This window comes from Eleginops maclovinus, chromosome 19 (genome assembly GCF_036324505.1).
Source record: "Eleginops maclovinus isolate JMC-PN-2008 ecotype Puerto Natales chromosome 19, JC_Emac_rtc_rv5, whole genome shotgun sequence".
Classification (NCBI taxonomy): Eukaryota; Metazoa; Chordata; class Actinopteri; order Perciformes; family Eleginopidae; genus Eleginops; species Eleginops maclovinus.
Genome location: NC_086367.1, coordinates 7,207,288 through 7,351,466, shown reverse-complemented (window position 1 = coordinate 7,351,466; position 144,179 = coordinate 7,207,288). Strand labels below are relative to the sequence as shown.

The 144,179-nt window shown below is 38.1% G+C and overlaps 1 protein-coding gene across 2 annotated transcripts; it reads left to right on the top strand.

The window, feature by feature from the left end:
* The first annotated feature begins 27,635 nt into the window (after nt 1-27,635).
* LOC134881491 (leucine-rich repeat and fibronectin type-III domain-containing protein 2) lies at nt 27,636-143,360 on the top strand. Of its 2 annotated transcripts, XM_063908874.1 has the most exons (5): nt 27,636-28,211; nt 72,053-72,181; nt 106,767-106,853; nt 134,938-136,333; nt 139,874-143,360. In XM_063908874.1, exons 4-5 carry the CDS (start codon nt 134,958-134,960, stop codon nt 140,853-140,855), a joined length of 2,358 nt encoding a protein of 785 aa, XP_063764944.1. In that variant the 5' UTR covers nt 27,636-28,211; nt 72,053-72,181; nt 106,767-106,853; nt 134,938-134,957; the 3' UTR covers nt 140,856-143,360. The 2 variants fall into 2 exon arrangements, with proteins under 2 accessions (XP_063764944.1, XP_063764945.1); XM_063908875.1 differs by lacking the exon at nt 72,053-72,181.
* The last annotated feature ends 819 nt before the right edge of the window (nt 143,361-144,179 follow it).

Here is a 144,179-nt window from a genome sequence, read left to right as displayed (position 1 = left end):
CGATTAAAACAAGTGTTTGCGCCCTTTATGCTGCAATTACTTCATTTTACAGAGCGTGACATCCTCCTGTGTGTTTACTCACATCACAAGTGTTTCTCAAGACGGTACCTGGCTCTCGCTCCTGGTTGTTTTCTTGTTTCACATCTTAGGTGCTGCTTTCAAACTCTCTATCTTATCCGTCTTCAATGTTCAAGAATAGTCCTCCCATATGCGGCTTCCAAGTTTAACTCTACCAGGCTCATTTGAAAGTCAAATGTTCGCTCTCACTTTTTCCCACCACACTTCAAGCGCAGCACGGTGACTGAAAACACTTAATCAAGCTTCTGTCACAGTGCAGCAATCAGAGATAACAGGCCAGGAATATGGGTCATCTCATGCTCCACACTGAGCTTACTGAGTGGCACCAGATGCACACTAATGAGGGAGACCCCACCTTCACTGTTGTTGTTTCTGTCAGCTTTCTTGGCTGGTGTTATCACAAGACACCATGCTAAGAGTAAAAAAATACTACCAGCATGGGGCAGGAAAATATTCCATATTCAAGGCTCTGTTTCTGCATGTAATGACACTTCAACAAATGACAACAATTAAACAGAATACATGTGCCTGTAATGAACTCTGCATTTTCAATATTGTTTTTCTAAATGTTTTGACAGAATACTTATGAAAGATGTCCCAAAATTCACTCAGATTTGGAACAGTATATTGTTATTTTATCAAGATTAAAAAATAAAAACAATTAAAGGGGCCTTATTATGCTCATTTTCAAATTCATATTTGTATTTTTTGTGTCCATGCTTTAATGTTCAACAAATGCTTTAATTTTCTCATACTGCCTGTGCTGCAGCATCTTTTGGGGGCCGTCCAACAATACGTGTACACAAAATTGCCATATTATGACACTCTAAAGTTGATATGTCCAATTTAAAGCCAAAAGAGAGTAATATCAACACGATGAATGTGAATATAATACACACTCAACTTGTAGCTCTGTTTTGGTCTTCACCAACTCTTAAGCAAAATATTTTGAACTTAAAGTTGCTAAAAGCTCCACTTTGTTCACAAGCTAGTTGGTTGCAAACTAAGTCTGTGTGTGGTTTAGTGTGGTACAGAAGATTTACATTATGTAGCAATTGTATATATTGGCTAGATTCAAATATATAGTTTTCACAGTTTAAATGTCACCCTGGGGTTGTGGAATATGAACAACAAAAGCACTTGCTAGGAAGAACGGATTTGATAAAAACCGTCATGTTTTTGGTTACTGCGACTATCGGACCAAACTGCACATATTTCACTGCAGTACCCTTTACATGGTGACAAAATATGTTCTTATGAACTGTGTTGACAAACTTTCCTATACAAGTCACCATTTATCATCATAAAAAATATGTTATGCTATCAATGTTGTCCAGACACATTTTGTTTACTAAATATGTCATTTTTTACAGTCACAGAGAAACATAAATAATAAAAGGATATTAACTTTTTAAAAACTAAAAAAGATAAAGCCAAAAACTGAAGTTTAAGTCACAGCAGTAGGAAAAGTTTTACAAATGTATTTCAAGACAGTGAAAGTATTGTATCTTCTGAGAATATATTTTACTTTTAAAGTTTCAGAAAAGGGTCTCTAAAATGAAAAGAACAATGGAGTCAAACACAAAGACATACCACCCGACTCATGTGAATAAGTCCCTATGATTTCCGTTTCCTGGGATGTTAAAGGAGGAATGATTCTGAGCTCCTGCATACCTTCCCTTCATGCTTCTTTTTGTGCTTGTTAAACACGGTAGGATATCCATTAGGGTGTGCAGGCCTGTAGAGATGCTTTGGACCTGAATTCAAGGTCTACGCCAGCAAAAATATCAGCTGTCCCCTGCTTCGTCTTTGAGGGCATTTCCCGGGGGGCGGCTGTGCTCTGAGGGAAGCAGACAAGTATAATGGACAAAAAGCATTTCACACCATCGCTCCCATTGTGAATGTGAAGGCTTTATGTGTCATCTTTGAAAATGTTTTTTTTAAAAATATTTTCAGACCACTTGAGATTTTCCCCCAGCCATGGTTTTTCTCCATATCAAGTTTTTGACATATAACTCGTTATTCATTCCTCTAGACCCTCATGATGAAATATAAAGATCTAACTTGAATGTTATCCATGTTGATGAAATACAAGAACTGTGGAAAAACTTTTTTTTTTTTTCGTTTTATCTCTTCTGTCGCACATGGTAATTTTAATCATATTTCTTTGCATTCGCACCCTTTTAGGTTCAGAGAGATTGATCCCAACACACTGTGCACGATCAATAATATATCAATTTCCGTAGTTTAAAAGAACATCTACAATCATCACTTAAAGCAACTCAATCGAAAGACTGAAAACAAAGGCAAAACGTACCTTTCTTCCAGCCCACACACATACATACACACACACACAAATTCTCTTAAAGGCCATGTCCACTGTACAGACTGTCGAGCATGTTAAGTGTGACAGGAGCACAATGAAATACAAATAGCCTTGAATTGTGTTTGGTGAGGGTGAAAAAAAGAGGGAAAAGGAAAAAGGATTACCAGGGGCAAGGGCTTGAAATGACTCTCCAGGTACGGATCCGTTAGGATTATACATTTATTAGGTGTTGTACCTGTTTTTTGTTTTTGTTTTAGAAGTCCTGTGTTTGTTGGACTTATATTTCTGGCATTGCACCTTTTTTAAGCTCTACTGGTTGAAGAAAAAGTTGTCAGAGGGGTACACTTGACCCACCTCTGGTTGGCTTTCCCTAGCCCTAACCCTGACCAATCTCACTCGTCATGCCTAAACATACTCCACCAGTGAGGGCAATCAAAGGCAGAGAATGGTTGCTCATGCCTTATCAGTAGTAAAAATATTCTTTTGATGATAAGATGTATGTGGTTTTGCATAATAAACATGGTTTATTTTGTTGCAGGTGTATGTTTGGAGCTATAGGCTTTCAGAACAATGGGTGTTCATTTTGGCGATAACGGCTGTCAGATAAATGAGGTTTCAGTCCAATGGGATCCTTTTCCCACTGTTTGTGTTTCAGAGAAATAGAACAATTGACATTCCCTATTGAACCAGCTGTACTGGTTTGTTAAAGGAAGTCTTATACTAAGCTTACATTGACCTCTTTATTTATATGCGATACACTAGTTTTTCTGTTTCTAATAGTCACTACTACTTCCCCAAGTGAGTAGAGCTGTAAGGCCAGGGTGAGTCCTGGATCCTTCAGGGCACACAGCTCTCAAGGTAACTCCAAAACAGTCATAAGTAGAGTTCTGTTATGATTCACTTTGACCTTACAGTTCACCCACTCATATTGGTGTCCCATCATTCTATTGCATTCATTGATTGCTGCTTCTCAAAAGAGAGCAGCTGTCCGTGGCCAAACCTGGCTCCAGCAACATAACCTGATTGAGATAAAAGTAGAGGAAAACCCTAAAGTGATGCAACCACTGGATGATTGGCCTTTTGAAGCTGTGGTAGGCTGGTTTGTGTTGCACCTGTTTTTTTGTGTGGCAGTGAGGATATCCAGTCATGCTGCAGGGTTTGTAGAAACTGGTGCATTGTCATATCATGCATTTCAGAAATGAGAACATAAATCTTTATCTCTACATGTATGGCAGCCATTCCAGTGACTGGTGAATTCCAACATAGACAAATATGGTCAGTAGTTTATATAATACAACACAAAACAAAAAATCATTTAACTTTCTGTTGAAATAAAAAACACAGTCAACATAATATACAATTAATATTTGTTGCTTGACCTTGTCCCCTTGTTATTGGATTGTTTGAGAGACTGACCCTGCACTTTATACTCATTTGCATGCATAGCCTTTTGTTGCAATGCATTATTAATTTGTCATCAAGAGAGAGAGAGAGAGAGAGAGAGAGAGAGAGAGAGAGAGAGAGAGAGAGAGAGAGAGAGAGAGAGAGAGTTTGCTGTGTTTTGGTTAAAGTTTGGCTAAGTCATAAATATTGTTGCATCATTTTGAAAGGTTATTTACTCATTTTCATTTCAGCGTGAGCTGGAAATGGGAAAGGTTGATATTTTGAGATGGCCTAATGAGTACACACAGAAAGTCTCCCAAACAGGCAAGCACATTATGCTGTGTACATCATTGCATGTGATGTAGAAAGTATTTGTGAGAAAAGGGGTTTTTATTTTTGCCTCTTGTCTGTAAAAGGTTGAGATTTGCATATAAATTGAGCATTTTATTTCTCTCACTGCAGCCTTTGCAGCCTTTACTTAATTTGCGGTCATGTTAATGAGTTCTTTTAGTGTGGTGCAAAATGGGACAACTTATACGTTATACTTGAATGCAGATTATCATTTTGGGTTACATACTCATTTTGTTTTGATGGACTGCTGCTTTCAAACTTTAATAAAACTTGCAAGTTTTGCTTGTTGACTGTTCTTTCTTTTCAAAGAGTTCCTGAAACAATTGGCCTTAAGAAAATTCATACAATTCATGACATTTTTTTACATTGGAATGTAATTAATATCACACATTGGAAAAAAAATGTTTTGGCAGAGTCATTACATTTTACAAAGAGAGAAATATTACTCAGTGCAATGTCCTGATGAACCTTGACTTTAGGAGGTGCAATGAGGAAGAAGAAGAAGAAGAAGAAGAAGAAGACATACTTTATTAATCCCTTACAGGGAAATTGCTTTCTCCACTCTGTTGTGTTGACACACATTAAACACACAGAGGATATACATGCACAAACACAGAGGAAATACATGCACACACAACCACATGCAGAGGAGAGGTGGCAGAGCAGAGAGGCAGCCAGGTACCCGGCGCCAAGGGAGCAGATAGAGGTTAGGTGCCTTGCTCAAGGGCACCTCGGCAGTGGCCTAGGAGGAGAACTGGCACCTCTCCAGCTACCAGCTCACTCCATATTTTTATTTTTTTGGTCCGATCGGGACGTGAACTGGCGACCCTTCGGTCCCAAGACCAAGTCCCTACTGACTGAGCCACTGGGTAGTAGAACAATGGATCAGCCCTTAAGCATTGCAAGGGACTTTCCCCTCCATTACACGTGCTTTGTGGACTTGAAGACAGCTTATGACCATGTCCCCTGGGGTATCTTGTAGGGGGAGGTTACAGCTTAATCTGTATTTTATGGGGTGCCAGGGTTACGACTATGAGGGATTCAGTCCTTGAATAACTTTTAATTGAGCTTTGTTCATTTTCTAGGCTGGGATTCAAGGGCGCTCTAAGAGAGCATTGTGCTTATCCAGGGTTATGCCTTGTCATTGATCTCACCCAGGTGGCCTCTGAATTGTATTTCTGCTGGAGCATCCTTGTTTCCTAAGGTGCCGTCTCTCTCTTTAGGTTGACTCTATACTTAAGGCATAAAAATGCCCCCAATATGCAGTTTACACTGCTACAGGGATGTGAGTCAACTCCTACGCATCTGAGTGGTGCATCCATGGCGGTCTGCATATTGGATTTCTCCACTTGATTGACTCACTTTATCCTCCATTGTAGTAGCTGACTCTAGTATGCATGCTTATGATTTGGCACCTGGTCGCTATGTTTTAAAAGAGAAAGAGTCCAAAGCTTTTTACACTGAAAAGACATGCACAATTCATGGCTCCACTGCTATGACAGCAGCATTGACAGCTCTGCCTTGATACACAGTACTTACCCACAATCAGCTAAATCTTATATTGACTGCAGGGCTTTAAACCTTATGAACTCTGCTGGTAACAGTATTTTAGTATTGAACTGATTGTAACACTATGAACATACTACTGTCATACACATGTGAAGACATGATCTACTGCTCGAAGGACATTTGAAAGGTAAAGTGAATACTTAAAAGTGACAAATGTTTCTATTATAATTGATTATGACTTTATCAATCAGATTTTTGTTGACTTTTGTAGATCAACATTTAGACGTTTATCAAGCTGAATGGGGCCACTTCTGATAGTATGTTGAGTAACTCAGAATGCATTAAAATAACTATCTTGCAGCCTCTCTTAACCCTGATCCAGGTAAGACATGAATGGATGGATAAACTGGACATTTTATACAGTAAACATTAGGCTTAATCAACTCAAAAGAGCTGCAGGAGACATATAACACAATAATCGTCTGCCTGTCACCTTTCATCAATTATTAAAAGGAGGAAAGAAACTAATGTGTTCAGAATTAAAACAGTTCAGTATGAGAGAGGCGCCACAGTCCAATGAGCTTACACAACAGACAGCGCTATCTAACAGAGACACAGATATGATTTCATTGCCAATGCTCTCGTGAAACACCGTATGAGGTGACTAATGGAATATAACTCTGTGTGGCTCAATAAACCTTTGATCCAAGTGTGAGAAACCCACAATTTAAGGACAAATGAGGCTGTGCACTTGCACACTTGACACTTCTATCAATCTACACTGACTTCATTTTAGTTGCATTACAAAAATAACAACAAAAAAAAAAAATGTGAACGCATGCATGACACGCTTGTTTTCTGTGGTCACACTGAGAGCAGTCGCAAAACAGAATGGTGTGCTCTTGGAAGGCCTCTCAAAACAATTATTTAGCATACAATGTTTGTATAATGAGCAATCCATAATTTACTCCCAGTATAAACACTCCCAACCATGAATGAAAGTGAAATCGTCTGGGACACAAAATGGAACAAACTGAGCTGAGGCATTAGAAGCGGTTGGCAAGAAATTCCTGTTGGGCTTGTGCAATTTTTGTCTTGGGTTGCTGTCACCGTTTTCCCCCATTCAGTAAGAAGTCACAGCATGGCTGGGATAAACTTAACTTACGATGTCTTAATTCATGCAGTTGCCATCTAAAGCACTCAAGATCAAGAGCAGACTGTTCAAACAAATTACCAGAAAAGTCACCAAAGTACTCATCATGAGTCAGGTAATAAACCCTCGAGATAACCAAAGAGTTGATTTCTCATTCTGATAATAGCAACAAAATATGTACTTACAAAGAAAAAAAAGGCCGCCACAGAGGAGTTGTACTGCTTACATAATGACACGCTAATTAAGACTTAATGACTCACAGCATCAGTCCTCATCCCATGCTTTCTTTCTATGGTACCCTTTTGCTGTGCTCCTAGTCTTGATCAACAGATAGCGATAAAAGAGGTTCGTGGAGATGAAGTTACTTCCTGTACCAGACAGCTTATGATCAAGACGAACCAAGACAGGTAAATATGCAAAAGACACAATTATTTTTTGTAATTCATTTGGAAATATGTTGAAGTCCAAATCATTGTCCCATTTTTCCTTGGACAGAGTTGGCAAATGGTACGGTAGCTATAAATTCTGGTCATATTGTACATCCTGAATTTTCCTTAATGTGTGAAATTACCCAGAAATATCTAAGACGAAGTCAAAAGCTTGGAATTCTCTTTATGTTTAGGAAAGGTGCTTTAATGCTTCTTTAGCAATTGACTGTCCTTAGCTAACAGAAGAGATAACACCATCCGACAGTCCTTGGCAGGAGGATGTCATGATCCTTGTTTTGTGTTTTTAGTTTCCTGTTTTATTTTGAAATGTTTTTCCTCTATGTGTGTTTGGTTTCCCTCCTGTCTGATTCTCTCATTGTTGTCACCTGTTGCCCTTGTGTTTCTGCCTCCCCTCCCCAGCTGTGTCTTGTTTTATGATCAATCTCTTTGTATTTAGTCTTGCTTTCCCTTGTGTTCCTTGTTGGTTCGTCGTTGTTTCATCCCCCAGAGTTTTTTTGTGATGTCTTGTTGCCTCCATGTTTGTCCCTGTTGTTTTTTTGCCTGGATGCTTCCCCATGCTTCCTAGTTTATGGATGTAAGGTTTTTTCTTGTTTTCTCATGGTCATTGGCTTTGGTTAATTAAAGCTTGCTTTTTCTTGAAACCTTTTGATCAATTTTTTACTGGACTTTGGTCCTATTTACCCCTTCCTGACAGAGGAACATTTAAGTTCAGTTACATTCCCCTTTGCGACCTAATTGCAAACTGTGGATAGACATTCTACTCTACTCGGATTAATAATTATAATTAAAGCTCTTTAAAAAACAACATTGTGTGAGTGCAGTTCTGACATTTGACCACAGGATGAAGTATCCATTGCAAAGTGCTCTAATGTAATCACCTGGTAATCCGAGTCAGGTGTGTGTGAACGGGAAAGCAAACAGTTTTTGACCGTGTCGTGTAGAGACAGAGTCGTGGAGTAGAGTCGAAACGTGTGTAAGTGTATATACCAGAGATATCGTTCTCTGATTGCATAGATAATCATCACTGTAAATAAAAGGATCGAGATTCAAAGAGATATGCTGATTGGACATTGTTTTGTTGGACTGGAACACGCGTCCAAGAAGTTCTCCCGTTCGCACCCCTCGGTGCCTGGAAGTATAGATCATGCTTAAAAGGCACTACAAACATACTCACTACTAAATACACAAACAGCATGCTGCTCATTGGATGCAGTACTTTATTTCCCTTATTGTATAAGCTTTTAAAATTGTCCTCATCCATGGCTCAACGTGGGGGAAAAAATCAGTCTTGTCTCACAATGATTGAGATGCATGGCTTTATAAATATCTATTTTTTTTGCAACTGGGCCCAGTAGTGTTGTTTTTATCCTCAGGCCATCTGTCATTGTGTTTCACTGAGAACATGAATCTATTAAGCATGTTGGCTGATGATTAATTATTCTAGTGTTATGTTAAGGACTTGGTGGTGATTACCCCTGAAAAGAAGAGCGTTTTCAAATCTTCAAAGAGTACAATTAATCAAAGTGAGTTATTTTAGCAGCTGCAGCTTTTAGAAAAGATTACAACACAACTGAACAATGCACAAACTACAAAGCAGTTACAATGGTGTTGATTTAACTCTGAGAGGGATCTTGAGAATCCTTGAAACTTGGTGGAAAAAGACAAAATGTTCCTGTGAAGGTTTTTGGATAGGATGGCCTTGTTTGGATTTCTTTCATCAGAAAATAGGACCAAAATTGTTTTGTTTGCCTCAGTTGGATGTCTTTACTGGAGTTAAAAGCACTTTACATCCTAAGGAAAACCTTATTAACAAACATATTTGTATTATTGGATTGTTTTGGCCATGATCATGTTGTAGTGAAAATCTGATTCTGTTACAGCCTATATTGATAATTAGGTTACAATTATTATACCCAGAAAATTAGCAGTAGCTTGTAGTGTTTCAAAACGGACTAAATACATCAATACCGTCTGTCATTAACGTAAAATTGTGTATTATTATATACTATTTTTTTCCATGCTAAAATGAACTTTGTTAACAAAAATAACTTTAAAAATCATATATTCATAATATCTTTCAGTAAGGATAGAGGATGTGGAAAGATATATATCTCAGATGTGCTGATTGAATAGAGACATCTGAGTTTGATGTAATAGAAGGTCATGTAGCTGAAAGCAACATTGTTAAAATGTCAGCCTTGTAGAAGTGAAAAAAGCTCAAAGATATCTCATGTCAAAGACTTACATGTCAAAGGACATGTCTGAAGAATTTCAGGGGGTCAACGATTGTTTGAGTTAAGAATCTGCAGAAGGTGTTGGTTGTGCCAGTTTCATGGTCATAGTCAAAGATTGGTCAGACAGATGCGGTTTATTTAAATTAGTTATGTAGAAGTCTTTCAACCTACCTCAACAATAGAGCTTTTGAACCAGAATGAAAGAGCATCACATTTTAGAGGAATGAGCAGGACTGTGTATGCAGAACAGGATGTACCAGGTTTGATTCTCACTGCTTTCTCTGTTAATTTAACTGTGTGTGTGTGTGTGTGTGTGTGTGTGTGTGTGTGTGTGTGTGTGTGTGTGTGTGTGTGTGTGTGTGTGTCTGTGTGTCTGTGTTTGTGTCAGTAGATGACTTGTATTAGATCATTACCTGTTAGGAAATATTTTGCTCATGTGTTTAACCTTTGAACTAGTTAATCATTTTCTCCTTCCTCTGTCTCTACTCCCATGGCATAGTTCTTTGGCCTTCGGGTTATGGGGAATCTTCATTAAGGTGGGGCAACCTGGGTTTCCTGAGCTTTGTTGTTAACCATACTGTACCAGCTGATGCTGACTTAAGATAGGTTTTATTGTTTTGGGACAGCTGGGCGCCAGTTTATCTGCTCTCATACGCATACTATAATGACCTAGATGGCAGTTTTAGTTAGAAGTAGTGTCCGCTCTTATTTAGTCTGGTGCTTGAAGAATGTTGATCACCCATTTGGAACTAGTTAAAACACGTCCTACAGTTAGGATTCGTCAGAATTCGTCGGGCAACCGCTCTGTCAACTCCTGGCTGCAGCAAATATATTGTCAATTCTCCGGCCGTTAACCTTATAATAAACCTTCAGTGTATGCCATCAAAGTTCCAGCTCTCCCTGTGTCTCTCTGAGTTTCCATCACATTACCTACCCAGTGATAATGAATTATAATCTGCAAAACTACAATTTACTATAATATTATATTTGCAGTTCTTAAGGGGCTTACTTGTAGTATGTTTATGGTGAACCTCTAACAAACTAGAAGAATTGGATGATTAGTTTCAAATGACAAATTAGCTTCTATTTGTCCCTTTATCATTTTTATATAGTTGGTCAAAATTAATGCTGACTGGGTAATCCTGATTTATATCAAGGTCCAGAAGCTCTGGATCCTACACTTACCATGATGCACCTCAGTCAAAACCTTGAGTCAAACCTTTGGTAAATTAGAGTACAAAGCCATAATAGCGCCTCTGTGAGGCTTTGCACCATGCTGCTTTGAGCAACAAGCTAACATGATTATGCTAACAGCCTCCCAACGGTGTTAACATGCTACTGTTTGGCACTCATTGTTCACAATGCTTAGCATCATAGCTACATATGTTAGCATGTGGTTATCAGCACTTAAGTAGTGCTGAGGCCCAGCGTGATTGTTCTTTAGATACGGTTAATAACAAATGTAATAAAGCAATCTGTAATCATGCTCACAGACAAATCTAGCTGAAAACTTAAAAGTTATAGTAAGAAAAGCAAGTCATGTAGTCTATTTTATTTATGTTGGTTTTAATGCACTAAATACAGTCAATAGTTAATATTGACTCCACTAAACTTTGCATACCAAGCAGAAGCAGCAATATAGAAAAGTTACATTTAACTCCTCTGTCTATACAATTTCTTTTGAATACATAATTAATGTAGGAGTGTTGGGCCTTTTTTAATTTTTTAATTTTTACTTTCTTGAGTAAAGAACTCTTGTTGTTAAAAAGCTATGCATTGTATATTAAAAGATACTACCAAAATTGCCTAAGAATATTGGAGCTGATCAAAGATTCCTTGTGGAATGGTGCTTCCCACAATGCCATTACCTTAAACATCATGTTCAACGGAACAATGTAAATGTGCATTGTGCACCCTTTCCCTTTTGAAGCTGTGTTGTGCTATGGCAAAGCAGAAACCTGTCTGTAGGAACAAAGGCAAGTGTGTGTGTGTGTGTGTGTGTGTGTGTGTGTGTGTGTGTGTGTGTGTGTGTGTGTGTGTGTGTGTGTGTGTGTGTGTGTGTGTGTGTGTTCGTGTGTGTGTTCCGTGTGTGTGTGTGTGTGTGTGTGTGTGTGTGTGTGTGTGTGTGTGTGTGTGTGTGTGTGTGTGTGTGAAAATCACAGAGCAGTGGCGTTGTTGCAATATGTTATTGATAGGTTATTCTCTGTGTTCTAGTGATTATAAGATTCAGCAGTGCAGCCATTGGCCCTGATACCTCATTAATTCACTGCTGTTCTGTTGGGAATGTTTTGACACGATACAAGGCTCATCTTCAAAGAAAAACGCTGCAAGAAATCACTTCCAGGAATGACAGATGTAATTATGGAAATAATTACGCTAATAAAGAATGAAACATCCTTATTCAATTGAATCAGCTCAAACAAAATACAGGTGACCCTGCAATGATCTGAGCAGCTTATTAGTATGTATCTATACACATTACATGATAAAGCTTATGTTTCCCTGTTCTAATTATTTCAAACAATCATTTCTACTATGTTTGCTATTGAAGTAAAATCCTGAGCACAAGTAATTTAAAAAAAACGACCGCAATTATGTTTTTCTGTATGAAAAATTAAGCTAATTTAAATAGTATTTAATTATCATCATAATCATGTATCAGACTTTCCATCCAGGTCTATTTGGAACAGTAACGGGAGGTGCCTCCAAGAGTTTTTCTGAGTCTGCCCTTGACACAGTTCTGTTCTCTCCATTGGACATGTTGTTTGCACTGAAAGCATTTTAGACACATTCTTCAGTCGTCTGTCTGATGTTTCTTTTTACGGTTGGGGTCCTCCGGAGCCGTTTTGACTTGCAGGAGAGGAGGCGGCGGATGCTGAAGGTAAACAAGTGCACCTCCTGTTTACAAGCCTGACAAGGTAGTGCATGAAGGTGGAGACAGAGACAACACCTTTAACCCTATTTTGATCAGAATATTAAAGTGTGATTCTGGCCATTATTTTGTAACATAAAGTGGTGAATGATGGTTTGATCAACAAACTCTACTGACGTTACCTTGGCTTGGGCTTGGAAAATGTACTACACCCTAATTGTGAGTGTGTTTACCCTGGAAATGTGACAACATTTGGTTATACTCAAAACAGTCAGTCTGCAAACGAAGAAAGGTCAGTTTTTGAGTGTTATCGCTTATGTACACCCCTGTGTCGCTCATAGTTTAAAAAATATAATTGATCTTTACAACCTTTACCAAAACAAGTATTGTTTGATTTGCGAACAAATTGCTTTGTTTTTTTAATTTATTTTTAAGCAAGAGTGCATTTAGGGTAACTTGCTTCATTAAGGTGCACATGCAATTGTGAATAATTGCCAGTTTCAATTCCACACAACACTGCATCAGACTGTCATTCAGATTGGTAAAGAACGACTCTCGTTAATGATCGTATTCAAAGCTTATTCAAAGCAGCTCTTGTTCTTCGAAATAGCTAATGTTAATGGAATGGAGCGACACAATTTGCGATACTACAGAATAACCTGTCTTGCTATCACTAACAGGTTCAATGTGCGGTTACTTTGCGAATTTTGACCAGCAATGTCATCACAGAGTCACAGTGCCAATGATGCCATGTATTCTGTCATACCCTTTTTGTATTAAACAACACATTTTGTGTTTTTTATATATTGGATATTACTATGTAGTGTCACATATGTATGACAAAAAGGTACACAAAGTTTGATGGGCGTGAATACCAGCAGGCTATGAGGAAAGATGATATTTAGTTGCACTATGGGAAATACAGGATCCAGTTTTCATCCAAAGGATATTTCAGCCTCTGCTGCTTTTATTTTGACTTCTTTATTTTTATTTTTCATCTATAGTTTAAAGAAATACTTTATGACAGGATGCTGATGTTCAACACAGGATAAGATAACAAACAGCTGCAATACCTTACCTTTTATCATCTTTAATCCTAAAGAGGGTCAATGTTTTATACCCACTATATAGAGTTTGTGGAGCCTATTGTTTCAACCTAGATCACACTAGTTAAATTGGACACAATTTCCTCTGCTTGCAGTATTGTTTTCCTCTCCTCTATTTAGTTAGAGGGTTGATAAATGAATGAAAAAGGTAGCACAAGGTAAAACTGGCTCAGTTTCTAAGCCACAGTCTCCGTCCCCACAGACTCTTCTCATCATCACACCATCATAAAGCAATTTCTAGAACCCAGACAAAGTCATTTCCAAGAGCACCTGAATATTGGAGGAAAGAAAATAAATAGAAGTCGTGGCAGACGGGTTAGATTTGTTCTACATTTAACAAAGTATTTGGGTTGTTTTATATTATGAATGATGTGTTTGAAGGTGTGGAATTGAATCTGGCTTCCGGTAGACATAAGAAATAATGAAAAATAAAGAAAAAAACAAACAAACAAAACAAAACTCTTTTCTCTCTCCTCTGTTTTTGCACCAATAGGATTATAAAAACTTTTTGTGTAAGTGTCTCCTTTCTGGATGTAAAACGCTTGCAAAATCTAATGCAACACTGTATGTTCAACAAATAATTGGGCTTTTTGGGATTTAGCTTCACTCTGACCTACGTCGCTTTAATCTTTTACCCAAAAAACTGTCATATTCTAAAGACACGGAATCGGGTGGGGTCTGGAAATTGTATTAGAAAATAGAATTATTATGTGCTGTAAATAAAAGCACAACCCTGCTAAATAATGATAAACCTGCCGAGCCATTATCGTGCCGCTACCTGCATGACTCAGGCTAATGTGATCACAATTGGCTTCCAATGTGCCACCGCAGCCACTAGACATAAAGCATGCTTATTGCCTGATTTATCTTTAAAGCACGGCTTATCCACAGTGTGAATGGGTAATTAAATTGCTGGTAATTATGTATTGATCCAGAGCTTAAATGTTGTCAAAGGTTAGGTGTTTTATCGGGTGGCATTGTCAGTCACTCGCGCTGTTTGTTAACGGAAGGAGGAAAGGTAGAAAATCAGGAGGGGGATGAAGACAAACAAGGCTAAATTTAGACAAGCATGAGAGTAATAGCTGTAATCTTTATAATATTTCCCCCTCTAAGGCCTTTTTGATGAAATGCTAGTAAGTAATCCCACTTTTCTTTTCTCTATGTGCTCCAGTTCCTATCAGCAATCCTGACACGTGCAAGTCAGGTGAGCCGGGAGGTGAATAAAAATATAAAGGTTTGCCTGTTTGTTAACCACGTGAGAGACTTTCCACAATATATTCAGTCCAAGGTGCCATTCCCTCAGTGCATGCTTGGATAGATTTGAGACCTCGCATTGACCCTGAACCGGTTTAACATTGGATGCCATTGTGAGACAAAATGACTGTACCCTAACAAAGAGATATTCTTTGTTATGTTGATAATATTGTGATTTTTTATTTAAATACATGTAGTCTTAACTTGTCCAATTCACATTATGTATGGCTTCAGATTGTATGGCTTTAATAGTATCCCCACATTCTTTCTTTTTGGTGTATGGCTTTGGGGATGAACTAATAAATACTAATATATAAAAGCCACCAAATAGCTGGAAATACCTGTGCTCTGAATGGATGTATAATAACATCCAACTACCTACATTATGGATCTATAGCGGGCCATATGTTTGTGATTCTTAAGTCTCAGGGACAAAAGGGTAAGTAGCATGACATTTATATTAGTGCAATAAAATCTGTCGAGAGCCAATTGTCAACTTTTATGTCTTTGTCCTATAAACTTGCCACCTTGCTTTTCCCTAACCTTAAAGCCTGCGCAAATTAAAATGTTTACGTGAGCAATGATTGAAATGACTTTATGTAATGATACATCATAGTGACCAACCAAACCAAACCAACCAAACCAAACCAAACCAAAGAGAGCTATCAATAGATGGTTGTTAGTAGCTGCTCCTAGCAGCGCTGCTAAGTGGAGACTGTTAAACTATCTCACCAGAGACTTAAAATGTATATTTTTTTGCAAAAAAAAAAGTATGTGGTTCAAACAAGACAGGCAAACACTTGTTTTTAATTAAACATTGATTTATCATACACACACTTTTTGACCTTAAAATCCATCCACACTGTTTTTTAAAAATGTATTAATGAATGTTTCTTAAACAGGATGTTTTATCAGTCTGACAATGAAGTAATCAAATGATCATACTGATATAAACATTGGACTTTATTGATCATACATTGTACAGAGGGGAACATTTTAAAATAAACATGATATTTATCAGACATCTTGTAACAATGCTTCCTAGCATCTTTCAGCTCTCTATTGCAATACTCCTCATTCACTATTTTCAACAATACAGTTTGAATTCTTCCAGAAGGCAACCAATAGCAGAAAGACAAAGTGAACTACTAGCTGGTGAAAACAATGAAGCTCCTAGCTTTAAAATGTATCTGATTTGTTTGTTAGGGGCTGGTGGAGACCAAAACAGAGGTAAAAGGACAGTGATTAATGGCCCTACTCGTTTCTGAGGTATGTTTATGGTACTATGTGTCTGTGTCTAGTTTATGTATTTCTTAGTGTTTGTAAGGCTAAAATATTTACATTTTATGATTATAATCCCCAACTGGCCAAAAACATCAAATGCAGCTCTAATTTAACACCTTTCAACCATGGTCCTTTTTTCAATACACAAGGAGTATTTGTGCCTAAAACTAACTTCTTTTATATAACTGTTATATAAGAAATAAATACATATATAACAATATGGTAACACTGAAGTCTGGTTGGTAAATAATCATGAGGGTTCATGGGTTCTTGAAAACCTTTCAGGATAACGTGCTGGCTCAACTGGATGGTTAGCATGAAGTTTCAGAGATGGCCCGGGCAATCCAAAGACCTCTTCATAGCAGCTTCTGCTTGACCGCCTAGGTTCCTCATGTACAGGATGGTCGTATTCTTGAGTCTGCTCGTCAGGAATAGGCTCATGCTGCTGCCAGTCATTGACCATTTTTGAACGTCATAATTTGGCTTTAAAGGCACTGACTGAAGGTAATATAAAGCTTTAGAATTAACCGTCTGATCTTGTCGGATGACAGACCAGTGACATAATGTGTATCGTAATTGGTTGGTGTTCATCAAAACATTGTTGGACTTTTATATTCATGTGTCTGTGTGGATGATCAGAGAAACAATAATTCCAGCAGCCAGTTTAACAGCAGGGTGTCTGAAATGTAAATTATGACTCATATTTCCTTATCGGAGGAGAACATGTGCGTTGATGAAATGGTCTGCTGGTTCCACAGTACATCTGAATTTCAATAATGAGGGGTTATCGCTCCTGCTCCACGGCTGTTCCTCAGCCATTACATTTTCTACATGTGCCAATCCCATAATTCATATGCAGAGATGTACAGTCTTCACTACTTGCAGTACAGTCAATGCACAATACCCTGTCAGCATTCAGACCTGAGGAGGTAATTACCAACTGCAAGAAAGAGCAACTGTGCCCAAAAGATGCTGAAAACACTCTTTTGTACAAATCAAGAGGCTGTGGAAAATCTGTTTATGTAGACAATGTCTGAGGATGTTCTGACAGCAGCTTGATAAGTTGCTTTTGTTTGAGCTGCATAACAAAGAAGATATTTACAGGAACTCTATTCACATATTCTTACCAAGGAAGGCCTAAGGAGTAGAGTAAACTCTGTTGCTCTGTATATGTGTACTCAACGATCAACTGTGGGACACAATATAGCAATACTTTATTATTTCCAACATAATAAAAGCTACAAACTAGAAAAACCAAATGCATTATACTCTGTAGTTCTGCTAATATAAGCCAATGTCATGGTGGTGCACGGTGGCAAATGTGTTCAGACGGCCCAAAAAGTGCTGCTGTTTTAAAAACAATGTAAATATATATAGAGTATGTGCCAAAACACATGCAAATGAAAAAACATCTGGAACAACCTAAAAACATATAAAAAACATTCAGACATTCGAATATTAAGTAAACACAAACGCGGCAAAAAAACAATAACAGTATGCTGACAAAACATTTATAAAACACGCTTATTATGCAAACAGTGACAGTTGGACCACTTTATAATCCTGAACGTGAACAAGCTCTCTGGTCCCAGCTGTGTGCATCATCAGTGTCCCATGATTAACATCGAGGCTCAAAGTGCAGCTTGTTTCTCTTACTGTGAGTGTTTTAGTCCGTTGTTGCGCGTTTGCACAGGTCAGCAACCGTACAGTGATGTTTTGAAAAAACAAACAAATGAAAACAAACAAATATTCAGCAAAGATAATGACACTGACATGTTTTTCTTCAAAACGACTAACCCTAACATAAGATATCTAGCACGCACAGTTTTGTGTCCCATATATTTTGATGTGAAACTGTTGAATTTTCCAGCGAAATCTCTTAAAAATAAAAATCCCATACAACAAAAATACATTGTCAATTTTGTTTTGAGGGAAAGATATTTCCACCCAGATTATTCACTTACAGAGGACATTCATGCAGAACAAAATATGAATGTAGACTCCTTTATTTTGTCCACAATGTAAAAACAAAAATGAATACTGACTTCAAACATCAAGCTTTACCAAACAATTGGTTTTGTTGTTCTGTTGTTTTGTTGTACCTTAACCACTTTAACCAACATTAATATAAAGATTACTAAGAAGTTTACCTTGAAATTTGTAATTTAGCTTTTTGGAGCCTAATTTGTATTTTGTTTATGTCACCTTTATTACTGTAGAGTGATTATGTGCTTTTGTATTATTATTGTTTTTTCTACATGTTATCATTGTCCCTTCTGCCAGCTAATATGCCATGTGTAATGTTAGCTAGCTAGAGCGGACCAATATAAGTGTTGTGGAGTGAAAAAAAGGGTTTTGGATATAAGGTTGAGTGCAGTAGATGCTTGTAGATGGTTTTATTTGAAAATGTATAAATTAACCATCAGGACATGTTTCCTGCTTCCGTGCTCCTTGTGCACCCTCATTAATCTGACTTGAATCTCATATATTTGCACAGTTTAAAGCCAATCTTTCTCAGTTTTGACAAGGAGGGGGTTAACAACACACCTTTTTTTGTAACTACCCAAAAGCTACAGTATGCTCACTTTCTGCAAATATCAGCTAAGTAAGGTAAAACATTGGACAGATTGCTGGTAAATGTGTTCATTGTCTTCATGAAACTTCCATTGCTACCACCGAAAGTAATATATCAGCGGATGCAACACTCGTAGGCTTTCAGAATAACCAACTCAAAGAGAATTTCCTCAGGGACTTCACTTGTTTCTTCAACACTCTCATTTGCATGCCAAAGTGGGTCTTTGTCTCCAAAGCAAATGAACACATCTTCTCCGGGGATCAAATGGTCAGTGATCTGTAAATAAATAAAATGTCATGAGAAGACGTATGGCTATCTGTCTCCCCGGTGTGGCATATTGACTGAGCGACTGATTTAGACACCGACTGTCAACTGGTTGGTTGATTAATCATTTTGCTCCAATAACACTGAACGCATCGCTTCAGTAATTGCTCGTATGGATAGAACAGCATGTGTGAGATTTATCATCAGCGTAAGATAGTAAAACTGATGAGGTCAGTTCACTGTTATAGAGAGCAAATGTAATGGATGCTAGCCTTGAACTGTATAAGGGAAACGTGTTATCACAAACATATAATGGAACATTCCATTTCAGGGTTTACCATAAAAGAGGAGTTAGCGGAGATGGTACGTGCCCTGAAACTGGCTTGACCGTCTCTTTTTTTCCCAGACGAGGAGATTTTTTGGTTGTTTATAAAAGTCTTGAACTCTGTTGAAAGGATTGCTTCGACTCTTGCCAATCAATGTTCCTCTCAAGGGAAATTATAAAAACTGGCAATCAGAATCACAGTCAAAGAAGTACACAAGGGAGAACAATACAAATTTAGTATTAGCAATATAAAAGAACGTGAACATATAAAGTGTTAATATCTGTACCATATCTTAATACCTTTACCACTGTTCACTGATTACTGGGAATGTGATGGATCAATCCATTCTCCCTGATCCATACAGTTAGCCTGGTGAAGTGCAATGTTATTAGTTTTATATTATAATAACAACTTTTCAGAAAACCCTGGATTAGGAAATCTATTAGCATTTTAATACACTTAAGTGTCAATGTGTAAAATGGAATAATGATAAAGGAATACTATGACACCATGAAAAACAACTTGCTTTTATTCAAGGAAGACATACAATATCTGGCTTTTGGAAAAACTCAGAAAATCCCTCGTTTAGTCAGTGGCTAATAGGCCTCTCTCATTGTCTGGCCATAGAAAAATTAACATATGCCATGAAGGTGAAGCCTGATACCTTCTGTAAAATATTTGAAAGAAATGCCTTCCTTTTTTGGAGAGGAACCAGATGATCTTGTCGAATTAGTATGCAAGTTTTGATTGTATGATGTAGCTTCTTCTTCTTCTTACACTCAACAAATCCTTGTCAATTTAACATATACATTGGCATAATTTGTAATCATTGATGTTGTTTTAAATGATCTTGTTTCTCTACTTTATTTTCTTCTCCAGAGTTATACAAATGTGTTATGTCTAAAAACGAAATTCAAATAAAAGTACTTATACTCTCAAATCTCCCAAGAATAAACAGCCCGCGATTATTCAAGATGAAATCATTAACCAAAGAAATGTCTTTCTTTCTCCACAGAATGAGACGTATGAAGGTCAGTGTGTGAAATGCAGAACCAAGCCAACCAACACATTATTAGAAGCCATAATTCTCCTACTTCATTTCAAACGGATATCAATTAAATTATATTCCCATCCTTCACAGCCATGTGATCATGATTTGGTTAGTGAACAACACTAATAGCGTCCAGATAATTTTAAACACTTGATGAAAGGTCATCTGAGTGATTGTGCGAGTAACGAGATTGGGAATGGCGACCGTACATATAAATTATTTTTCAAATCATTGATTTTCTTTTGTTCCATTCCATAGGCATGTTGTTAAGTGGTTTATTCAGTTATGTCTTCCCTACAGAGGCTGTTGGTGTCAGCAGGTCACACACACTGATACCCTGACGGCCAATCGACTACGTGCTGAAAACGACACGTCAATAGAAACGGGATGACAAACTGAACCCTCACCTTTGATGGATTGCTACAGAGTAAGGGAGGATCAGGGCCATGCACCTTCACCACAACGTTGTCAGGTTGCCAAGGAAAGCATGCAGGACACAAAAATCCTTCCCTATTTTCTACTGACAAGCTGTGGGAATTGAAATGCAAATCATCAGATGAACGACGCACTTCGGTGGCGACTGACAGAAATGGGAAGAGCACCTTCTATGTTTTCCCTTAGAGAAAATACCTACTGGTGTTTCCAGCATTTTCACATTTTAATTTCCTTTCCCACGGGTGATCATTTCTAAAATCCATCATCTGTCCGCTCAAGTTAACACAAATGGCTATAAGATAATTGCAAACCAATGGGAGATGAAGGACAAAACTATAATTACGTTCTTCGAAAGGGAAGTATAAAAAGTGACTTTTAAAAGGTGGATTAAAAGGTTACAATGCAGACAATTTGCTATTCTTATCCAGCCCCAAAATCCCAAAAGTCAAGGGTGTGAAAGGACGGTGTCTTAAATTCCCAGCACTGCGTGTACCTGAAGTGAGCATGCGTACAAGGAGTTCATGTCCAGGTTGTAAAGGAAATTTAAAAGGAAACTGAAAAATGAAGCAGCTCATTTTCAGGAAGAAAAGAAGAGTCTGGTTTTAAGGGAAGAGGGTTGTATGTAGATTCAAGATTCAGATTCAAAAAGCTTTATTTTCCCGAGGGAAATTGAGGTGCAACAGTTCAATACAAAGAAGGAAGGAGAAATATACACTCAATATAACTAAACTACTAAATATACACTAAATATACATCAAATATTACTAAATATAAACTAAAATAACTAAGTATAAACTAAGTATAACTAAATATAAACTAAATGTATCAACAATAAGAGCAGCTTTGCAAATATGAATAGTGAAGTAGTTACAGTAAATACGTTGGTATATACAATATACAACAATAGGTATAGTGCAAATGGCAGTACAGTAATAAGATAACTAATACAACTAAGCTGAATACTAAATACTAAATAAAGTGACATGTGAATAAAGTGACATGTGAAAGTGAAGCCTGAATATGTGCTGTACTTCAGATTATGAAAGAGCAGAGTATGTGGGTTGCGCCCATGACAAATGTGACAAATCTCCTCTGCCAATGCCAAAGAGCTTTTTTAGCTGTTGACTCTTTCGGTGTTGTTTGGTGGTTGTTTGGTCCTCCATGCTGGTCACCAGCCTGGTCACACACTGCTGTGGGATGGCATCCCATTTTTCAACCAGTGCAGTTGTGTTGGTCACTCGGGTCCGGACAGTACACCCAAGCTGATCCCACAAGTGTTCAATGGGGTTGAGGTCATGCATGCACGCAGGCCATTCCATCCTCTCCAGTCCTACTCTATTGGTGCAGCAATCAGCAAAGCGTTCTCCTCGTCTTCTCCACACTGTGACCCTACGATCCGCCAAAATGCCGTAAGCAGAATCTGGACTCATCGCTGAACATTATGTTCCTCCACATGTTGAGGTTCAGTGACAGTGGGCCTGACAGTAAAGGGCAGTGAGGGCAGGTCTCCTGGCGGCCGTACGAGACCAGAGATTGGTTGCAATTTGGCATTGGCAGAGGAGATTTGTCACAGTTTTCATGGGCGCAACCTACACACTCAGCTCTGCTGCTCCTCCCACAGATGCATGTTCCTCAAAAATGTAGCAGCATTTGAAAGGTAAGAAAACAGGCTTTCCAACAGTATAAGATGTATTGCCAAGAACCATTGTTACAACAAAGAAATAAGCTAACAAACACAAATTTCCTTACTTTATGTTGAGTTATATTGGCAGACAAGACAATTTAATATTTTATTTGTATGACATTCCAGAACTGCTACTGTATAGACTATGTAGTCCGTTTTTTTTCTAGGTTTAAGTTTCAACTTCGAATCCAATATTTTTAGCTCAAATGAATGACAAAAAAAAACAAAAAACTTTCAATACAGTCGAGCAAACTCGATGTATTTGGTTAAATTGAGTTATAAGAATGAAATAAGAGCTTAAAGGCTAATTTCACCTTTTTGGTGGGATCGTGTTTGTTTAAGAATTAAAATGTTCAATGTTGAGATTTGCACAGCGCGGATCCAATTTCTTGAGTTGGGATGTTGTTTTTTCTTATTGGCATTTTCACAACATTCATATGCCTTAATGTCCAAACATGGATGTGTTGTATTTCATTGGTCAGAGCATTTACATGAAGTTAATAACTGTTTCAAAGTGGTTGTTACAACATATGGGGGCATTGATTCCATATTGAATTTTACAAGTCAGGAACATGTTTATTGGATTATTCTGACTCGACATGAATGACAATCTGGCAATTTAAATTAAGGTTTCAAGGTTTCAAAGGTTTCAAAGCAATTGACCAATTGTGCGATTCAGATCCATTCAAAACAATAATTTGGTTCTTCCTTGGCTAACGACACAACCTTCCAATACGATTCATTAAAATTGGGTGAGTCGTTTTTCCTGTATTCTTGGTGACAGACTTCGTTCAAAAATTACAATTTGCAACTTTAAGGATACTTTTGATTGCCTGATTCTGTCTGTGGCTCTTGACCCTAAGCCCTAGCTCGTACTTGAAAAACAACTTCTCATAATGTTGTTTTTATCTTTCTCCATATATTCTGGTATAAACGGAGCATTTGTTGGGGTACATTTTCAGCTATAGATGAGTAGACATATAGTGTTCTTGTGCAATGGCTCCCAACCTGGTTGTAACAAGGGGGTCACATGCACATGACTAAGGCAAACATACCAGTAAAACCAAAGTGAAGTTCTTTGCTTGGGACAAAAACTGCTGGCCCTCTTGACATGGCATGAAACAAGACAAACACGAAACAAGCACACGACAAAGGGAACTGAGGGTGGCAACAATCAAAGGTGGGGCTGACAATCACACTGGTGAGAAACACACAATGGCAGGCATTCAAGGGCTATGAAAAAAGATGAATTCGTAAAAATAACACAGGAACTGCAATGACAAACAGTGCATGATGAAAATACATGTGAACAATGACACATAGCTGAACATAAACAACTAAATCTAAACATGGACTATAAACTAGACATATAACCTAAACATGACAACTAAAGATGAACTAAAAATGGCAAACCAAACAAACTTGGCTGATGTTTCACATTAGTTTGCCAGTCATTTCTTCATTTTACATAATCATAACGTAAAGAGGTTACAAACCTCTGCCTCCCTGAACTATTTCCATCTTTGTAGTTGGACTTCCCTGCCTCCATTTGTATCCCACTCACTGTCTAAAAACCATAATCACTGCTGTGTCAGCTGCCCACTTACTGCTCCCTGTGATTGTCTTTCTCATTACCCTTTCTTAAGATTTTTTTGCCTTTGTTGTCATGGGTGTGTCTTGTTTGCTGTTACATAAAGGCCATCGTCAGTTGTTGTTTTCATGTCCTTTAACACATCTCTCTTTATTTTTGATCCACTATCTGTCTGTGCAAATTGTGCTTTGACGGTTTGGTAATGGAATATGCTTTAACCAAAAAAAAAAAAAAATCAGACCTTGTCTTCTCACACAGGGACATTTGCAGCCTACTTACAGCACTTTCATTGTAATTTAACTGTAGCTAAAAGCCTTGTTTGGGATCATTATTATAATGACGTCTCCATAGCTGCAAGGCTAAGCACAAGAGGTACAACTACTGCAGCTGTGTGTCAAAATGAAATAAGAGATGGATGGTTTATTAGCCTTTTTACCAGTCTCATAAAGCATTGGGAAATGAGCACAACATTTGAAATACTGCCTGTTTGCTGTTGAAACAATTTATGGGGATGTTGCCCTGTCATCCACTTAACTGTGGTTAAAGCTTTAGGATGGGTCTCAATTTGCCATGTCATCAGCAGCTGCAGTTTAACCAGCACCTTGAAACCACCTGTGGTTTTACCGTTGAAACTCATGTAAATGTCACTGTATCTGAGGTCTAACTTAAGAATGACGCAGACCTGGCTTATGTAAACGTTGGGGGTACCACAAATACATTTGGCAGATCCAGGCTTTCTTTGCTTACCTGACGAAGCCTTTAAGCCTTGTTCAAAGATGGGTATCATGACAGTGGTTATTAAAATGTTTTGTGAACACTGTTTTATTACCTCTGTACATGTACCTTCTGCGCTTCTAATGCACAAAATGGACCAAACACATCAACAGAACTGTTGCTGCAAATAACACGGAGTGGTGTTCGCAGAAAACTGCTTAATTGTGTAAGTCGAAAAACAGATACTCTGTACTCTATGTGTCTGTCTTTGTTTAACTAAGGTTACTTTAAACCTGTGTTAAAGGTATCCCGATTGTGGTTTTCAACCTCTGTTCACTCCCTGTCTGAAACAAGCCCAGTCTGCTCTGATTGGTTAGCTGGCCAGCTCTGTTGTGATTGGTCAACTGCATAGAGACCAATCCCGCCCCTCAGCAACGTTTTTTTGTATCGTTGCTTTATGCAAGTTCAACTACACCACTCTGCTGAATTGCTATGACATCCTCTGAAACAAACAAACCGTCAGTATTGACTGCTGTAAAAATGGAATACTGTTATACTGAATACTCTCTCCTGCCTTCAGGTAGGAGATACAGTTTAAAACACGGACAAACTTACTGAAAAAACGTTTTTACCCCTGGGGCACCAGGCTATAAAACCAACAGTCGTAAGAGCCTTAACTTGTTTAAATGCACTTTATAACTTTTTGTACAGTAGCTTATTTATACAATTATTTATTTCCCCTCTTATAATTCTATGTCTATGTGTTGTTATTCTTTGTTGTTTTTGTTTGCGCACTGTGACAGGGTTGCACTACAAAATCTCATTGTATATTTGTGTATTATGCCAATAGTCTTTCATTCTGTTTTATATTCTACTAGAATAATTGTTGTAAAGTTGTTGAAGTCATGAAAAACCATGTCATATTAACAGATGTAAAGCTTGCAAAAGTGTCAGTTAAGTGTCACTAGCTGTTAGCTACTAATATGATGTTGCATTCAGGGTAACACAGAACTCACATATCCTACTAGATAAAGTAAGATACAACTTAAGTCAAAGTCTGAGTTTCTGTCAGAGATTATTCAGGCAGTGGGACAATTAAACAGAACAATCACAAAATACCTCAATTGTGTGTACAATTTCCAAAGAAACATGACTTTGTCACGTTCAGTCATTTTCTTTTTTATGTTTGCCGATATGCACCTGGCCCACTTGGAGGGTGAAACAAAAGGCAGAAACTATCCACTAGTACAATTATACTCAAATCATTTTCCTCAGACTTTTCCAGAAAGCAGCACAACATACTGTGTGGGTTTCAATCTCCCTGCGTATGTGATCTGAAAATTATGACTCACTACCTAATGGGAACGTAATCATGATGCATCTATGCATGGTATAACCTCAGTATGGTGCATTACTGTATTTGAAAGAATAATTAAAAAATAACTAATATGTGAGTAATGGTTATTCATTAGCTGTGAGCTATTTGTATGCAGAGTCAGAGTGAATCAGGAACAGCTGATAAAGAAAGTGTTCTTGCAGACTGAGGGTTTTACAAATACTAAGGTCATGAATTGTGCAACACAGCAATTTTATCTCACTATAAGTTGGTCTAAATGCCTTTAAAGCACTTTCTACAGGGCAAGGATGGGACTCTGGTGCCGAAATAATAAATCACTTGAACCCCTAATCCTTTTAATGGTGTGTTTGGGCTCCTAGAAGCACTGAGACTCCTCACTTATAGGCTTAATACTCCATTACGTCTACTGATTTTATGACTGCTTGTCAACAGAATTTTGATCTGAAGACAACCCCGTCTTTACTTCATACTGGTTTCTCTTGATCGGCATTAGAAATGAACAGCAGCTATAAATGTTGTTATACATTGGTTTGAATGATCATTATCTATGTATATTGTATCTGAGTTGTTCCTACAGTCTGCAAACTAGATCAGGAACCAGAGCTTTCACTAGCCTAGCTCTTATTGGTTGCTGTTAGGGAGGCAGCCAGCATCCCCACATTTAAAGACTGTCCTTTTTAATAAAGCTTTTAGTTAGGGCTGGCTTCAGCCATCAATAGAACATGCTCCTGGATCCTACTGTACATTTAAGGATTTTAAAAATGTGTATTGATTTCATTTTTATCTGTGAAACCTACTGAGACCAATGGGTTTTGCGACATTGATCTTTATAAATAAAACTTGATTTAATTTTGACCCGATAAAACAAATTAAATACAAAAATAAAACAAAGAAACAAACAAATAAATAAATATTATATTATAATGTTTTGAAGCAAGGGTGCATTATATATTATACTGTAAGCATATACAATGTATTGAAATCAATAGAGAACCTGAAAAGAAACTTAAACTTGAATCAAAACTATCATATTTCCCTATGAAATAATATAAATTGGCCTAAGATGAAAATACCCTATATTGTACTTAAATACATTACTTGAATAGATGTACTTAGTAAGTAATAAAAGCTACTTAATAATTTTTAATTAATTATCATTTAATTATCGTCCCTAGTCTTCCAACAGGTAGTGAGCTCTCCTGCTCTCTGAAGGTCAAACAGGATGCATGCAGCAGTTTTGGGGCATCTACAGATGAACAACCACAACAACTTGCTGTCCAATGGTCTGCCACATAATAGAAGACAGTATTTCCCGTAGCCCTGATAGGCTACTTTGTTGCTCTGTACGCTAAACACCGCTAATCACACACTAATCCGTGGCTGGCCATTAATCTCCTGCAGACAACACTCGCTGCAGACCGTGCCAAAGTGGCTCTTTACGCGTAATCATCTCTACAATCTCTCCGATGTTTGTTTGCGTAAATGCACGATAGTTCCAGCTGACCTGCTTCTTGCCTACCCCACTCCCCCAACCCCCCCTCCACTTCTCTCCTCTCCCGGGTGGGCTCAGTGATACCTCATGGTGTTTGTGCCATCTAGGGTTATCCGCCGCTTCATTGCAGTCTTTCTAGCGCAGAGACTTCACACTCCACCATCTCCTCACTCTCGGACCACTCCTGAATTATTCACAACAAAAACTTTCTTTTGGGATATTCCCCTCTTTTTCCACACCGGCTTGGATGTGCGTTTAGGAGCCACCAAAGAGAAGCAAGGGACATATTGCGTGTTTTCACCGACAAGTAAGTACGGCACCGCGGGGAAGAAATAGAAAAACGCCTGTGCCATGTAGCAGCACTGTCTCTCCCTCTCTAAAGAAAGACATACTGGAAATACATCTACGAGCCCCGCACAGCAGCCAGCTAGTTATTTTTTACTTGAAGGGGGGAAACTACAAATATTCTGTGAAGCTCTTAGTCGCAGTTTGGCTCCAGGCGAAAAAAGCCAGAGCAACTGCTTACTGCTGGGGGTGGGGGTGAAACATTGTGAAGTGCGAAAGAAGAGCGATATGCGGCTTGTTCGGCAGCTGGTTTCGCAGTTCGTTTCCTGGAATTAGTGGATGAATGGGAAGGGAGCGGCTGAAGCCTCGAACCGGGGAAAGAGAATACTCGGTGAGAGCGAGAGGAGGCACACAATGGATACTTGTCCGTCTCTAAAGGTGAGGAATAACGTTTATTGTGAGAGTGTTCTGCTCAGATTTAAAATTAGTAGTGTTTCCATATGTTTTGGACATTCTTCTTACATTGTACATGCAACATCTTTCCTCAAGCTCTGCTTTTGTTTGCTGTGAACGCACAAGCAGTAGGTTGGAACACTCCTGCAATTACAGGTAATCCGGAGAAAGTAACAATGCACCGTGCTATGGAGCTTTTATTTATTTGCATTTTGTAAATGTACATAAGTGGGGAAAAGGTCGTAGCGTTGCAGGGTAACCAAGCAGAGAGCTTGGATAGTTGTGCCCGACGCATACTAATCCAGGGTGTGTATGAATGTGCATGTTTTTTTGGAGAGGTGTGTGTGTGTGTGTGTGTGTGTGTGTGTGTGTGTGTGTGTGTGTGTGTGTGAGAGAGAGAGAGAGAGAGAGAGAGAGAGAGAGAGAGAGAGAGAGAGAGAGAAACAGGGAGGGAAAGAGGAGGAGAGGAAGAGATTAGCCTACTCTTCCCAAAATGTTCCCTGATCGCAGAAGCTTTATTAAAACTCCTTTTAAGTTGTTTTTGCGTGTGAGACAGTTGGGGATTATATATAACATCCTCCTATGTGCTGATTTTCTTTTTAAAACTAGCAGTCCCAATAGAATGCATTTCATTTGTGTGTCTGGTTAAGGGATCGATGGCCGCCTCGAGGCATCATGGGAAGCAGTGTAACGCCACCACCCGCTGTAATCACCACCCTCTTGTGGATTACAAGTGGTAGCATGGCAGTGTGGAGGTAGAGAAGCCTGTTCAGCACCATGGACAGTGCTGGGAAGTATGGAACTGCAAGTAGGAGGGGATGCTTTGACACCCACAATGGGGCATTTATCGACTTTTGAATGGCTGCTATGTTATTCTCCTTAAAGCATCACACTGTGAAGGATTTGTCTGAAAAAAATGTGGAGATTTTCCGATAAAAGCGCTGCATTTTACTGAAGTGTTTCAACTGTGTTTGAAAACAGAATAGTTCTGACTCACCGACAAGTGCACTCTATACAGGACTTACCTTGTATTGTTGTGTAATTTATGTGAGTGCATCTCACTGTCACGTCTACAATTGATGTCTGATGGACCAAAAATAGCTCATGTAAAAGAAGATTAAAGATCCCCTGTATTTTTGTCTATATTGTTGGATATACAGTTTATTTTAATGGAGTTTCACACAATGCATTTTGCTCAAAAATATCCTACAGACCCTGAACATGTTACATTTAAGTATTTCTCTACTTATCATTTACTTGCAGTAACCTTTTTGGTCACTAGGGGGTAGCAGAATAAAGTTTTAAACAAATCGTAGACATATTATAATACGTTTAATGAGTGACTTTCTTAGCAAACTGTTTCTTATTCACACATCCAGCAGTAACAGAGCTACATGAGTAATTTATTTGACTATCTTTCGTCAACCTGATGAATATACATCCAGTTTTTTCTCTTGTTTTTCTCTATTTTGTTCCCTACCACCTCCTAACAGAAATACTCCCTGACAATATAATGATTTTCACAAGGCCACACCCAATTCAAACCTGACAAATCCCAAATAAAGTAATCTCTCATGTTAAATAGTCAGAGCTGTTATACATATTTAAGAAAATCAAATGCTGAGTATGACCCAGTCACTAAAAATAATTTAAAAAACACATTTTACGGCCTATAGAGCTATTTTAAATCAAAGTTGAACCATTTATAATACACATCAAGATTTTCTCTGATGAATGCTTTGTTGCACTTACTAAGAATGTAGTGCTCTGTCTAAGACTGATGCAGATGGGCTTTCAATACGAGTTAGTTGACAGCCTCAGTGCTTCAGTATTAGACACTAAGGGGCACTGACGAGGTGTGTAATTTTGAGAGTTTTAAATAAGACTGCCATTGAAAATGATCTGTTTTTGGCTCTACACATAACTAACACAGTTTTGTTACCACCTGTTGGTTGTCGGCTACATAGCAAGTGGTTTTGTTAGAATAACTTACTGTTACTCGAGAACGAACTGTGTAAATCATTATCATTCTGGTATTAAGTTTGTCATCGTTAACAGTCACAACACAACCGTCAGAAGTGCCCATCTGATATGTTCATATCCCTGGCAGTTATTGTCTGTCAATGCTTGATGCCAGAATGACACTTGAGGGTTAATGCCTTCTGTCTAGATGCTCACTGAAATTGATAGGCCTGTCTTGACAGATGAGATAACTTGCAATCGCAAGGAAACACAATTTACGGGTACAGGCAGATGGATGCTGAGGATGCACTCAGAAGTAGGCCAGATCTACCTTGGGGAGAAACCTGCCATGCGCTGAAGGCTCCTAGAGAGTGCTGGAGCACTGTTGTTCTGCAAGGGAAATTATGAGAAGGGAGAGGTGGGAGGAACAGAGGACTGTTTTATTAAATGCCACACATGGTGAAATAATAAAGAGGGGATCAATCGCTCTTCATTTCTTGTTCGCATGGAATAGCTTTGATGGGAGGCAATTGAAGTTAAGCTAAAATTAAGTGGAAAATAACTCTGGATTTAGCCCTAAACCCTCTGTGGAGTTCTACCCTGCATGACGCAAGTCTCCAAGTCGAAGAAAAACTGGGGCTTGGTTCCTTTCCAGAAAACTCTCCCTCATGGCTCCATTCACTCACCAGCAGAACAAGCTAGGTGCACAGAAAAATAAATCTGAAATACAAGCAAGGAGGAGAGAACATGCAGGCAGTCAGATGCGTTTGATCTGTTTGTAAAATAATGAATATACAGCGCAGCGTTTCCTGGGAATGGAGCACAGCTGCCGGGCATTTCCATGTGCTTCTGCACCTCAAATTGCCCGGCATCAGCGGGAAACATTTGCCTAATGAATTTAATCAGTGCTCCTGTTGTCACCGAGTTGGTCTTTTGTTTGAGCGCCTGGTGACCACGGTCCAGCTGCTGTAGTGCAGCATATGTGCAGAGTGAAGATGACACTTCATGCAGCGTTCAGAGGAATCAGCTGCTAAGGCAGGGCCCCAGCTCGTGTTGAGGGTTGTGATAGATAGTTGGGAGATGCAGCCCTAGAGAACTCCTTATTCTGCCTTTTTCTTCTTCCAACCACTGTAAAAAGACAAGATAATCTTAGGTTAATCTGTTTATGACCCAAACCCTAACCCTATGTTTGTGGCATGTATAATCCTACTAGCTACAAATACATTATTACTTAATTAACAGCCATTGTGTTAAGTGGTGAGCTCTGTTGTACTTTTAATAAGGTTTTCAATTGTTTGTATTTTTGCATTTGGTCTTTGTATAATATTATTACTTATTATTTTATGATTGTGATTTGAGTCAGGTGAGTATGTGCGGCTCTCATTTATAATCACCTGTGTAAGATCTGTGTGGGAGACCGGGTGACAGGGTTGCTGTATTTTTTGTTGACCGCAACTTTCTAATAGATGGATTATTTGGATTATATGTATGTACACTTTATAATAAATTGATCATTTTCATTAAATAAATGTTTTGTTCAAGGCATTTTGGATCTCAGCATTGATTTGCAATAGCGATAACAATTTGTGTTTGTTGGTGAAATCGCAAACAATGTTTATCCATATATTCAATTGGACTTGTCATTTGCTTAAAATATGTGATGATCCACAGAAAGAGTAGCTTTTGGTCAAACTTGGGAAGTTTTTGCAGGGTAATACAGGCAAGAGAAGTACCAAAAGTTTTGAAAAGTAATTCCGGATAATTCTGATATCTGAGAGACGCTCGCATACCAAACAAAGCACCAATGAGCTATGCGTCCTGATACTGATTAAATAATACAAATAATGCCTCCAGCGTTTGATGTCATGACAAGGAATGGGTAGCTTTCAGCACGAAGAAAGGCTGCATTTTTCTGCCAAACTGCCTTTTTATTCTCCAGTGTGCGACCTGGAGCTTCCCACCAGCTGAGTGGGAACGGAATTTGCTTTTCACTGCATGTACAGTATCTCACAACAACACAATGCATTTAAGTGGTGGAAGAAATGTAGCAAAATGTTTCAACTTCAAAATAAACCTAAAGTACTAGGGGTTTCCCCAAGCAAGAATTTACCCAGTCGAATCTGATTGGTCAAGTATTTCCTTTCGTCAAGGGATCGACAATTAATGTTAGTTTTTTTTTACTCATTGATTCCATTTTGTTTAAGCTTAAAGAAAGACAGCACAACTGTACAGTACTGAAAAAAGGCAGAAATCAATTATTAAAAGTAATCTTTCATTTCGAAATGATAGCTTTATTCTGTTAGCCTTTCTGAGGCAACGCTAAGATGCTGCTTTGGTGATCCAGCTGATTTATAATATATCCAAGCATACACCAAGCCGATTGATTAAAAATGCAAGTGTGATTTTAACATTTTTAAATGCTTACACTACATATCATTAACTGTTTAGATAAAGCAAGACATTCTCGACTTTCAGCACCCCAACCCTAACCCTAACCCCAATGGAATGTTCTGTTGTTTCATAACCACATTTGCGAGCACTGTGACAATTAGTAATCCAATCAGGTCCTTTTCATTGAATCTTCAAATAGTGGATTGTTCAGGGTCACCCTTAAAAGTAACAAAAGTTTATTTAACTATGAAACTTCTACACAGTTTAGACTGCACAAGCAGATGTAGTTGTCTGAGAAATCCTTACTAAGGGACACTGCGTGGTAAAAAGTTTAAAGCACAACAGTGATATACTATTTTATGGCATGTATTCACCCTACAAAAACCTTCAAATATGTACATAAGGATTAGTTTATAAACTCCAAAACGTTACTCTGACTTTTTCATTGATATATAAATTAATCTCATTCAAATAATAGTACGAGTTCGACCTCTCGAGATCAATGCAAGACTTTACATTTATGAGAATGGAGAACCTACACTTTCTCAGGTCCTTTGCCTTTGTGTAGAGGCTTAACCTTCTTACAAAGTCAGACAAGAAAGAGCGCTTTTGGGCTGGCGTTAGATCAGCTACCTGTGTCGTAAGGTGGATTTCTCTGCTTGTCTCAGCAGGAAGCCCTTGACTCAGGAGAATATCAAAGTGAGCGGCAAACAACAAGGACAGAGCCTCTCTGGAGCTTTAGCGAATATCTCGGGGAGTTTACATATGAAACATCAACCTTGCTTTGTGAAACATTAGTTAGAACATTAAGATGTCACTGTTGATGAACCAACATGGCCGCTGGTACTTAGATACACAGCAGCAGCTACGGATGTACCTCAGAATATTTGTTCTTGAGCAATAATTATGGAACCAGCATCGCCAACAGTGAGGAGCAAACCCTTATTACAATCATGACTAAGCACTTTGAGTACATAAGGGAAAAGTGTACCGAGTCAGATTACAGAGGGTAAATTCAACTTATTTTCCTTTCTATGTTTGGCTGGTAAGCGCTGAGAGCTGCCAGTCTTATTTTTGCTGTCACCGTTTTCTCCGCTCCCACATGAATTCTCTGGTTGTTGTTGCACTTTACAATGCAGTGCCCCCCCCCCCCCCCCCCCCCTGTCATTTAATAGCGGGCTCATTCATCATAGTCAGCAGTTCAAGCCCACTCAAGCTACAGTATATCAACAAACCTTTACATTTTGAAAGCCTCTAGGTTCAGGCCTTTGCTGCTCACAAAGCGTTCAGTACAACTGATTGGAGGTCATGTGTTCTCTAGTGTCTCACACAGGACAAAAATATACTGTGTGGGCATGGCGGCAAGTTTCTGGGAATTTTAAGAATAACACTCTAACTTGGTAACTAGGTTTGATTTTTTTCCTAAAACATGTTTTAAAAAGGGGTTGTTTCTGTAAAATATCATACATGCAAGATATGTTTTTTTCCACAGTGCATTGCTTTTGTGTCTCCAAATAACATAGTCTTGGTAACTGAGCCATGGCTTTGCATCGTCCAACTTTGGGGGTTATGTACCCGCACCTTTTGCATTTACTTATAAGGATTTCAAAGGATTTATTTGTCATATTAACAACAACTAAAGTGTGTTTTTAGCAATGCAACATACAGTAGTGGCTCCATGGTTCCCTTCCTCTGAGGACACAGTTGACCTGTCAGTAGGTCAGTGTCTGGCATCAGACTAAGTAGCAGAGATTATCCTGATTCAACTTACCTCAATGTAAACATGAAGGAAGAGACCATGATTGACTTGAGAAAGGCCCATGCAGCCCTGCACATGAAACAATCCCTAAATAAAGGTTCTAAGAAGTACAATCATTCCTCGTTTGTGCAGTGTGGACATACAAAGGGGAATTCTTAGAAGTGTGTTCTTGGAACCAGTGTTGGGAAAAGTATTCAGATTCCTAACTTAGAGAAAATAGAAATACTAGTCTAAAATAGTTTTTCTCTGTATTCTATCAGTATACATTTTTTTGTGTTTTTTTTGTTCCCTCACACACACAACAGATTACATTACAATGTGGTGTTTGTCAATGTGGAGTCACGTTTTTCTTCTTTGTATACTGCTGGGAAGATACGTAGTACTGCATCATAACATATGACGATACTATGTATGTTATGTACAAGGTAACTATTGCCCCTTTTCTACCAAACCTGTTTCAAGATCCGTTCTTGCGCTTTTCTGGTGCTTTTCTGGTTCTACTCTGTAGCACCCCTTGTGTTTCCGAGTGGAGCTCAAGTGGAGCTGCGTCATTGCGTCATCGTTGCGTCATGGCGTAAACGTTTATGTGCCTTTTTATGACCCACGTGGCGTTTTACTTTGCTGATTTTCTCCCCAACGCGACTCACTACAACGTCAAACGAGGACTGCATCGGGTCGACGCTCGTACAGTTTTTAATCATACGAAGCCAGATTAAATTACAGAACTACTTCTCTAACCTTAACTTTTCTCTAGAGTGCCGTAGTTCATCGTTTATTAATGTGTTTCAGTGGAATTTACCGCCCGCTGCAGCTCTGCTCGTCAACCGGCGTTTAGTCTGCCATTAACTCATGCCAGCAGCAGCTGGTAAGTATTCACTGTCTGACTGTCACACAAGCAGCTGATGCATATCCCCATCCCCATAAGTGAGTGTGTTTCACTCTGAACTGACACTGTTTGGCATCACAACACTGTTATGAAAGTTTCTCTGTCATTGGACAAGTGTCAGCATAGCAACGAAAGCTAATCTGACTATGCCAGCGAAGATCCGATTTTCGGTGCTTAGACGCTGCGGTTGAACAACGAAGAACCAGACCTTGCATGAAATTCCCGCACTGTGTCGAACTGTGATAAACTTCCACCGGTCCGAAAACGTCTTTAGACTGCACGTCCCTACAGAGGATAATGCAGTCAGCCGTCCATCAGTGGGAATTCCCTCCCTACTATCCATGACATTTATACTAAACGCTGACGCCTTCAGGATCATATAAGCTAGCAGAGCATCCGAGCAAGATCCTCCAGACTCAGCAACAGCTTCATCCCCTCAGGCGGTGTCAGACTCCTCCACACCCTGCTGCCCATGGACCCCCAGTCCAGTCATGAACCATGTTTTTCCTTTCTTTAACACTGTCTTGTATAGTCGTTCTGTGCATTGCACTACATGCTTTTATCTTTATCACTGTTGCTCTGCTCCCATTGACTGTTGCATCATTCATGTTTCTTGTTTTACACCAGGAGACACCCAAATGTGTTCCAGAGGTGGAGTACCATTTTCAGAATCATATTAAATAGGATTTTAATTATTGTTGCATTAATATGTTAATGTTGCAACTGGTAAAGGAAGAGTCATCTTTAATGACTTACTCTACTACATTGCATGCAAGACTGTTAATTCTTATAAATAACTGACAATGGGGATTTCACTTGAATTAAGTAGAGGAACTGTGATAGGCTGTACTGTAAGGTACGGTTTCACATTACATTCAAATTATATGCACACCATTTTAATTTATTAGTCTTTTAATCTGAAAATCCCTAATTTAATGCTTACTATGTGCCTTCAGCCTTCTATTAAAATCAACACAAATAAAAAAAATGAATCCTCTGCTGTATGTGCCTCTGGGTTCAAATGACCCAGGGTGGCCATTAATATGCAATGATTAATTGCATTTGTATAACCTATGAGTAGGGCACACTTCATATAATTCCATTAATTCCCAAACTGGAGCCATGTATTCACACAAAAACATAGTTTCATATTCACATTTACAGTATATAAACATATTGAAAGAATGGGACTACTACAATATATCACAGTTTGTTGGAAATCGTCCTCCAAACAAATTGCCCACATTTGTTTCCCACTATGTTGTGAAAAAATCCAAAGTTATCACTGCTCCGTTAGGCCGGCTCCTCTTATCCGGCGGTGCGGCAAGCCCTGAGGTTAGCAACAAAAACTGTTTAGCTCCAGAGAACTTAATGTAGAGCTCCTCGTGCCGCTACGGAGTGATAAGATTCAGGCTCTGCTGGGGATGTCGCCACTGTAATTTAGAGAAGGGGATGGAAAAGATTATCTTCCTAAGCCCCTGAGCAAAATAAAGAAGTAGTGAGAAAAAACTAAAGACAGAAGCATTGAGTCATAGTTGATGGCAAACAGGGATAATAAAGAAGTCTTTTAGAGGAAGGTTTGCCGGTTTTATCCCACTTATTATTCATTGGATGAATGTGAGAGTTACAGGAACTGTGTCCAAAAGGTCAACATGTAGGCGAGCGTCTTTACTCTGCTGCAGCCGGATATGAAAAAAGACGACGATGTATTAGATATTCTGCTTGTCTTGCCATGGCAAAGCTGTTGAACGTGTTGGAAAAGCAATATTTTTGTCTTCGTGTTTGATTAGATCTTTTTCAAATCCACCTTAAACTTCATTTGACGTATGCTAAGCTGTGTCCTTGAGCGAGGAGGTATGTTTCTTCTGACTGGAATTCCTTAGAGATATGAACACATTTTGGTGCTATCAATAAGTAACAATCACATGGGTGCTACTTAAAGTGCTCATTAAGATTGGCTCTCAAGATTTCAGCACCAGAGTTGTCCATGCTCTCTTATAAATTGCCGTCATTAGGCAGAAAATGTCCCAATTTTTCCTTAAACTTGAAGTTCCCTCTCAGCAGCGTCTTTGATAAATTGATAGCAGGTCTTTTAATCTCATCGTGCTCCTTTGGGGTCCTCTCCGATGATTGCACCGTTGATGGGTTCTTTGCAAAGAGCTTGCCTTGTCTCACTGCGGTGAGTTTACATCTGTTAGGCAGCATGGGCCGTAAGTATGCACACAGTGTTCCCTCCGCACTGCGTTTGAACGCTAACCTTTTCTTTTGTTTGTTTATTAGGCATTCAGTGGAGGGAAATTGCATTGGAGTAGACTGAATGGTTTTTTCATCATATAACTCTCAATGGCTGTTAAAGCGCACACTTTCAATCGTTGTTGAAGGTTAAGTTTAACTTTAGATTTAGTCCTTTATCAAGGTTTGCATAATGAAAGAAAACCAAATACACCTTTATTGCATGAGTAGACTCATTAACTTCTCATACGGCTGTAACTTAAAGGACCCTTTGCTGCTTTTTCGGGTTCCCTTTCCTGAAGTATGTTGTATAGGATCCCTCCAGAGGGAGTTTCTCTCCCAAGCACTCTCTCCCACCTGCCTGAATGCCTTTGTTTTCTTCCATAACGTTATGAAATCACTATGTAACATGCCCGCTTCTATTGTCTTGCGCTCCAACAGATTGTATGTGATAGGCTAAGGGACATCTCTAAGCGCTTGACCAATCAGACCAGAGCCGGCCAGCTAACCAATCAGAGCAGAGTAGCTCTGGTTTCAGACAGAGGGTGAAAAGAGGTGCTGGAGCACAGGCAGTATGAGAAAAATAAAGAGCTTTTTGAATATTAAAGTATGGAGACATGTCCCAGTAGAGCCTCAAAATATAATATCAAACTGAAAATAAGCACAATATGTCTTCTTCAAATGCAGTGTGCATACTGAATGTGGTTATTATTTAAGGATGCTGTTCACAAACTTTTTTCTATGAGCGAATACACAACCGATTTAAATACATTGTGAGGGGGGAAAAATGATTCTATTGAATCTTGTAAAACAACAATAGGTATTGAGTTAATAATTGCTCTGTTTCTGAAGATTATTCAACAGTAGCATCGCTGTTTTATGGACACACATTTTCCTTATTATACAGTACAAAGCTGTTAAGTACGTGGACGTTTTTGAATACTGACTGCTAAAACAGTTTGCATTTAGTTGCACCGTCTGAAAAGTCAATTAGTTCCTCTTTTTAATTTATTATGGTGAGCCTATGTATGATGTTAAATACAGTAGAATAAAGAATGCATAGCTTTGGAAAGCATTTTTCATTCAAACTGCTTCAACAAACATGTTTCATTATTCCCTCCTATTTTCAATAGACTGAACAGAAAAACACCATCTGCCTCTGGCTGTGGGCAGAACAATTTCCTGGAGAATCCTTTGTACAGCTACCGTGCACTACTGGGATTGGCTCAGCTGTTTCCGAGCAATGAGACCAGAGATAGGATTGTGTAGAATCATTTAAAATAACCAAAGCATTGCATGTTTTTTCAAAACAATAGCACATGCTTTCTGTGAGTAGTGTAGTAGTGCATCATAGCACAGCCTTATGCTGTATACACCACTCAAATCTGTGCCATTCTGAAAGCACAGTATCTACAAATGAATGAGTCATCTTATTTTTTATTGTGACAATAAACTGCACTAACAGCATTGTTTGTATTTAAAATGTGTTCTATACAGGGTTTCTCCTTAAAAAATATAGAATGAGGCTGCTAACCTCATGTACGGTCAAAATGATTGACCCCCCCCCCCCACTTGCATTAGAGTGAAGTGGAAAATAATAGTTTCTTCATGTCTTAAAGCTGCTGAGTCATATAATGCACCTCAAATAGCAAATAAATCCCGGTTTCTTTACTTCCTTGACAGAAAAAAGGGCAGTAAAAGAAACCATCTAATTCAGAAAATCACAGTTTCAGTGTAAGCCTGCTGCTTGCCACTCGTCCACCGGCAGATATTGTATGAGGGTGCACGCCAAAACTAAGAGGGTGCAGCTCCCTTGTTCCCCGGTTTAGACAAAACCCTGATGAATGTGTAAAGACTTTTGGAAATGTGACTACAGCTTGGACAAAATGAATATTAGTGGATGTAAAAAAATGTTAAATGAAAAGACATTATTATTATTGTTCTACAATGACATATTAATTTAGGACAAATGTTATCTAAACTTCAAGGCTAAAAGTTTAGGATTGTTATAATGCAGACAATGTATGCTTTCTCAGTGAGAACTGTTGCAGAACCAGCTCTTATGAGACATGTTGAGGTGTTTTGGTGAATTATAGAGCTTAGAATAGCTTTTCTGTGCAAACTGTATGAAAAGTTTGTAAAAAGCGGTTTGAGTAATGACTGATGCTTGTTAGCAATCGGAAAAAAAAACTGTAATCACCACACCCTCCGATCCACAATCCATCTCACAAAACTGTTTTGCACTTTGCGCTGTACATGATCCAAAATAACAGTGGCCCATTTCACAAAAGCAATTTGCAAGCACCATATACCCGCAGATCGCTAATGGTGCCAGTGTCCCGTTTCACAAATGACTGCCACTGGCAAATTGCAGATGCATTTGAGAGTTCTACAGTCGTCTTGCATGGCTCACACATATGCTGTTTCTATTCATTCGTGGAAGGTGTCAAAATGTTGCAAGACAAAGTGAGGATTTGTTGGAGATTTTGACCAAAAATACCTCAAACCTACCACTTTATGTTTTTCTCTGCACTTGAAAAATGGCCCAAAGTCTTAATAGTTTTGCCTTTGTTCGCTGTTTGTAAGGCCTAAGCTAAATAAAGTAACCCAATATTTTTTCATCTGACCTTTTCTTGTTGTTTTTTTCTTAATTTTTCTTCCTTTAATTGATTATTTTTAGGTATTATATTTAATTATTTAATTTATTATTATGTTTTTCTTTACCTTTCTTTTTAAATATTGCTTATGTTTTTTGTAAATACTTTTGTTGATGAATCGGTGAATGTCAGCGGTTTCTAATTGTGAAATTGCAGTTCGGCAGCCTGTACACAGTACACGCTGTGCTGAGCCTCTGGTGTGTGGAATGTGAATGATTGTTTTGATTTCGTATATTATATTTCATTTTGTCTTATTTCTACGCAGTTACATCAAATAAATGTGTCGATGTTGTAATGTTTTATACCTTTATTCCTAAAGGTAATTTCCCAATTGGAATGAACCAAGGCATGGGTATGAAATTGTGTTTAAATGTTGCTGATGCTTTGACAATACACCATACATAAGAAGTGGAAGTTGTCCCTGTGATGTCACCAATGGGTTCGGTTGATTTGGCCATTACGACTGTGGCCATCTTGAATGTTTGCCACGGCCATCTTTGTTTTTTAGAATCAAAAGTGGGCGAGGCTTTGTACAAGCAAACACTTGTCACCGGACAACGTGGTGAGGGCCTTTATTGTCTTTTTCCTCTAAATGAAAACTAAATTTGTATCATTCTGCATTGAAGACGACTTGAAACTAGCAATTGAGACAGTAACCTATTTTGGACAATGCCTATTGAGGTATTAATTATTGATAAAAGTAGGGTAATTTTCTCATTTAGGCTACTTTTAAAAAAGTCAGATTTATTTTTGTAAACAGTCTTTGGAAAATTCCAGTTTAAAACTGTCGTGCAACTGCTTGACTTTTCAGAAGTGGAGATTGCAGCTTGCTAATGATTCAGTTTTATAACAAATCTCATCACTTCCTGTGGGAGTTGTCAATGGGCATTAAACCGAGAAACAAATCAAATCATAAAAACATTTTTGGACTTATGAAAGAGTGTTAAGAATGTATATCAGTTATGCAGCACAACAACATTTTGCCTCTTTTACGTCTAAAATTAATTTCCCTTGAAAACCAAAATGGAGTTTATCTGACAAAAAACTGTAAACAAAAAGTTCCACTTCAGTCAGCTGCGTTACTGTCATGTTGAACATCTCCAAGATAGTATATTTAAAATGCAAATGAAGACGATAAGCTGTACATAATGAATGGTTGGGTCCACTGATGTTCTCTCTCCTTGGCAACTTTTACTGTCTCGAGCTCTAATTTCTCCCTGAGGAATAAAGAAACAAGTACTGCGGTATCACTTGGCTGTTCAAAGATTGTATTTTGTTCATGTAGATGATTATCAGCCGTATTGAATTATATACTGCCATTTAATCGCCAATGTCAGTGCTTTTGGGTTAGAAGATGTCTACTACACCTTCATGTAGGTTCAGAATGTTGTTATCCTCAAATTGGAAATCCAGGAGGTAGTATGAGACCATTCAACTTTTCTTAGGGTATGGTGGAATGAAGGATGCATCGATGGGACAGTCAATCAGAGGCATACTACTTTTTTTAAATTATTATTATAATTATTATTATTATAATTATTATTATTATTATTATTATAATTATTATTATTATTATTATTATTATTATTATTATTATTATTATTATTATTATTATTACCAGAGTTCATGTCCATGTGAAACCAATAGTATAACATTAAGTCATTTTAACTGACAAAGCATTAGCCAATTTAATAGTGTTGCAAACAACCATAACCCTAACAAACCAAGGCAAACTAAACTACACCCATTTAAAACCACATTAGTTTTTTTCCTAAACCTTACTACTTAGATATTGTGCATAACTGTACTAAAGAGGAAAACTTAGGAAACTGTGAACCTCTCATAATGTTGGATTTAGATAAGTTGACCTTTAAAAACTTTTAGTGGCCATTTAATAGCGCTAAAAGTGTAAAAATGTGGATTTCTTTTCTTTTTCTGTAATGTATGTAAATGCATACATTTATTTTCATGTATTTCAATTATTTACCAGCTAGTCGAGAAAGCAGCAGAGAGTTTCTTGCTAAACCATGCCGTGTTGAGAGAACGGGCCTCTTTTTGCTTACTTGCCTCCTAACTCCGAATCGAATTTTGGTTTGATTTAGAGGTAAACAGACTAGGCACATGTGGTTTTGTGTTGCTTTCATAAAACTTCTCATTTGCAAAAAAACTGCATCATCAATAAAAGGTATTACTTGATTGAAGTGAATACACTTTTTGATTCTCTATGTTTTCTGCACTTATTGTAACTCGCTTTTGATAACACATCAGCCAAATGAAATGTAATTTAATCTATTCGTACTTTCCATCATCCCTTTGGTATGAATGTTTGAACAGTCTGAAGCATGGTATAGCACTGAGCTATTCTCCATGAAATAACCCTGTGAACAAAGCAGCAGATAATCAGAGAAAAATGCCCTTTCCGACCCACACTGAGCTCCACTTTGTCCGCATGATTCAGTCCCACTGAAAGGCGAATCATCCCAGGAAACTGTTGCTTGATTCTTAAGCTTGAGTAAATTGCTTCTCCTCCCTCAAGCAACAATAGCTGTCTCATTGAAAGAGACCCGGCATACTGGAAAAACAAAAAACGTGTCACTCAATGTTCATCCCCCATCCATCATGGACTGATTTTAGGGGGAACATTTTTTTCGCCTGCATGTGGCGTAGCCCTGTGGCGTCAACGGCTTCTAGCAAACAAGGCACCCGCTGAACTTATTGAAGCGCCAAGCCTGTGTTGTCAGTCTTTCATCCACCAATGATGCTAAAGAGCCCCAGTGCAACAATCATCACAGTGTGCACAAAGCTGTCAGACGCAGCACTACTGATATGAGAAGGAAAAGCAAAGTTATATATACTATGAGATTGAAGTTTCTCTCCAGTGATTACTGCAGCATTGCTATAACAAATAGTCAAGAAAGTAAAACAGAGTTGTATTAACCCTGGTCCAAAGAGCTCAAAGGAGAGTTCCATACAATACTCGTTGAGTCATTTTTCTGTGAAGCTTATAAATAAAAGTTGTGTACTATATTTTTGCATTTTTTAAGCAGCTTTTTCAAGTCTGAGAAAGTAGCCCGGTATGATATTTGATGTTATATTTATTTCACTATTTTTACTGCCTTCTTTATAGAGGCCGAAAGGTGCCAACCCGTTACAACGGCCCAAAACATTTCCATTTGAAGAAATCAATTCAGTTAAAAAATGATGCAAATATAGCAACACAAATGTGCCTGAAGACAAGCAAATGAAAAAACATCTTCAGCAACTTGACAACACATCCGCAGCATATAGACAATATTCAACAACTTGAGGAATGGGCAGCATGCGCAGAGTTTAATAAAAGGTCTGCACAAATGAAACGCTGCAAATACAAAACTCTGCAAATACAAAACGCTGACTGTTGTGGAGGGAAGAATTGTCCACTATGGTGTGTGTGGGTTATGTTAACGGAAGCGAAGGATCCATCATGATTTTTGTTTGACAGGTGCTGGCTTGTTTGCTTTTGTTGCAATTTGGAAAAGTATTAAACTCCACAAAAAACAATGTAGATCATAGTGTTTTTCTTTCTCCTTGTTTCACTTTAATTTATTTGTTGTTGACCAATAGATATTCAGTCTATTGTATTTCTTGGCTGGTTGGCAGATGATCTGCGTCCCCTGGCACTTTCTGTCTGTAGGACACTAGGAGCACTTTCAACTTTTTCCCTCATTAGGGGAAAATTAGGAAAAAGGACATTTTGGAGGAAATAGCATTTTAAGCACAGTTTTATTGCTGGAGACAACTTTGGCTAACATCACTCTTTTCAAAATGTTCAATGTTGTGACAAAGTCATTAAAAGAGTCTTTTTTCAAAAAGCATTGTTTTTCTGATGCCAAAGCAGACCCATAAGGCCAACTCTTTCCCAAAGTGGAGAACAGACTCAGACCACATCACGAAAATTGCTTGCAATAGAGCTATGGATGCACTTTCATGGCCTCGGCAATGACAGACTTAGCCGGCCACCACTGCTTCATCCTCCGCGCTCCTGACAGGATTGCAAAGAGAGCTGTTACTGACTCGTAAACATTTCAGAGTGCCAGCTCTGCCAAGACCAGACCAACAGAAACACCCAGTGTCTTTGTGTCCAGGCCTGAATTGATAGCTGTGGTAGCTTAGCTTCTTACAAGGCTGATGTCTATCCATCTGAACAGCGCTCTTCTTTCATCCAGCGGCTACTCTGACACCCTCTAACGTACTTAATACCCCTGGCATTTATGAATGGCTAGTATGACATTTAAATTGGGCTGCAAGTGTTTCATTTAGTTTATTTAGCAGCAGAACATGTTTGTTTGGGGTGAGAAAATATGAAAGGCAATGTAAAGGTTACAGTAATTATTTTAAAAAAGTCCACTAAATCAGCTGCAGTTCATGCTTTGTAAGTGCCATTTTGACAGCCTTTGGAGAGAAACACGTTAAAGATTCCGTAAGAATTTCTACCCAAGCGCTGCCTTTATTATCATATCAGCCTTATTGCATCGCATAACTGTGAACACCACTGTGACCACCAACAGCAGACAGATGTTACATCACCATGCAAGTACATTCCCTCTCGATTAGTCTGAAGTGCTTGTGTAAACATCGTCTCGGGGCGATAATTTAAAGATAGGAGAAACAGGCCTGGCATGTTCTTTATAATGGCTGTGATAATAGCTGTTTGTGCAAAAAAAAAGTATTTTTTCTCCCGTTTGAGCCAACAGGTCCAGCAGTGCTATAGTGAAACAAAGAGAAGGATCTCCTGATCATCAAATGAGGAGTCAGAGTATGATTAGAAGTCAAATGAGTTTTCACAGGGGCAGAATGAGCTCAATTACTTGCAATAATGGAACCTACTGGTGATGGTGCAAATGGAAAGGAGATGGATTAAAATTGGCCTTTGGCCATTGCGCAGTAAATTACCTTTTTCAAAAGGTAGCCCGAAGCATGGATCACTTTGTCCTATTTGGGTCAATGGTGACAGGAAAAGTAAGCTGTTTTTCTAATGAGAATAATGTAAATATGTGTGTGACTGGTGCACTTTACTGTATGCTAATGCATTTGATGTTGTGTGTGGATAGACTGTGGGCATGTCTTCCATATTCCAGATAGGGGAGTAGTGCAACAAATCTAAGCTATGAAGCTCAAACACATTCTTACATGGTGTATCTGAAGTATCTCAAAAGCACTTTAGTTATGCACAGTTATGAAGTGATTGATTTGATTTAAATAAGCAGCAGAGTTCAGTAAGCTGGCTAACTTCAGAGTATGTATTATTTTGTAAAACTCTAGCTTAACAACATAGTTTCAATGAGAGTAAATGAAACCCTTTTTGGCCACTTGGGAAGTTTTGCTTACTTTGTTCAAACACCCAGTGATTTCAAAGCAACATAATCAATTGATTATAAGTTCTGTTCATCTTCACTTGAAGAATTAACCCTAATGCTCAAATCATTTCAGCTCTCTTTTTAGTCCGAAAAAATAAGAAATGTAAGGTTTAAAGAGGACATAACATGCCTATTTTCTGGCTCTTATTTGCACTGTGACATTTTCAGCCACAACTGAACATTTTGAATATGTTCAAACTGCAGAGTTATTAATATATGAAGGCAGGAAAATGGGTCCAAAGTCAGAGTATGGTTTGTAACAGCAAGCATTCAAATTTAGCTCAAGCACTTTTGATTAACAGTTAAGGTAAACATAGGCCTGCCAACCGCACTCGATAAATGTCAGTCAGCCCGACCCCGCTCCTTCTGAGACAGCTTCAGTGTGTGAGCGCTGTTCAGAGCAGCATGCCCACTCAGAAGGGAGTACATTGATTTTTTCCGTTGGATAACAAGGCTTGACCGACTTGGGTGCTTGCCTGAATTCGATTGCTTCCTCTCTCTGCTGACCGTCCATACAGATCTCAGACATATGCATCAAAACTCTAAATGTCTCCATGCAGCTGTGGATGTCTCTGAAGAGAGACAGCCTTGACCGATACCATCACTCTTCTTACAGGTTGATTAATACAGCGTCTGATGTTCAATCAAGGTGACTGGATGAGGGAGGAGACATTTTGTTCGACAAATTTCAGCCGCCGCAATCAGCAGGAGCTTTGATTGATTAAATGCAGCACTTTTACAACTACTAAAACAGCTTTTGAAGCTTTTGACAGCCCTACATTCAGAAAGGCAATGGCAGTGGCAGCTGGGAATACTTCATTACAACATCTCAAGAGAGGAATTTCAACGCCATGTGACATGCAGTCATTCTGTAGCCGCAGTGTCCATTATTCCATCCAATGGATTTTCCACTCTGAAATCAACTGATGTCAAATAAAGAAAAGAAGAATGGGATCTGTTTCATGACATTTTTTGACAAAGTATCAATATAAGGGAGGTTTCCAAAGTTGGGGAAATAACTCTGAGATATTTCAATTTTGGTTTTATTTTAGGTTCTAAATAAAAACCAATTGGGGTAGTGATTCATACAGCCTCAGCTGCTTTGAATTTCATCATTCAAAACCTCATTTTGTGTTTTTACATAGCCAATCAAACGTAACAAATCCAATGTTCATCACATCATGTGCAAGACTGGGGTTAATGAGGGCTCAAATTTGACTGATAAGATCATTTTCAACTATCTCTTTAAAAGACAAAGTGAACAGATTAATCTTTGTGTGTGTCTAATTCAGAGGGTTGGCTGTACCAACTACCATCTACATTCTCCACAGGGAAATGTGTGCTGTGAGACACAATACTCCCATACTCCCCATTCTGGTTCAAAGCATGCCAGGTGTGTGATTGTGGACACGAACTGCCATGATATACATCATGTTTAGACATAAAAAGAGAAAAACGCCCATCGACACTGCCCAAAAGAATGGGCCTAACTCATGTACAGAAGAAGTAAGAAGCTTCTATTCACTTCTGGCACAATCCCAACAAATGTTTGCAACTTTCTGTGTGTAATGTTTGTTTACAAAGTTATGGTTAGCAGTTCTGTTTTAATGAAATAAGTAAAACAATCAAGGTGCGTTTTTAGATTTGTTTAGTTTTATGGCCAAATGTCCCCTATTAAAGTGTATAGAACGCATTAACGAGTGACATATAGCATTACCTGAGGTTCTGCTGATTTCTGGGATGTGTACAACTTTATTATACTATAAAAAATGATCATTTACAAGGCAAAAAAACTAAATATACAAAACAGAAATGTCTTATTGTGGGTCTCAGAGGGTTAAACATTGAGTTCAATAGTGCTAATTGATGTCTGGATTCACCAGTTATGGAATTATATGCTCTTTTCTTAATTCAAATTCATTCACTTCAAAAATTATTTTCAGGTCCTTGACTTTCTTCAAAGGTTGGTTTCAGAATGGGAAATCCTATGTAAAAGAAGCTCATGGAGTTTTTATCATTGAATATATTTGTGCAAACTCATTTGACAGAGTACTTTTTTCCTCTCCTAGGTCTGCTTTTGGTATTTGTTTGTGTCAAGAGTTGTTGGTGTGTATCTTTTCTCAGTGTGAGAAATACAGAGGATAAAAAATCATCCTGCTATACCAACCTTACCTAGAATGAAAAAAAACTCTGCACTTTATGTTTGCGGTAACACAAAATGTGCTCAGCGTATAATATAATGATGTGAGCGTATAGTGTTTATTTATGATAATATTTCAATATTTCAGTTGTGAGGAAGCAAGCTCGGGTAGCTAGTCAAGCCCAATGCACATTCTACCTAAATATAGCGTCTGAACCACACTGTCTCTCTGCACTCCCACAGCAGGGAAAACGTAGCATGACAACAGTATACTGTTCAATAGATTGCTGTTTCTGTTGAGGTTGTCAAGCTGAGTGGTGTCATCTGTCCTATTCCCAGCATGCCCAGCACTAAAATCCACTGGCAGTGTCTGCAGTCTGATGTAGGCTGTTATAAATAATAGAAAGCCCTGTGCATTGGGAATACATGTACAAAAACAATGGAGGCGCCACACTGTTTTGGTTGTGTCAAGTATACATCGAGCCATTACACATTAATAAGGAACAGGTTCATAACCTGCTTTTATTCTTTGAATGCTATTTCATTTTTTCATGAGCGATGGCCAGAAGTTGTGACATAGGCTGTCTGTGAGGAGGTTTTTTCTAAAGTGCTGAATTGAGTGGAAGCATTCGTCAGCATGTGCCCGGTACAGCAACAGGCTTACATGTTTGCAACTTTAATGGGTTATTTTAAATTGTAAATATACAGTTTATCAAGTAATATGGAGTCTATATAGTAAATCATGTATAGGATTGTAACTGGGGTTATAGTCTTCCAGTGTACAATTCCCCCAGTCTGATACCATTCTATAAAAGCTCAATGTTTCAGTAATGTGGCACATTAAGACAGTTCTTCTGTGTTTTAATGTGTTTTCTGACTGATGCTCCTCAACAGACTTGTAACAATTTAAGCTGTCTTTGCTTCACATAAAGTGTTGCTTGTTTGTACAAGAAGGCATAAAAGAGAAGGTATTCCAGCTTAACTAACACTGAGATGATATCTCAATGATTTCCACCTCTGCTTTGACCCGTCATTACCCTAATTATAAGGTTAACTGTCCAGTAAGCCTGTTTCCCAATAAGTTGTGGATGACAATTAAAATACTGACTGCTATGTGTTCATTTAACGGATGGATGGATGGATGGATGGATGGATGGATGGATGGATGGATGGATGGATGGATGGATGGATGGATGGATGGATGGATGGATGGATGGATGGATGGATGGATGGATGGATGGATGGATGGATGGATGGATGGATGGATGGATGGATGGATGGATGGAGGCTATCATTGATCACAGCAAATCCATAAAAATCACATTAAAATTAAGTATGACTGTAAAGCTCATTCACATACAGGTTGACCTTTCTTAAATGTAATACCGTTAATCAGATAGCTCAGCGGCACTGACTGACAGGTGACGGCTTGCATTATTATTATTCTGCGGTCCCCATCTCTTTAATTAAATCTGCTCCTGCTCAGTCTCCTGGTTTTATTGAAAAAGATGCAAAACAAAGAAGTGTGAAGAAAAAAAAGCTGGCTGATCTGTTAAACAAAAACAATGTGTCATTGTTGTTCTGTTTATTTGCTTTGAGATTCAGGGGAACTAGGGGAGGTTTTTTGGATGAACAACAAGATTGAAATCTGACATTAAAACATTTATTCAAATTAGATTTAAATAAATGGTTAGTTCAGGTATGCACAGTCTCTTATGTGTGTTTTTCACAACTTCTTTATACCACAGCCAGCCTATGATTATGGGTTATGATTTCCTAATTTTAGCATGTCCATCTTCATGGTTTAAGAGTAGAGGAAGTATGATGACATTATTACAGCATATGTTAATGTTTGGTATTGATCTTAAATAATGCATACATATAATTAACTTGGGTTTGGGTTAGGGTAAAAGAGCATGCCAATAGTTCTGTATTTAGCAGACATTGCTATAGCATGTGAGCCAGATAATAAACAAAACATTTACTAATGATGGGATGTCATTCTGTTCTCTTGCATAACTTCAAAGAAGTCAATCATTTCATTAGTTCCTATCAATTCATTTAAAATATCCACAGTACACATTTTTACACGTTTTGGCTTTCTGGAAACATAGTTTTCATCACAGTCAGAGTTAGCATTGTAAGTATTTCCTGCTGTCCGTGTATCATGGTCAACAGATCACGTCAGCAGCCACACAAAAGGTACCATATGTTAGCCTTTCATTAGACATGGACCTCAGGTGTTAGCTCTGTGCTCATCTTGGCATACAAAAGACTCAAGATTGTTAATTTCCTTCCAAAAACATCTTCCTTTTTTTCTGAATCCTGTGATAACGAGCCACAGAGCAGTTTCTATCAGAACAGTTCGATATGCACCGTCCTCCTCTCGAGTTCATTCATTGGTTTTTATCTACGACCGGAGAAGAGAGAGCTCAGTGACCATCTGCAAACTGCAACGCCAAAAATATATACTCATAGAAAATTCAAAAACTTCATTTTTTAAAGATGTAGTGATACCAGAATCTCTTAACACATCAATGGTTATGTTGTTGTTACAGTAAAACACTTGTTTTGAATAAATATGCTTTAGAATATGCATACTTGCTTTTTAATTTCAAACTATTTTCAACTACTTACATAATAATGCAACCAAACCCCTTTCACACATCAATGGTGCATTGCTGCTCAGACCAATAAATAGTTTTATGGAAACATACATTTAAAACATTGTAGAGATTTTTTTATTGTAAACTTTTTTTTATTGAATAACTTTGAACTAATATCATATTACAACCAAATTAATTTCAGACATCAATAGTCTCCTGCTGGTGGCACTAAACCAGTAGTTCTGAAGGAGTAGAACATGTTCCTTTTAGGTGCAACCAAAGTCATTACACACATCATTTCACTCCTCTTTTGGACTTCACCAAATAGGTTGGTATAATATAACTTTTGGTGAATCTTTAATTTGAAATAGTTTACATAGCTTCACTGCTTTACCATGTATCGAAACTGTTCTGGTAGAAACTGCTCTGTAGCTTGTTGTCTACCTTGCTATGGTTGTAAAGTCACATTGTTTGTATTTTTTAAAACGTTATGTTCATATGGATCCGCAAATTTCGAATACGTCAATATCCTTCTAACTTTAACAAACTTTCAACCCCTTCCTTTCTCATCACTCCCCAGCAGCACTTTATTCTAATTTAATAAAAACATGCAAACGTTTTAATTCAATCGAGGCCTCAAATAACATCTTGTGTGCTCAAATTAGTAAAGCGTGGCCTCGTTTTATTCATTTTTTCTCTCTATGGCCACTCCCGGGTTCCGTAGGTAGCAGCTCTTGGGTGTTGCCATGAATTACTGAGCAACTTATAGCTCCTTATACACTTTATCCTCCTTTGTAATTGCATGAATGTTTACAACAGATGGTCATTATTGGTTTCAGTTTTAAAACCAGCTTTATAATAATGCCTTACAAACATGAAACATTTTTATCCATTAAATGTTTTGTTCTAAAAAGCACATATGATGACATTTCCTTCTCCTAAAGAAGGGTTATTTCTCCGCTCTTACTGTTTCCTGTTCAGATCCTAGGGGTATACATGTTGAGTTGTGGTAATTCTAAGGAAAGGCGTACTGCAACCAGCTGTTGGGTTGTTTGACGTACAGTCAGCTAATGAAAAAGTCAAAGAGCATTTCTTTGACTACCTTCTATTTTGAGAGAGTTCTGCCTGAGGATGAAAAGGGAGGAAATTAAACCTTTGCCTTATCGTTTTTACACAAGCTAGTGGGTTGACTCTAGGAATGGCAATTCTTGTCCCTGGCTGGTCAACCACATTTGTGTAGGATAATTACTCAAATTAGAAGTTGTGAGCACTATGATTTGGTAATGTTCTCTTGCCTACCATGAGGTGCCCATGTTTTTTTAAGTCAAATGGTCACAGCTATTGAGGAATCCACATGGCATTTGGTACAGACATTGACCTTCCTTTTACAACAGATGACCGTAAGGGCAGAATACACAGTTTTGAATGTATTACAACTGATATGATATGGATTTTAAACTGTAACTTGTGAAATTTGCGATTGAGTGCTGTTGGATAAAGATTAAAGACCTCTGAGAATCATATCTCATGAGGAGAGTGATCACAGTGGGAAGCAAACATCCACAAACGTTGCTTGCTTATTCATACATAACATCTACTTTTATCAACTCCTTGTTCAACAATGATACTTTTTTCTTGTTCTGCACAGTGGAGAAATGTATATGAAACATTTTTGCCATTTCAGTTCAGCCATTCTTAACTAATGTACATGTGCATGAAAAAAAAACATTTTGCCTGAAGATTCCCGCATTAACACAAAGGGATGGGATTCGAGACAAAGAGACTGAATTAAAGCCTACTTTGAGTCTTATCAGCTGCAGAACATAACATTTAGAGGTCAGCTGCAATATACTGTAAAATAAGATTTGCTTTTGGTATACCTTGCCTACAGACAGACAGTATAACAGACAATAGAAAGTTAAAATAGACTCTATCTAGGCTATTAAAACTGTTTTTTGAATGCTCTACCTCTACATGGGGTTTTGAGCACCGAACCCAAGCAGGTTTTTATTTTTCATTGTTCCATAGTCAAAGGCAGACATCAAGGGTAGATGCACTGTGCATTTATTCAAATATTTCAGACAATCTGGCCCGTTAAGAGTCGTTTATGGGCTCTCAAACAGTCAGCAGATGTCTAATTGAGGTTCAAGGAATTATGGATGAATAAACTAAGCCTTGAGGGAAAAAAACACATATCTCTAGACTGGGATTTGTCTGCCAGGCATAGCCTGCTGGATCTCGGCAAGAGCTCACTGGTGTATGTTTAATTCAAGAGTAATCACATGTGCTTCTGGAATGCGAAGTGAGGAGTGAAAGAAAAAGCTTCCTACTTTCTTCTGCCAGTTTATTCCACCGTGGAGGTCAAGTCAAGGATAAATAGCTCCCAGTAGGCTGTGCAGGATTAGAGATGTGTGCTTTTCTAACAAAGGAATGAACTTGTAAGCTAACAGCGCTGCTGATTGTAAAATGTGAGTCACACTTACTGGCAAATTTAATGTACCCAGTGACAGATCATTGTTTACAATTGGTGTCCTACTGTGCTACTGGACTGTGTGTTTTTCCTCAAATTCACACTTCCATTGGGATACAGGAACATTTTTGGGCCATAAAGACATTGCTTTGCATTACGACTTGTAGTCAAACTGAAATGTTATTTCATGCACCTTTCGTGTGTAAAAATACACAATGTGACTTTTTATTGTGCATACTTTTAAAGACATTTTGGGACATATTTCTTGAAACGTAGTCTAAGATTCAAGCCTCTTGGTATAATTGAGAGCCAATTTTGCTAGGATTCAAATGGTTCCCTGAGGAATTTCCTGCTGTTATTTACAACAAATATCATTAAGAAAACAGGAAACAACATTGAACAAACATATGTATTGTGAAAAAAAAAAATATTAACAGGGAAAAGCTGCAACCAACTTGAATGAAAAAAAAAGAAAAAAAAAACTAAATATAGTAAAAGTGAGTAGCCTACTTATTAGAAACTGAAAAATAACTTCCAAAATCTATGCCTTATCCTGTCCCAAGATGGAGAGGTGTCAGCTGTAGCAGATCCACTGTTATACACATAAAGTGTTAGCAACTTTTAGCAACTCTGTTCCTTTACAACATAACATTTTGTATTACTTTTACAAAGTGAAAGCTAACACACTGGGCTTATTTGCTTTGTGTAAGCAAACAATCAAACAATACCAGGAGGGTTAGACACAAGGACATGCTTAGCTTTGGCCGAAACACTGTTATTCCTCAAGCTAGCAACTTTAAGCAACATATACAATCTGTTCTATTTAGCATTAGCTGTGATAGCACAATACCATATTGTCACAGCAAGCAGCTCACTAGAGGACTGCAACATATGGGGTGCTATTGTTAAAAGAAAAAATCTATTATCTTGATTATTATTGTTTCGATAAATTAAGTACACCTTACAGCTTTTACCAAGCATTTACACAGGTAGCCTATACTGATGTATTTCTTGACAAACATGCCACGGAGACTGCAAAAGAGTTGGATGCACAGTTAACATTTGTCTTTTTCTTTAACACAAGTAACAGAGACACCCAAAACAGAAGCTGAGAGTCTGATGTTTTAATAGCCACGTTGTGACAGTAAGCTGTCTGCCCTTTACGCACCCTCTGTGTCAGACAGCTAACACAGAGCCGCTGGTGAGCCGTGTTGTGGAAACTCAGCTAATGAGAGAAAATCTGACATTAAATAATAGATGAATCAAGAAGACAGACAGAGGAGTTTGTTAGAGTTCTCAACAATTATTTATTGAAAAATTAAAGGCAAAGTGTTAGGGCACTATGATTCTTCTGCACCATGGTCTCCAGTTTGAATTTTTGACCCTTTTGTACATTATTCTGACACCAAAATAGTATTTTTTAAACAAACATATAAGAAGTAAATGGAGTTGTTCAAGACACATTCATCTGATTTTGTCGGCAACAGACTCTCTAAAACAGAGCTTTATCGTTAGCCAAATGGTCGCGAAATATAAACCTGATGTCAAATAACTTTTATGAAGTCTAAAAACGTCTCTAAGCTGTGTAAATACCTATGGGCAGCAAAGTAAAATATACTTACACTAGATTGTGTAACTATCAGGAGACTGGGACAGTGATATGGTATTACACCATTGGTGCATGGACACATGCGAATATAAATGAATGGAAGTCCCCATTTCTCATAATTGTGCGAAATTCAGCTAAGAACATAGTCCTTATATGTAGCTTTACAAAAAAGGTGAAGTTCGAATTCAAGGCAGCTGACAGATGATGTAGCTGGACACTAATGACCTCTCATGCCAGCTCCACTCTCCCTGTAAATGTCCCTGTCCAAGGTTCTGAAACCCCTATATGCAGCAGACACTTCAAGACATTTTCTTGTCCTTCATGTTTAAAATCCTGACACAAGCTCATGATGTTGACATTTCATTATGGGGTGTGTGCTCTCTAAGTGTCTTCTAACCTCCTTTATGGTACATCTCCACCATACAAAATGGAAACTCTAAGGTAAAAATTGGCCAAAAAACCTCAGTTTGGTGCTTTGAAACAATACATATATACATTGTGTTACAAGTACAACAGACTGTTTAGTTCAGAAAATTCTGAAACATTTCTGACTCATATCACGATATAGATGTCATATTGATATATTTCCCAGTTTGACTCCACAAAAAATGATTTTTTTTTTCTACAGTGCAGAAAAAGGCTAATTTGATTTTATTGCCTGAATTCAAGTATGACTTTATGTCTTTTCATGTGTGTGAGCTCTGTGATAGTATGTTGGATCATCTATGGTATACGCTGTTTCCCTGCCCAATGTAAACAATGACTACCTTCTCCTGTTTTCAGGAGTCATTTAAAATAATTGAGTGTGTGAAAGGTCAATATCCTTTGGCATTGTTCTCCACTGATACATTAAAGCCTAATTAATCATCACTCTCAAGCTGAATTTGCAAACCAAACCTTGCCTCAGGATCTCATGCCGTATTTAGGTTCATAAAGGATTGAAAGATCAGAGATGTACCTCGATGATAGTCCAGATTTTTTTTTTAAATTGACCAGTTAAATCAATCCTAAAAAGGTACAAACAACCATGTTAAAGCTTTGAATGGTCAAATAGAACATATTTTTCCTCTAAGTTGGGGAATATTGGGGCACCTGACACTTGATGTCTATAAGGCAGTGGTTTTGAACATGGCCTGAGTGTTTGCTGGCTTTAATGTGTGCATACTCGCCCATAATGCATGAAACAAAAGGCCTATGCGCACTGTGACTGCAGTTCCATTTGCCAAGTCGATCAAGTAAAATGTACTAAGGTCAATAATGACTCCCAGGGGGTGGCACAGTAGATCATTAACTCTGTGAACCCCAAGTGGTTAAAGGGTGCTTTTTTCTCCTGTCACATTTTGTTCACTGTGGCCTTGTTTCTCACTGCAATATATATACATAAGTCCTGCACCTCTATGGAAACAGCTTATCCAGGACTAGGAGTACGGAGGACTCAGGATTGTATTTGCTGCAGCACATTGCAGTTATATTGAACACAATCCTGTTGAATTTCAAAAATAAAGGCAACCATGCAATCTGTATTCGTAAAATGTTTTAAAGGGCCCATAATTTATATTAGCCATGAGAGCTCCATGTGCTATACATGGTTAAGTATTTTACATTCTGCCTCTTCCAACAACCTCTGTTGGCCTCTGATCTCAACTCTGTAAAAAGCTGCCAGTTCAGTCAAAGTCTTGCAAACGTTTTGCTGTGATGGTTCAGAAATATATTTGTATATAAGATGCTATTACTATAAACTCTTTATCATGGCATCAATTTAAATGGGAGGTGTATAATGAGGTAATTTTGATGAAATATTACTCTTATGAACTCTGTTTTGATCATTTACTGTTTGACCTATTTCTCCCTAAAGATCTGTTCAAGGACCATTGGAAAGGTGAACATCTGATTGTGATGTCTGTGTTTATTTATTTATTTGTTCCACTCATGACAATGAATACAGTATATGCACTGTAGAACTAAAAACAAATACAATATTTCAAAATAGCTTTAAATACATAATCCACAATCCAGTTTTTAGAAAAATGTGGATACAAGAGGGCTTCTAAAAATAAGTATTTCCATATAGCACATTAAGTCATAACTGTTTAAATCTACATAAGACTTTATAAAACTGTATATTTATTCCCATTATACACCTCAGACCCACACGGGTAATGTTTCTCTAAAGCTGCATACTGTTGGTGTCAGCTCAGGCTGTTGCCATAGGTTGCATGCCACAGCTATTATACACCATGACTTCTTATAATGCATCTGAAATTGAAGCCCATTAGATTTAATACACTTTGGGATTCATAAGGGCACATACATAAGAGTAAAGGCCAACTCTCTTCAAATGTAATCCCAGAACCACACAAATGTCAAGGCTACAGCTATGAGCAGCCAGGACTGGAAAATATCCTGAAAGTAGAAAAAGATCTCAGTAATTCCAATACATCACATTATGGCCGATACATGGTAAATGTACAACAACTTTAGCACAATTAATGCATCTATTTGACATGTATGGCTTCTTTATTAACATATTGCATTCTATTGAGGTGTTTTTTTTGCCCTTAACATGTATTTTTGTTTACTGTGTAAATATAGAAGCAGCACATCTGATCATTCAAATCTATGTTATTGTGATACTACATTGTATGATATGATCATACAATGTAGTATCACTTTTATGGTGTATAGCAATGTTGAGGCGTTCTGTGGTATTCTTGGTGTCTGTTATTTCACCTGACGATTGCTCTATGGACCAATGAATATACGTCTATGTCCACCAAATCTATTTAAGTCTAATATGAATATTATGTCCCAGCTTGTGGAAAAAAAGGGAAAGAAAATACAACCAGTTGGCTAAAAGGAGTGGATTTAAACAAACAATCAAAATATAAACAAAGGAGGGCCCTTCAACTTGGAGCTAAAATAAGGTAAGCCAAAATAAACACTAAACAAACAGTAAACAAAACAACCTCACCACTCTGGTGGGAATAATAATGAACAAAGGTAGACTGTAAAAACACAGCTATACCAATAGTGACTAGAGGGCTACTTTACAAAGCAAACAAATGATGTAACACTAGTCAACAGACAAGACAGAGGTATGGGGCGTCCGACACGGACACAGTCAGACTGATGGTGGTGGACAGTTTAAGTAGGCATGCTTGGATTGGAGGATCGGGCCAGGCATTCTCCAATCTGGATCCTCAGGTCTTCTGGTGGGAGGGACTGGAGATCATGGGAGTTGTAGCCAATGGTTTCTGAGTGCCAGCAGAGCTGATAAACATATACACAGACACTTAAAGTGGGGTTAGTGTGAGGGAGAAGGCGGCAGCTCTAACAATGAGCTACAATGGAAGTCCATAGGTTATACTGTATGCTAAATGCTCCAATATGTTCACTAGCTACTTGTTAACTTTGGGTTTTAGGTGTTTGCCAGTAGCATTTAAGAGAGGCACTGCTATAGTTTTTAACAAGGTTGCTAAAAGGGCCAAGAGCTAGTAAGTAATGTGCAGTAAAAAAGTTAGCTGAAAGATATCAACGTTTTACGTAAAGCAGAAGGAAGTTTACCTCTGTGTCTTAGAATTCATTCTCCTGCGCTTCAAATAGATATTTAACCCGGTTTCCAAAGTGGATATAAGCTAAATCATTGATCAACCACTTACTTTAAGTGAATCCAAGAAAGATATAGATTTAATTTAATTGAATTCCCGGAGTCCCAGAATGTGTGGTGAGGCTAAACAGTTTGACTGAGGGAAATGAAGCAACAGATGCTATCTATGTGGTCGGTGTTTATATGGTTTGCCAAATACTCGCACACGTTACTGAGTGAGAAGTGAGAGGAAGCATTGTGCCGAATGGCTTTTTAAAAAACAACTGTTTACTAGGAATGAGTAAATAAAGAGTAAAGATATTGTGTACCATTCAATGTATTGGTGCTCAAGAGCATGTTAAGGGCATTATGACATGTTGTATTTTAAACAATCGTGATTACACTGCTCAAAATCTGACTGTTTGGAGACATTTTGCTGTATTTTCTGCCAGAGGAAAGATGCAAATAGCTGCTTCTTGAAAAAGTAAACAAAGATGTTGATAAATAATAGGAAAAATCAATGGGACCCATATAGCAGATGCACCAATTTCCTCGACTGTGAGACCAGAGCAACTGTTGAAGTGGACAGCCTGCTAAGAACATACATAAGCAATTTAGTTTTGTGCTTACAAGAGGCCAGAAGATACACAGCAGCAGTCTGGTTTGAAGGGCACTCACTGCTGGGTTTCACTTGACTTTGACCGCTTTTCAAAGAAAACTGTCAAAAGGAAAAAATAAAACAGACAATACAGCTAAGGGCAAAAAGCAAAGTTGGGCAGAAAGGGTAAAGTCATTACTTGTTCATGAATATTTCCAATTATGTTTTCATGCATTCTGTTTATCATTACCAGGCTAAATTCATCTGGTTGTATATGTTGTTGCAAAAAAAAAGAAAAAAAGATAAACAAAGCCTTCTTTCTTACAATACTCAAGAGCTTAGTTTACGTAGTTATAGATAAAAGAACACCATTTAATATTAACCACCGTGACATTGTCTGTCTGAGGGCACATTAGTCCTTTCATAAACTCATATGAATTTGCATCAGCCAGACTTTTCGCAAAAAGAGTTTGTCTTTTATGTTTTGTAATTGGGTGAATCGGTGTCATAGATTCAGATTCATCCTCTCTTAACACTATTCTTAAAGAAAAAAAAGGCTTCATCTGTTGATTGTTTGAGCTAAATACAAAGGTGTTCATGCCGCTAAACCAAAAGTCAGGGATCTCCAAAGTAATAACAGTTCATTTTATCTTCAAAATCTTTAGATGAGGACCAAGAACATTTGTAAAAAACATTTGTACAAAATTGACTGAAAATCAGTTTGTCATTTGTTGTGATGTTTTAATAAAACCATAACCTCCAACCTGCTGATGGCACAAGCTTTATCCTCTGGGGAGCATGAATGTTTGTAGACAACTGTAATCCATTTAACAAGCTTGGCTGAATTTTGGTTTCCTGAAGGAAGTGAAAACACACAAAAAAAAAAAAAGTTATTCACCTGCAGCGGTCTATAAACATTCGATAGCAATAAGTTAACATGAGTTGTGATGTTTCACAACAACCAAACTGTTCAACGTGCTAAATGCTTAAGTGAAAAAGTTATGGGATCAGTAAAGTCCGTAAACCTCATCTTATGGGGACCATGAATGTTCTTGAAAAATTAGGTAGCAATCGACTTAACATTTTACCAGATGTTCTAATTAAACCCAGTCTCTTGGCTGCTATGGAGAAACCTTAAGGGCTCAGTGAAGTCTGTAAGCTTTATCCTCTGGGGACTATGAATGTTTTAACCAAATTGGGTGGCATTTTATTTAAAATGCGTTGAGGTTTTTCATAAAAGAGGAAAAGATAGAGGATCGGTAAAGTCAGCTTCATCCTGAGGGGACTATGAATGGTAAAACAACATTTTATGGCGAGATATTTGGTCCTTGATCAAAGTGGTGAACCAACCGACTCAAATACAACCCTGACACCAGTTCTAAATGAGTCGTAAATGTGAGCAGGCTGTGTTTACATATAACAAATTAATCATTAATTCCCAGTGACATGAAAGTGGCTTGATATGCCGGGCTGCATAGGGCAGTGTATTCAATTGGTAAAACATTGTCACCATGTCAACATATGCAGCAGATCAGCGGGGTTTCCTGAAAATGGCAGATTGTCAGTCAGGTCATGCCAGTAATATGTGTACAGGAAAATGCATCTGAGTCAGATGCAAATACAACACAGTAGTAACATATTGTCTTGGCGACCTTGGGTGTTATTCTCCCGCTTCTTGTTTGCATGAGGAGGTGGATGTTCAAAGTGGGTTAACATATTGTATAGTGAATAGGAAGAGACTGAATGAATAGACATTGGCAGTGCCGTTCTTAAGTGCCTGCTGTTTTTCAATTAAGCATCGCATGTTAAGTCACACAACACACATGTACTAACTGGAATGGAAAAAACATTGTTGTCGTGCCGTTACAGTCAGTACATAAAAAAGGGCACTCTCGTTGGGAGTATGCCACCCACACTACTCTCAACAGGTAATATGAACCTGAGTTGCGTATGTGTGTGACAACGAATTAGCTGACAAAATGCACTTAACATAAAAAAGGCAAAAGAGCATGACAATTAGAGTTGATTAAGTAGGGAAGAAACATGGGACAGCCCACAAAATCACATGGAACATACATGGAATGCATCACCCTCTGCTTGAAGATCATTATTTTCAAATGGAAGAATCCATTACGGCTGCGTGAGTCATTTTAAATGCACTGAATCAGGTTGACAGTTTTGCATGCATACTGTAAAGCAAGTGCTGTTTGGCTCATACTAAAAGCAATTTATGTGAAAAGAACACTGTGTGGGTAAATCGGCTATAAATAAAAAGGGATAGGATAAGTAACACGTATCCGAGCACATTGAGATACAGGACTTAACATGACTCACATTAAACTTACATTCAGGTGGTTATAAGACCATATAAGTGTTTTAATGTGATCAAGGCGGAATTCAATCATTGAACTCCTCTGCTTTCAGTCTGTTGACGATAAGGCTCTGGTGGTAAGTGACATGTTTCTGTGGTTTTAATGGTACCAGTGGAAATCTACCCCAAGACTTTTCCCCCGGTCAATAGTTTAAATGGCCCCTATTTTGGGGAATTTCCCTTTCATGTAGTGTGTTTTATAGGTTGTTATGCATGAACATGGTTGACAAAGGATACAATCCCCAAGTTTCCTGCAGAGACAGTTTCTGTTCCTCACATTACTCCCCCTGCCTAAAGCGCGATAGGCTAAGGGGCGGACTTCTAGAAGCGGTTGACCAATCAAAACAGAGCCCTGGCAGCTAACCAATCAGAGCAGACTGGGCTCTGGTTTCCAACAGAGGCTGGAAACCAGCACAGGCAGATTGTGAAAAAGTAAGCAGTTCTTGAACATTAAGGCATATAAACATCACAGTAGAGGCAAATATGAGTTTCATAAATAGCATAATATGGCCCCTTTTTTAGTCATATTGGTAACTTAAGCTGCAAAAAGCGAGTTGGAGTTAAGGTGTACCTATGATTGGATTGTCTCACAAGTAGCCAGGTTACAGGAACATTTTTAACTAAAACACATCTATATCATTGTCAGTCAGCAGTTCAAAGAATAGCAATATTTCAATGTGGCCATTGCTTTCTGCCTCTTTTCCTCTAGACACACAATTGCTACAACCAAATGTGCTCAAATGTGATTGGTTAATAATACTCAGACTACAAATACGAACAAGAGCGCTTCCTATAGGCTACCACAGTCTTGTCCTGTTGCCTACATGTTCTGCTTTCATATGGAGAATCTGTGCATAGAGATAAGGAATCATGTTGTATGCATTTGCTGTGCTGTAGGTGGTTTTGCCCTCAGAGAAACCAGGTTGCAGTGCAGCTACGTTAGCAATAGCAGCTTTACACCTTTTGATAATGCTTACAGCTATGCCTTAAGGGGAAAGACTAAGCAGTGGAAAACTGTGCAGTATGTATGGCCAGGAGCTAGTGGTAAACCTCAGCTTGAGCAGCATATGTTGTGTTTGTAAAATGCATTATTTTATGGGAAAAGGTTAGGTGCACGGCAGTGGTTTACTTTAGCTTCATCAAAACGGTGACATTTTAATTGGAACAGACTAACGGAAAGAGATTCAGATTCAGAGGAAAATGGAGTTGAAGCTCCTTAATCTGTGTGTGTGTGTGTGTGTTTAGTGTGAGAGCAAATGATATCGAATGAGCGTCTTTACACAAGGAGCCCAATAAAAGCTGTGAAAATAATGATGTGCAGCAAAACATTGATGTGTGAAAAAACAATCACAAACATGCTGTGCAGCTCAGCTCCTTAATTGTCCACGTTAGCCTCTACCGGGCAGTAGGAAGGACACAATGTCACATGTGATGGCCAAAACAAAGCCTTGACCTGAACAACCCCAGCTAGAGTGGATCCATAGCTTTATCAATCCACAGAAAGAAATATCAGATTGCAACTGACCTCGGCACGGCGCTCAAAATCCCACTGCTGCCATAAGAGGCTTTAGTACAGACGGCGGGTGAATAGGGATAATTTAATGAAACATTAGACAAGAGCACTCCACAGTCCTTTAACAAATTGCTTTTCTGACTGCCAAGCTCGGCTCAATTTGGATTGCCTGAAGGAAGTGAAAACACAAGAAAAGAAAGAACACTTATTCACCTGCAGCGTTCAGAGGTTGAATAATAGTTCCCGTAAAACAATTGAGATATACAAAAGGAGGCTATCCCGAGATGACTTTCCTACAAAGTCTACTTGTGGATTTAGGAGAACTTTCTAATGGACAGTTTAAAGGTGATGGGAGGCTGTTGACTTCCGACCAGAGAGAGCAGAAAGCACCTTTCCTCTTATCTATAGCCACCAACATGCACAAACAAGTGGCAGCTGGTACTGGCACCTTTTTACTGGCAATGCTACGTAATTAAAAGCTGGTCTTTTTAAGATGTTGGCAGGGCTCAGGGTGGCATTTGCGGGGCATTGCAAAGGAGATTCACCTCTTTTTGCAAAGGAGTGTTCTTAAACTCCAGGGTTTAAAGCCGGCCACTGCATAAAGCCTTGAATTAGCTTGATTAGAAGAGCCAAGCACATGACTTTAATCTCACGTGGAGAGAAAGTCCCAAGCTGACACTTAAAGCCAATACGACTATTGTGTCTGCGTTCTGCACAGGCTTGGATTGGTTTTCGTTTGTGTGTGTGTATATGGTGACTTGCATGCAAGAGAAAGACTTAAGTCCATGTTAGTATACATATGTCCCTGTCTGCCTATGCTGAATCAAAGTCAAAGTCAAAGTCCACTTTATTGTCAAAGTTTCCACATGTGTTATACATACAGAAAATTGAAATACCGTTTCTGGCAGTCCCACAGTGCAAATGTAAAAGAACATATAACATAAAAAGATAAGAGCCTAGAAAAAAAAGGGGGGGTAAAAAGGGATATACAAAACAAAAACTAAGTAATATATACATATGTTCGACACATGTACATTCATGTGCTCATGTGACTGCAATTGGGACTCAGGCATAAGGATTATGGTGCCTCAGTAATGAGGGCAGAGAAAGGCACACAACCATGAAGTGTATGTGTCAATTGTTGGCTTGACTTAGTTCCAGCGGATGTAAGACAAAGATGGAGCCTTATTCGGAACACACTGGAGGCATTTGAGAGACTGAAGTACATACATTCATGCAAAGACGTAGCACTAAGCCCGTTGAAGTGAAATGATGGAAAACATAAGCCTACATAAAATAGGCTCCTAAAAGATGTTTAATCAGCATATTCTTTTTTCAAGCTAAGATATACCTTAATAACTTTTTCAACTAACAAAGAGTAATGTCAAAACAACTATGTTACATTTAGCAATTTAACAAAACATTCATGTATCTGGAGAAGGTTTAGTATTTGAATGTCAATATTTGATATTTTAAGGATTATCAATAATACAATGCTATTAAAATCCATTTGCAAATCGTAAACTGCTTACTAATAAGAATTTTAGGATTTTTTAAAAGAGCTTGGGTCTTTCTTTGGTAGTCATCTGCTGTTGTGCTAACAGTGTACTGAGCTTATTCTTTGATGAGAATCTAAAACAACATAATATAAGCCACATGTATTTAAAATATAATCCATTAAACTAGTCAACTATTCAATTGTAAAATTCATAGCCAAAGCTGCTATGGTACAAGAGGGGATGGTTTCATCTAAATATAGTGGAAGCAATTCAGGCTATCTAGCAGGTATACAACACATCTGGCTGTTTAACCTTATATTTGTGCACTTATGAACCTATTCTTAGCAATGATGATGCGTTCCCACTCCTCAAAAATGATTATCAATGACCAGACACAAAACCATAATGTCCAAACACTAACATTTCTCCTATTCATTTACTTTAGCAATTCTGTATGGACAGCCAACTGGTAATTGTAAAGTGATTTATGTGAAAACAACACAGCCTGCTTCCCACTTAAAAAGAAGTATATGCAATCATGTCTCCACAACATAAAATGAAATGAAGGGGAAATACATTGATGGTAGACTGCATTCTATTGTTGTAGATAAACTGTCAAGCTGCCATGAGTTGTCACTTACATTTTGAGGATTTAATTTACACTCTTGGCATTCTCTTCTGTTGAATGCATATGATATTTAACCTCCACACATTTAGAGAGCTACATCATCACACATATATTTATTCTAATGTTGTTCACATGTGTAGGTGGTATGTTCCTTGATTGTGTTGTGCACAATATGCGTTTTGATAGACATGTTGCATGTCATTAAATCAATGCTATGGATGAACATAAGAAAAAGTAACAACTGTGAGGAAGTGACTGCTCCTCATTACCAGTCAGCAAAAGCAAGGAATATGTTTGGTGGTACTGTATGTGAATGTGTCTGCAGTAGTGTCTGTGCAGCAACGTCAATTGAATGAATTCTCTGACTTTAGCTCTTGATCAAACAGAAGAACCTGTTTTCTCTCCTTCCCTGCTCATTATTCTCCTGCTGTTTCCTCTGTGCATTGTCCAATGTGCACGGAGGACATCAGGACAGAGAGGTAGGTTCTCGACACTTCATTGAGTTGAGAGTAACTGCCAGTGCACACAACACATCTTTTTGTCATCCCAGTGGATTAATGGAAGGATGGAAGACAAAGAAAGCAAGCCAATTGAATGGTTCTCAGATTAAATCTGATGCTGTGCACAACATGAAACAATGAGCAACATTTAAAAGTTTTGGTAACATAGGTAATTATTTAACGGGATAAGGTCTCCAAAAACATAGGTGTTTAAAACGTACTTGAACTGATCAACTGGCAACGCAAAATGTAAACAAAAACTAAAGACACCCGGGAGTAAGGGGAACTGAGGGACAAGTGGAACTAATCAGGGCGGGGCAGTTGATCATACAGGCTAGAAACACACAAGGGCAGGAAGTGAGGGATCTTTACCAAGAGCTCAACTCCTTTCAGTGAGACCAGATTTCTGCAGCCTGGCTGAGGGAATTCATAATGTTGCTATATTTTACAGACGGTTACCAGGGGAAGTCCCAAGCATCAAGTAAGATTAAACCACATTGTTGTTCAGCCTGGTGTGTTTAATGTACACAGACACATAAACATTTACAATGTTAAACATATGAACATATAAAGCACTTTAAATCAGAGGAATGAAAGCATAAGCAATGCATGTTACATGCTTTTTTCACCTGTCAACCATTTACTTTAATATTGCTTCAAGATTCTGTATCAATCATAACAGTAGCCCTATTTCAGAATGACATCGACTCTTGCAAGAACCTTAAAGGTGTTTAAATCAAACAGTAAAGCTTTGTACATTTTAAGTGTAAAATAAAATCCCACATCATATGCTGGCTTTGTCCCGGTAACTCAATATTTTTTGCAAAGCGCTGTCCAAGATGTAGTTGGTGGAGATAAGGGCTTTGGTAAGTAAATTTGTAATAATAATTTTTTTTAAAACTGAGAACAAGAACAAATCTAATCATGGAACCAGAACATGACAATAAGATTTATGAGAACATGACATGACCCAAGAGAGTAACTTTGTGAACACAGCTTGCTTAACAGAGGATCCATTAACAAACACCTTGCTATTGGCTAGTTGTAAATGGTTATTAGTTTTATAATTGTGTGGCATGATCTCCAAAAACCTCTTAGTATTAGAAAAAAAGTCTCCATTTCCCATGGGTAAACCTGGAGTGCATTAAATCTCTCCAGAGCACTGTAGGAAACATACCTTTGATCAAGAAATATCCAGGCACACATTAAATCCATAAGCAGGTAAGTGTATGTCAGCCAAACACTCAAGAGAAGAAGGAGCATGTCTGGATAGTAATTTGTAAGGACATGCATGATTCATGTGGAATACTCTAATGTAAGTATATATACAGTATGTAGAAAATATATTATTATTATAATAATAATAATAATAATAATAATAATAATAATAATAATAATAATAAAAATAAAAAAATAACCCTATTTGCAATATTGACATTTTTAATCTTGTCTCCAGTCATAGGGCTGGCACCTCTGTGATATTTTTGTTCGGTCATTTTGCTTCGTTAGGAAGCACAGTTTGCTTCAGTTCATTCACAGCTATATTATTTTAACGCAAAGTGTTGCCTAGGCAGGTTTCATTACGCCCGAGGGTAAAATAAGACAATATGGCACATGCAAATCTCCCCATTATCACAAGAAACAAGTGTTTATTTCCCCTGAAAGCTTGTTTCTGTATTACCATCAGTGTACCTTATCACTTCGTGGAACTGCTAAAAGTGAATACCTGCTATGGCCCCTTAGCCAATAAAGAAATGTATCCCCAGTGCTTCCCAGCTGCTCAAAATTGTCCATTGCCACATAATGGTAATTCCCAGTCTGTTTTATTGTCAGGCACTGTAAGGTTGTTAAGAATACCTTTAACCTAATGCCCTTCTTTTGGCCAATTGGGGATATTTGTCTGTCAGTTTCTGATTGGACAACTGTGCAAATATCAGTTATTCTTTACGCAACTATTTCTGTCACTATCTACATGAACAGCCAGAAGTGACATAATGAATGTCTTCAAAAGTTGAATCCCTTCGAATGAGATTGGACAAGTCTGTGTACAAACCAGCTGTTTTCAAGCTTAACCTCACCTTAGGGTTCCACAGTTGTGAGTGAAACTAATTATAACCCTGCTGAAAAAACAAGCCAATGATAAAACGAATAATGGCATTGCTAGATATCCAAATGTGTATAAAGACAGACTTCCTTCGTTTGACTTTGACATAGCTGACCTGTTTGACTTCTGACTTGTTGAACTGTTTGGTTGTTTGTAACTTGATCTCTCCACAGATCAAATTCTCGGTCAATATCAATGGAGCTGAAGTAGACTTCATAGACTTCCAGCACATGCTTGATCTTCATATATTGGCAAAGACAACACTCTATTTTCCCTCAAGGAAATTCCTAATGCCTAATGCCTAATGCATAATGCTAATATTGAACACACATACTGATTAATTAGGCCAGTATACATAAAGAAATGACCTACCAGCAACACTTTGTATGACCTAGTTTGTTTCAAGCAAACTGAAGTTTGTACTTGCATTAAGTCTATGATGAAGAATTCAAAATAGTATTTAACACAGTTCACAGTGTGATCTGTGTCGAACAGATAAGACTTTCATACAGACTTACTCCCCTTAGTTCTTCTGAAGTGAAAGGGACCAAGTTTGAAATGCGAAATTGAATGTATTTGACAGCAAAGATTTCTACTAAAAGCAAACTAGTATCTTAAATGGCATGAGGAAGAAGGAAGAAGGAAGTAGAAAGTCCTTGAGAGTTGGTGCATCCTGCATACTGTATCTCTCAGCCAACCTTTTTGCTAATGGAGTTGCAGAACCATCCCCTGTTAAAAGGAGAGGGACACTCAAATGAGGCAGCAGAATGACAGGCAATAGACTGGAAAATATGAGACAGGGAGAGGGGGATGGACTCAAGCTGATGTGTTTATTTGCCACTGCAGGTTCCTAGCAGAAATCGTTGTGGGCGAATGCATTTGAAGTCCCTAATGCATAAAAAAACTTGACACAGCCTGTGTCCTACCATAAAAATCTTTAGAAATCATTCACGCCCTCAGATTTTGTGACTGTTGGCCCTGCTTGGTTTCAGAAGTTCATAGAGGGATTCAGAGTAAGGTTAAAACCTTGGTGAGTCATGTTCATGAGTAAAATCCATTTTCTTCAAGTTGACATTTGTCATTGAGTTCTATTGTGAAGTAAATGGCCTGAAATGGCAATTGAGTGGATTGTAAAAGTGCAATTGAGCTTGGTAACAACATAAGGCTTTTGTGAAGAAATGCATAAAAAGTTCCTTTAAAAAAGTGTCAACACAAGCTGTGGTTTGTCACCTTAGTTTCTCAGGTATATGGCTGAAGTGAACCAAACAACTAATCACTATTGCTATTCCTGACAGCTTGGCGTCCTTGTTTTGTTGGAATTACACAATCAAGTTTTCGTTCAGCATTGAAACAATCTCACAATGTCATCTGGTAGCAAAGTGCAATGTTATTATCTTTTCACTACGCTTTTCAAAGAGGGAAAGGATGCTTGGTGACGTTCTTGGCTGACCCCACTTAAATTGTTATCCTGTAAGAGAAAAGACACAGTGTGAAACAAGCTTTCACTGAGGCAACTTCATAAAAACATACAAGTCATAGATAATGTAGAGCATATTTGAAAGCTTGCCAAGATGATTCATTACATTACAACTAATTGCTGAGTCACATGCCAATCAATGATGAAAGGAAACATGCAGCGTTCCTTGTTAACCTTTCAGATTGTTCTAACAGACAAAGCTGTAAAAGCAAAGTAACACATGCAGAACAGTAGTTCTATATTTGCTGATATAGCATTGGCTAGAAAGGCTGAGTCATTGCTTCAGTTGTGCGGCCTTTTGATGCATGTCATCCTCCTATGACCCACTTTTCAATATAGTTCTCCTATTTCTATAATAAAGAGCCAACAGATAATCTACAGTGAAGACAGAAAAAAAGCTCCATTAAGCAATAGTGGGTTGAAAGTCAAGATTAAATTGAAAGTTTCAGGTCAAAAAAGGCTAACAATGCTCATCTGAAGATTGAAAAAGTCAAGCTAATATATTTAATATATCATTTGTATTATATCATACAATTAAATGATTGTGCTCAGGGACACATCCCAAGTCAACAATGAAAGAAGACAGTATGTACGACTTGAGGCTAATGCTAAGGTTAGGCTAATTGAGGCTAAGGCTTAGCGCAAGTTTGAAGTAAAAAAGTCAAGCTCATTTATGGTTATTGTGTATGATTGAACATTGAAGCATTATATTAAATGTTTTAGAAGCTAGGGTTATGTTTGAGTTTGGGGAATCAAGCACACAAAAGTTTTGTGCTTGAAGAAGAAATCAAGCTCTTATTTGCACACTTGAGCTTAAGTTCGAAAGTTAACGCTTTGTGTCAAAGCTAATTGCCTATAAGACTTCTCAATGTCGTTTAATCTTATTGTCAATTCCTATCATTGGATGAAACTGCATTCATTAAATAAACGTGTATGCCACTTTCATTAAAGGTGGTAGCAGCTAATGTAATGTTTTGACAATATCTTTCTTCTTTTGGAGGGGGAGTAATCTGCACAGACAGGACAACCCAATAGAGTGGATGATAGAGGAACCATAACAAAAAAGATATATGGTTTTAAATATCTCAGCACTTACACCGCGAAGCAACTATTTTTTGCCAACGCTTTACTGTTCCCATGTTTATAGAAGAATATAGTGTTGTCTGGCTCACTGTATGTCTGTTCTGTTGGACGATGATACATTATAGCGTCTATAGAGGTGCACTTGAAGAAAATTACTTCAAAGGAGCGAGAGAGATAGCAGCTGCCCAATCAGATCTCACTTTAGCAGGATAATAGCATTAAGGTCCCTCGAGGAAGAAAAGAGGATGCGTCATAAATTATAAATTTTCTTGAGAAAAGATATGGATGGCGGTGTCATGCAATAATTGGCACAGCACTTAACTCCAAGTAAACTGGCCGGTGGCTGAGTGATGCACGCTGCAGGCACCCACCCCGAAAACACGCCAAAGCAATTTGCGATGTCAGCGTGACACAAAGAAGCGCCCCCAATTATCATGTCGACCTAAGGCTATATGGTGTAGCAACCTCATTTCATGACCTGTACGGCAGCATGGTGGGGAGTAACCGTGATTTCAAGGCTAGAGGAGCTTCCTGAGAGGATTGAATGTGCTCCTGGTAATATTGTAATGTCAAAACACACCTGTAATATTAAACTAAAACTGCTGTTACACTGAAATGTACCATGTTAACCCTTTTCAGATGTGGATTTGACTTTGGCACACATGATGAATTAAGATGAGAGGGAAAGAAAAAAATTCTCACAGCCAGCCAAGATGATTCAGAAACAAGCGCACCAATTTACTGGCAGGATCAAAGGTTTCTGATGAAGAAAGGCCTTTGTACTTTCAAAATGTAATGCCTGTACCCAATTCTGAGAAGCAGCAATGTTGCTTGGCTTTAAGATCATTCTGTTTTTATTATTTATTTTTCAAATACTCTTTTTATCTAGGGGACAGTTACCTAGGTACAAGATGATTTAAAGCATTCTGCTGTTTAGCCACACATACATAGTGATATAGAATCAATTTTCAATCTCAACCGAATTGATCAAAACAATCACTCTTGAAAGACTGCAAATCCCTTACAGACATACTATATAAAGTGGCAACCTCAGTGACTGAATTACGTTGAGTGAAGGACTTTTTTTTAAAATCCAGATGGTGCAAAAGAGGTCTGATTGTGTAGAAGTCTACAAGATAAATACCCTATTTCTCACTTGCTCAAGTTCTACGGTAAACATTTTCTTAAGGAGTTTACGGTCTCAAGGGCTTGTTTAAAAGTCTGTTCAGTAAAGCATGATGATCATTGTATAAATGATATTCCAATTTAGAGTAACATAAACGAAAAAAGAAGGATATGCTTAGTGCATGGATACCTTTTAATTGACATGTTGATACTAGCTTGGGTGTCACCTGTCTTATTGTATCACTGTAGCCCTTGAATAGTGTGTTTCAGTTTATGGAATGGTATCCTTGTGCTACCTTAACATGTACAGTCTTTGATTTTACTTATGTCTTATATCAGTTCTGGTTCCAAAAACAATGGCAATATCAAAAGCCAGAAAGAAACTCAACGCTTTATAATGGTAGTCTCCAAACAGCTGGTGACATCACAGTGAGTTATTCTTATAAACAGTCAATACTACATACTGATATTATCTCACAATCCACTGTTAATGTCTACATTGTTTTCAAAAGATGATCAAAACAATATTGAGTTTCAAATTCACCCCGCCCCCCAAAATGGAAAGTCTTTAGTAGAAAAAACGCTTTTTTGCTTTCCAGCTGAGGGTTAAATGAATACATGAATAACATTTAGTATGAAGCTGGAAGGGATTTAACTTAGCCTAGCATACAGGGGCGAAAAAAGCCAGTCTGTTTCAGCCCAAATAATAACACACTTAGCAGCACCTCTGGAGCGCGTAACCATTTGTTTCTCGTTTGTTAAATGTGTACACAAATAGAAAAGTAACAGCATGTTACGGCCATTAAAACCCCAGCTATTTTACATTTATGAGTGTTAAAATAACTATTGCATTAGATGCAAGCGCTTGCACCCTATGTAATTTAGTAACCCAATTTATTAAAGCTTTTCCAAACCTTGCTGGAATAAAATCCCTCCTGCATTGCCTTTATGGCCTCAGGGTTGTTCTTTTTCTGGAAAGCTACAGCCACAAATTTGCACTCACAATTCTCACTGAAATGTGGAGAAACCAGCACTTTGTCGACTTTCATTGTTATGTGTCTAACAATGCCTTCGAAATAATGCTACCCTGAGGGAATGGATGTAACTCCAGACCTCGGTCAGCGTTTAGGCCAGACCCAGTGTTCTGTTTTCTCTGAAATAAAGGAATTACAGACCACACATATGTATAAGATCGCTGGCATTTCTCAAGCCTCTTCGCATTGTTTTCCTGCAGGTGAAAAAGTGAACAGATGAGGTGGAGGACTTCTTCCTCAGCACACACAGAGACGCCACCTTGCAGTGTTCATCCGTGGGAGGAAAGGAAAGACTTGGGATTGTTTGTTGCCCGCAGGAGGGATTCAAGGTCAGTGCAGCACTCTCAAACTCAAACACACACACATGCACACACACACACACACACACACACACACACACACACACACACACACACACACACACACACACACACACACACACACACACACACACACACACACACACACACACACACACACACACACACACACACACACACACACACACACACACACACACAGTCAGGTTTAAGACAAATAGAAAGAACAAGGGAGCATTTTCTCTCCTATTGGCTCTCTTTGTATTAAAATGAGTCGAGTGAGTTGATGCGATTTTTTGCATGAGCTGCATTGCTTTCATTAACAAATAATTGGTGGTAAATTAAGATTCTGTTCAATATCTAACACTGAATAATAGATTTTCTTAACAAAAGCACGGTTCTATGAAAGAAAAGAGACTATTCCCAATTTTTTTTGCTCCATCTGGCCTTTTTCTCTATTTCCCCCTCAATTGAACTGTTCCTTTCCTAATAATATGTTTCCTTTTCTTGCGTTGCTACTTTCCTCCCATGTCCCTGCTTTGGAAATTTCAGATGTCTAAGAAAATCATTAATCAACGCCTCCAAACAAATGTTGGGCCGTCCAAGGTTTTTTTTTTCCCTGTGAAGTCCTCAGACTGGGATGAATTTTGATTTTAATTGCTTCCCCACAGATTGCTGGCTCACTGAGAAAGTGGGTTAATTGCATAAGAAGACAGAGCCACTTGTGACCTTCATTGAATCCTGCCAACTACAGCTACTGCAGCAAGTCTACTGCAGTGTTGCATTTGGTTATTTAGCCACAGAGTGTCAGCTTGCTTTTTTTATGAATGTGTTTCGGAAAGCTTTCAAAGTGTCAGTCCTGCGAAGTTGTCCTGACAGATTTATGTTCGCTGTAAAGCTCGGTTAGCCTACACATGTCAGTTGGCATATGGAGATGTTTAGTGTTCATCAGGCAGGTTGATTGGACTTGTCAAAGTTGCTTGAATGCAAAGAGCGGATGAATGTTAACTTAAAATGTCAAAGATTATCAGTCCGTCAATACTTACTTACTTGGGTCCTTATTTAAAGAAAGTTGGCCAGCTGTTCTGTCTCATGCATATTCAGGTAGTGAATGAGGGATTGGCAAGGACAGCTCTGGACAGAATCAATCAGACCTTGAGTCCCTCAACTCTCTCCAGCCTTCTTTCTTTCTATTCATTGAAAGCTCCTTAAGTCCTTCTTTTAGCCTGCACCTTCCTTTATCTTGCCTCCTGTTCATATCTTTCTCCTTCCTTTTGCCATCCCTCTTTGTCACGTCTTTTGCTCATTCTTCCTTTCTTCCATCCTTCCTGCTTTCCTTCCTTTTCTTATAATTTATACTTCCCGTATTCTGCCTTGGTTTTTCATTCCTTCCATTTTTCCTTTTTTTACCATCAACCGCTTTTTTCCCTTCCTCTTTTTCTTTTCTCTCCTCATGTTTGTTGTCCTTACACCTTTCCTACATCTCTTCCTCCGACTTGTTTTTCTTTACATTCCATTTATTCTTTACTCTTTTCCTCATGTCTTTTCTTCTTCCTTCAATCTGTCCTTTAATACTGTCTTGCTTCGTGCTGTCCTTGATTTTCATGTCTTTTTTCTGTATCTTCCCTTCCTTCCTTCTCTTTTTACTGTTTCTTCATCATGTCTTTAATCTCTTAAGTCATTTCTTCCTCCTCTCCCTTGTTTACACTTGTCCCTTCCTTCCTAACTCCCTTCCTTCTTGTCTTTGGCTATTTTCTTTTTCGTCAGTGTTACTGTCATCTTTGTTCCTTGTTCCACTCTTACCCTTTTTTCTTTACTGTTTTTTATTACTTTTCTCCTTCATTCCCTTCTTCAATTTGACTTCCATAGTCAGTCCATCGCCCCTTCCTCCTGTCTGTCCTCTGTTCCCTTACTATTCCCTCATCTCTGTCTGCTCGCCCCATGAATTTCCTGGAGAATATGAGGAGCTCACACAGAGCCAATGATAGCTGGAGATGAGGTTAGGGCTCTGACATTCCCCTAAGGACTGGCACCTGGCACAGAGCCCTTGTAGAATATTCCGCCAAATTACGTCAGAAGCTGCAGATAATAATATCTGTTTTATAGGTTGAGAAACCGAGGGAACTGTGAAGGACAAGCAGGGTCAGGTAAATTGTGTTTCAATGGCAGGGAGGTGTGGTGTTCCGATACATGAGAAGAGGGTTGATATTGGACTGAAAGAGGATTTGAAACACTATGATTATCCCAGATAATGGTTGAAATTATTATCAGATATCATTGTTATTCATTCAGTGATTCTTGCTAATGTAGGCCACAAGCTGGAGTTAGGGTGAATGGTGTAAATAAAACGCCAATAAACTGTTAAACATTTGACATTTGTGGACTTTAGTCACATTAAGCTGTCGGATGCCTTTGCTTTCACTTTAATTTATTCCCTTTAGAAGGATGACAATAGTCCTAACAATGTTAGCCGAATTGAAGCTTGTGCTAATAAACAAAGTCATACAAATATTGAGGCTGCTTACATAAACATTCAAAGTTTGACATTCACACCAATGAACGTTCTATTTTGCCATTCAGATCCTTCAGCTAATCAACATTAAAACATTTTGAAAAACATATTTTTAATGACCTTCAGTACCTTTTTTACCTCGTCTTTTCACGCTATGTTTTCAGTGTCTAACTTAAATGCACTGTAAATGCATGTATGAGTAGGAGAAGAGAGGTGAAATGTGACTGTCCCCCAACAGTCTATACCAATAGAAGCATAACCAGGGGCAGGAGAGCCTGAGCCAGCCCTAACTGTAATCTTTATCAAAAAGGAAAGTCGTGACCCTGCTTTTAATTGTGGAAATGGTGTCTGCTTTCCAAAACACAAACTAGAAGCTGGTTCCAAAGAAGAGGAGCCTGATGGATGAATGCTCTGGCCGCAATTGTAAATTTGAAGATTCGCGGGAACCATTAATAACCCTGAATTCTCGGAATGAGTGGGGCACAAAGATATGCTGTATTGCACAGGGAGCAAGTGACGAGCAGCTTCAGTATAAATGATCTTGTTTAGTACAGTGTTGAGAGATGTGTTGGTACAGCCTGATAATGAGGAATTACAATAGTCCATGCCTTGAAGTTACAATTGGATGGACTTGTTTTATTGCATAATTTTGAGCCACAATATACTGGATTTTCACGATTTAATCACTGCATCATTTGTAAATAATCAGTACATTTTACTAGTAATAACACATAATAACGTATTGTTCAAAGAAGAAATATCCTGATGCCTTGTGTCTTTCCAAAAACAGGCTCCTTGCCTGGAGGAGGATAATAATCAGTCTATCACATCAAACACGCACTAATTGATTTTCCAAATAGACATCTTCCTTTCGCGCAACCCCACAAACTCAATCCTCCATCCTATGCATTTTAATAATAGGCAAGGAAATATTGATGTGATCCTAATAGATAACTCCTCAACATGTTGAGTAAGTCTAACTCTGGAGTGATTGAATTATATTCTAATGAGCTGTGTTGTTTTGACTTTCACGATTCAATTTCTTCTTTGCTTCTCTACTTTTGAAGTCATGATTAATGTGTTGAACACAACTCTGCCAAAGAATGCATCTTGACATCTGTTGTTTTTGAATGACATGCGACAACTTTTGTTGATTTTAATTCAAATTAAATAAACTTTTCAATGACTTTATCGCGGATTAAAACAGATTTGATTGTTATTAAGAACCTGGAATGATGATTGAACGGATTTAAGGTGGTTTTGTGGTGAGATTAAGAAGGCAGTTGGTAAATAATGGATCCTTTTTGTGAGTTCTGATGGCACAGCCTGACAATATTTTGGGGAAATCTATTATTTGCATGATGGCATATCATTCAATCGATTTGCTGCCATGATAGCCCCTCGGCCTTAAGCTCTTGTTCTTTAGGTAGTTTTAGAGTAAAGGTTTCTCTCGTTCTCTCGCCTTCTGGATTTCATGGTTACACCTTCTTGGATTTCATTTATTTTAGATAGTTCTAGTTGGCGCTCTATTTCAAGTTTGTGTTGGTAATGGTTTCTGGAATGGTCAACCCGAGTAAGCATCTGAAGCCGTGATTGATGAATGGCTATGTTGGCAATTTTAAATGGTTTGATCTGTACAACAGAATGGATTTGATGTTTGAAATAAAAATGTTCAGCAAGGTTTTTTCAGATGGTATTTCTAATTGTGATCTGCAGAATATTCCAATATTACCATCACTCAAAGAGACACAGGGCTGTTTGTTTTACGTTAATTCTCTCTATTTTTCAACTCACTAGCTCATTGCCTGGTAAAGAATCAGCTGCTAAGACATAATTGCATTGAATCCTCCTTGGATGCACATTGGAACACAGAATCAAACTGTGTATTGTCAAGAGGCAAAACAGAAAAGGCAGAGCAAATCAAACTGTTGGGCACATGACCCACTGCAATGAAAGTGATGTGCCATCAGTTTTATGAATAACGCAGAGATGCATTGTTTTTCTCTGCGGATATCTTTTGAGAGTGGGAGTGCTTGGAAGCCTTTCCAAGAGATCTGTAAAAAGAAAATAAGGAGAAAAATGTGATATGCTTTAAACATTACCCAAATATATTGAGTTCAAAGCAAACTTGACAGTCAGACAAAATCGTCAACATCCCAAAGTTGTGCAGATTATATAAAAATTGGCTGATGAAACTGCAGCTTAGGATCTACTGTGATGCTGTTTGTGTCTCTTCCTACTGAGCTTTGATCAAAAAAATGTCTGGATGGCGAGATCCCTGAATAGCTCACCCTCCTGCAGCAGCTGTTTATGAACTTGTCCCAAAACTGTCAACCTGGATGAAGGGTGCAGGATCGAGTCAGCCTATACCTCAACAATCCTTTAACAGTCTAAACTCCTGTGATTTAGCTGTGCCACCTTCAGATTGCACTCCCTGCTTTCTCACATGTGTGAATAAAACTGTAAGTCAGCCCTCTCCTCACATATGTTGATTCTCACACTGGCATCATTACTGTTCAGACAATGAAGCGGCCAGTGATTAGACAGTGCCTCGGGTTGCATAATGTGCTGCTACCTAGAAAACATTTTTTTTTTTTGTAACAATAGACAGGGAGTTAATGAAGTGTTATATGGGCTTTTTTCTTTGATATATTCAGATCCACAGGAGGGCCTGGGGTAGAAATAAGAACATTCACTAGATATCTCAGGTGAATTGAAGTGTATTGTCTCCCTGACTACGTATCAACATTGAAAACATGGACACGTTGACTTATTGTATCTGTTATGTCAACTAAAACATATTAGGTTCAACTTCATATTATTGCTTTCATCTTACTTAATACAGTTTGTGAAATGATTTGACAAAATAAAACTTGAAACTTGTTGTGCAGGCTTTTGAGATTCAATATTGTGTACTGTTGCCTGTCATTACACAATATCAAATGCTAAGAAATGACATTGTTGGCATTCAAGTTTTTTCATGTTCAAAATCCAGCCATGCAGGAACTTCATGTTCAGAGGACATATTTTCTTTAACTGCATTATATTCTAAGAGTGCTTGACTCAACCGGAATCGCTCTTTGTTGGTTTTCAATATGGAAGAGTTGTGGATGGCTTGTAACTCATACTTGTATCAGTATACCACTGTTGCTGAAGTTTCAGAAGTGGGTTAAATAAGATTGTTTCTTCCAATTTGGACTTTTCAGCTATTCATTCCATCAAACTTCAGCTTTATCAAGACAAATTGCTATTGGTCAAAAACTGGAATGTATATTTCACAACAGTTGAGCTAAACATGAATGATTTTCACATATTCACTTAATTATACTATGATTATGATAATATATGATTATATTAATCATCTGATTCCATTTCCAGCTTTTTTCATTTTCAGCAATTCAGCTAAATTCACCAAATGAATCATTGGTGTGAAAGAGCTGTTGTGCTGCGTTCACACTGAGGCAGCAGAATGAAAGAAACATAATAATCACATTATATTCTGATTGGGGAATGTTGAACCATTATTCCATGATGGTAAACTCCATTGAAGTCCCACCAGAAATGCAAATGAAGTCTTAATTAGCTATTTGTGTATTGCTTTGTTAACAAGGGAAGCCAAATACAACGTAAGTGTTGTTTCTTTTTTAATTAGCTGCATCAATCGCATTAGTGTTAATTTGGTTTTGATACAACTGTCAGTTATTCCTTTGTAGCCATTTTGCCATAAGGTTGTCGACACTGCTGTGATTCTTTCTAAAATGATAAGTGAAATTCCAAATATTTATTTGGGGAATAAAAGTCGGATGCTGACATACTAGTTTTCCACATCTACTTCTGAAAAATGGCGACATTTTTCTAAGTAAAGTATCAGCCAGAATAAGTTCAAAAACTTCTGAAAGCTTTTTAAGCCTAAAACTGATCCCAATAACTCTTGTGTCACAGAACTTCCAAACATACATGCAAATAAAACCTATATAGCAAATCATTACAGATTTACTATGACATCATTAGGTTCTTATCTTGATTATCTTGGAATTATCTCCGTACAATATGTCCAAAAGTCATCATATCAATCCACAAATTCAGCTCACTCAACGTAGTGTTATTAATTTACTTTTTCAAATTAAATTGCATTGATAGAAGAGCAGCAAAGGGTTTAGATGGACAAAAGAACCAGCAGAATTACAAATCAAATTTAAGAACAATTTCCATCAAATATTCAGGACACAAGCTGCCAAAATGTGTTGATGCATTTACAATTTTAGAGAACAGCCAAGTCACTCCACAGACATTTTCAGGACAAATGTCCTTTTGGCTCGTTAATTAGGCTCAGTGTTACGGTTAATGTGCTCATATAAAAGCTTTGTGTTATCACGGAGAAGTGGTATTGAATTTAATTTCAATACAGGAAAGGCCTCAGCATTTATTTTCTTTTGTGAATAATCTCTGCAGTTTTGATACCGTAGCCACCAGGGAAGACATGTATCATGGTATGAAACCGAACCCGTCAGTTTTATTAGCTATCATTAACTGGAAGTGCAGTAACAGTATCTCCGACAAGCAAGACGAATATCACTGACTCATGAATGCGCTTTACCCTAGAGCTCAAGATTGCTACTGAGCAATCATTCTATCGAGGATTCAACAGAATGTAGAATTAGATCCCCAAAAACTCAGCGTCAGTTTTACGATGCAAAAGTTTTCTCAAAATACTGAAAAGGACAGGTTGCCAAATGACCAGTCTTGATTCAAAACTATTGATGGATATTAGAAAGAGTTTTAAGTCATGTACTCCCAAGCAGAATTATGCAAACTCTTAGCTTTCTATAGTTTTATAACCTTTCGATTCTGCTGACAATCTATGACTTTCATTTTCAATGCCCTTGTATAGGAATGGGATCATATCGTTGGAGGACTTGTTGATTAATTATCATATGCTACAGAGTGGTGACGTTTTTTGAAATGCCGACCCAAAAGTTAACATCGCAACTCCGATTTAGGAATTTTGTATATGGCAGAAAACTGTGGCAAACAATACATTTGCCAGAAATAAATAGCTTACGTCAGGCTATAAATGAACCAATACCACGTCGCATGGCTGTGCATCATCACCGCTAAGCTAAAGACAGACTTATTTTTAAGCGTTTCGTTTGCAACCACCATTTTTATGACACATAGAAGATCAGAGATTCACCAGTTGGTTATTTACTGACGTATCTTGTGTTGTTGAAGAAAATGTGAAAATCTCTTCAGTTTGTGCTAACCACAGACCTTATTTCAGGCATCAAACCACAATTACATTCATAAAATTGCTAACTTCGAGATGATGGAACCAGAAATTGTAAAATGCTTACTCATTCATTGGTTTTAGGAGTCATTCCTATTATCTTTCATCTACAACTGGCACAGTTGTGAAAGGAGGTCTCAGGGAGTACATATTGAACAATGAGGCATTAGTATCTGTATACTGATAATAAGGAAGTTCAGATGTTGATATTGAGATGATTTTTGTTCAGCTAATGTTGGTCTGCTCTTTTGGTTGTCTGTCAAAACAATCTGTTCCAAAGCAAGACATCACCAACACATCATTTCAACTTTCTATTAAACTTTAAGCATTAGGGCATAACTTAATAATAATAAAACCATTGGGTCGTGCAAATCCAGTTGAATACATGACATGAACCTGTGGAGTTTCTGAGATCTACAGAGCGAGGAGGAGTGTTTGGATGGTGCCACACCCATGCGCGGCATTTGTGCATCCTTGTGCATGTAGTAGCCATCATCCTTATTTCTGACAATAGTTCTACGCCGATCCAAAGGTAGCAGTAATGTAACCAGAAAGGCAACAATGTGCTGATTAAGGCAGTGACGAAGAAGAGCGAAGGATTGCAAAGTTGAAACAATCCATTTAATTTGAACCAGAAAGGAAATGCATTCAACACGGTTGGTGCTGACTTCAGTGAACAACAATGTTTCTGGTGTGTTGTTTTGAATGTATACTGACTCCTTGGATCACCTTTAAAAGTATCTTTAAATAACGTATTACTTATTTACATTAATGATAAAGGTTTCAGATGTTGTGCTTCATTGAAATATTGATGCAAATTGCCATAGCAGTTCAATTATTTGTAAGTCTCAATAAACTCAGGTGCCTTTATCTGCTTTTTCATATTAAACTGTACCTCTGAGGGATTTTGATTACAATATCCGATATCTTCACCTGAAATTCTGCTTACTATACATGCAGCAGGGGAAAATGCAATCAATCAGCATAGTGTGGGCGTACACTGACATTTAATGCCATCTTGGGAGCATTTTCAGCAAAACACCTCTATGGGAGTTTGTATTCTGATAACCACTGTAATGACAAAAACACTCATTTAGAGTTCCCTTAATTTTCCTCCCATACTCCCAGTTGGGTTAATTGTACTGTATGTAAAGATTATGTTATCATCTAATGAAGAAAGAATTGTCTGAAATAACTACTTAGGTTTAATGAAACACACTATTTCAGCTAACGATTACTGTGTTAGCAGTCCCCAATAGATATCCATTGAAAAGACAATTGAAAGAAGTATGACTGTCTGTAAAAGGATTTACCAAAAGCATAATAAAACAAATACATGAAGAAACAAATGACACAATATACACATCTTCTCAGGAAGTACATTGCAGGACATGTAATAAAACCATATTTGATAGGCAAAGGTTAGAAAAATATCTTTGGATTAAAACGACATCATGTGATAAAAACAAGGCACTTCTTCAAACTTAATTCAAAATAAAAGGGATTTTCATGGAGTTAGTCATGAATGTGGATAAGAATAAATATTCTCCCACTTACATTAATCAAACTGAAAGAAAAACAACCCACTGGTCTTTTTTTAGAATGTGACTGAGCGACTGCTGACAAAGCTTTTCATGTTTTATTGATCAAAGGAGCTATTGATAGACTGCTGTGCTTTTTTCCTCTATCTAATTAACTAATGACACACATTATACTGCCAGACAACAACAGTCCCACATCATGCAAATGTGGAGCAACCTTTCATTTGCCTCTGCAGAGCATCATATGGAGCAAACACTTTTCCCTTCATTCATGTCTCTCTGGGGTGCATCTTGTTATTTCCGTCAGCAGCTGGTTTGCAGCAGTCTGCAAACAGAATGCTACCAACAAACATCAGTGCGTAGCTCAATGTTATCAGACTTTTGATTTCTTCCCACAGAGCTGTTCACTCGTATTTCACTGACTGACAGCTTTGTGAATATTTTATTGAATCTTTTATGTGTGTTTTCAAGAACTCTATCAGATGTGAGACAGGCAGAGCAGCACCTCAGCATGTCATTTTTCAGGTCGATTTGATACGGAATCACACAATTATTTCAGTGGACGTTATTGAAAGGGCCCTATTCTGCTCATTTTCAGGTTCATATTTGTATTGCTTGCCTCTACTGTGACATAATTACATGCTTTAATGTTCGAAAATATCTTAATTTTTGTCATACCGCCATCTTTTCACCCATTGTCTGAAACCAGAGTCCAGTTTGCTCTGATTGGTTAGCTGGCCGACTCTGATGTGACTGGACAACCACTTAGAGATGTGACGTCGCTCAGCAAATCACCTAAATACAACCTAAACATAAAGGGACATTCTAATGAGATTACTGGTACAAACTGCCAGCAGGATTACAATGTTACTAAAAAACTAAACACAGCATATTGTGTTTGTTGTGAAAGGACCAGATCTTATTTGTTTCTATAAACTGTACTGTTCTTTACTTTAATTGTGAATTTATACACCTACTGCAGGAATTAGTTTTATGGTTTTCCATTTATTTGGCTCATTTGTGGTTTTTTCACTCACAATGCAACACATATGTTCATAAGATAGTGTGTTGGAGCCTAACTGTATGTATTGAACTCAAAGATATTCTTTTAGCTCAGATTTTACTTTTTCAAACTGTAGTATGTGCTCATGTTTTTCATTGGTGCTGTATTATGTAATCTAAATGTGACGGAACATAATCTGTTAACATGACTTTTTTTGCTTTGATATGTTTTACTTAGATTACACATTTTTAAAGGTAAATAGTAATTGTAACATAATCCATTTTTAAAGTAACCCTCCCAACTCTGCTTCTTATTAATTTGTCAATTTTACTTTACCTCTGCCAAAGGCTACGTATTTTCAGCTTTGTTGGTCTGTTAGCAGCATTACAGAAAAGGTTAAAACAATTTAATTTGGATTAGGTCCGAATTGAATACACAGAGAGAATGTTAACCACGTGATTTAAACTCATAGTAAATGCCACCTGAAAAGCAAATGAAAATCAAGTTCAGTTATGTCAGGATATACTTTTGTAGAACAAAGGGTTTCATTAAAGTAGAAGTTGGCAAAAACTGTCTGGTGTTTGTTAGAAAGAAAGTCTTTGTGTGTCACACAGAGGGCTCAGAAAGACAATATAATTACCTGCTACTACAATCAGAAATCCAGCCATAATAGCTACCAACCTGAAAACCTCCATTGTTTCTCCTCTATTATGTACCTGCCATTCTGTAATGCATGAAGTATGATTGGCTTAGTGGTCTGACAAGTGCCGGGAGAGAAAGAACTAAGGATTCCTACGTCGTACTATATATTCATTTCTATTTTAAAGACATAACTTATTACATTAAGTTGCTTAGAAAAGTACAAATACCACCTTTTTTGCTTCAGTAAGAAAGAACTCAGAAAATCATTGTGAACAGTATCTACTTTTTATAATTTATTAAACACCAAAACCAACTTTTTGATTGTGAGTTTCACATATTTAAATCACCAAACGCTTATAATTGATGCCAAGGTGCAATGAACACAGTCAGAGTATACTACATCACTGCAGAGCAGAACAACTTCAATCCATTGAAGTCAGCAAAAATTGCAGTTGATGTTAACTCCCCAAACATTTGAAGCCGCTAGCAACACAGAAAAGCAAACCAAAAAGAGGTTGTGATTAGGCGATCGGGGAATTCCTAAAACCTTTGTAGTACTGTGTTGAATGAGGCATGCTCAGTGATTTCAAATGTCAGCATAAAAATGTGCCAACATTCCTCATCATCTGTGATCAACCCTGACAGGGAGCAGAGTATGGTGTCTGGCAGTCACTGAGGCACTTTAGAGACTGAGCTCAAGCCATACACTTTGGCAACTTTAGCAACAAATTTAGCACCATACTAATAAAGAAAACGTACAGGATCCATCCATTGCTCAACTTGTACTTAAAGTATGAATGTGACTTGATCATTCTTGGTGTTTTGTTCTTTTTATCAATGGACTAAAATTGCCAATGATAATCAAACAGGTTTTTTTTTCCTGTTCATCAATTAGTCTATTAGTTGACCCATCCTAACAGCTCTACAGTTTTTATTCAGTGGATCTGATGCCATAACTTCCAAACCATCACTTGACAAATGGCTATATACCAATCTGGATGTATGTAAGTAATTTTTCATGCAGAAATGTCATAAAATGCTGTTTTCAGTCTCTCAAATACGGAAATGTCCTGCTTCTCTTTGTTTCGTATCTCATTGAAGAGAATATTTTTGTGCTTTGGACCGAAAAAAATGCCATCATCTTCGACCTTGAAAAACTGGAATGGACATTTTTCACTATTTTTCTTGCATTTTATAGACCAAACAATTAACCTATGATCTAGAAAATTATAGGGAAGATAGTCATGAAGCACAGCTCTTCTAAACTTTCAACTGTGAATTGTCCCAAAAACACAAAAGAAAAATGGTTGTTTAAACATATGCATGTTATATTTACTTTTTCAACCAAGTGACTATTTGCCAGAATAAAAGAGAACCTAAGAGAGTGTGTGCCATGAGCAGAGATATAACAAAGAGGGGTTGCCATGTATTCATACTGCAGGCCGACCTTTTAAAATGCCATCCTTTGTCGTTAAAGACTGACCCCATGCCACAGGAGAGCCGTGCAACACCAACTACATACATGCATTGTCCTTTTGCTCGGGCCAATGTATTAAAGTTTTTCGAAGAACTTTGTGAGTGATGGATTCCCCGGGAAAGGGCAGAATCATTGTAGCTAAATAAACGATTTTCAGGAGAAATGGTGTAAAACTAATCCAGCGCAAGTTTTTATTTTGCATGCAAATGAATATATCCCTTTGTGTGAACAGGGGAGATAATGCACTGCGGCTTTGCCTGTCTGTATGATGCAAGATAAAATTATGTCATTTTAAGCTGGTTTTCGAGGTCTGGTTTGGATGTAATCCAGCTAGCTTAGTATTTACATCCAGCATGCATAAGTGAGTACATTACAACCTGACAGGAGACAAACATGAGCTTCAAGCCGGGGCTCTTTATGTAAGCCTCATCCCAACACAGATTTTACAACAACAAAGAATTTTGGATTTTAAAATGTGTTATTACCCTTGCATACATAATGCATCCCACCCTTGTTTACTCGTCATAAATATTCTATCTTGTGTTCAGCACTGCAGGGCCTAACTTAGACAGTCAATTACTGTATGCGGCTTCATCATATATCTTGCATGCAAATGAGCCTATAAATACACCGACTCATCTCTCCGATGCATCACTCTGTCACTGCATTAAACATTGGGCTGAGATACACTGTAGGTCTATCACTGTCTTGCAGCACTTCAATAACACTCGATCGCATGCTACGGGACATGCAATTCTAAATGATTTCTCATGCAATGTCAGAAGTTATTCCCCTCTAAAGGCTAGAACTAAAGGCCTATCATTTTTAAAGTTTTAACTCATATACATAATTGTGCATGACTGACAGCCGGGCTTCAGGGAGTGCAACAGAGAAACTCTGCAAACAAAAGGTGTTCATTTAACTTTTAACTGATTAGTTGAGAAAAATAAACTCGATTTTAGATATGTATGGACATCATCTATAATATGTTTGCCATTTGTGTGAATCTGCTTTCTATATTAAAATCTATGTATTATCCATTTACTACCTTTATATATTTGATAAAGAGGTAGCTAAACCCCACCAAATAGCATAAATTCCGCTAGAGTTCAACGCTTTCAAGCTCAAGTACTGATATTCTGCTAAGCTAACTAAGCTTAGCCTAGTTTATTAGAAGACGTTCAAATGTTTAAAGCATGATTTAGCTACCTCGTTAAACAAATAACTCAATTACAAAGGTCACTGTTCAAAATATATATAATTTTGGACATTTCAAAAAGTTAATACTTCAATTGTATTCTTTTGTATTTTTGTATTCAAATCCTATATTTTTTGCACTATTGCTGAAAAAGATGAGGCCACACCAGTGTTATTAGAATGATACTATTTGTATTAGGGTTAGGGTTAGATTTAGAAGTGGCTGTATTTGCACACTATAATATACATTATACTTTCAGTGGCATTCATTGGTTATATAATTGCTTAATAATAGTATTAGGGTAGGCCTATTTACAGATCCCCAGTATCTGGGGTGTTTGGTATCCCAACACCTAACACACATGCTGTTTTACAGCACAACTCCAGTGTGACAGCCTTGCAGTGAGACAGGCTGCACCGTGATAATGATTAAATGGCTGGTGTTTTGAGTCAGGGTAACACTGAATCATTTCAAGCAGATTTTGATCAAACACAGATGAATTATGTAGCAACGACCCACTGAAGCAATCCACCAGCTGTGTCACCGATGCTGCAGAGCTAAAGATAGAATCAAGAAGAGGTCAGGTTCAGCCCGCCTGCACAGAGCCTAAAATGTTGTAAAAACACAGCAGGTTCAATGCAGGGAATAGTGTTCGCAGAACATATATTAAAATAGCATAAAGCAGTTTTACAGTGGACTCATTTATGTGCATTATTGTGATTTTAGGATGTCTATTACCACCTGGCCGGGGACAACAGCTGGAAATTAGCCATGTCGGCTAAAGCTGCCCCATTTACTGTTTTTTGTGAATTAATGGAGACTGTCCACAACATTATAAACTAATAAACTAAACTAAACAAAATAAACATCTGGAAAATGTTGGTAAAGCTGGTTTATCTCTAGAGTCGCCTACTCTAATTCATTCTAGAACTGACATGAGGTCATCGTTACCACCAACGCAGCAGCAGATACTGGTAAAAACTGTCAATTATTTGTAATGATGATTTTAACAACAAAGACTATAATAAAACAACATAAAACAACTAGGTGATGATGCATTATAGCCACGTCTTTTGTATTAGAAAAACTTAGTTTTGCTATTAAGATAAAGTTCAAATGTGTTAGCCTGTGCGCTTGGGTGCAAGTCAATGATATAAAAATGTTTATACTCATCCAACTACCACCTCTCATGTCCACACTACATAGTTGACAGAAATGAGAAATGCTATCACGGTGAACTGCTGGACTACAAAATTGAAGTTAAATGAATGAAAAAACACTAGTACTTTGATGTCTACCCCCTCCATACTGTTTATGAGAAGTTGTCTCTTACATTAGGCCCAATAGCATAAGGTGACTTTAGGGAGTGCTGCTTTCTTTGAAGACTTCATTCATTAGCATTCAAAGAGACGGGTCTGGTCCAAGCGCCCAGGGCTCGGATCAAAACATTGCCAACAGCAGGGCGGATGGACGTGAGTAGCATTCTCTCTGACCTTGTGTCTTTGAGGCGCCTCATTTGCAGCTGCGGTGTCATGTGAAAATCCCTCTAGATAGATGGTGTCATGGTATACTCAGCAACCTGTCATGTTACGATGATAGGTCTGTTTGCAGAGAGAGATTGGTTTTGATTTGAAAGGACGGTAAAGCAGCTCTGTGATGATCCAGATCCAGGTGGTAATAATGTTAAAGAGGAGTATGTATGTAGGCTCTGCTGAGACTTGTGAAAGACAAGACAAAGTCAATGAAATTCTTAGGACTTATGGATTTTTCTCAACCTCTTAAATGATTCCTTGTGCAACCATAACGCCGACTAATAAGGGCCTTATGACTCATTCTGTGAAAGTTCTCTTTGTTGAGTTAAAGTTTCAAAGGCACTACAATGATTTTACTTGTCAGAGTTCATTTAGTAGTCAGAATTGGTACTTCTTAGTCTGGGAAAATATTCTGGAGTCTGATGTCTTCTGTGGTTCTAGAGGCGCTTTGTAATGTTTCATCACCTGAGTAGTTTGGTGACTTTAAACAGAAAGTACTTGTCTCTGATACGGGTGCTGACACCTTTACAACTAAAAGGATTAGGGTTAGGGTTACAAAATGAATCAGATCTGCGAAATTCTGAACAGAATTGGTGCAACTAATTATTTTGCCAATCAAGGAGTGCTAAGTTGTAGTGTAGGTTGGCCACTCCGCCACTTATGTCTAGACAGAAGTATCTCAATATCACCTGATTTTCCTCCTGCACCATTGTTATGTTGTTTGCTGTTTGCAATGTAATTTGGTACACACATTATGATCCCCCTTACGATGAATTGTTATAACTTTTGGTGCTGCATTATTTATTTTAACCAAGTGCTATAATGATGTGAAGAAAGTCTGAAAATGTAACCATTATTAAGGTTTATGACCAGACACATGCACAAGTAATTACTTTTCCATCAGCCTCGGCTGTACTTTGCGTTTAGCGCTAAATAGCAAATGTTAGCATGCTAACACACTGAAATAAGCTGGTGAATATAAAGGCCACTGATTTAGCAATTAAATTTCATTCCGATTCATTACATCAAAATGTGTTTCCAGTTGGATTTGATTCAATTCAATCAATTGCATTTAGGTGATTTTAGTTACAATACTGGTATTGATTGGATATGAAAGAGATTATTAGAGAAATCTAACCCTCCAACTCTTGTGTACGATACAAATATGAAGATTTGCATTCTTTAAAACCTAGATCCAATGAAGGGGGAAACAAATAAACACACAAAATATCTGCATGGCCATTCTGAGCTATGTTAGGCCACATCAGTAAGGTCAAAGCACCTCACAAAATAATCACTGGGGTTATTTCAGAATAAGTTAAATGCAAATATTGGCAAGCTAGATCGTACACACTAACCCCAAACCGTAACCCTTTACAGCAGAGTCAGATCTCGTCACCGTCAATGACATATTAATATATGTTTTTTATAGAATGAAGTCTGTTGAATCGTCTCTTGGCAAATTGAATGGACACATACTGTACATACATTTGACAGCTTTCCAGTGTACACTTTATGTAACAATTTCCAAGCCGGCATTTTGATGGATTGTATGCTCTTTTATGTGAGTGCATAAGTAAGTGGCTGATATGTAGCAGAAGATATGCAGCAGTAATATATGTGTAAGATTTAAAAGGGTGCTTCTTTTAAACACACTTCATCTCCCCTGAAGGCAATATGGGTTTAAATTTGGATCTGTCTTGTAGTACTCAACCACCAGTCCCTTGCTTATTTAAAATGCACACTGAACTCAGTAACTGATATGCAAGGAGTAAGTAAAATCTAATTCTAGACTAGAGCAACCCAGCAGTCTGCTCTGTCTCTTGTGGAAGTCCAGTTGTGGCTTTGGTTTTGGTATCAGATGTGCTCTTTGTGGCTTGGATCAGATAACTAACCAGACTAAAAATTATCCTCTAAAGCAACCCAGTGCATACATTTGTGTGTGTGTGTGTGTGTGTGTGTGTGTGTGTGTGTGTGTGTGTGTGTGTGTGTGTGTGTGTGTGTGTGTGTGTGTGTGTGTGTGTGTGTGTGTGTGTGTGTGTGTGTCTGTGTGTGTGTTTGCTATGTAGCTGATGGTCTGTGTCTTTTCTTGTATGGCAACCTAATTGCTAGGTTATGGTTGCTCAGTTATTCTGTTAGTATGTCAGCAGGATTACAGAGAAACTACAAGCCCAACTTTCATGAAACTGGGTGGAAGTGTGTAGCATAGCCAAAGAAAGAACCAATAATTGTCATGATCCTTGCTTTATGTCTGTTTCCTGTTTTATTTTGAGATGTTTTCCCTCCGTTGTGTCATGTGTAGTTTTACTTCCTGTCTTTTGGTTTTCCTTGTGTCTGATTGTTTCATTGTTGTCACCTTTTGTCCTGGTGTTTCTTCCTCCCCTCCCCAGCTGTGGCTTGTGTTGTAGTTAGTGTCTTTGTATTTAGTCCAGCTTTCCCTTGTGTTCTTTGTCAGTTTGTTATTGTCTTTCATGTGTCAAGTCAGGTGTTTTTCATGTCCTGGAGTTTCCCAAACTTTGTATTTTTGTAAAACAGCTTTTGGAATAAAGGTCGCCTTTTGTTTGTACCCATACCTGCCTCTCTTTGTTGCTGCACTTGGGTCCTATTTCCCCCACCGTTGACAATAATAGAGCAAAGGCCAATTGTGGAGTGGCTACACATTAATGTAACAAAATGGGAGACTCCGAAACTGATATCCAAATGAGCAATAATATACAACAAAACTTTCTTATATAGCATTCATGTTTTCACAATACGACTTAAAATTAACCAATTCACAGAAGTAATGAGAACTTCTTCCCTACTTGGAAAATGGAACCATTAGAGGAGCATTTGAATGCATCATTGGCTTGTGCGAAGGTCTACCCTCTACAGTTAATTACTATAAACCTGTGTTTGTCAACCTAGGGGTCAGGTCCCGACGGAGACTTTCAGGATAATTCCTGGTGGTCGCCAGATGGTTGGGGAGGAAAAATGCAATATCATCTTAATGGCTTTTACAGTACATTACCTTTACCAGTGATATAATTTGCCTTGAAACAGATATATTTGATTAAATCTGTACGAGTAACGGTTTGTGTTCACAGTTGTTTCTGAAAAAGAGGATTAAGGTCATGGAAAGCCATCAGAAATTCATAGTGGCTGGATCAGCTAGGACATACAGTACAGTAGGTGTTGTCCAAGGAACACAAAACCAAGCCAAACTAGCATCACAAATAGAAGCATAGACTATCTTATGTTATGAATCGCATTCTTTCATGTAAACTGGTCCTTTTAATGAACTGTGTTCTCCCTTCCGGAAAGTTGATATTAGATAATAAAGTTCTATTTACAATCACAAAAGCAAACAAATTAAAAAATAAACCGTGACGTGACAAGTTCCTGTCTTTTTGTTTCTCAATCCCTTAATTTTTTCAGTTTTATGTAAAGGTGCATACTAACACAAGAACCCCTTCATTTGTACATTTACATTATTATTTTTCCTTATATAGCACAAACTTCAACTTCCTTATCAGTGGGACTTACTGTAATTATAGGCCAAATGTTAACACCAAAAGCATTAATCATACAGTTGCTATATTTGCACATAGCTTATTCGTGTTTAGTGTTTTTGACACAACATGATTATTCTTGGGGTTGCTGACTGAAAAGGTTAAACACAAGTGCTGTCATTTGTGTACATATACATCTAATTGCTTTACAGCATGCATTTTATTGGTATGTTTAAGTGTTATTCACATGTCTCAGTAACTCCTGATGTTCCCATACTGATGTATTGTTGCTTGTGAATGGATTCTCAAAAGGCCCTGAATGAAGGCGTGTGCAATCTTAATTCCTTAATTAACCAACTGTCAACACTGGATGCACAAGGCTTTAAACACAGATTTCAAAACAATTTATTGGCATCCTCCAGCCGCCTTGATTAACCCTTGAAGAGTACCTATATGACAGGCAGCGTTATTGATTGATTACCTCGATGCATCTTCTTTTGTACAGAGCGTTCAGACACACACACAGCTTAATTCATTTGCTTTCAGGCACTCAGTAGCTCACATCTTATTTGAGCTATTTGACATTCATGAACATGCACACTGCTTTTTTACGTCGACAAGCTGACAGCCAGAGCATAGTTATTTAGGGTAAAATCAGATGAATTAATGTATCATACAGTAGGGCAGACGATACTCAATTTACATATTCCTTACCTTCAAGGTCTCCACATGGAACTGCATTTAAAATAACTTTAACGCCAATGCAAGATGCTGAAAAGTGAGAAAGGAACACATGCAGTTAGATGGACTCGTTTTCCACTGTTACATTTTGTTACATCAACCATAATCTAGAGTGACAGTTGTTTGATGACCTAGGCGTCATGCAAAAGCAGCGTCTCAGTTATTCAGCGTGAAATTGTAACTGTCTCAATTCTGGTAGAACTTTCACAGCTTCATGCCCGTTTGCACTCGAACAATGTTAAGCCCACCACAAGGCAGTGTGGGCACTCGGGGTGCTGTAGGTGGAGCTGCTGCTTGCAGGCTCTGGAATCTGGTTATAGCATAATGTGATGCCAGAATTGAAGCAGAGGTGTACTTGGCAACTGCTAACCGCTATACAGATGGGAGCGGGAAATCTCTGTGGCTTAGAATCACCCCGCATCACAGAGAGAGATTGTCAATGGGATTCTGGGATGATATTCAGCATTCTTGTCACAGAGGCAGAAATCCCATCATGATGTAACAACTGAAATGGGTTGCCAGAGATAGCAAATTGTTGTCTCCTAAACCTTGTTTAGTTTATTTTTAATTAACAGATTGCAACCCGAAGAAAAGTTTGACTTCAGGACATGATGACATGAACAGTTGTTTCTTATCCATCTAAATTATAAACTAACTTTAAATCTGCCAAAATCTGCCAACATTTTTTTTAGGTATTCAACATAGTCTGGTTATGTGGTCATTAAGGTTTGCTCAAGGAGGTAATTGAGCAAATGAGGGATTGTTTGTGGAATTATTGATCTGAATGTCATGTTCATGTGCAGAAACATTTCTCAACACTGTATTTAGATTTCAAAGGTTCCAATTTATTTTGAAACGCATTTTTTCTAAAAAGTAGCTAACATTTGCACTTACATGATACCGTGCTAATACACCAATTATTAATCAATCCTCACCTGTATTCAGTCATTATATTAAAAACAGAATGCTTTAATGTTTTTGCATAGTGATGTTATCTTTTTTTTCCTCCTTTGTGCTCCGTTCCTTACTGCAATGTAAAGTCCTATCAGAAATAGAAGTATGAGTAAAAAGCACCGGTTTTATTGTAGGTACATTCTCGACAAAAACAGTCCCAAAGAAACTCTTTACTTTGTAGGAGTTTTTCTGAAAAGGATCATTTGAAGTATTCTTGGACAATTACATTATTGTTTTCACAATTTGGATAAAAAACACCTTTGAATAAGATGCACATTTCTTAATAAACGGGTTGATTTGAAATGGAAAAGTGCCAGCGGCGGTCATTTTCAGGGTTCAAGCATTCTGCTTCTTCATTAGGGTAGGCCACTGTGACAAAGTGTTTATTATCCAGCATCACACTGGCAATGTTTAATTTCTTTTGCCGTAAGATTGCAGTGATTTCCCTGTCAGCCAATTGGATTTTGTGTCATTTCTTTTTCTACCCTGACTGTGTGATTTGGCAAAGATGGATGCCTGGCAGATGCAGACCTTAAAAAGAGCTTTGTTTCAGCAGAAGGATGTATTGGTCTGTGAAAATGCACTAATTGCATTGAGACTTTAAAATTGCTTTTGTTTATTCACCTCGGCCGACATAGCCTTGAGCCAGAATGCAGCATTTTTACCCAAATAAACATTATGAAACCTTGTTCTCTTCCATTCTCTCAGAGTTTTCTTTTTATCTCCTCTTTTGATGCTTCAATGTATTAATGCGGTATCATTTATCACCAGAGCTACATTTTGCTTTCCTAAAACTAAAATCCAAACAGTTTGTTCTGTCAGAGGAGTCCTTTGAAACATTCCCTTCAAACATTTTGGATTTTAATCTGTCTGTCTGACCCTGATGTGCTAAAAATGTGTTCACCTTTAATTGTTTATCGTTTTTATTCTAGAAAGATTAATAAAGGTCTCTGAAAAGGTATAATTACCAAACCTAATGCAAAAAAAACTGTTTCCGCTGACTAAAGTGCAGTTTGAATGTCATGGCCAGCCAGTGGGCTTTAAGTAACATATACATAATAGACCAAATCAAATAGTACAACGTGTTTTGTTTAAAATGTTCTTTTATTTAATCCTTTGAATCCCAAACAGTCTTCAACATTCAAAATCATTCATCATAGAAAAACCAACTCTAAACCCCCATGATAGTAAAAAAGTTAAGTTGTTCTTTAACTAACAGGTGCCTTTTCCTTTCTTTGGTGAACTGAAAGATTCAACAGAGACAAATGTGACAACTATTGAAAATAAGTTTTCCAATTGAGCCCCACCTTCTTGACATGAATTGCTATGTGTTTGGATACCTGACTTGACCAAACGACTGATCCTGTTACTGTGAGTGTTAAAAAGGTCCACCGTAATGTAGGCAATGAGTACCAAAATCAAATGCCTCAGCGTGTAAATGCCTCAACCAATCCTTAATGTGAAACCAATGCTATGGCTAGCACTTTGACTTTTGTAGATAGAACACTTGTTTGCATTGAATAATCCTTTGGTGAATGCACGTTAGCATGTAGCATTCGGGTTATAGTTAACTTGGAAACAGCGGCGTCATACCTCGCAATGGGCAGAAAAACTCAATCAAACTTTTTATCCCCTATGAAAAAACATGTCCAATTTTCTCTTAACTGAAATATGACATGCTCCACCAAATCTCTAAACCCATACTGTCACATTTCTTCAGTCAGCATTTGTGCCGCCTGCGCCACAATGATTGGATGATATATATCACTTCAACAGGACAAACACTCAGCAAAACCCAGAGCGTTCTGATTTACTTTAGTTGGATTAGTCTTAAGCTATCTCCCCTAACTCTTCTCTTCTTTTCCAATTCTATCATTCTCCCTTTCTCTGAGTAAATTGGCATCATTTACTGCTGTCACTGCAGAGCTCATTGTCCCCTATTATCCCAGGGACAAAGCTGCCGTGACATTGAGTTAATCCGTGCTTGTTTCAATTTTGCTCCCAGGGGGTGAAAACAGATAAGGAGTTCAGGTAACTGAAGGCAAGGAGGTGCCATACCTCGAGGCAAAATGGACTACAATGATTAGGAACACTTAAAAGAAAGATAAAATGCAATCTGCCTGACAAATTATGTTGATTTCCCCAGAATTGTCAGAGATGTGTTTGGCTTGCTTGTTAAGGTTCTCTCACTGAATTGATGGGACACTTTACCTAGGGCCAATTCTACTTGCCAGAATGTCAGGCAAACGTATGTTATTGTAAAAAAGACACCATGGCTTCACCAAAAGGAATTTTTGTTTGGAATCTAGGGCAAATAAAGTAGTGTAGGCAGAGACATCCCTCATCTAAAACATTGCTGGAGCAAGAGACACATGGTAACAACTAAACACTGCAGTAAGACCTCTGTCAGAAACTTTTGGAAGGATAACACTGTCAGCCATCTACATTTGCTGGCCTGCTCTTTCACTGACTGATGTATCATTGTCTTGTCGGATAAAGCTCTCACCAGGTGTGTTATTATAGCAGGTCATATGCATGTCATATGGTCTATTGTGTTTTTAACCAAGCTTTCTAAATTAAATCTACAGAATAAAGATGAGACTCTAGAATTAGCTGGGGTTCTCTTTCATATCCATTCAATAAGATGGTGTACACTATATGCAGTTGTATCAATATTTTCAGAACCTAACTATCCTCTCGAGGAAAAGTTGAGCGCTTTTATAATTTCATTACATTGATTTTTACTAGCAGTCTTTTACTCATCACTGGAGAGCTGCTTCAAGGTGGTCTAATCAACAGTTGTAGTAATCAGCATAAAAATGTTGCTTTCAATGGATTTGCTTTTGGGGACAAAGTCATTTTTAGATTTGGGTGCAATTTAGGTGAACTTTGATCAAATCCATTGACAAATAGCAAACCTGACAGTGCTAACCTTTGAGGAACAGGTAAACGGAGAGCCTGAAATGGAATATTCGCTCAGACATTATTCATCCACTTTTATTTACCCTTTCTATCTTTGCCTGTTGGATGTCAAAACTGCTCCATAAAATACATGTTCAGGAAGTAATGAGAAAAATGTCAATGGTACAAAATGCTTTTCTTAAAATAAGACTACTTTCAAATTATAGCCTACAATTACACCTCTGCACAAGACAACCTTTTTTTTGCCACAGGGTTTCACAAATACCTTTTGGCAGCTAGCCTTTTTTCTTTTCAGACATAGCCTATTGATCAGTCCTTTTATTGACTTCATGATTCATCTCTTGGTTCGGATGTCAAATAGAGTAATCACAATTCCCTTTTAGCAGCATTGCTAACTTCATCTAGCTTGGAGAGCTGGCCTGAAAATGAATGTGAATAGTGCTAGCTTCTTCCCAGCTAGCTTGCCTGTAAGCATTTACCAGCTACAGCAGTTCACCAACTAGCCCTGTGAGAAGTGATTATTTCACACAACCTTTAGTACTGCCAAGACTCTTGGAGGACCTTTGCCACTCCACTTTCTGGTGTCTATGGGCCTTAGTAGGCCTATGGTAGCAAAAATGCAGCAGTCGTGCCAGGATGTTGAGGGTGGATGTAGGAGTGTTCACCACTTTAGAGGGACTCAGATATGGCCAAAAGCAGTGAACCCAAACTAATAAACAACACAAATATGTCACCATTATTGGTCTTTAATTCAGAAGTGTGTCTCCCAGAAATATCTGTACCCATCTGTCCCATCTGCTAGAACCAAACTGTGAAGTAGTAAACCCCCTCTTGATAGCATAACATTGGCAAATTAAGTATTTAACTAGAAATATATTCATAAAGCACTCGAAGGTCGCATAATGTTTCTACTGAAAAATTAATTTGCAGTGCCATGAAGACATTTCACATTTGTCGAAACCTGGGAATTGCCTTCCTCCTAAGGTGCCATCTCTGCGGGATATCAAAAAGATGATAGCAAGTTAGTATCGCAGAGCGATCTATTGATTGCACATGTCAGCTTTTACAATCTGGCCTCATCTATTGGTCTGCACTCCGTCGGTCTCATTTAAGAGAATTCTGGGAGCCGAGGTGAGCCCGTCCTCTACCTGACAAACTTTTGCTCCCCGATCCATCCAGCCCTTCTCTGCTACTAGCCTTATCGCCCCTCTTACAGCAGAGCACAAGAGCTCTATCATGGTTCACTAATCCTCCTCATTAAGCCGGGCCTCGAGGCTCTCGTTAGTGTACATCCATTCCCACATGCCTTGTACTCGTGTCTTTCATCTTTGGCAGCATGTGCACATGTCATGAATTTGCCATGTACAATATAGTATGTGTGTCAGGATTTTGATGTCTCTGTCTGCTGAGGGACCAGATAGCACATGGAAAAGGCAGCTGTTATCGCTCCATATTGCTGTTTGAGGGAAAATTGGACAGATAGTATTTACGGTGCTTATTATAGAATTTAACATGAACTCCTACTAAAAGACTCAGGTTCTTATTTATTTATTAAGTATCCCCATTAGCTGATGGCACCAGAGAGTATTCCTGGAGTTCAAAACCCAGAATATTTAAAATGTGTTCGACTTATGTGGATTTACTTATAAGAACGTGGTTGTCACCATTTTTTCCTTATTTTTACATTCAATAACATGTCTCTGTACACAATAAGTCTTGAATTGTGCGTATGAAATAACCTGAGGGAGCCGGCGGCAAGAACACAGCAAAACAAAAGGTTCACATTTTCTATAATCTTTTTAGGATCAATACAAGTTGCAGGGATAGTTATTATAGTATACAGTGTTAGATACAGAAGATACAACCTAAAGGCTGAATTCATTTCTGCATTTATTGTAGTCAGTCTGTGTTTTATTTCTTATTTCCAAGTTTTATACCTGAGGTTCTCATGGCGATAAATAAATATACATTTATAGCCCCAAAAAGTGACTTTGAGCTTTTAGCTAGTGTAAAGTTTCCAGCAGGGAATAAGGATCTATATCGACCTTGCTTTGAATGTACCTGTTCAGTCCTTATTAAACGCCTTTCTGATTCATCTTGAAAACAACTCAGACCAATTGAAAGCTGGGCTGTCAGAAGCAGCACTACCACCCGTGGAATTTCCTCTGACAAATGGTGCTAAAGCTCCAGTGACAGGCGGTGGGCAGGATGGGCTTGAAGGCTACAAATCATCCACTGTGAGAAATCACAAAGTCAAGCAGCTTTGGCTCTCTATCAGAAATATGCTATGAATAATGGGCTATCCTTTTTCTAGGTGTTTTATGGTACAGATTATTTTTAAATGTGAAATATTGAACCAGAGAGAGTAGTTAAATGTGTCTGACAAGGTATTAAACTAAAGAACCAGGGTACCCAGGTGATAACAGGTGAATATTACACTTTTTTTCATAGTTTATTTCTGCTTTGGGGAAATCTTTTAACTCCTATATATTTTGGGGATAGGTTTACAATTGGTAATGTCCTGTGTTGAACATCACTGGATACACTTAGGATAAACGCATGGTTGCCAATTAGAGCTGCAGCTATTTCAATCATTGTAAAGTAATTTTGTACACACAAAAAGTGAAACATGGAGATATCTTGCTTTTCTCAGTTGTTTATTTTTCTTAAACTGAATGTTTGAAGCTTATAACTAATACGTCTAAATATTCATACAGCAAATCTTGGACTTTTCTGATATCATATGGATCAAATAATTAATTGAGAAAAAATTATAAGCGAACCTGTCTTTGGATATTGTGGCGTTAGAATGTTTTTTTCCCAGTAAATAACTCAATGCTGCTAAATGCAACAGCACAATCCAAACCCTAACCCTAACTACCCCTTTTCTTATTCGTTTAAACCTCGAATTGAAATAGATCAATACCAACAATAACCTGGAAAATTACATTAATTCAATCTGTTGTCAGCATGGGGTTGATTATCATTGCCCTATTAACTCCACAGCTTGACTGGATATTATTTGTAATAAAAACATTCCTCATTTGTCTTTTAACACTGAGGAATGCCTTACCTAAAATGTGTTGTGTCCAATTCCTTAATAATTTCTCCACTTTTTAATCTTAAAAACCTATTTGTATTGATCGCATGGAAGTGGTTGTGTCGTGACTCGATACATAACACTATAACTTAATCCTATGCACCAGTACCTTTCCATATGTTTGCTTAGTTGCAACCTCCTTTCCCAACCTGCAATTCAGATTTATTTGACAGCCCTTGAAAGAGAACAAAATGATGATATTCACCAACACTTGGCAGTAACATCTTTTTTCTAAATCAGCACGTCTAACAGTTGCACGACTGTATTGAAATATTTGGTTCCAAGTAAACCCCACATTCCTTACTTTGCACTCACGCAAATACAGTATAGCAACCACATTCCCAATACACACACACACAGACACACAGACACACAGACACACAGACACACACACACACACACACACACACACACACACACACACACACACACACACACACACACACACACACACACACACACACACACACACACACACACACACACACACACACACACACACACACACATTTAAGTAACATTTTGGAAGTGATTATGTATGCTAAAGTGGAAGCCAATTAACTTATTATACTCCTGGAATTATATGTTTGGATGTGCATGCACAGAATGACGTTGAAACAACAGCTAACATCCACCAGCCTCAATCCATATCAACTTTGTGCTTCATTTGTTTTAGTGTTATCTCCAGTGACTGATGCATTCATTTTTGGCAATGCAGAAAAAAATGTGAACCCAGCCTCATGCCTTAATAACTACTGTGCTTATTTAAAACATTTAGTGATTTAAAACTATATGAAACTAAAGATAAATGGGACAAAGTGAGTCTAGCAATCAGTGTTTCAGATTTGAAATCAAACAGATCCTTCTATAGAGCATACCAGTACCGTTTGTTTTACAGAATCAGCACAGAAACTCCTCTGTTAAAGACCTTTTAACATTGATGCTATTTATATTTAACAGTTCACGTTTTTATTGTTGTCCCAGTGATAGTTTGCATTTGTCAGGGTGAGAGCAGAGCAGGGTGGACCCAACTGCAGGACACAGTGTTGTTTTTCCAGAATGTACCTTAAATTGCATGTTATTCAGGTAGAGCAGGGGCAGGGGCTTGGCAGAACAGAACAGAACAGAACAGATGTCTCCCATGAACAGCAAACAAGGATCCAATAAACATTGACAGAAAACCAGAACTTTAAAACGTACATGCAGAACTAATCACAAGGTCAAGACTGGGGAGGGCAGGAAAAGCACAGGTGCAGCAGGTGAAAACAATCAGGCAATCAAACAGGCGGGAAAACACAGACACAAGAAGTACAAACAGACATAACCAAGGGGGTGAACACATTTCAAAATAAAACAGGAAACACTGATAAATAGGAAAGAATGACTACAACTATATATGTATTTTTCTAACGAAAGAATGGAAAGTGAAGAAGAAAATGGCCATCAAACAAAATATTATTCCTACAGTAGAGTTTTTTAAGATTGTCTGTATGACTTTAAAGGCTTTTTTATTGCAATTATATTAAAAAAAAGTCTTCCTTAAAATTGATTTGTGAGAGTTCTTTGCCTGAATTGAATCTTATAAGACCATATTTTGAAAAACAAAAGGTAACTTTGATGGTTATTTAGATGTTTCTAAGGTGCCAATAGAGATTAAAGATGTAAAAGGATTATTGCACAGGAAAATGTAATGAGCGGATGTAGGAAATTAACATACCTATTCTAGGTTGCAGTGTCTATGTTTATTATCTCGTAAAAAAAATCGTAGCACTTTCAATGTTATAATAAGATTGGTATACCCCATAAGATGACTCTTACAAGAAGATATACAATATACCAAAACCAATAAAAAACAAATTTTGCTTTAATAATAAAATATGTTAACTGACAAGTAGATGGTGCACTTTTGTATGATTGGATGTTGTTGGAATGGAACAACCAAATGAGGCTGGAAAAGATTGAAAATATTTAAAACATTATTCTCAGGATATGCATTATGATGTTGTTATATGGTAACAGACTAAAATTATTGTTCTGTTTTTTTTGCCGTACAATTAATAATAAAGGTAACTACATTTCCTGGTCTCCTTTGACAACCATATTTTTCAATACCCTTGTAACATTTTTAGATCTCTTCATTCAAGAATAGGACTACAAATAAATCCAAAAGCGTTCATTTGTTTCAGTGTGTCCTCTTATCTTGAGCACACGAGTGGATTGGTGCCCTCTTGTGCCATGTTCACACCACAAATAGTCCAATATCAAAAGGTCTACATTGGTGTGGGCGTTTTTCATCACATTGAAAAGATCAAACAACAAGCACCACAAAGTCTAGTTTGAAAGCTTTTCTATCATCACCACTCTTTTGATCCAAGATTTAGCTGGTTATGAATTAACCATGGGAGTGCAAATGTATCGTTTTCTTTCATATGTCTTGTTTTCCTTTTTAAGGCAGAAACTAAACTGCATATAACAACATGTTACAAGGTTATTTACCTGATATGTGTGATTGCACATAGTTAGCTGGCCATCGACATTGCATTTGGTGGATGATATTAGTTTGTGCAGTTGCATTAGTGGTGCTAGATTCCACTTGTTAGGGTTGGATGGGTAGCGTTAGCAGTTGTTTCATTGACATACATGAGAGGGTTAAGGTTAGGGTCAGCAGTTGTGTCACTGAAATAAATGGGAAAGCATTAAGTTAACACAATGCCATTATTGGTCTCATTGGCTAAAGCATAATATTAGGATCCAGACTTAGTTAAAAATAAAGAACCTGCAGCGAACCTTATAATTCAAGTCACATCTATACTGTTGTGTTCTTATTTAAAGAGGCCCTTGAAAGCAAGCAGAGTTGACTTTTTTTCATATTCTGAATCCCTTGGTGTTTGTTGGCATACCTTTCACCATGAGGGAATAGGTCCTGGAGGCCCTAGAAAGCAGGAAACCAAAGTACTCAGATGCAGTGACGACAATTTGAAGCACAGCATTGATGTAAGCAGCAGCGTTGTTGCAGTCCTGCCAATAAAAGGAATCAATTTGTGGGAATTGGCCACTTAAGGCTTACTCTTTTCTTTACATCTCAGCACTACCTTGAATTTCTGGGTCCCTGCCTTTTTTCTCTGTTTTCTCTCTACATTTACATTATTAATTCATTATATGTGACCTTGGTAACATAGTGGACTCCAAAGATGGACTAGGCTGGCTTGAATTGTACTCATGACAACCACTAGCCTGAAGCCCCCACCATAGGAAATTATTTCAACTTTGATCGGCTCATTTCTGGCCCACACATCCACCAACCATCGTGTGAAAAAAAGACTCCAGATGGCCAGTCCGCCTGTATCATCCAAACTGGAGTAAACATACTTGTACTTCTCCATGCTTGGACGTCAAGGATGACATAGTTTGAACTTCTAAACAGGCCAAGTAATTTCTTAGCCCACAGTTAGATCACTAATGAAGGTTACAGACTGATAATGAAACAAGTGATGCTCTGTGTAGTACATTTTTTTATTTTGGTTAGGGGGAAAAATAACAAACTGTCTTGGTTGTGACGTTGTTCAAACACAAACATTATTGTAACTCATTGAGTTGTTTTTTGCGATCAAACGTTAACTTAGGGAATGTTTTCCATCCTGCGATATATCCATCCCTGAGCTGGTTGACTGTGAAGTGAAACTACAGCTTTTATTCAGCCCAGTGCACTTTAAGAAAATACACATTGGATGATTCTTCAACAGAAGTAGAATGCCCCATATGTATAGGAGTTGGGGAAAAATCAAGGTCATGTTGATGGATCAGAGTAAGCGTACAATATATTCAGGTGGAAGACTGGTTGCAGTTCAAAAAGCAAGGGTTAATTTGGGACTATAATTCACAGTGCCTTTAATTTTAAAGTGCTTTAGCTGCCTAAGACTGGCCATGCCTTATACATTGTTATTGTGTCTCATGTCCATAACTATTCTGTAATTGCCATCGACCAATAATTACAATTTTGTTTGGCATTGGGTGGTTTTAGTAAGATATTTTTGCTACAAGGGAACTTTAATCAACCCTTTTGAAAACACTTCTACAACGTCTTCAGTGGAACTCAAGTCCAGGGAAGTCCAGAATAACAACCTTGTGGCATTTAGGGGACTATCTTTCATTGATTGGACTTATACATTTGTAAAGTAAAAACTGCATTAAAATTGTTCATGTAGGTATTTACGAAGAAATTATAACAAAGAGCATTTGAAAGTGAATGATTTAGTCAATGTCTTTGGAGCCACAATGCTAGCATGCGCTAGGGCTGGCAATAAGTCAAATGGTCCATCCATCACTTCTCATCTGAACTTCTGAACACATTTTGGATGGATTTGCATGAAAGTGTTTTCCCCAACGGATAAATCCTAATGGATTCAGTGATCCCCTGAGTTTTTGTCTGCCACCATCAGCACTACAAAGTTGATCGTGACATTCACTCAGACACCAACAACATAAAGAGGAGAACAAAATGGAGACACGTGCATGGAAGTGGCCACTTCATCTCCAGGTTCAAAGAGTTTGTTATGGGGTTTGGGTGAAATGTCTTGACTATTGCCATTACATTAACAATAGCTGTCAGATTTTGAATCTTAAATTACAACTAGTCAATAAAAGCAAAGAGCCATGTGACAAGTTAAATGCGTAGAAGGTTTTAAAATTGTGGAATAGTTATTATAACTTCACTTCAATTAATGAAAGAAAAATGTGTATATGCTGTTCTGTAAATTATTGGTTCAAAGTTTCAACAGTAAATCTATCGTGCTCTAACAAAACTCTGCCAAATACTCTGAACTGAACCTACCTTGTAATTTTCCTTTTGTGTTATCTACACTCCCAGCATAGCGACAAGTATTTGTGTCTGTTTTTTCCAGCCTTGATGCTTTTAAAGTGCTTAAGCTTGATACAAGTGGCCGCAGATATTGAGGGGAAACCACATGGACTGCGTAATGACAATGTGTGTGAATTCGATAAACCCTTTACTCATGGGCACTAGAACCACTGTTGCAGAAAATGTGATTACACTTCTCCACAGGGGGAGAAGTGTGGGACGTTGTTGCAGAGGGGAACTTGGCTTGTCATTGTGTCTCCAGTTTGTCTGTTGCCTCATATCTAGTAACAACTTTGACTCACGTTCCATGTCCAACTAGAGTGCGGAAAGATTTTTTGTGTCTATTTTCAATGTCTACTTTTGAAGCTGAGTGTGAGTGGTAATGATTCAATGATGCATACTGTTGATGGCACCATGTGTTGAACCATGATTGGTATAAACTCACAGCTGCCTGTGACTGTTCCTCTTATTCTTGAAACTGAGCCTTATTTTAATGAAAATGAAAATGATTAAGTAATAAGTTACTCACATTCCCTAGAAGAGTTAAAAAGGTATGGAAATGCATCTGAAGTAGAATATGAATTAATTTCTGGATTACCAGGTTTGACCCCATCTTCCTCCCTTAGTTCTAGTATGGATGTTTGTTGCAAGTTAAACAACCGTGTTACTGTATTCCCTGCAGTAAGTAGCAATTAACAGTCAAACTGCTATTTGTCTAAAACCAATTAGCCAATTTAATTAGCCAACAAACTTAACCGTACAAAACAGAATATAGGAAGGTAGCAGCGAATGCTACAATACACAGGAGCATGGTTGGCAACATCATTGTCCCAAAAACAACAAATGAACAAAAACACTTTAAAAAAATGACCCAAAAATGAATAGTAGGATAACATTAAGGCTTACCCAAAGTGTGAGTATCTGCTTAAAACCTTTGTTGGGTGGAGCATTGATTTGTTGATCATTTGTGACCTTTAGTGGATATAAATGTTGCAAACAAGGCAGACTGATTACAAATGTATAATGAGTTCCATTAATATACTTGTTGTGATGATAATGAAACAGCGTTCTCTTGGCATCTCTCAAAGTCTCAATTCCCTCATTCATTTTGTTAGCATAAATGTGCAACACGGCAGGAAATTGCTTGAGACAATTTCTTTAAATAGAGTCTGAATTAAGAAGGCTAATGATACTGGGTAAATAATCTTTTTTTTATTTTTTATTCTCTGACTGCGCCGCTTAAATGCCTATATGACTTTGTGAATGGGCAAATCTCAAGTCCACCCACCATCCATCTTCTCAGAACACTCCGGCTTAGATATTTTCAGTTGGGAGTGTTCGAGAAGAGGTTCAGTGTCTTTGGTGAGCGTAAAGTGCATCCTGTATTGGCATTTGTTGAACTGCAAATTGACAAGCTAAACCCAGCAAGGCATTTGCCAAAAACAGAGGCTTAGATTGTTATCTGTTAGGGTCCCCAGGTTGATGGAGAACTGTTGATGAGTCAGATCTGCTCCAGAAAATCAAAGCTCCGTTGGGGTATGCTTGCAAATTTTGAATGCATCAAACATCAAGTTCACAAGGAAAGAGTGAGCAGGAAGTCAAACAACAAATCTGATCCGTGAGAACAAGGCGTGTCATGAGTCCACAGAGAGAGGCATTGATTGAAGAGTTGCGTGTGTGCCAACTAGATAGTCTGGATGGAACCGAGCTGCGAAGGAGGAAAAATACATGGGGGAAGCTGCACGTAAACTCCTCGGGGTGCACCCTCTATTCCGACATGCCCCTATTACGACACAAATTTAGTACCGCCATTCCGACAGTCTACCCAGGGGCGTCGGGGCATCGTCTTTCTTTCCTCTTTGTTTGTGTGCCTTTTTAACATATACTTTTTGAACATATTCAGTTTATTTTGTATAATATAATATAGCCTATTGTTGTAATGGATGCACTGACTGGTTGGCACTCAATTTCGTTGTTGTCCAATCGCCCTGCATCCGATCTCCAAGGGAGTCGCTCGAAGAAAGTTAAAGCTATGCAAGCCATCGAGGCTGCTCCCAATTCTGCGGAGCTGTAAACTGGAGCTGATGGGATGACGATGGAGAGACTTGGAGGAGAAGTGGCGGTGGATTCGGAAGGGTTATCAAAAGCATCCCTGAGGGAGGAGGGGGGCCCTGCGTGTCTGACAGTGTAAACTACCGCTCAGAATGCTTCCACTTAAGTGGAGCTATGCACACCCAACGCACCATGTCGGAATGGCGGAATGTTTGAATAAAAGTAAAGTGCCACTACTCCGACAATGGAAAAGATTTTGTCGGAGTAGTGGCACGTTTAAAAAAAAAATGGAAATGCCGCCATTCCGACAATTAGACGTCAATGTCGGAGTAGAGGTATGTCGGAATAGCAGCATGTAACCAAACTCCTCATAGGATGAGCACTGAATGCATTGTAAAGATATATGCTATCAAAGTAAGAGGAAAAAGGTGCAACCTGAATTTCCTTACATTAACGTTGATTAGGACTTCACAACTCTGGAAAAAAATTACATTGTCACCTTTAATACTTCAAGAAACCATAGCCTTCTATTGCTTTGAGAGCAGATGGTGGCATTTTATTTTTTTAACATCCCCACTAAACATTTCTACATGCATGACCTTGTCCTTTTCATGATACATGAAGCCGAGCACAGAAATATTCAGCGACATGCACACCGGTACTCTTTCTCCCACACATATTTGTAAAGTAAACAAACAATACAGCTTTCGGAGTGTTTGTTTAGGAAGGCAAACAGCTTGTAGGGACGACTGGCCACGGAAAATAAGAGAAAAGAGAAGAATAAAACTCAGTCCTTGCCGAGATTATAAAGTCACTTGGGAGCCGGAGCCCTGCACAAACACCCCGCTGTGCTCTATTTCAATAATTTTCCATAAACCAATTCAATCTCCCCTCCCTCCTACACTGTGCTTTAAGGAGATTTTTAAAGACTTTTGTTTGAGAAGCAGATAATTCCTTATAAATCACAATGGCACTGCCTGCATTGTAAAAAGGTTTCCAGGCTTAGGGGCATGATTGGCTCACAGCAAATGCAACACCTATACATTGTTAAGAATCTGCGTGAGATGGTATCAAAAGACAGAAGTTTACATGATTCTCTTATTTTATTATTCAGTACAATATTCACAAGAGACAAAATGCGTGTGACCTGTTGTGACTTTCTCTTGGAATTTTCTACGCTTAACCTCAGATTCAAATGGAAAATAACCTTTTTTTTTAAGTATAGTGATATTATGCCATAGAAAATGTCCTTATAACAGCCTTCCCCTTTCTCTCTTTCTAAAGGCTGCTTTACATCCTGCTCGCTGAGTGTGAATGTGTGGCCTTGACGTATTTTCGAGGGACCGTATGGCACAATACCACACGATATAGGTAAGCCTTTTTCCCTTCACTTTTCCTGTTAAACTTTCAGGCCTGAAATTACCCCTAAAAAAGTCCTTGACCTTTCTTCAGGCTCAGGCCTTGGCAGGATGTATTCACTATTGCAGAAGACTTTCAACATGAGAAAAATGACAGAAACCTCAGGGGGAAGGTGATAAACTTGAGCCTTTAACACCAGATTTGGTTGGTGAATTCTTCTAGCCTCTAGATGTATCTCTCACCCTGAAGTGATATTTAGTATCAGGAAATGGAGGCATGAATTATTAGCCTTCAATAACCTATAAAACTGCCACATGAAAAAAAATGCCACATGACAAATGAATCATACTGATCCATCGCTGTATCATTAGCTTATATCATTACCACTGTGTAGAACACAAACAAATCAAAGCAAACAGAACCTCCCACTCACAAAATGAGCTTGCAAATTAAACTTTACAGTTGCTCTCTTTTATTTTTTAAACATTGTACTCGCACACTGCCTCCATGCTCTGAGCATAATCTGCACCTAACTGCTTCTGTAGCCTGTCTTTGTACTGGTGACAACAGTTAATTAAACACACATAGTATGCTGCAATCCTTCACACTTCATTGTCATAGCGACCATACATTTACTCGGCGATGCAATACCCATACTACCATAGTGTTGAGTAAAATGCCGAAGGCCAAAAAAACAGCGTGTCTTTCGGCATCCGTTCCATTTTGCAGTATAGAAAGCAAGCCTGCTTCTCGCTATTCTGACCCACAATACGGAGCAGCGGGAGATCTCTGACATTGATTGGGTCGAAGATAGAGCACAGACAGATGACAGCTCATAGGAATTTCCCACTATGAATTGCAATGGAAATATGAGAAGGTCATAGTTCAAGGTACAATCTAATGATGGATAAGTAAGACTGAGTTGTATGTATACTACTTCAACATGGTTGTTAGGGCATATTCAATACTACTCATGACATTGGATCCATATGTAGCCCCTGTTAAAGTCATGGATGTATAAAGAGAACTGGATACAGCATTGGAGGCGGGTTCCTTTTCACACTTGTAAAAATTGCTCTGTGTATGTAGCTTAAATTGCTTCACTCTTGAGAACAAAAATACCTGGATCATAAGTGATTTTTGGCCTACATTGGTCCTATAAAGCATGTCAGCTTTTGCCCTGCCTATAAGCCGCAGCACGGTGAGTCTCAGGTCAGATGAATGGAGAGAAACATAACTCTGCATTTGGCTTTCAGGGCATTTTACAAGTTAGACCTAATGATTTCAATAAGGGCTTTTCAAGTGTTTATATTGGGGAGTTGGCCTCAAGGATTCAAGGTTTTATTGGTCATATTCACAGCATATACAACATATATGTTGGCAATGAAAATCTTATATCCCATGCTCCGCCAACAACTCAACATACATGGTGCAAATAAGATAAATAAAATAGTGCAATCATTTTTTTAAAAAAAGTTAATTTACAGCCGTGTTTTGCCAAATGTAAGGTAATTGGAAAAAGTATTGTTGGGGCCAATGGCATCAAGTGACTAACACAGAAGTTGTAGTCCCATCTTCTGGCCACTACCAACATTTGCTGGCACTCCTCCTGAGGGCTTGGGTGTTCAATTTACTCCAAAATATAATACATAATATACTCCACTGAATGTCAAAACAATTGTATAACGTCTCTAGTGACAACATTATTTGAATGAAGGAAACATTATCCCTTTGGTAGCATTATTATTTACAGAATCACCCAGTGTTGCATGTAGTGATAGGTAAGAACATTTTGTTGAGGCAATAAAGCTTTCTAGCCAAATCGTTCCAACTGTGTTGCACCTCAAGGTTTCAGGAGAACTCTAAGTGGCAATTTAATGCTTGAAACGACAAGTCATTAGTACAACAAATCTACATACTTCTTCGTAGTAGCTGTTCTGGTCACTACATTGCTAACCAATGAATGTTGGAGCTGCAAGACATGTTGACATGCTCTACATCTATTCAGGGATGCATCCTACATACGAACGTGCATTGAATGATATGCAACACTGAGCGAAGGAGATGCCGTTGCAGCAGCTTGTGGAGATGATGATGACAGTGATGATGAATTTGACACTGTGATCACAGCTGTTTAACAGCCTTAAAACGAGGCCATAGCTGCCATTGATGTTGTCACTAGTGTAGAGCAAGTGGCAATTCCAAGCCTCAGTGGAAGTTGTCCTAGATTCTTGATGAACACTTTTGATCACTGCACAGTCTGCTAAAGGGGATTCAAAGAGTGCGTTCAGGATTTGAAGCTTTACACGTTCCTACTCTGAGGGTTTGTGAAGGTCATACAAAGTAAAAAAACCAAGAAGGTGTTATGCAGAATAATTGTGCCACATGCTTGGATTAGGCCTTTGTAAAACCTGCAGCAAAACAACGCTGCAGATTTATTTTTGATCCAAAGTACGTCTAGCGTAGAGTACTTGAAGAGGGTGAAGTGATGTCTGGCTTTGGTTGGCACTCAAAGAAAGTGAAGGATGTAAGGTAGGCTATAAAGAATACAATCAAACTTGTGCTAAAAAGAATTCACAGTGTTTTATTGACCCTGAGATACAGGAATGCATGCGTCGATTGGATTTGTGGTCACTCTATAAGAACATAATATAAAGTGCAGCAGTATAAACAGAAAGACCCTACAGGAGGATTCATAAAAGGATGTTTTATAACACGGACAAGGTGTGTCACATATTTTCATTAAGGTCTAATTTTGAAGAACGAGAGAGTGAGAATATGTAAAACACAGTTAAACAGTTACATTTTTTAAAACCGCAATGATTGAAAGCTTCACAAATTATTTCTGACCTACAGTACAAGAGTCGACAAGCTGAGGCTTTATAAAGAAGTTGCTTTCCTCTGAGGAAATATCTTGGGAAATCCATCATGCATTGTTTCAATTAGTTCCCCCCTTCATCCCAGGACTCTGCAAGTCTGATATCTTAATGGAAACACTCTGCAAACACACTGTAGATGTTAACTTTCATATTACTGAGCATGCTAAGTGTGACAGGTCCATGTGTTTAAGTCCGATTATATCTACAGTGATTCGGCTACTGTATTGTATTTTACTATTAAGTAACAATGCATAATTAGTAAGTAAATGAAGACCTGCATTTAAAAAAAAAAGCGAAAAGTTCCAAAAGTCTTCTACATATGGATATCTCACCTCATTTGGACAGCGTACACGCCTTTAGTGATGACATGTCAATACTGTGCTTAAAGCTATGCTGCCTTTAAGTTGCCAACAAATCATTGAATGATTTAAGAAACAGTACACAATTAAGAAAACATGCTTTGACACTCTCAAAACGCAAGAAAAGGGGACCTAAGGTCTATGTGGTGAAGGGTATCTCCGGTATTTTTTGCCCCCAGTCCTATTTTTCAATATTTTTGTGTCAAGGAGACTTATAAGGACAACATATTTGAAATTGATCCAAAGTTAACAAGAAGTTTTGTGTCATAAAATGGTGTTGCTAACAAATGACTAAACTACTTAACGTCATCACACAGTGTCCACCTTTACCCTAGCGGTAATGGTTAATGGCTTGGTGTAGTAAGTAATGGATGTCACAATCCTTTAAAATTATTCTGAGACTCATACAATGCTTTTTAAAATGTAGTCACGCAGTTACGGTTAAAACATGTTTTACTCCTAAGAAATGACATTGAAGTATGAATTTTTAAGTGGTCTTATTTGAGGAAATTCTATTATGAATAGCAATGCTAGAAAGAACCACCAGACATAAAGAGTAGAGAGTTTTAAAAAAGCTTTTGTGACACACTCAACATGAACCCAGCCTCAATGTTTCACAGCTGCCAAGTGCATCTGCAGGATGAGGAAGGCAGGTGTGATGAAAGGGAGGAAGGGCTGGTAGTGGGGGCTGATCAGGAAATGGTGTAGGGAAATCTAATTTATTTTTCATACGCTGCTGAGATGGAAAGTCATATATCATGCCATGCAGCAATTTTATGCCAGTCCCAGGCACACAAAAGATGAAAGAATAGTGATCAAAGATACAGAGAGAGAAGTCAGCTACTGGAGTTAGTATGAGATCCACTACCACTGAGAACAATATAAACTGTGTTGAAACAGTCATTCAGACTCCTGTCACTGCTGGTTTTCAGTGTCGGACAACTCACTTCAAAAAGCTTACGCAGTGGGGAACAGGAGGGGACTTCTTTTTTTTATGATCGAGTATACAGACTTGGAAGTAATATAAAAAAAACACATCTTTAGGACTGAATATGGTTAGAATTTGAAGCCCTGGGCTGACATCTTATCAATGAAACTACAACAACAACTCAGTGTTCTTGATAACCAGCGTTGTCGGGCCGCTTAGCCAGAGCACATTTGTTAGGGTTAGTTAAACCACACATCTAAAAGATATTCCAGGGTCTGTTGAACTGGCTTTGTAGTACAGGTCTCTAAAGTATATTCACATAACCTGGAGGGATGATATTTTATTTTTAAAGTTCCATAGATTTATCTGAATAAATTAGGTGAGAAAAAAGTATATTACATTAGTCCTACAGTTTTTGTGGCATTAGTAAATCAATCATAGAAGCCTCCGAGAGCCACAAGAAGCTTTCAAACTCATAAAAAATAATATGCAGTTGGCTGGGAATGTTAATACACACTCACATCAGGATTATTTATCATCCTGCTGTACTTCAGTTGTTTACCAGAAGTATTATTCTTTATTGGGAGGTTCAGCCCCTATTGAACACTGTCAAACAACCCATTCTAAGCTTCTTTATTGCATAATGTTAGCTCAAACACAATTTAGAGCAATTATTTACAAGTCAGAAAGACTAGGAAAGCATCCATAATGTATGTATATATTAAAATATATACAGAAAAAAATATTAAAATACAGCCACAGAAAAAATGAAGGGACACTTCAGCATTATCATTTTCTCTTGTTTTATTATTTATAGACATGTCTTTGAGTTGAATTTTTTTATTTTTTTTATTGCATTCTCTAAACTACTGACAATTTGTCTCTGTGTTGAAATTCAAAAGACACTGGAATGGCTGCCATACATGTAGAGATACAGCTTTAAGAAACCTTTGTGTGGTGTGGAGCTGTATATACAGAGCAAAGAGCAGAGCTTTTCCTCCCTACTAGACAATGAAAAGGGTGTTAATCTGTACCTTGTTCTGTGTAATAAATTCAACAGTCGATATCTAGCTATAGGAGCACAGCATATTAACAGAAATCTCTCCTTTTTGAAATTACTTTTTTAATACTTTTCTTTGACTGATATAGTTTGATATTGTGTGTGTCATCATATTCAAACAAGATATACTGATTTGCATTGGTAACCACAATAATCTTATACCACTGGCAGCAGATCTTTTAGTCAGTCCTAGATTAAAGAGTGTTTCTTTTGCCAAACACCATACAGTTGTAGATCTAATTATCGAGATACAACACTCAGCAATCCTACACAGTACTTGTCTCTGCTTTATGAAGATACAAACTAACTTGCTGTGGCTGTGTGTGGGTGTAAGGCTTGTTTTTGCCATCTTACTCATTAGTATTTTAATTCGGGCTGCTCTATCTGCCTCAACATCATCCAAGTATGTGTGCTACAAAATGAAAGACTTTGATTTTCTGCAATAGTGAGAATATAATAATTGCAAGTATAGTATAATTTCTTCACAAGTCAGGGTTGCTATAACATTTGGATACATTTGGGATTAGTTTTTCAAAACATGTCATTTCATTTAAATCAATGTCAATGAAATTAGCTATTGTGGAATTCAATGGTCAATAATTTGAAAGAGACAAAAAAGAACACTTTTTTTTTACAGAAAGTGTGCAATAAATGCTTGGGATATGGAGTTCCACAGGTGTTGTCATAATCAGGAAGAAAAGTGTCTAACCAAAGAACATACTTAGTTTCGTTAAGGGAAAGGTTTGAAAATGTTGGTATGTTGTCCAATAATGTTGATAGAATCGGTACGACAAATAAGTTACAATACATGACGAGGTCACAGCAAAACAAGCCAAAAACATTAACATATTATAAACTCATAAACATTACATCGCTAAAATGTTAGCAGGAAGCTGCTTTATTAGATGGAAAGAGAGATTAGCATCTATTTGGAAATAGGTTTTCTGGCCACTCGGTAAAAGTTCAACATATTACTTTTAACTCTGCTTTGGTCTCCACCAGCTCCTTAGAGAAAAATCTGGCTCTTTAGCTGATAAGTGCGCTGCTCATCATTTGCCATCTTTGTTTGTCTGTTTGTTGGTACTGGGCAGGTAGCATACAGTGGTTTTTTGAAAATGTTATACCATAAATGCTGTGGGGAAAATAAAAACAATGATCTAAAAGAGGCTCAAATGCACCTTAGAGCCACGGGAAATAGCACACAAAGGTAACCATTGTCTTTAAGTTTGTCAATAACATAACATTTCATAAAGACATGTGAGCAATTGCTAACCTGAAGTAATTCATAATTGCAGCTTTTATTGGTACGTTTGAGAGTCCAGAGCTGCAGTTGAAGGTCTTAAGTGTAACAAGACATGTACTTATCATAATTACAATGCAAACACTAAGCTACATGACATCTTTAATGAGCTGATTGTTGTCTAGATCCATCAAGCGGGTTGTAAACAGAGCCTTTGTAGCAATAATGCCCTCACAACTTAAAATCAGTGAGTGTGTGAAGATGCTGACTACACGAGTCAGGTATTTTGTAAACACTCCCACACCACAGTTGTATGAATTATGTTTTATTTTCCATTTTGTTCTAGGAAGTGTGATGTATCCTTGCTTAACGCACAAGTGAATCAAATAGTGTTTGAGATAAGACAACAATCAATTCTTAAAAATTGATTAGTGACATGTCGTTTCCATGAATGATTATTATCATCGTAGCATTCAATTAAAACAAAAAACAAATCTATTTCTTTATTTGCATTGCTTGATTGCTAATTAACGCGAGATTACTTTGAGTTTTTGTTGAACCATTTCACATGATAATTAATCAGATTCAGACCACAAAGGCAACTCCTCCCCAACAAGCCAATCAGCTAAACAAGCCTAAATGAAGCATTGCAAACTGGGCCACCTCCGAGGCTCTTGCACGGTGCACACAATGCACAGTTCCCAGAGAAAGGAGAGCATTGATCTGCGCTAAATCATCAGAACTTTGTGACAAACCCACTGGAGCTGAACTAATGCTGTTAAAAAGATGCACCAGCTGCCATCTGCTTCTGTCTGATGTGTTTTCTCGCTTGCTGCCTCAATGGAAGGAAGAAGAGAAAGGGTTACAATTACATGCAGAGTGGAATCAAAAGTATTGTCTCTCACCTGCAGGGGTAATCTATTTTTCTCAACCTTCTGCTCTTGGTTTAATTTTGTGAACTTTTCTTCTTTCTTTTCAATTTTGTTCCTCACCTGTCTTCACTCCGTCATCTTAACTATAGCAGTAAAAATGGCACTTTTGTGAAGAAGCATGAGGAGAGGAATATTTTAGTAGGGCGCATAACATTGCATCATAACCTCAGCACAATTCTCAGCCTTGCTAATGTTTTGACAGTGATTTTTCAGACCTATAGTATCTTCTAAAATGTGTTTTCACAAGTTTATAACAGGTTGCATGAGCAAATTGAAAGACTGTGACTGAGGTGATAGACTGATACAACTGTGGCTTCTAGGTACATATGTATGTAGTGCAGCTAAAGGAAATACTAAGTTATCATGCACCTTAGGGCTGGTCCATATGAAAAAAGTAATCTGTCACGATATTTTTTACCAAATACCTGGATATCGATATCGTGCTGAAATTGTAAGGTTGACCATCGATGCCTTGGCAAAAAGTTCAAGTTTCATGAATAACCATCAGTAAAGCAGAAATAATAACTAAATGAATGAAAAAAATAATAAGACTGCAGGAACAATTTAGTACATTTAGAAAATTACAAAACTGTACGGTATTCTAGTCTGAAGACAAAAGGAAAAAGACAACGTGGAAATATGAATTCCAAATCATATGTACATAGACTTCTTCTTGCACTATTTCTATTTTATTTTAATTCACTTGCACATCTTCCAACATTCTCTTGCATTGTTTAATTTATTTTCTGTTATTTATTTCACTATTTTCCTTTGTTTTATGTCCTATGTATTTTCATGTGGTATTTTTGAAGGAGCCTGGGACCTACATTTTTCATTGCCTTAACTACACTGTAGCATCTGTGTATATGACAATAAAGCCTTTGAAATTGAATATCATATCAATATTCCGCCCAGTCAGAATTATCCTGGAGGAAAAAGATTCACTGTACCTTATCCTACAGCTAGGGACGTGAAAAGATACATGCAAATAATCTTGGTACATGAATCAACGTGCTGTTAACAGATACAAACTGCTCTCAATATTTGCAGAAATATCCCCAATTCCTGACCTCTAAAACTTTGGCACAATTCTCGACAAAACATAGTCTAGAATTCAACTTGTTCTCCAGTCTCACAGTAATCCAGGTGAGGTCTGTACAGCGCGAACAGCAAATGACCATTATCATACATCTTAACATCGTATGCTTTTTTATTACACTCTTAAACACAGCTGCGAGAGAAATAAAGACCAGAGAAAGCTTAAACTGCCATATTAAATCTTACAAAGGATGTGGTGTAAAGGTCATATTTTAAGTACAGGTCATTGTTGGCCATCTTCTCTGACTTGTCCAAGAAAGCAGCAAGCAGCCAAAGGGGATCGATACATTGATTTATACCATGCTGAGTTTGATAGTCCACACACTCCCCTCTGTCTCACACTCTATTTGACTGTTATATTTCAATCAGGCGACTCCACTAGTGTCTCTTGTCAGTGCAGCAAAGCAAATGACCCTATTAGTTATCAAGTGGCTGCATCAATGATCCTGAAACAGAATATTTATCATGTAAATACTGGTTAGAACTTTTCATCATTGAGAAATTATTGGGTTTGTACATTAAATCTAATGGTTAAACCTTTGCTGGACAGTAAATTGTTGTCAAAAATGGACACATTTAAAGCAATGTGTGCATATCGCATTGACAATAATATAATTGACAGTATTCTTACTTGGTAGTTTAGAATACTATTACCAACACATGCTTTAAATATTTCATGTATTTATATTATCCAAAGTGAATAAGTCCCTTTGCTCTAAAGTGTTTAAGCATCGTTCAGCAGTGTTTTGATTTTACGGCTTGTAAATGGATATGTACAGCACCTCTCTGCTCAGGACCAAACAACAGGCAGACAAATGAATGTATTAGCTCTGGTCCTAAATGGAGCATTCAGCAGCAGACGAGGAGCCATATTTTCCTCAAGTGTTGGTGAGATTAAAACTGAATATTGGTCGCACATTGACGATGGACAGAAACATGACTCCAAGTGAAATTTAATGTCGGTTTTGGCAGCTTAACGGTTAACAAATCAGATTTGTGGTAACAATTTTTCTCCAAACTAAGGCTTTGTAACTTAATTATTGTGGTTCGTTCCAAGACAAATGAGAAATGAGTCATTCAGAACAACAATTCATTCACCATGACTTTAAAACCACCTACAGTAGGTAAAGTTTGAAACAAATCCAATCCAGAGCACAGTCGAGTCCAAGTAAAGGTAAAACACAACTTATTGTGTTATTTCCAAACAGAGCTGTCTTAAGTGGTACAAAGGACTTGGGTGTTTTTGGGCTGAAGACCAGAAGTTGGAAAAGTTAGTTGGGAAGAACTTTGCATACAACACTTGTAAACAGCTCCTCTTTTCTGTTTAGGATTACAGACTGAAGGGCTACAATAGCTACTAGCTTAACACACCGTACATCAAAATACATCCTGGTGATTGAAGCTAAAATTTGATAAATAAAGAAAATAGGATCACATTTAAGTTTGATATAGTTGGAACTAATGTCAAATAAACACTGACTTAAAACCAATCCCACAAGATCCAGACAAATCTAAGACAATAGAGAATAGGTTTTCACTCAACAACTTTTTGTCAAATGCTAAAAAAATAAGAGGAAAACTAGAAAGTCGTATTTCCTGAGAAATAAGAACAATAAATTACCAATTTATCTGTATCCCAGTATGACCAGTGGGTGATTAAAGAACAGAGATCAGAGGAAGGCAGGACTGTACTGCTGTGCTTTAGCATAAGGCTTCAGTGGCCTCAGCATGCACTGAATAGGTTCACTAAGCACTATGAATTACCAGCTGCCTTTGTACAAGACTCTGTCGATGGGAGATCTATTTCATGTCTCTGGACCAGCTGTACAACAAAGAAAGGCAGCAGCAGCATCTGCTCTGTGGCAAGGATGTTTACTGTACAGACTCTGCAGCATCTCACATCAATGGGAACGTTTGGTATCGAAAAAAATCTCGGCCTACTTCAATCATACATCACTTTGTGTTCTTTTTATCATTTCTGAAACTAATTAAAAGAGGACCTTATCAGGCTCTGAAAGCACATCACATCCTGAGATGGGAACGAAAGTTAATCCTATTATTGTAACCAAAATATTGGCTGACTGGATCACATGCAGATTATTTTGATTTGATTTGAGTCTGCTCTAGCAGCTCGTCTTCAAAGAAATTCAAAACCGTTCTGTCCAGGAGAGAAGCCTGACATCACATATGTTCCTGTTTGACAAAAAGCTATCTGACAGCCCGTTGATTGGTTTGGTGCCCCTCGTATTCTCTTGCTGTTTTGTATCCCTGTGCTGGGCATATTTCTTCTCAATGGCTTCTTCCTGTCAGCCATTTTGTGAGCATACAGGCGCATAGTGTATGAATGGCCCTGTTTCAAAGCTGCTTGTCTTTCATTCAGGAGGTCTAAGCTGTTTAACACCTGCAGTATGAATTACAAAACAGTCCCCCATATGGACAGTTGTCTGGATAAACAAACATTTATTTGTCGCATGAGAGTTTGCTTTGTCTTAAAGATGACTTATCAGTATCATCTGATACCACCTCTGTTGGCTTTTTCCCAGACCTTGATTATGTTTGCAAAAAGTTCCTGTTGTTTGTTTCAGCCTTTTTGGAGAAGCAGATGGGATGGGTTTACTGCCTCTGAGATACGAATTTTGGAAAAAAGTTTGAATTGCAGATGGCTGTTATGTTCTTCTTCCAAACACTTCTCCAGACACCTGATTGTCAGGAAATGTCAGACTCACAAAGACAATGTAAATATTTGTTCAGACACGTAATGTCCTGACTTCAAGATATTTGAGGATGTATTGGTCTTTGAGATCTCAGTATACTGCATAACGCTAATATTCAGTATGTTTTGCTTACTTTAAAAACGTGTTGGAGTTTACTCTTACGGGAATGTCCCAAAGTTCCATACAGAAGGAGTTTCTCTCCCACACACTTCCACCCCTGCCTGAAATGCCTCCATTGCACTCCATTGTGTACTTAATAATATAGTGACATCATTATGTAACACTTGTGCTTCTATTGGCTAGCACTTCATCACATTGTACATAATAGGCTAAGGGGTGGGACATCTCTCAGCAGTGGGCCAATCACAACTGCTTTACATAATATATATTGACTGATTGAGAAGATTGATAGGCCATCCATCGAATAGAACACTATTTCCTATTTGATTCTTATAAGGTTGTTTTGAATCTTTATCTTATATCCTTGTATATTGCAAACATTTTCGGCTCTTGGATCGGTGGTCAGGTAAAAAAAGGCATCACATTGACATCTGGGCGGCTCTGACTCAGTGGTGCGCTCATCCTTAGATCAGGGGAGCACAAGTTCAATCTCACCTTTACACCCACTTTTGTCAGCAGGCCGCTGTGTCCTTGGGCAAGATACTTCCCCCCAAATTGCTCCTGTGGGTATTGTTCACGGTATTGAATGCATGTAAGTCTGTTTTTATAAAAGTCTCTAGTAATATGTGATGTAAAAGTAAAGCGTCTTTGAGCACCTGGAAAAGCGATACAGTAAATACCATGTATAATTATTATTATCGGAGAATTTGTAAAAAGCATATCTTAAATGTTCTCACCTTTTATAGACTTCACCATCAATCAACCCTCGGCAAATTGAACATGTTGCTCCCATTTTCCTTGTCACTTCATTCCTCTCAAATTACTACATTGAGCTCCCTCCTTTTTATTCCTTCACTATGCTTGAGTTCTTATACAAGACTCAGTGCCATTCGTGATGGCTTGTTGTGCCCGTCTCTCTCTGTCTTCCTCTCAAACTCACATGTTATGCTCACATACTCAGCTAGCTCTGTTTGTTTGGAGGACTACTGGTGGTGATAAACAGCTTTCACAGGAAGCGTGAAAAAGAAGCTGAGGCGGTGAGCAGCTGCCAACCATCATGTGTGCATGAGTGTGTACGCCTGTGCGTCTGTCAAGTGTGTGTGCATCTGAATGTCACCACAGATAGTCGTCTTTAAGCAGAGAACATGAGAAAGTGAAACAAAATTGAATTTTGGGGCTGTCAACCAGAACGTTCTCAGCGGTCTGTCACAATTCTAATCACAGATGGCTTGATCAGAGAGTGTTTCGCACTCTGGTAAAAGGTTTTCTGCCTTGCACATATACAATTTAGAAAGCCTACACCCACTGTGAAAGACTGCCAGTGGGCTTTTGCATACAATGTGTGCATGATTGGCTTTGCCGCTGGGCCTGTGCTGTAAGTTGAAGCTGTAACAAGGGGTGATGGATGGAGCTTGTTACTCACAAGTGATTTGCATCATCTTTACTGTTGCCACAAATCTGCCGTAACCACCGTAAAACATTTTTTTTCCTCCTGTTTCAAAGTAGCAGATCACTCTGTCATCTGAAGTTCTTTCGTTTTCAGGCATGGTGGGGGAAACAGAGGAATTGGTCTTTGACGTTACAGATCCCCTTTTTTCCCAGCTTCCCTTTGCTCCAATCGACCCTCCTCCGCACCATGATCCACTTTTCGTTCCAAATGTTTCCAGGCTATACGTCTCCTTTCCCACTTGCTCTCCCTTTTACTGTATCTCACGCTCTCCCTCCCCAACGCGATGACTTCGTGTTGCGGTGCACCTTCAGGCAGTGTGTGGGATGGTGTTGTAGGCTGGCATCTGGCAGCCTCTGATAAGAAATGAGTGAGCTGGTGCTATTCCTTCTGAAACGTTTTTTAACTTGTTATTTTTTTAGTGGTCCAGGAAGACCATTGGGAAAGGTTTTTGGTGATTTGTGAAAAAAAAAGTACCTTTCAATAGGCTTAGACCATTTAATGCAGTGACCATATGTGCACCCCAGGTAATATGTCTCTTAAAGTCGTGTCATTTTTTGCTCTTTTGATATTTCTCTGCATGCTGTACCAAATGCAATAACTGACTTTTATGGCCCCATATAAATTGCAAAGTGCTAACATTAGCTTACCAAAAAAAATGTAGCTAAAATCTCATGTATCAGCCCATTTTCCATCCAGGTTCAGATCCAAGTTGCAATGGTTGGTAATGTCATATCAAAGACTAATCAACAGCCCTACCGAAAGCCCACCTCACAATTTGCTTGGGTCAACAATGGAGGAAAAAGTTATCAGGAGTAGCATTAAGAACAACCTAATCGTATTGAAACAATTATAAAAAGCCAGATCAGTGCCTATGGCTACATAATCAGTGATATGTTTTAATATGTTTGGCAGTGAGTAGCGAAACCTTACCTTTCACATAGCCATTTGATCCATTGTTGATAAAAGAGTATTTTGTATGGCTGCTTGATGAGTGGCCTATGTATCTTCTTCTGTCAACCGAGATGAAAAAAACATGCCCAAACTTTAAAATCATTAGCATATTAAGTTCAGTTTTGATTGTGAGTGCCCCTGAGGAGTCTAGATCTTCCTGATACTGCTTCAGCTTCTGGCCACTCATGTCTGGCTGGAACACGCTCCCGGCAAATCCTAGCCACATAGGCTTTCTTCCTGCACTTTTTGAATGTGAATAGATAATCTGAGCCACAGGCTGTTGTTTATCACAGTTGAAATCTCTTTCTAGGAAGATTTGGAATTAATCGCTTAAATGAGTGGAAAAATAATACAACATCTCTATAATAATTTAATCCCTGAGGCCCACTTTGGTGAATAGCATACATTCCCATTGTTGATAAAACTATTTCCCCCATTGCACTTTGTCATTGCCTTCATTTCGTGTTTGACATGGGGCTGTGGTTTCCAGAGTATAGGGATATTATTTGTCATTCTGCAATTAATTACAAATGGCACTCCGGGGAAAGAGCCAGACAGCTAATTGCTATGATAATATCCATGTTTCTGAGGCATCACAGGCCACAGATTGATTGTGGCTTTGCTCGCAGTGATATTGGACACCAGGTGCCAGACTGGCTGACTAAATCACTTCCATTGTATGGCTCCATCGACCGCTCAAATGTTTTGCAAAATCCCAATATACTTACATATAAGTATAAGATATTTGATAAGCTTTTATAGTTGAGTCAGTGGTTCTAGTATGGTATCACAACAATAATGTCCAATGTAATTTATGTAATGTAATGTAATGGGGGCGGCAGTGGCTCAGTAAGTAGGGACTTGGGACCGAAGGGTCGGTGGTTCACGTCCCGATCGGACCAAAAAAAAATATGGAGTGAGCTGGTAGCTGGAGAGGTGCCAGTTCTCCTCCTAGGCCACTGCCTTGGTGCCCTTGAGCAAGGCACCTAACCTCTATCTGCTCCCTTGGCGCCGGGTACCTGGCTGCCTCTCTGCTCTGCCACCTCTCCTCTGCACGTGGTTGTGTGTGCATGTATTTCCTCTGTGTTTGTGCATGTATATCCTCTGTGTGTTTAATGTGTGTCAACAGAGTAGAGAAAGCAATTTCCCTGTAAGGGATTAATAAAGTATGTCTTCTTCTTCTTCTTCTTCTTCTTCTTCTTCTTCTTAATTTCTCGTTTCTTTTGAAAAAATAATAAATACTTTTTAGGGAAGCTATAGGATTTATGGCAACCATCATTTCCTGTGTTGTTAATATTATCAATAATTATTTTTAGGACCACAAAAAATTGTCCAAATGAAGTAATTATGAGATATATTTACATAGACACATTGTTAATATCATTGGCCCCTGGACCTAAAAAAACTGTAAATATGCAAAAATGAAAGTACATTTTCAGGAAAATTACGGTATTAAGGTAATATCTTTCAAATGTTTCAAAGTTATCCTATTTACTTCATGGACCATGTGTGTGGTTTGAATAGATGTGCTGGCAATGATCAGTCAACAACCAATCCAATAACTGCCATGGTTCATCTGGATACAAATATACAGAAGGTCCTTATTGGAAAATAAAAAACTGAAAATGTTGTGTTCAAGAACCAATCCCTAAGAAGCTGATTTAATGAGCTTTCACCTCCTTTTCTGCGTATATGTATTGAAATGTATCTTATTCTGCATATTATGTATAGCAGAAGAGTTTTATCCTAAGCTTTTAAAGCAAATCTATTCATGACCCCATAATCTCCCAAGTAAAGTCGGTCATAGTTTGTAGGTAATTTTTCAATGAGTTATAGGTATTGTATAGCATTTCTAAGTGGTGACCCAATTAAGTACATGTAAGTGTCATGGCGGGGTAAGGAAGGCAGGACCCAAATGCAGGACAAAGCAGGGGAAGCAGATATAAGGATATAAACAAAAAACAAGCTTTATTAAAATGTAATCTGTTACTTTATAAAGCAAAAACTGCAGGAGAAGGCAAGGTTAAGCAAAAGAAAAGTAGCAAACAAAACTAAAAACAAGCCAAGTAGACTTACGAGACAATGGAGGGCAGCCGAGGGGAATCCTAAATATTCAGACAAGACTGGGTACCAAACGGAGAGATAACGAAGAAGGACTGAAAGAGAACACTAGCGAGACAAGACTAAATACACACAAGACCAATCAGAAGACAAGACACAGCTGGAGAGGGCAAGCAGAAACACAAGGGAAACAGGTGAACACAATCAGACAATCAGGGAGAAGTAAATCAAGACAAGACACACAGAGGGAAAACATTTCAAAATAAAAACTATTTACACAAAAACTAAAATCATGACAGTAAGTCGAATAGATTTTAAGATATGACCATTGGCTTTATATTTAATCTTAGTCAGATCAATACAAAAAACATCATCGCCAATGGACATTTTATGTATCTACCCCTTCCTATCAAACTTTCTCTGTTTCAGAGTTTTGATGCTCCTGTTTGACATGAGTTATCTCTCTCTCACACACACACACACACACACACACACACACACACACACACACACCTCTTATAGAATCTTGGCGCTGGATTTTACCCATTGCTCCATCTCACGCTTGACAGACTCAGAGTCTCTGAGTCTCAGAATCGGAAAGTTCAGCGGTCAGGAGCGATGAGATGTGCTGGGCAGAGAGCCAACCAAATTTAAAAATGAAGAACAGACATAAGTGAGATGCTTTGACTGGATAAAGGGAGCAAAAAGCAGGAGGCGTACCTTGTCAATTACCCATTTAGGTCTGATGTAGCGCAGAACCTGTGACTTGCCTGGGGAGGTGTGAGGGCTGTTATGTGATGGAAACAGGAGCGAATCCAGGACTGCAGATATATAGTATGTGGACAGCTCTGTGTGGGAGCTGTCTGAAACTGTAATGGAATCTGACTCATCCCTACATATCTCATGTTGTACCGTCAAACCTAACTGAGCAGTTCCTTGGTAATACAATAGGCTACGAGCACAATGGAACTTCCGGCTAACTTCCGTGTGTTGCGTGTACGCTCGACAACTTCCGGTAGGTCGTGTTGTTGTGGTGATTTCCCGGAGATGCTAGTTTCAAGTTGCTGAGTAATAGAGTAAAATGTAGTACAATGAGCGGATTTCGGATAAAAGAGAGAAGGATGTCGTATCAACGAGTCAAAAAGTCCGCCCTACATTGTTGTGTACCCCTGTGTACAAATTTGTCTCGGTACAATAGTACTATTAGCTTCCATAGCTTGTCAGTGATACAGTCTATTTGATTTGCAGGTACGCATATTGTCCCCACTTAAAAATTGCAGTATACCTAGCTAGACTCCACAGGTTCAAATAAACTTTTAGACATATCTTATGTATTATACCTAGCTGGGATGTTCAGCATACATGGGAAAGCAAACTATACTACACCACTGGTTGCTATCAGTGAAAACACAGTAGTAACGTCAGCATACACTGGTAGATTATAACGCGAATTGGTTAACCTAGAGAGCAAATAACCAAAATAACACGGTTAACCCAGGAACATGGGTAACTATCTTAACGCTACATTCATCCTACACTCAAACTGTGAGGTGGTTTTGACTTGTCCATTGACGGATGACATAACGCTCTCACACACACTACTCCTGTCACTGGATCTTTCCTGAGGGGAAATACAACACCAAAATTAAAACACACACAACCAGTTGCTAATCGTATCAACATAACAACGTATTGAATAACACTTAAAGTATTTAGTACATTTACACGATTTGATTTAGAAGTATTTAGCTGCTAGATATTCAATGTAGCTCGCTAACGTTAACAGCTGATGTGACAGCTGAGACGTTAGGTAACGCAAACAGCTTGACTTACCTTCAAAGTTGTGGATGTAACTTGATATGTACAGTTTAAATCCCTTTTCACGCTTACAACCGGGTGCAGGTGAACAGTGGTCGACAATCCTGTGGACGTCATTCACGTCAATCTTTGGGAGACCTTGTAGACACCGGGTGAAATATGCCATCTTTTCACGATCAAAACCAAAAACTGCAGTGAACCGGAAATGGGTACGCGTACACTCAAGGCGCCGGAAGTAGAACTCCTTAGTTACGTGCACCTAGCCTATTATATGTCAACAATCTAGCAGCCAAGTGCTACATTGATTGTTGACTTTCCCCTGATGTTTTGTTTGATCTACACAGAATTGTCTCTCATAATGGAGTAAAGAAAATAAGTTTTCTTTAGTTCTTTAAGATGCAATAGAAAATAAAACAGGAATGCATTAAAAAAAAGCTCTGATTTAGTTGAAGAAGACACATAGTTAGCTGACAAAGGTAAAAACAGGGCTAAGATTTAATGAGGCTCTTGATCTAATCTCTTGAACATAACAGTCGTGAAAAGTACATTTACTCAAGTCCTTTTCTTTCTGTGCCAATCTATATATTCCACTACAATTCAAAGGGAAATATTGATGCAACAGAAGTGACTTTATAAATTCAGATCTTTTACTTTTAGAAGAACTTGTACATCATTATGCTTTTATAAGGATTCACCATCCAACACTACCTGCCTGAAATATTGAGTGGGTTGAAAGAAAATTAATTGTTAGCAAGTTCGCTCATTGTTTTAATTGTTTTGTTTAGAAAAAAACATTTCAAAGTTCAGATCCTGTTTGTTTTGCCTAAATGTTGTGTGTTTTTTTAATTTCTGGGTATCTCAAGAAATATACTGGAGACAGGTGCATACCATCTGTGTTGTTTACTTGCAAGAAAGGCATCGGACATCCAATACAATCTCTTCATATAGAAACAAATCTTACATAACCTCTTGTTATTCACTTATTGAATGTTCTTCGAAAAGTTGGATCATCATGTTCTGGTGTCAGCTTGTTTTTGCAGTCCTTGGAAATCCAGTAGTGGTGTAAGTGCTGAAGTGAAGTCGGCATGAACGGACATCTCATGCAGTCCCAGATACACATATGTACTAAACCACTCTCAATAAAAGATACAGACTTCAATTACTTTTACTGTTTTTACAGTTTAAGTGTTTTAACTTATAAATGATTTGTTTTTCCTCTGTTCTTTGCATGTCATCAAGAACAAGTTGGAACAACAATGTGTTGCTTCAACTTAATACTTGACAACCGTTAACAATAAAGATCAAATTAAGTAAAATGTGCCGAAAGGTCTTAGGTGACTAGAGTAAAGTGCCATTGACAAACAATGATTTCAGATTTAGTTTTCAAATGCATAACAAAAGTAAAGCAAAGTCACGTGCTCTGTGAACTTTTTTGTGTAAGGCCTCTAGCATCCCCAAATGACCTTTTATGGCCTTAAAGCGGCCCTATGATGCTCATATTCAAGTTCATATTGTATTTTGTCCTTCCACTGTGATCTGTCTCCATGCTTTAATTTTCAAAAAGGTCTTTATTTTCCTCATACTGCCTGTGCTGCGGCACCTCTTTTCATCCTCTGTCTGAAACCAGAGCCCAGTCTTATTTGATTGGTTACCTGGCTGGCTCTGTTGAGATTTATCAACTGCTTAGAGATGTCCCGCCCCCTTAGCCTATCACGTACAATGTGTTGTAGCAGTAGCCACTAGAAGTGCAAGTGTTACTGAGTGATTTCACTATGTTATGGAAGTAAACAAAGGAGTCCAATGGAGGCGTTTCAAGCAGGGGGGGAGTGTGTGGTAGAGAAACTCCCTCTGGAGGGAACTTTTGGATAATATTATTTGCAAAGCATTTACATGCACAAAAACCTATACAAAACACTACAGGAAAGAGAAACCCCCAAAAAGCATAACAGGGCCCCTTGAGCACTTTTAATTCTAAAAAGCTTTTCAAAACAGTATCTTGTCATTTCTGCATGAAAATGATAAGAGGCATTGAAGACGTGCAAGGAATGTGTTGCATTCAAGGACATAACAGCCACAACAAGATAAACCAGGCAAAATATGCAACAATGAATAGACACAGTCTAATCCGATAAAGGTTAATTAGGTCTGCAACAGTTAAAATATAAAAATAAAACAATTTAATTTATTAACCGCAGGCCTCAAGCATAATCAATTAATTTGATCCTGTTTTGGGCTGTGGAGACGCTCGCATTCATTATTGTGCACAGGGGGATTTCATCAAATACCAAGCACGGTTGTGAAGTCTGTTTTAATTAATCAAAGTGTGTGTGTGTGTGTGTGTGTGTGTGTGTGTGTGTGTGTGTGTGTGTGTGTGTGTGTGTGTGTGTGTGTGTGTGTGTGTGTGTGTGTGTGTGTGTGTGTGTGTGTGTGTGTGTGTGACAATGTGAGTTTGCAGTCGAATGTCAGAGGCATGTATGTAATTAGCACAAGACAATGGTAAACTACAGAAATAAAGAGGGTACACAGACCTAATATGTCTGACCTTTTTACAACCACGAAGGCTTGTTCAAGAGGCAGATGTTGGATAAATGACAACACCACAGATGAATAATGAGAGAAAATGATCCTCGTTAGTTCAGTGTAACTCCAGGTTAAGGGTTGAATGAAAGCTAGGACAGGCAACCATGCACCTTTTCATTTTTAAATACAGAGACAAAAATATATATTTTTAAGGTATTCAACACAAGTCCTTAAAGCAACATGAAGTTTGGGCATTAGAGCATATTTACCAAAAATGTAAGCCATAGATGAATGGTAATTGAATTGACAAGTCAATAAACAGTTTCATGTTGCACTAGTAATATTTATTTGACAGCACTGGGATTTGAATGTCCCACCAGCATTGTTTTTACTAAAGCACCCCTCTATTCATTGGGGTGGCAGTTATCTCGACTCCGACTGACTTTTGAAAACAGCTGACTGAGTTTCCAATATTATTTTTGCAGGATATCTAGGGTCAGATTTCAAGTTTAAACTTTTAGAAACAGGAAGAAGAGAAATGCCACTCAGGGTTCACAAAATGTGACTCTGTTTCCACGAAGGAGTGAAGAACGGAGTTCTCTTGGTAAAAAAATGCAAGCCCAATTTCAGAGCCCCCTCAACCATATCATGACTCTGGGCTTCAGAGGCTATAAGACTGTCAAAAAGAAATGGTATTTACCAGCAAGTTCAAAGCTGATTAAAGAGTTTTCAAATAAACCAAGCAGCGTTAACATTTTGAAGACAAAGGTTGCATTTAAAACAGATCAGACTGCAGCCTCCAACCTATGTAATGCTATTAGTAATAGGTTGAATAGCGTTCAGTCTTAATTAGAAAACACAAACATGCTAGCGTGCAGACCAGGGGATATGTTCCAATTTACCATCTGAGTTTAGCAGGTTGATATGCTGCAAGGCCAAAAGCACCGTCCCTCAGCCAACATACTAAAAGTGTTCTCAGAAGAACAGAAGCCACACAAATGGATCCAAAGACACGCTACAATACACAAGTCTCACTGAATGTTTTAAGAGAGAGGTATCAGAATAATAAGACAACAAATGTAAATGTTCTGCCAATTGTCTAGTGGCTTTGAAGAGCACATATTTGGTACATTAAAACATCTTGACCCCTGGTGATTTAATTTATTACGTATTACGTCAACATGCAACATAGAATTGTGTCACTGAAGTGGAGTACATTTTTAAATGTACTTGAATGTCATGGTTCCATCACTGCCGATCAGGGCTTGGGTCAATAAATACCGTAACTAATATAGAATCATTTATCCTGAGACTGAAGGATGATTGTAACTTTTTCCACTGAAGACAAAGGGCAGATAGAAGTGGATGTTTTGGGGTTCTTTAACTCTGGAAATTAACTGAAATGAATCAGTGCTTCTTACTGAAACGAAAAAACTCTTCTTTAGAGTTTACTTTTCTCCTCATTTTCTTCGTGCCCAGGACTCAGTTGATAATCTTCATACGGATGATTGAAGTGGGTTGAATTCATATCCAATGAATCCTTAGAAGTGCTGCAAATAACTGCTAATCAAGTAAATTAATTAGTCATTTTCTTTGGCAACTCTGGATGCCTGATATAAGTATATCTACATTGCAACTATTTTTGTGAGATAGGACAAGTGTGAAACACAGTACTTATGTTGCACAGGAATGCACGAGATAAACAGAATAAAGAAGTAGACTTGTGTCAAGTGTATGACGCAGGAAACATAGACTCGTAAAATCAAATTGAACAGACTAAGGATAAGTTTGTACATCTGCATCAATTCCATAGTGCCTCTTCTGAGAAACTTGTAAGAAAGCAGCTCAAAGCTGGTTGGTGTAATGTAATTCTGTCACAGTTGCAGAAAGTTACAACCTTTCAGGTAGTCTTTTCTTATCCAGCAGACAGAGACAAGCCTTTACAATGTGTTTGGGTATATGTGATTGAACAAATGGATCACTATTTTCCAGTGTCAGGTTTCTGCCATGATGTGCTGCTTCCATTTTACACTCTGATAATCTCCATTTCTTGTCAAGATTGTCTGTGGTGCCAAGATTTATTTTAATAAATCCTGTGAACAATTTTGCTCTTATTTTCACATTTATTTTCCCAAAAATGTAAGATGCCAGAAACTAGACAAAAGAAAAACGAGTTCTGTCAGCTTCACAGGGCATGTCTATATGTGCAGGTAGCTCCAAATAACAGTGAGAGGGGTAACTGTTGTCATGTTTCATCATGTGTGTTTGCTGACGCTCCGGCACTCAACATTGTGACATCAATGGATTTTACTCATCACGCCAAGGTTTACCAAGCTGTCAACGTGTGACACATTCTATCAAAGTGTTGTAGAGGAAAGAGAAAACGCAGAAAATGTAAGACTGGTGAGTCCAGCTCTCTCTGCTTAGTGCTCACACAATCTTCTGTTAGAGAGAGTAGTGTATCCCCCGACCCCGACCCCTCCTGTGGGTGTTGGGAGATTACACCACTGAACACAACTAACAACTGCAAATAACTCAGAGGCAAGGGGGGCAAGACTTGGATGACTTTTTGCTTCGGGCATTGAAAAGATAAGTCAGATACATTGAAACCTGACCAATTTATTTGGCTCTACAGCATGACATATTGACTTGGACTGATATAGAAAGTTTGTTGGTCCAAAGGGAAAAACAAGCCATCAGACTGACCATCCTTTTCCCCCTAAAATAGAAAAATAGATTTCTCCCACAGATGGCAAAAACAGCTGTGCAGTCATGTTCATGTGATGGTTAACCTTGTACAACAAACTCCTACTCACAAAAGACACCTTGTTTTCAACAGACCTGCACTATCTTTCTGCCATGCCAGCCTGACTTTGTCCATTTCTTTTCTCCCTAACTATTACAATGCATCCTTGTATATACATGATAAAAGCTGAGCCTGGCAAAAAGCCTTGAAGCAGGGAGAAATAGACTGCTGCTACCACAATATAAATCTATTCATTTAAGGACAACAGGACAAAGTATAATAGGTTGAATCCTGGATTTGCTTTTAACGGCAAACTATAGAATAAAGACAAATGTATCAGGATAATATAGTTTCCGCAAGTTTATAATTTGTATCTATTTTTAAGAATAAAATGTGTAAAGCAGCATGTGGAGATTCAACAATACCTATTGATACATAAGTAGCTTTTCTACCTTTGACTTTTCATGTCTGTTAACTTGTTTCTGTATTAGCATGTAATTGATGCTAGCACAGCTGACACAACCAAAAGCTATTAAACCAATGGCCAATATAGAAAACCTTTAAAACTGCATTTGCTGTTCTAAACGCCCAATGTTGTACTTTCTTTTCTAAAAAACAAGAAATCCCTGTTCTGCTGATAAAGCTTTGTCCTTTAACATTCACAGAGGCAACTACAGCACATTTAATTTCACGAGTGCATGAAAGCAGAAGTAATGTAACACTTTGCAGTCTGCGCTGGCTGCCTTTTAGACCCAGTCGCTTCACAATCATGTACAACTCTAAAGCAATGGCTGCATTAACACATTTCAGTTCAACCAAAGTTTGTTGGTTTGCAAAAGTAAGTGAAAGATGTGTTCAAATAATTGCAAAAGCATGTACAAACACTAGCTGTAGTGTTTCTAGTTTCTTTACCTGCAACTGAATTATAATGTTTACGACGGAGTATTAGGGCCACATATGAAGAAAAAAAATATTTTTGCCGTGACGAGATTAAAGTCGACACGGCGACTTTAAAGTCAACATGTCGACATTAAACTCGAAATGTCGAGAATAAAGTTGAAATATTATGTCGACTTTAATCTCGACATGTCGAGAATAATCTCGACTTTATGTCAATTGACACTGAAAACTATTCAGAGAGAAAGCAACCGCTCCACAGGTGCAGTTTGAGTCACGCATGGTTCTTACACTAATCACCTCACTGTGGTTCTGCGCTAAAACAGCGAGGATCTCTTTATTGTTAAATCCAATTCGGAAGTATAATTTCACCAAATAATCTACACAAGCCATTTTGGATTCAGTGCAGGACCTGTGGGAGCGGTTGCTATGTCTCCCAACTAATTTCAACTATATTCTCGACATTTCGAGTTTTATCTCGACACGTCGAGATTAAAGTCGACATAATATTTCAACTATATTCTCGACATTTCGAGTTTTATCTCGACACGTCGAGATTAAACTCGACATGACATTTCAACTTTATTCTCGACATTTCGAGTTTAATGTCGACATGTTGACTTTAAAGTCGCCGTGTCGACTTTAATCTCGTTACGGCAAAAATATTTTTTTTCTTCATATGTGGCCCTAATACTCCGTCGTAAATGTTCCACTATATACGCTTCTGCTGCGATATTTTTCCTATTAATCGACTATTGTAAAAGTAGGTTACTTCCATCTGTATTTTCATTATGCATGTGGCATATTGTTAACCATGACAAATAATAATGAACATTCTTATTAGGGGTTCTAATTCCATCCATTTCAAATAGATGAAATGATGAATGTCAATCTAAAAACTGCAGCTATGGAGTTACTTGAAAACACTGTCTCTGAAAGGTTAACTGGATGTTTTATACAGGTACAGCGTCATGGTCACTGTTATAATGCAATATACTGTAACAAGGAAAAATCAAGCTCTGTGGTTTTGTTCTAACACAATCACTGTTTAAAGTAAAAAAGCTAAGGTTCTGTCATTAGCTTGTTTGAGAACAACTCTGATTAATGCTTAAACATCTGAATTTCCCGGTTTACAAGCAAATAAGACTTCAGGACTTACTCAGTAAAACAATACTTCTTCGGGTCTAACTTTGGCTAGAGGTGATAATGTAACCTGTAAACTTTCATATTTCAGGTCCGAAGTCTCCTGAAATGACTGAGTTGTGAAAATTCCAGGCCTACATGAAATAACTATCACCACACAAAAAGGTCTTACAGACAAATATCAAGGAAAAATTACGTAACCGACAACATTTGGGCATGCAGAACACATCCTGGTGTGATATAACGCTAAGAGGGTAATGGAACAAACATGTGTATCAGTGTATGTTTATACATGTTTGTATTTAAGATGGGACTAGGCACATCAATTGACTCGTTAAAGATTTGAAAAAGTGATTTGAAAAAATGACACCAAACTCTTTAGTCTTGAGTATCGTCCAACAATCGCCTTAGTTACTGTTGCTAAGCAATATAAATATATTTTCCTTAAAAGAGAGAAGAGAGAGTTCTGAAATCACCGAAGAATCTAGGATCACCACGAGGTTAATAATGAATTTCAGAGGTTGTATAATGCAATGCCCCGTGGAACAGCCTATAATATGGCCTTGTTGGTATTTCCACATTTTCATTGTCCCTCACATTGAATTGTAGATGGTGTTGCAGGCTTGGTAAAGGCCATGAGTAAATGGATGTGGACCTCAAACATCCGTGGTTCTCGTCTCTTTGTGACTATACTATCCCTAAAAGGTCACCTCTGCCTCCCCTATACGCCTGGCTTTCTTTACCCATCAACTCAATACTCTCCACATATTGCACACGCTCTAATGTGAAGTGCGGGATGAGGAATTATACTGACATTTTCAACTGCACCCTGATAGCATTATGAGCATCTCTGCGAATGTGTATATTTCCCCCAGTTTTTTAAAAAGGCTTGCCCCCCACAATTAGCTATTTTCAATGCAAAGGAAGATCAAAAGAAAATGAGTGAGGCAGGTTCTGTGGGTTTTCATGGCTTTTCAGTTGCTGTTTTGAGATGCTGTCCATTCAAATTAGTTCATAAGAAAACACTGTCTGTCATCACTGACAGCTCTCAGCATGATGCCTTGTGGGAATTAGCTCCAGAGTGCTGAGAGGGTCAGAGTAGTGGGCATCAGTTTTGCAATTATTTTGCAAAAATAAACACATTTCACTGAGTTTCACACAGTTTACTGCAGTGCTGATTGAATGCTAATTTAATGGGCTGCTCAGAAATGTGACAAAAGGGTCTATATGTGTCATGAATGTGTAATGGAAATTTCCTTTTTTTTCTGTATGATTCTTGGGTGAATTCAGACAACCAATAGTTTTGGTAATGTAATATCACTTGAGTAATACCACCCATCTGTCTGTATGGTGATCTGAATCACCAACAAAAACTGCAGAGATTACATAGCTCATTGTTGTACTGAGTTTTGATAGTCTAGACATTTACTATCACCACAATTAGCTAACATGATTTAAAAGCCAGCTTCAATCACTAGAGATAGCTAGCAACGATTGTGGGCTTGTTGAAGAAGAGAGATGATGCTTAATGGGTTAATAGCAAATGTGGTTCTCCTTAATACACTCAGTGGGTTTAAAGCTACACTTTCTCTTGGTCTAGCATTGTGGCTCATGTTAGCATGTTTTGGGTGTTGCAGTGTCATTGAAAACACTGAGATGGCTTTGTTACATTATATTTAAGCACCATTATCTTAATTACCACTTGTTCCCACATATGCTGTTAAGGAAAGATTCATTCTTAAACGTGCAACTTTAAAGGTAACCGCTTGGCTAAATCCACTGCCACACAGTTGCTGTTGTAAGACTTATTTGCCCTCAGTACCTTTATATTTTTCCCATTTCAATTTTTTTTATTTTGTATTGCTTGCCTTTCTGTTTTGTATGTGGTTAAGTAATTTTACATTAAGAATGAATCTGTAGGCCTTTGGCTTTTGAATGGTTATATGGGATGAAAACACTATAATAGTCCATTATTGTCAAATATCTATATATATATATATATATATTGTATTTTTTTTATGCCATTTGGTTTTATTGTAAATGTGGTGAAACATAAACAGACTGTTTGTGAATATGTCTGATATATATTTTCTTCAGGGATTTAGACTCTATTAATCACTTCTTTTTGTTTTGCTGTAGCAATTTCCTTCTCATTATATGTGTAACACACAGGCCACATGAGGTGGCACTCCACGATACAACTACTACTTGAATCAAGGAGAGGAGGGGTTATTTATGTATTGCTCCTGTTGCAATTATGAGTAATGGAAAGTAGAGAAAACCCATTAAAGGGTTGTAACAACTTAGTTAAGATAAATAGGTCATATGCTGCGACTTACCTCTCACACACATGAATAATGAAAATAGCATGTAGTTAACGTGAAAATATTACAACTGTGCCTCCCTTTGATCCTAGTGAGAAACACAAAGACTAGAAGGCAGAGTTTTCCATTAGTGTTGCTCATGTAAAGACAAACAAGATTGAAATTGATTTTCAGTGTATTAGGAATTAATGATATGACTTTCTGCAGGAATTAAAAGACCGTTGGATGAAGCCGAGTGTGGTCATCCATTCTGCAGAGTCAGTCAGAGTCAGAAGCTTGTAGATGCATGCTGTGTTCTTCAACCATGTCTGATCAGTCTAACAACTGGAGCTTTTGGAATATTGCATAAAATGTTGTCTAAATGGTACATATATGATAGGGAAAGGGTACTAATAAGACAAAAGTTGAAAACACACACCGTCAGTTAACGCATAGACCAGAAATCATCCGTGGTTTACAGCATATACACGTGCACCCCTTTATCTCGTTTCCGATGCATGCATAACACTATATCTGTGTTGACAGGTTATAAGTTTGTGCGTCATTAAGAACATCTTCTCAAATGGTTTTATTCAGAAAATCCTCATGTTATTTCTCACAAATTATTTGCATTGCAAAATACATGCATATGAATTTTACGGTGAAGAATATTAATGTAAAAAATCCTCAAAGATGAGAGATGTGAGAAATGTTTGCTTCTATGGTCCAAGTGCAGTGCAATGTAAGATTATATTTATTTTACATTTGAAATGTAATTGATGTGTTGATTAAACATCGAGATCAAGTAAAGTGTTAACAGTTTATCTTAGCTGATCATTATCTAAAACATATTCTATTTTTTCTTTTGTTTTTGCAGGTCCCTTTGCATGAACTAACATGGACAAAGTGGTCATCAGTCTCCTGCTTCTGGGAACCGCAGTAACGATGGTCCATGCATGTCCAAAATACTGTGTCTGCCAGAACCTCTCAGAGTCTCTAGGGACTCTGTGCCCCTCCAAAGGCCTGCTCTTTGTCCCGCCAGACATTGACCGGCGAACTGTGGAGCTCCGGCTGGGCGGCAACTTCATACTCAAGGTCACCACCCAGGACTTTGCCAACATGACGGGTCTGGTTGATCTCACCTTGTCCCGTAACACCATCAGCACCATCCAGCCTTTCTCTTTCATCGACCTGGAGACCCTAAGATCCCTTCACCTCGACAGTAACAGGTTGACTGAGCTCGGACCTGACGACCTCCGAGGACTGGCCAACCTGCAGCACTTGATCCTCAACAACAACCAGTTGAATCGGATCGCCGACACAGCCTTTGACGATTCGTTACTGACACTGGAGGATCTGGATTTGTCGTATAACAACTTGCGCAGTGTGCCTTGGGAAGCCATCCGCAAGATGGTCAACCTCCATCAGATGAGTCTGGATCATAACCTCATCTTCTACATTTCTGAGGGGACTTTTACAGATCTGGATAAATTGGCCCGCTTAGACCTCACCTCCAACCGTCTTCAGAAGCTCCCTCCGGACCCCATCTTTGGGCGCTCCCAAAGCAATGTAGTGATGAGCACTCCTTATGCACCTCCACTCTCTCTGAGCTTTGGAGGAAATCCATTGCATTGCAACTGCGAAGTGCTTTGGCTTCGAAGGCTAGAGCGGGATGATGATATGGAAACTTGTGCATCTCCTAATAGTCTAAAGGGGCGCTACTTTTGGTCTGTACGTGAGGAGGAGTTTGTTTGTGAGCCCCCTCTCATCACGCAACACACACATAAATTACTAGTGCTGGAAGGCCAAACGGCTAGCCTGCGCTGCAAAGCAGTCGGGGATCCGATGCCAACTGTGCATTGGGTTGCTCCTGATGATCGTTTGATCAGCAATTCCTCCAGAGCAACAGTATATGAAAATGGCACCTTGGACATTACAATCACCACATCCAATGATTACGGGATTTTTACCTGCATAGCTGCCAACGCTGCAGGGGAATCTACGGCCTCTATTGAGCTGTCAATCATTCAACTCCCCCATCTGAGTAATGGTACAAACCGTACCACACAATCCAAGTCAGGGCTTTCAGATATAACCAGTTCTACCAAGATAAGTAAAGGGGAGCCTAAACCTGTACCAGAAAAGGTGGTTTCTGTATCAGAAGTGACTGCCATCTCTGCGCTGGTCAAGTGGACTGTTAGCAAATCAACTCCAAAGGTCAAAATGTATCAGCTTCAGTACAATTGTTCTGAGGATGAAGTCCTCATTTACAGGTAAGAGTGCTTTGTTAAACTCCATTACTTGAGCCGAGGCTTTTCTAGTCAGAGTGGTTAATTAAGCCTGAGGTATAATCTTTAACTTCAATCATTTGCTGTTAATCCTCTTCAATCAATTGCTATTTGTTGTTGAGTACTGCAAGATAACCATACTTTTTTTTTCTTTCACTGAAAAAAGTGCACACTTAAGGTTGTTGAACCCCAAAATTAAAGAATAAAAACCCCCATTTGATGCATCTTTCTTAAACTGCTCAATTCCATATAGCTCAATTTGAGGAAGAAAAAACAGGCCAAAGACGACCTTTAAAATCGTATTTGCGGCATCAGAATGGAGTGAAAATGGTTGGCTTGTTGTGGTTAAAATGCTCTGCAATTTCCTGTCAGTTTGATTCTTCCTTACGAACTGACATTGGATGGTAAATCCTTTAGTTACTCAATTACTTAATAACTTACTATGTGCCGTAGTCCTATGTAATTTTCCTGCACTGTGCATCCCAGCTAGAGCCATTTAATAAAAGATCATTGAGAAAATAAGAGAAGTCTGGTTATTAGCTAGGAATATGAGATTAGAATTGTGCACAATATTGAAGAAATATATTACTTTGTTCAAAAACTGTGAATGCAACTCACGATCCATGCAAATTCAATAATAAGGTGTTAATCTGATTTCCTTGCTTGCACACATCTTGCAGTGCCAAATTGTCATGCCAGAAAAAAAGAGAATATGAATTTTCAGTACCTTTTCTTCCACCGGTGATGGAATTGTCAGATGACTTATCTTATTTTTTTCATGGATTTTATCGTATGCGCAAACACAACAGTGATGTGTGTGGTATATTTACTACAGCAGCTTATCTGAATTATTTTCCTTAAAAAAGTGATTATTTTAATGGCATTCCTGATGGTCTTGTTAGTCAAGAAACATTACTTCGTATTTCCAAATTGCCCTCATGATTCACTGCTTAAAATGTTTGTTCTACTTCATTATCACCACACACATCATGTAGTAGAGAAATGACCAAAAGCAATGGATTTATCTGCTCTTGTATGATAACGGCTGTGGAGTACTTTTGCATGTCAGAAGACAAATTAGGAGCTGGAAGGAAAAGATTACGTGCACAGACAGGCCAACTACTGTCTTTGAATTAACATCAGTATGACTTAATTGCCTACGCACGCACACCTACAGTGCTCCTCTTGTTGGCTGACACAGTTTCCCAGGGTACTGACCGCACTCAAGCAATGGCATGATTAAAAATCAATCAGAGCCACATGGGGGAGGAGAAATATTGCACAAGTTCTCTCAAACGTGAGCCAACGCAGCTTCTTCCGAGTTATGGAAAAATACAATTATGGATGAATAATAGACTGAAGCCCCTCTGGTATCTGGGCTTTGTGCGATTCAGATGGATCAAAGATAGGGATACATGTACTGTAAGGCAATTGCAAGCTAACAATCTATGGATGACTGAGGAATCTATTTTTAGATACACATGCACATAGGGTGAAGAGTCTACAAGGGCCATTGTCTACTCAGAGTGTGTCACAGCCTTTGATTGGTAATCCATGTTTTGTAGTTTAAGTAGTAGGCTATTTATAACATTGTTTTCCAAAATCTTCCTTCAGATATACCCAAGCTCAAAATCCGCTCCACTGATACCCCACATCAAGTGAAATTTATATTATGCAAAACATTTTGATCTTAGCATTGTTCAGTGATGGAAGGAGTAGAAGTAAAAGGAATAGTACCACATTGTAAAAATGCTTTCTTAACATAAAAGTCTGGCATTCAAAATGTTATTTAAGTAAAAGTACAAATGAATTAGCATCAAAATATACCAAAACTAAAAGCACTCATTATGTAGAATGGCCATGTTTTGGAACATTATATAAATTATATCACTTGATTCTAATGAATGACCCATTAATGAAAAACACATAAATTGTGCCGCTAGAAAAGGTGAAACTACCTTTAATTACTTTTTATACTCCCAGGTATTATAATAGTGTCATAATTCATTAGTGAATTAAAATTAAAAAGTAGTAAACAAAAGTAAAGAGGTAGCACAAAACGGAAATACTATAAGTAAGGTACAAGTACCTTAAAAATGTCCTTAAATACAATACTTTAGTAAATGTTGTTTTACCTAATTTGCCATGGCATTATTTTTGCTTAGGCTCTTTCTGTCAAGTTTCAATACCAGTATTATCACTGTACATTACATGCTATGCTAAACGTTCAAACATGTATTCAATGAAATTGGCAACTTATTTCCCTTTCTTGTAACACTCTCTATAAAACGCAAGGCTATACTATAGAACTGTAGAATTATAGTAAGAACACTAATATAGTAAAGCATTGTGTAATGACTTTTAACTCATTGTACCTGCTGGTCACTCACAGTGTACAATAGATATCAGTTGTAGTTGCTGTTGTTATATAATACTTTACATTGCATGCATTATAAAACATTAAAGCTTAAGGTTTGGATATGTACGGTATTGCTGTATTTCATCTGTTACCATGACAACGTAGGACTTTTGATCAGCCCATAAGCTGTCTGAGTATATTCCCCAAAATAACTGTTCTTATATTCTTGCTTTTAATTTATGAAATAGAGCTTCATCACAAAGTGGTGGACTTTGAAACACAGTTCATATTTGTTCATACAGAGCAATGATCTCAGAGAACAGATGTTAAGTGTCCTATTTCAACTTCCTTCATATTTCTGCCCAATCGCAGTTCTAGTATTGGCATTGCCACAAATTGTAGGATAAACGTTAATGATAATTAAAAAGAAAATGCTACCTTTAAGTTGTTTTCATGACAAAATCAGACCAATCCAACAACTAACCTCCACAAGTTTCCTCCTGTGGCATTGAAAGTTGGCACTTGTACGTAGTTCCAAGAGTAATGAATTATGTTAATGGGTTAAGTTGCTAAAACTATCTCAAGAAACTGTTATATAACTGTTATGGGGATTTGATATATGTGTATGTCACTGCAGTCTGTGTAGTAAGATTAATTTGTTGGATAAAGGATTCTATCATTGGCTGTCTACACAATTCAGTGTTTCATGCAGCATAGCATTGAGTGGCAATACAATTAAGATAATTAATCTACTGGAGATTGACTTTCATTTCAGTCAAAAGCAGCGAGGCTTAGTAATCAGTAATATTTAAACATCTGGAATTGTAACAGATTGAGTCGAAACAAATGAATGCTTGTTAAATGGAACATACAATAATTTACATTGAGCCAAAACATTGTTCAAAAAGTGGCCATCGAATACTTATCTCATTGCTTTTGCCTCATGCATGTTAAATGGGATACACTGGGATCAATGAAGTCATCTTTCTGAATTACTCTGTGCATATAAATAGCTACTTAGCATGCTTCATGTAGGCAATTCCTTTGATCTGCTCTAGTATAACGAACCATGCCAGTGTTTTATTCAACTTTAAAGTCTTCTATCCTTGCACATCCACAGCATGCGGTCTGTATTTTTCATGTTGTATATTTTTGTGTCTTGTCAGGATGATTCCCACAACCAACAGAGCCTTCATAGTCACAAATCTTGTCCCAGGGATGCAGTATGACTTGTGTGTCTTGGCCATCTGGGATGACACCGCCACAACCCTAACTGCCACCAATATCGTCGGCTGTGTCCAATTCATAACCACAGAAGACTACCCGCAGTGCCAGTCACTCCACAGTGGCTTCCTCGGTGGCACCATGATCCTAGTCATCGGCGGCATCATCGTGGCCACGCTGCTGGTGTTCATCATCATCCTCATGGTGCGGTACAAGGTGACAAGTGGTATCCAGACCGATAAATTACCCGCTGTGAGCAACACATACTCGCAGACCAACGGGGGGTTGAACCGGTTCAGCGGTGCCCAGCCGCAGGTCAAATCCACAGTGGTAGTCATGCGTGAGGAAATGGTAGAGTTCAAGTGTGGATCCCTCCAGAGCAGCCTATCTTCATCTTCATCCTCTTCTAACTCATTAGACAGCAAAATAGGAAGGGGGGCTGGCGACCGCTACAGCATGCAGAGCAGCGAATGCAGCACCTTGCCCAGCAGCAAGTTCAGAAGGCATGGCACCAAAGCACGGCCAAACCTGGACCACCTTTTAGGGGCCTTCACCTCACTGGAGCTGCGAGGGGTTGCAAGGGACCAGCGGGCTTCTGGCCCCACTACCTCTTCCAATGCTATGATCACGGTGGCAATGGTACCCCCGTCTGATAAACAACCCCTGCTTGGTAGGGCCGAGTCAACCACCATGCTGGGACGTCTATTAGGGATGCCCCAAGAGGGTAAGCCCAAGAGGAGCCACTCCTTTGACATGGGTCACGTGGGGGCCGCACAATGTCGCGGCAGCCACCCTCGCAGAATCAGTAACATCTGGACTAAGCGCAGTCTGTCTGTTAACGGCATGCTGCTGCAGTACGATGACAGTGAGGAGGAGAAACCCACTTTTGAAAGCACTGAGTGGGTGATGGAAAGCACAGTTTGAGAGGGTCTTACTATGAGATCTATGGCCAATACATCTATATCAGGAGCTAAAAGGAGTGTTTTGGCAGGATGTTGCAAATGGGAATATGCCTTTGGGTATTGCATGAAGTTCATCGATGTGAATACTGTCTAAATTATGTGAGAAAAGACCATAGATTACTGGCCATGATCTCAAATCTCTGAAAGTGTATAACTGTATTTCAATACTGTTCCCATGTCAATACAACACCGAATCTTGGATTGTGCAGTGGTAATAAGTTCCCAACCACAAGGCATATGAACATGCCTGCGAGAGAAAGAGGGAAAAGAAGGATGAGAAATTCTGAGTGGATTTACTACGTCTTTATCAAAAAAACTGAATGCCAAGAGGATTTATCTGGGTGGTGCTGAACTGAATGTGCATCACAATGTCTGGATGGACCCTCAGCATGAAATGGGACTACAACAGTAACTGGGACTGCTGTACAAACAGTACAGTAGCTAGAAAAACTGGAGGAGTGAATACAACATTAAAACAAAGTCATTTTTATTTTCATCTTAGTTTTTCTACCATTTTTACTATTTATTATTTGAGGTAATTCATTAGCAGGCACAGCTCTTTTGATGAGATTATAGACATACACAGAAGCTATCCCTTCACATCACTCAAAATGACGAATTTCCACAAATTAGAAAAATGAAACCTCTGTTACAGTAAGGTTTTTAGGCCTTAGATATTTGAAACAGTGAGGCAAAATTAGCCAGTATAACCCAGCCTGTATGTCTACCTCAGGTTATGGATCATATGTGGTTATTGGAATACGAAAGCAAATGGAAATACAACGAAAGTCCAAATGCACAAGAGGATCACAAACAGCTCAACAATTTTTTGCAAATGCTTCAAAGAATTGTTACTGACAGTGAACATGACTTTGTTTCCAGCTCAGGTTCATTTCCAAAATGTATTTTTGAAAGCTTTGAATGGCTAATGCTGATGAAAGTTTTACTTGTAGGCTCAAAGGACATTGATGTAAGCAGTGTTAGCCTCAGGATACTGTCGCAGACGCTAAAAGCACATATTAGAGTCGCCAGATGGGAATAGTCTTTGAAATCCATCAAGGCCACACAATAATTTGCTTATCCTCACAGTAGGATGTATTCAGCTCTAATACTCTTTGACACAAACAAGGGAGTATGCCAATTATTAATTTAGACAGGTTAAACGGCGGAATGAGTCCAAATTTACTTTGATCAGTTTGATAAAGGTCATTATGCTGCTCAAGGGAGGATGTTAAGTGTAGAATATTGGAGAAAGATAACTTTTTAAAAAGGGCCAAACAGCTGGAAACTTGCTTGAAATATATTTCACAAGATTGCGTGGTACAAAACCATAGTTGGTTTTTCTATTCTGTGAATTGATTCATTAAAAGAACCGTTCATCTTTTATCGTCTTTCATTCGAGCTGTACATTGCAGTAAGATTCTTTGAATTAGTGGCTGTTGGGATTACTGCCAAGACATCCCTACACATTTTGATGCCTTTCTCGATATATTGTGGGTTTCTGCTGCATTTAAAACATGTCGGGTGGTCATCATTTTTTATTGTTTTCATCCTAGGTGTACTGTTCTGTATATTGGCATTTCTTTTTGTACAAAAACTGGGTGAGAATGTAAAGGGGGGGGAATTGTGCAGTAGTACTTTTATTTTCATGTGAATCCAACAGTGAGAAGGTGCTTTGCTGTGGTGTACCAACTTGGTCATTGTTAGTTGACTCACTGAAATAGGATTTTAAATGATGTCACATGTAAACTACTGGCTGATTGAAAGGGTGTGCTCAAATGTAAAAGATAAATTCAAATCTTCTTGGTTTGTTTGCCAAGGATTTATTATCCCGATATGAAATGTCTACCTCCACCATAACACAGTTGTGCAATATAACATTGTATACCGTTTTCAGAGTTGTAACCATAACACTTATACAAGAGTAGCTATCTAATTAATACATATGGGTGTATAAACTCTTTGCCAGCATATCGCACTATTTGTTGTATTTGCTCTAATGTCATTGTATAAGTCTAGCATTATTTCTTTAATTTATCTTAAAACACCAGAAACATCAATGAATTGATCCGTTTGAAATATTTTTGTTCCCTGACACAGATTGACACAAATAGGAGAAATGTTATTCTTTGAAAAAATCACAGGAACTTAAGTTTATGTTGAGTGAATCCTGCAAAGAGTATACTTTTGAGAAGATTGATATCTCAAAACTTGAGAAAATGAGACAGACATGTTTAAACGAATGGAAACCTGTAAAGATGTTTATTTTATTTTTGGTAAACTGACCCTTTAACCTGCTTTCTCTACCTGTGACATCATGTAACATCCTCTTCCACTCTGCTAACTTACAATACAATTTAAGTGTGTACTTGACTTGACATAGTCATGACTCTCACCAGAGATAGGAACAAAAACAAGAAAAAAACATGTTTCTGTGTGAAAACATTTTGCTACAAAAGAATATAAAATAATGATCTATTCCTATGAACCAAACTGGCTGTTCTGTGTTTTTTCTTTTCAAAACATCTTACACTCCTTTGATTACTTACCTAACCAAAACCCTAATCCTTATTTGGTCAAATGTTACCTTACTGTTCAAAAACACGATACAAAGCTAATGCAGTGTGTTTCCCATCCTGCTGTCTTTGTTTACCGGGGATCAGCCAAGGGTCTGCCTCCTAAGGTCCAGCTGCTGTAATCAGGCCAGTCGCTGCTGACTCACCTGATCGCTGTCCTTATTACAAATCACCGGTACATGCAGCTTCTGGCCAGAGCCCATAATAAGGCCCTAATTTATATAATGTGTCAGGAAAGGTGCTTACGGCAGCACAGAGTAAATATAAACTCCACAAGGGCCAAGTGTTGCAGGATAAGACAGTGATATGCACCTGCCAAAGGCTGACAGGTAATATGACGAAGACATAAACACAAACTTTTGCTACATCCATACTAATACCTTTTTCAATGGGAAAAGAAACCTCTGCTATTTATACTTACAGCACTTCTCAGGTGTTTTACAACCATTTTAACATAGTGTTTGTCAAGCTGTTGTGTTGTGTTTTAGCCTGGACAGGAAGAAACGCTTACCTTTGAAGACGATGACGCAGACACCCATGTTAGCTTTTAAATAGGGTGCTTTTAGTAACGATGTGTCCTTCCCTGAATCGTCACAGCCCTATAATGTTAGAACTTTACTGGAAGAAAACTTATAGCATCAAATTCAAGGTCCGTGCAACTACTACTGGTTAATCAGCATAGAAAATGAGGTTGGATTCGAAGTGGTAGG

Excerpts from the sequence above, each read along its gene's own strand:
- LOC134881491 (XM_063908875.1), top strand. The coding sequence starts at position 134,958 with ATGGACAAAGTGGTCATCAGTCTCCTGCTTCTGGGAACCGCAGTAACG. Across the intron at positions 136,334-139,873 it reads GATGAAGTCCTCATTTACAG|GATGATTCCCACAACCAACA; the intron begins GTAAGAGTGCTT and ends GTGTCTTGTCAG.